This window comes from Metopolophium dirhodum, chromosome 1 (assembly GCF_019925205.1).
Source record: "Metopolophium dirhodum isolate CAU chromosome 1, ASM1992520v1, whole genome shotgun sequence".
In the NCBI taxonomy this organism is placed as follows: Eukaryota; Metazoa; Arthropoda; class Insecta; order Hemiptera; family Aphididae; genus Metopolophium; species Metopolophium dirhodum.
Window position 1 is genome coordinate 88,583,053 of NC_083560.1, and position 144,179 is coordinate 88,727,231.

Genomic DNA, 144,179 nt, shown 5'->3' on the forward strand with positions numbered 1-144,179 from the left:
TTAATTTAGATGTTTTGTGTGATGTAAAAAATATATATATTGACGGGACGTTTAAGAGCTGTCCTAAATACTTTACCCAAATTTTTACGATTCATGGTTACTATAAAGATTCATATGTTCCTTTTGTGTTTTTGTTGTTGCCCACGAAAGAGTCGAATATTTATGTAAAAGCATTTCAACATATTATTAACTATTGTACATCGCTAAGTTTAACATTTAGCCCTTCAGAAATTTATGTAGATTTCGTAATTGGAATCCATAATGCAATTAAAGAAGTCTGGACCGATGTTAGAATTAAAGGATGTCGATTCCATTTGGGTCAAAGTTGGTGGCGTACAATTCAGAAGTTAGGTCTGTCTAAAGAATACAAGTCTGATTCTGAGAAAAGTAGATATCTCAAGTATTTTTTTGGATTGCCATTTTTAAATGAAAATGACGTAGTCCAATGTTTCACGGGAGATTTGATGGCAATAAAACCATGTGATGACGAAAAAATTGATAGTTTTACAGATTACATTTTAAATAACTACGTTGACAATGATGTTGCACAGTTTCCCCCCAAAGTTTGGAGTGATTTTTCAGCAACCACTAATCGGACCACTAACAGTTGTGAAAGTTTTCATGCAAAATTAAATGCCTTTTTTCATTCGGGACATCCAAATATTTTTATTCTTGTGGACACTCTTCTGGGAATACATTCCGATACATATATAAAACTAAGAAGCAAAGCAAAAAGACCATGTAAAAAAACATTAGAAAAAGAAAATTTTTTACGAGAGCAGACAAACAAATACATAAATATGCAAATTGGCAAATTTGACTTTTTAAAATCTGTATCATTTAAATTTTTACCAGCAACTATTTAATTATAAACATTATTACATTACACATTACACATTTTTTGGAAGACTACTCAGCAAACCTCCACGTGGTGTCTCCTGGGTAACGCTAATAGGCTGAAGGGACTCAACTCGAACAACCTAAAAATATTGGTCGGACTCAACTCCGATAACCCAAAAGTATTTGCGGGACTCAATTCAATATTTGGGACTCAATTCAATGTTATCCGTTGCCCTGTGTGGACAAGAATGCAAATCTAAAAAAGGTATATCACCAGTGTTGGATTGGATACGACATCCTCAAAGACTCATAGCTGTAAGTTCATAATTTTTAAATAATTAATGGCCTCATAGTGGTTACTATTGTATTAAATAATAATGTTTTTATTTTTTTATTTGATGATGGTTCAAAGCACAATAAAAACCTGGGTGGTGACCTATCAATTTATCCTATGTACAACCTACAATCAACGTGGTTTGTACATAGGACGCACGAGACGGTCCACCAAAGTAGTGCTACTTTGAACGCTATTCGTGGTACCTTGGATGCTTATTGCAATCCAAAGTACCCGAATTTCAATTTTCCAAAACCGGAAAAAGTAGGTTTTTTAGTTTGCCTTGTATATAACATAGAATCTACCTACATAATCTAATTAAATGTTTTTTAAATTATGTTTTATAGCCAAAACGAAAACCCATCAATTTGGAAGTAAGAATTTTATAATTTTAGTTCAATATTGTATCGAAAATTTCAAATTAAGCTATAATTTAATATTTTTTTTTTCTAGCTCGTCCTTGAACAGATGCCGAAACACCAACTAGCGATTTCTCCCCCCCTCCCCATCCCACTCATCACCACTCCCCGGCCCATCACACTCATCACCTCTCCCCAGCATATCTCCCCCTTTAAATTGGTCACTTTCGTCAACCCCCGATTCCCCGCTTGATTATCCCATTTTTCAATTTAATGACCTCCCAACCATCCCCCCTCCGTTCCCCTCCTTCTTCCCACTTCGCCCCTGTCCCTGGTCCATCCACCGAGGGGACGCCTTTAGTACAAACAGGCACAGCATCTCTTGGCTTTAATCCAGGGGATGCTGTGAATGTTTTGACTTCTGGTCGTCCCTAATTGGCTGCCATTGTTGAATAAAACGATGGGGAAAGTATTACCTATTTTCACCCTTATTTAAAGGTGAAAAAAAGTTTTACTATTCCCCATCGTTTTGTTCAACCATTCCAGCCACAATGTGTGGATGGACAAGTAAAATTCTTGAAGGAGTTAAAAAAGGAAAAGGTGAAGGCTACTTCGTAGCTCTTTACAAATGTCTTGGCCGTCCACTGTAATCTTAGTTTAACTCCTTCAAGAATCCCCCCCCCCCCCTGTTAGGTTAGGTTAATTAATATATAATGTAAATATTGTAAATAATGTATATATATATAATGTAAATACTGCAAATAATGATATATATATATAATGTAAATAATGATGTATATATATTATGTAAATATTGTAAATAATGTTTATATATAATGTAAATATTGCAAATAATGATGTATATATATAATGTAAATATTGTAAATAATGTAAATAATGTAACCGATATAACTGACTTTTGGAATAACTTTTGTTTTAATCGAAAATAATAATTAATATGTATAATAAATTAAAAATTACTTTAAAACTGTGTTTCATAGCATTTAGTGAATCTACTACCCTCTTAACTGTGGTCGTTTTTCCAGTCCCAGGATAACTGATAACTCATCATTCATTTTTCTAATTAAAAAACAATGCAAACTCTTATATTCAGCTTGACGGCATGGCAAATGTTTAGGAGCAACTTGTGAATCCAAATTTGCTTTTAATCTTTCTAAAGGACTAGATGAAATCATTGTACCGCTATCCATTTAGTATTTATACTTTTACTCATCCACTAATTTTGTCGGAAACTTACGTATACAGTCAGTTAAGAACGATAACCCAATCAATTTTAATATTTAGTAATAAGCATTGATATTAAACTAATGGATGCGGCATAACACTAAAATCTGTAAGCTAACATAATTCATACTATTATTAACCGCTAGATGTCATAATTGATAAAATTGTAGTATATGTAATAATGTAGGTATTATACAGTGCCACAATAACACACAGACACTTTTTTTTGTAAAAATAGTATAAATCATTAATAATTCAACTTACCACAGTAAACATAACCAAAACCTCCTCTACCAATTATATTTTGAATTTCCCATCCGGTAAAATTAATATCTTTAAGTATAGTTCCTGATGGTAATTCCTCTTTTGGTGTTTGACGTTTTCGATAGGTTTTAACACATAAAATTTGGTCCGCAGAGTTAAGAAATATCATATTCGCAGCTATACATAAGCAGCCTGGACTTTTTATTAAAATCTATGAAAACCTATTTTCTTTAATATTGCACTTATCGACCTGATTTTTTTTTTTAATTGTTCAAGATGATATTATTAGTCATATTTTACCCGTTGAAAAATTTTTATCAACCCTAAGATCAAAATAATGGGGTGAAAATGACGATATAAAATAACCATAGTACTGTGACAAAAGTTACATATAACTAGGGCTCGGATTTATATGTATTAAAAAAACCAAAATATGTAAATATATATGTAATAATAAATCACTTTATATGTGATTAAAAAATGAAAATATGGAATACAAAAAAATTACAAAAAAATATAAAAAATTGCTTTATAAATGACATTATTAACTTATTTACTTATTTTAATACTATTATTCATTATTCATTTTGATTATCTTGGTCTTGAAAGCAATGAGATACCATATACATGCTCAAATTTTCAAAGTTAAATGATCTACGATTTGGTCGTAACACAGATTGGTACCGACTGAAGGAGCGCTCGACTTCCACCGAGGTAATGGGTGCAAATTTCATATTTGCAATGTCCAAAGCAGTGAGTTCAGCCGGAAATATTACCCCATTCATTTCGCAATGTGTATCTCTAATTAATTTTAGGCAGTCTAAACCAGGATTTTTATGTAATACGCTGTGCATTTTTTCTTTTACTGCAACTCCCAAGGGTACTACTATTGTTCTATGCAATAAAACTATTAATAAATCGTAAATTGTCGAAATATGTAGGGAAAAATGGAATTATTGAGAAATATGTAAAAATATGTACTTATGACAAAATATGTAAAAATATGTAAAATAAAATATAGTTCATTACAATGGAAATCCCTTGAAACGAATTTATCACTTACCTAAATTAATTTATCAAGTCACAGTAAAAATATGTATTTACATATAAATCCGAGCCCTACATATAACCATTCGACACATTCTGATTTATCAGAAAAATACAACTTTATAAGGTTTAGGTAAGAAATAAAAGTTTTAAATACGCTTGTGTTCAAAAGCAAAATTACCAGCTAAAATGATGAAAATATGCCATATATTTAGGTTCAACATGTGATTTCTGGAAAAATATTTGAAGTTAAGGTAATTTTTGTATACATAAAGATTCTGTGTGTTATGGAAACTTAAGTCCAAAAAAACTTTTTTTTTTAGTCATTATAATATTCAATGAAAAAAAATAATAAAATATAAAAAAATAAAAATAAAAATTCAAAAATAACTTGGTCAGGCAGGTGCCACTGGTCAAAATTAATTTGGCACAAAGGGTTAAACTGTCACAAAATACTGCTAAATCTTAAACAAAATAGTCTAGTCAAAACAATGTGTTTAATTTCTGTGAAACCCACATATTTACTAATAAACTACTAGGAATTTAAATTTAAATTTAATAGTTTATATTCTAGGTATGTAACTATTTACTATTACAGATACAGGTATACACATATTAAATAATATTTCAAAACATTTTCATTTTTATTTATTGATTTATTATAATAATTAGGCTCGTTAATACAATCTCTGTGTGGGTTTGGAGGTGATCTGGATAATATTATGTTCATTCATAGTTCAACCGTGAACACGAACATAAAAATGAACGATTCTAATATAGACGTTTTAAAAGTGCTATCTAATATGCGCCGCATAGATGAAGGAGTAAAAGCGGAATATAGTATAGACTATAGAGATGCCCGGAGAACTATTGGGCATTACCATTGGATTGAGCACGAACACCATGTAATGGTCAATGTTGTAGGTATGTAACCATCTTAATGTTAGACATATAGGTAGACAACATTTTGGGGATTCTTCAATCTTGTATTTAATTTTGAAAACTTAGATTTAAAAAGAAAAAAAATTATGAATTTTTAACTTAAAATAATTTGCAAAGTTTTGTCATTTTTAAGTACTTTGTCGATATTTTAACTTGAAATGCTTATAAAAAAAAATTGTGACTATACATTTTTAATATATTTCATCTACCTTTGAAACAATATATGAAGGGCGACATTCCAAAACGCACTAACACTTCAAAGCTTTTTCTTTTTTTATAAAATATTAATAAAAACCATCAATGTAATACATAAAATTTATACCAAAAACATTTTTTCTTCTTTCCTGAAAAGTTTGAATTTTGGCAATAGTGCGTTTTGGAATGTTGCCCTTCAATTATAAGGAGCCTTCTATTAAATTTTCAAGAATATACCCAGCTGATATTGAAAAACAATTTTGATATAGAATGTTCGATATTTGAAAATTTTGATGAAATTTATAAACATTTTATAATAGAATAAATACTGACCAAAAATGTATTCTAATGAAAAGTATCCATTATAAGGATGCAATAATTTCAAAAAAAAAAGATCTTAAAACCTATTTATCAACATCATCATTTTGTAATAAGTATATTAGGTATATATTGTAATTAATTTATTTTAATAATCATAATCATAAATTATTACATGTGTTTTATTTTTAGGACAACAAGTGATGAACAATTTAAAGAACTACATTTATGATTAATTTTTATGTACTATTTTATATTTTATACTTTTTTATTTATTCATTTATATGATATTTTATATTTTTTAAACGTTTAACATGTGCTAAAAAAATTGATGAAGATGATATATAATTCAATGACATGACATTTTTTATTATTATACTTACATCTATTACTCAATTTATATTTTCAATTTTTTTTATATATTTTTATTATGACATTTCAATTATTAGTATGGGAATTTTATTATATATACTTATTTATATTATTTATTTTATCAATATTTTGTATACCTACACTTATAGATACATGTGTTTTATGTTTAGGACAAAATTTGATGAAGATTATATATAGAGCTCGGATGTTTATGACTTGGCATATTTTTTTCACGCAGCCAGAATTACACCGGAGTGGGATACAAATTTGATTCATGAAGTCTATATTACAAATACGCAACTTTTTTTTGCATATTTTTGCATATTTGACATTTTTGAGCATATAAATGCATAAATTGATCATTTATAGAATTAATGGCATATTTATCTCATACTCACATATTAATTATTTTATATCACTATGTATACACGAATCTCGTAATCGCCTGTCGACGACCATTATCTTATCGCATATCGTTAATAGATTAATAGATTAATATTATAGCCTATAGGTATAGGTAAGTATATTGTATAACAGTATAGATTGACTGCTTGGGTGGGTTTTATCTACATTTTCGACGAATTTATATTTTGTTGACATTAAATATTTTCAGTTTGCTGCAGTCCTCATATGTTGTGTTGTTGTGTGTTTATTAAACTATACGATTTTTCTGATACACGTTTTTTTTTTAAAATTTATTATTCACAAAATGCCGAAATGTTCGTCAAGTTTAAGTAGTTTTGTGAAAGAATTTGGGGAACATGTATTTAGTTCCGATGGTAAAATATTATTTTGCAAATTGTGTGAAGTTAAAGTATCTGCAAGTAAACGATTTTTAGTAACACAACACTTGAAAACTGCAAAGCATGAGCATGCAGTAAATCTCCGAAAAAGACGCGAACAAAGTACAGTTCAACCGTTATTTACACAAAATACAAACAAGAAAAGTGATTTTAATTCCGATCTTGCTGAAGCATTACTATCAGCTAATATTCCACTGTACAAGGTAAATAATTTTAAATTCAAAGAGTTTTTAGAGAATTATACCTCTAAAAATATCACCGACGAATCGACCTTAAGGAAAAATTATGTAGATGATATTTATAAAAAAACTTTAACTAAAATACAGGCCAAGGTCTTAAATCGTAAAATTTGGGTATCAATCGATGAGACCACGGATGTAGATGGCCGCTATGTAGCCAATGTTATTGTGGGCGTACTTGATTCTGAAATGCCTGGTGAAGTCATGCTTGTTAATTGTGAACATTTAGAAAAAACAAATAGTACAACAATAGCTCAACTCTTTGATAGATCTATGAATTTAATTTGGCCTCAAGGAGTAGAACACAATAATGTTTTATTGTTAGTTAGTGACGCCGCACCATACATGGTAAAGGCCGGATCAGCGATTCAAACATTTTTCCCAAAAATGCTTCATGTAACTTGTCTCGCTCACGCTTTACATCGTGTAGCTGAGCAAATCCACAGTGATTTTCCGTTGGTTGACAAACTTATTTCTTCTGTCAAAAAAGTCTTTCTTAAATGTCCAGCAAGAATAAACATATTTAAAGACGAAGCGCCAGAACTAAGTTTTCCCCCAGAACCAGTGGTTACACGTTGGGGGACGTGGTTGAATGCGGCTATTTATTACTGCGACTCATATAAAACAATTAAACAAATTATAGAAAAATTTGATCCCGATGATGCTTTGTCTATAAAAACAGCTCAAGAAGTTATGGGTGAACGTAGAGTTGAAGCCAATTTAGCTTTTATTAAATCAAATTTTTCATTCTTATCTTCGGCTCTAATATCTCTCGAAGAAAAGGGGAAATCTCTATCAAGTTCAGTTGCCATTATAAACGTCGTTTCAGAAAAATTATCAATTGCAGCTTCATCTCCTCAAGGTAAATCAATATACACAAAATTTCAAAAAGTTTTGGACAAAAATTCTGGGTATAAAGTATTATCCAAAATTTCTAAAATAATAGATGGCAAAACAGATTCGTTTGATGGACTTCCTAAAGCTATAGAAACTATCGACATTGTTAACTTTAAGTATGCACCAGTCAACTCTGTAGACGTGGAGAGGTCATTTTCAGCTTACAAAAACATACTGTCAGATCGTCGAAGATCATTCAAATTTGAAAATATATCCAAAATCATTGTTATACAGTGTAATCTTAATATTTAAATTATTTAACCTACGTAACATGTATTTTAGTTTATATATTTATATTTATAGTAATTCATTTCTACCATGCATTTTTTTTATAATTTATTTTGAATTAATAATAACCTCTTTTTTACGTATATTTTTTTGCATATTTTTGTTGAAAAATAGGTATATTTGATATATTTTAAGGCATATATTTGCATATTTTTAAATTTTTAAATGCATATTTGAATGAAATTTTGGTCATTAACATCCGAGCTCTAATTATATATAATATAATAGCATGAGGTGTTTCATTTGGTTTTTTACATTTATATAAATATATAGTTACTTATTTATGAATGCATGCTATCCCGCACTATTGACATAAATCTCATTATAAGTATGTGGCAAATTCGAAGTTGGTAACTCGAAGAAATCGTCAATAACGCACACAAATGTATACCAATATACAACCTAAATTTAAATTTATAATAATAAATGATACAATTTCCCGCCAAATTATAAATGATACGGGCGTACCGGCGCACAGTACACAATTTTTACCTGTAAACTGACAACTCGTTTGCGTTCATCGAAAAACGTGAAATCCCGGTTAATACTAATTTTGACCTGAAAAATTACGACTCGTTTGCTATTAAATTAGACTTAGATAAGGTACACGTAATTGATTAACAGTCTTGTAAAGTATTCGAAAACAAGTATTTTAATACTATAAACTTAGTATAAATAATTATTTTTGAATTTTTTACAAATATTAAAATTGATTACAATATGTATAATTTTGTTTTCGTTGAAACTATATTGCCAAATGCCAATATAATTATCTATTAGTAGGTAACTAATAAGATATTGCAGTTATGTAAACTCAATGTATAACTGTGTATCAAATTATCATCGGTTATACCCATTTGATTATTGTTTATTATTGAATACAGAATAGAATAAATTTATTAATATACTTGTTATGACATATCAGATTTATAACCTAATGGCTAATGTTGCTTATCAGTAGTATATAATAGAGAGTTCAGAAGGCTCGCCCCCTGGCCCTGCTGGCCCTCCTCGCCCTCGCCCTTGCTGATCCACTCGCCCCCTGATCCGCTGATCCTTGCTGATCCACTCGCCCAGTAGCCAGTAAATAAGTACAACTGTATATTATTTTTTATAATTATGTTTTAATTTTTAGCAATAAAAAGTAAGTACCTAACTGTTATGATTATCATAAAAATAACAGTACATATTAATATATTATAAGCCCAAATAGCGAGAAAAATACGAGAAGTTATGTTAAATTTATGTAGGTACTAGGTAGGTACCTATATAATAAAATGTATGTTAAGTATTGGAAGATAGTACTTACTGTCAAATGTTTTTTTTCAAATTTGAAGGTCATCTGGTATCTTTAGTTAGAGATTTTGATCGAATGCAATGTAAACATTTTACTTCATACTTTAAATGATTTAAATAGTCATCGATAATTTTAATTATTTTAAAATGCTCGTTGTAGACATTCCACGGCAATCTGCCTTTGTTCATCTCCATGTAAAAAAAAAAAAAAACCACTACGGCCGTGATGCACAACACTTACAGATAATAACTATAAAATAATACATAATATAATAAAGTGCGTCGTGTGTGGCGAGTGAACACAAAATGAGGTCCTAGAAATTAAATTGTAACAGTAACTATAAGCCTGTTAGACAGTTTATGATAAACAAATAATATTTTAGCCTTCACTATTGATATGGCCATACAAAATTGTACCTAGTTCCTACCTATATTCCATTGGATTTCAGAAAAACTGTAGATAGTATAATACTAAAATATTATAATAGTCGTACATTTTTAATAAATATTAATATGGGAAACCCATCACATATGATATTAGCACAGATAATATAAATTATTAAATTATATTAGTGCCAGCGTGGATAAGAGTAGTATATAATAGAGAGTTCAGAAGGCTCGCCCCCTGGCCCTGCTGGCCCTCCTCGCCCTCGCCCTTGCTGATCCACTCGCCCCCTGATCCGCTGATCCTTGCTGATCCACTCGCCCTCGCCCTCGCCCTCGCCATTCACCATCGTCATCACCGCCGCCCGATCGCGCACGTACGTGACGTATATTTTACCCCACCCCGTCCTTGCTCATCTTTGTTCGTCCCCTGATCCTTGCTGGCCCTCCCCACCCCACCTGCTGGCCAACCCCGCCTCATCACGTGGCCGAAATACCATATTATTGTACACACCATATTATTGTGTATATTATTGTACATATTATTGTAAACTTTTTTTCATTAAATAAATATTGAAAAAAAGATTGGTGGGATTCGAATCCACGACCCCCGAGTTATAGCGCTGACGCCTTAACCCACTAGACCTCAGACCTGATATACTTTTAATCGGATTCTTAACGTATATAGATGAATGAAATACACAATGACCGCCTACATGACCAAGACATGTTATCATATATCTGTTATCAAGTTATCACTACCAACATATATATTTTTTTTCTATCATTAAATATTGAAAAAAGGCTTTGGAGAGATTCGAACTCTCGATCACCGAAGTGACGCCTTAACCCACTAAGCCACAAAGCCGTAATACCAATAGAATGATTCTTAATGTATATAGCTCTATGAATATTATTCTATACTTCTCTTGCGCACGAGGAAGGTACTCGCACGCACGCACATGTCGCAACAATGTTATCATATATCTGTTATCACTAACGTATCATAATATACCATATTATTGTGTACACCATATTATTGTACTCGTCTCAGGTCAAATCATATGTATTATAATTATGAATATTTTACATGATGTGGGATGAAATTAACGGAATTACGGTATATCCTCCAAACTGAATTATACCTTCAACACCCCACCTGATAAATTGGATCATTCTCACTTATATGAGATCATTATACCACCCCAAAATAATTTATTCATACCACTAAAATCATTATTAATTTAAATCACATCGTATTCATCTGGCACGACATCAGCATCTATATTTTAATTAATCTTATCTCTGTTTTAATACTTCGCAAATAAACATAAACAGTTCTATTCTTTGTTTTAATTAATTCAAAGAGTCTTTAACTACATAATGGATCCCCAATCATGTAAGAATATTTTATATTATATTATATTATATTATGATACATTTTTTTATTCAGTCAATGAAATATTACATATCGTTTTAAAAAAATCGTTGGGAGAGAAATTAGAAGCAATATGTGGTGTAAATTGCGCTATATCGGACATGTGCAAGCAATGTAGGATAAAAAGGGGTAACTTCTGTAAAAATTATCATTTAGTTAATAGTTCAAAGTGGTTTGAAATTATAAGTCGTAAATTTGGTAAATGTGAAATAGTATGGTTAGTAGATGATATTGCAACATATTCAGCGTTTGATTTTGAAGTGTTATTACGCGAGTTGTATTAGAAAGTGTACAGGATTATTTGCGATAGTGGACATGATTTCTGGAAGAGGAAAATTACTAGAAAAAGCATAACACACAACAAGCCGACTGTCAGCAACAATTATTGGAATAATTTAATTTATAAGATATTAGAATTAAAATGTGAAGAAAATAATATTAATATTACAATAAATAAGTATGATTTACCTATAGAAACAAATAAAATTGTCTACAAAAATGTATTTTTAGATTCCTTAGATATACATTACGATTGTAACAAATTAGCTATTCAGGAAAATCATCGCAATATCAAATTCGGGTCAAGTAAAGATGAAATTTGGGAGTGGTAGAATCTACTTTTTGGAGAGCAGCCGTTGGAAATGGTGAAGAGTTGAACCGTCACGGCTGGATACATATGAAGAGCTTAACCGTTATATGGATACGTATGAATGTTGTACCCATGTTAAAAAATTGTTTGTAATATTATTTAAAATATAATCTTTTAACATTTTTACACGTACACTCTTATTATTATAAATCCCTATTAATATTTATATAATATATCGTTAGATGGTAAAAACGCTATATAGTAATTTCTTAGTGCCATATGTTCACATTTCTTGGTATGTTAGTAACTATTTTTGTACGGCTTCATCGAGTGAAGTGTATTTCGGTTAATCGTCCTTTGTTTCCATCACGTACTCTAGACGCCGCTAGATGGTATACATCACCTATTGTTAACCCAGCGACCTATTCCGACCCGTCTTTCGATGGGTTGTTGTTGACAATGCACAGGACAATTCCTAGAAATTGTACTGATAAACGATGGTTCCTAAAATAATTGGTAATAACTAGTGATGTACACATTTATCATAGTAAATACCCGATTAATATTTTGGTAACCCACGGCTTGAAATGCTACTCCTACCACAAATGCTCAGATTTCCGGACACTCGCTCCGTTGTCCGCCAAGACATAATCAGTCTGTTCCAGACACCCATACCTGTTGTACGTTTACTCTGCCTTTGCTCTATCCGTGTTTTCACAGTCCTAACGATTCGCTTTACGCACTCTGTTTAATTTTTCTAAGTGTTTAATTTTTACAAGTGTTTTAAATACGTTTTCATTTTAAAACATTTTCATTTTAAAACATTTTAATCATGTTTAAATGCGATCAGTGTCCGTCGGTTTTCTCCGCTAAACGTAATTTAGTCGCCCACCAAAAGAAGCATACAGGTGTATCTTTTCCATGTACTACATGTGTTAAATCATTTAATGACAAGTCGCATCTTAACAGACATATGAAAAACATTCATGGTATGTACTAAAAATATAAAGTTTTTTTTATACAATATTAATTTATTATATTTCCTAAGGTATCATAATTGTTCCAGCCCACTTAAGACCATTGCCAGCTGCGCCGATCATCGATCAACCAACACGCTCGAGCGTGAATCAATTTGCTCCAGCTCAAGTCCAGATTGCACCGCAAATATTTGTTCCTGATGTCCCGGCCGGTGGATCCAACATGTTAACCGAAGACGAAATGTGTATGGAAGCCATGGACGAATTTGAGGATACAGGTTAGTTTTATTAGAATTAATTAAATTTTTAAAAGACTGAATGATTTTAAACATCTTAAATTATTTAAACGAATACGTTACATTATTTTAAAAGACGCTTCTATATCAATAGATTTATCACAAGTTACCGTACAACACTCAATGTTTATCAAATACTTAGATTTATTTTATTATTCGACCATTAGATTTTTTAAATTACCTATCGCGAATTATTTGCACGATGACGATAAATATAGTAATATGAATTATTTACGATGACGATAAATATAGTAATATTTTTTTTTTTTTTTTTAAGATGTATCTATATCTTCAGATTTTTAAAAAGACAGATATTATTTTATAAGCTGCAAAGATTTTATTTCTCAGTCGCAGGTTGATTAGATTTTTATTAGATTTATTTATTAGATATTGATATTAGGTATTTTTTATTTTTAAAGATTCTTACACCGTTGCCGTTAACGGGAAACGTGTTTCGACTGCTAACACCACCTCAGCTGTTAGGGCAAAAAAGACGCGTATGGATATGGTAAAGGCCCCCGGATTCGTAGAAATTTTGTCGTCTGCGAGCCGTAAAATCGTGTGGTACTATACCAAAAATATCGGCAATACAATGATTTATTCAGACTTTCTTCGACCCCTCATACCTGAACTAATAAATTTGTTGAAAACTCACGTACAAAAACACGCAATAAAATTTAATTTGAAACTCGAGGCGACTTACAACCGTCCCAACGTCCCCAATTCGTCGGAGAACAGGGCGTTCAAGACCTCGGCAGTTGAAATTTACCCGGACAGCGATTTTAGAACGATTATAGAGAGGGCGTATATCAAGTTAATGAAGGAGAAGGACGAATATATGGGAAGAGGAAGTGGATTTACATTAGAGTCGATCGATGGGCTGTTGCTGGCAGTGTATAAATATACGCCGATGGGCGGATCATCGTACATACCATTACCTGAATATATTGATAGGAAGCGGGGTACCATCAACCCAAAGAATACGGACCAGCATTGTTTAAAGTGGGCAATCCTATCAAGGCATGTGACCGGACCAACGGTATGTCGTGTAGAGGGAAATAGATATAGTCAGCATGAGGGGAAATATAATTTTGACGGTATTTCGTTCCCTACACCTCTGTCGGATATATCAAATTTTGAAAAAAATAATATCAATGTAAGTGTTAACGTCTATGGGCTCGATAAGAAATTCCAACCACCTAGAAAATACCCGACATACGAGGTGTACCCGCTGCGAGTAATCAGCGAAGAAAAACCGGACCATTTCGACCTGTTGATGGTGACAGATGGCGACAACTCACACTATGTTTACATTTCAAATTTTTCCCGGCTCATACGTAAGCAGAAAACGAGACACAATGGGAGTGTCATTTTTTGTAAAAGGTGCTTCACCAGCTTTGACAACCAAAATTTAAAATTCAAGTTGAGCGGACAGGAGGCCCTGGACCAACACAAATTGATTTGCGGCGCGCACAAGCCGATACTACCCGAGATGCCGAAGGAGGGGGAGTGTGTAGAGTTCAGGGCGTGGAAAAAAACGGTTAGGCACCCGTTTGTAATTTACGCGGATTTCGAGGCGATCTTGGTGAAGACGGAGGAGAAAAAAGGAGGTAGCACGACAGTTATACAGAGGCATGAGGCGATGAGTTATGGGTTTTTAGTGAAGGCGAGCGAGGACGTGCCGGCGGATTTATTGGAACAACACGATATACCGGCGGGGCCGGTAATCTATAGAGGAAGTGAAGACAGGACGGACGTGGCGAGGCATTTTGTAGAGTCAATAGTTGAGGTGGCCCATAAAATTGAAAATCTGATGAAGACGAATATAGCGATTATTATGACTGAGGGCGAAGAAAAAACATATCAAGAGTGTAGTACGTGTAATTTATGCAAATGTGTATTAGTCAGGGGCGATAAGGTTAGGGATCATGATCATCTGACGGGCAAATTTAGGCAGACCTTGTGCTCTAGGTGTAACTTAGAGTTGCAACAGCCTAAATTTGTCCCCGTATTTTTTCATAATCTCTCAAACTACGACTCGCACTTCATAATATCTGAACTTGGTTATGATACTCAGACTATCAACGTTATACCGAACAGTGAGGAGAAATATATATCTTTTTCGAAATATATAAATAGTACCTTCACTGTTCGGTTTATCGACACGTTCAGGTTTATGGCGTCGAGTTTGTCGTCCCTGGCCGAAAATTTAGTTACACCCGAACATGAGAACTTCCGTGAGACAGCTAAACATTTTGTCACCGGAGATATGTCACTCGTGACTCGGAAGGGTGTGTACCCTTACGAGTACACGGATAGTTGGGAGCGGCTGGAAGACAGGAGATTACCGAGGAAGAGGGATTTTTTTAGTACGTTGACGGAAACCAGTATAAAGGAGAGTGACTTTGAGCATGCGAAGGAGGTCTGGGACCACTTTGATTGTGAGACGCTCGGGGATTATAGTGACCTCTACCTAAAAATTGACGTTTTACTACTGGCACACGTTTTCGAAAACTTTCGTGACGTATGCATGAGGACGTACAACCTGGACCCTGCTCACTATTATACAGCACCAGGCTTAAGTTTTGACGCCATGCTAAAGTTCACAGGCCAAAAGTTGCAATTGCTACACGATTATGACATGTTGTTGATGTTCGAAAATGGTTAGTATATATATATTATTTTTAAAAATGTACATATAATAATCTTATTTATTTTTTATAGGTATACGCGGTGGATTGGTGCAGGCGAGTAAGAGGTATGGAAAGGCGAACAACGAGAAGACTCCGGATTACGACGAGACAAAAGATAAATCGTGGATTATTTATCAGGACTGTAAGTATATTTTTATATCCGTATTATTATTTTCATACTTATTTTTTATTTTTATAGGTAATAACTTGTATGGATGGGCCATGTCGCAGTACATGCCGTACGGTGGGTTCAACTGGGTTGAACCCACATTGAACGGATTGAATGATTTGGATGCTACCTCCCCCATAGGGCGAGTGTATGAGGTGGATGTGTCGTACCCACGACATTTGCATGATAACCACAATGACTTACCCTTCCTACCGCAAAATAGTGTGGCTCGAAGGTGAGGAAGTTGATGGCGACGTTCGAGGAGAAAAAAAATTACATAATTCACTATAGGAGCCTGCAGCAGGCCATTAAGAATGGACTAATAGTAGAAAAAGTAAATATTTATATTTTATAAGATTTTAAAACAGATTTTTAACATTTTTCTTATTTTTATAGGTACATAGAGTGATACAATTTAACCAGTCTAACTGGCTGGCTAAATATATTGAGTTGAACACCGAGATGAGGAAGAAGGCGAGGAATGATTTTGAAAAGGACTTTTTTAAATTAATGAACAACGCTGTATTTGGTAAGTCACTAATACTATGTATTAAACATTTTTACTGATATTTTTTTAATTTTCTAGGGAAGACTATGCAGTCTAAAAGAAAGGAGATGAAGATGGAGCTAGTGTCGTGTGAGAGAAGGTTACAAAAATTAATCAACAAGAGTACATTTAAACACTGTACCAATTATAACGAAAACCTAAACGCTGTCGCACTGGAGAATAAAATTATTAAATTTGATAAACCTATATATATTGGTAAATATACTTTTTTACCACTTTTATCATTTATTAACACATTTTATTATTTACAGGATTCGCTGTACTGGATGTATCAAAAACGCTAATGTATGAGTACCATTATGATGTCATGCAGAGGCACTATGGAGACAAAATTAAATTAATGTACACTGATACAGGTAAATATATTAAAAACTACTCTCTTGTATATCATTATTTTAATATCATTATTATTCTAGATTCTCTGATATATCACATAAAAACGGATGATTTTTATGCAGACTTGGCGGCCAACCATAGCTTGTTGGATAGGATGGACACCGCCAACCTGCCTCATGATCATCCATGCTACATAGCAGATAGAAAGAAAGAACCGGGTGTCTTTTCCGATGAAGTGGACGGCAACATTATAACAGAATTTTGTGCGCTGAGGGCAAAATCATATGCCTTCAATATATATGCTGGACCGGAAGATGAGGAAAAAGATGAAGAAGACCGAGTAGGAGGAGAAAAGATTAAGGCGAAGGGGGTAAAACGACATGTGGTTAAAAACCACATGACTCTTGAGGACCATAAGAAGTGTTTGTTTGGGGAAGAAGGATTAGAGTTGTATAAGGAGAATATTTCAATACGGTCATTTAACCATCAACTCATGACCATAAAGACAAAAAAATTAACTTACAATAGCTATGACGATAAGAGGGTGGTGTTAGAAGATAAAGTCAACACACTAGCCCATGGACACTATAGTATAGAGTAAGTTATTACAAAATATATATTTAAATTATTTTACTAAAATTGTCTCTTAATTTTATAGAGAAGATGACATATGGCCAGAACTTGAGGAAGATGGAGGGAAATGGGGCGCTGAGGAAAAAGAATTGATGAGAGAGCTACTACAATGTATAACTTAATTTATATATTTTCTGTTAATTAGTTTTATTGTAAATGTTAAATAGTTTTATTGTAAATGTTATATAGTTTTATTGTAAATGTTATATAGTTTTTTTATATTGTAAATATTATCATGTTACTTGAGATAGATTAATATATATATATTTCTACCTTTTTAATATTTAGTTTGTTTCACATAAACTTGAAATTATTGTAAATACTATGTACGTATAACCATGATATAAGTTGGATTATTATGTTTCATTGCAATATTAGACCTTTATATTTTAAATGTAAGTGTAGTTTGTAAAATAGTAGTGTATAAACTTGTAATATTTTTTTTTTTATTTTATATTTTAAATATCCGTGTATAATTTTATAGTGTCAAATTGCTAGATATTTAAGTTAGTTTAATATATTTCATGTATTATTTTATAAATATCCTTGTATAATTTTATAATGTATAATTGCTAGATATTTAAGTTAGTTTAATATATTTCATGTATTATTTTATATTGTATACTTTATAAATATCCAGGTATAATTTTATAATGTATAATTGTTAGATATTTAAGTTTTTTTCCTGTATAAATGTTTATAATCATTTTTTTCTGTTTCAGGTAGATGGAAGCCAATATATTTAAAAAAAACCTTGTAAATGTTAACATATATATATAAATGTATGTAAATGTTAACATATATATAAATGTATGTATGTTAGTATATAAATTAAAAAAAACAATGTTAAAATATAATTATGTTTATTAAATAAAATGTATACATTCACAATTTTTTAAGAATTATTTATAAACCATTTCCTTATAGCAAATACTTTATAGAATGTACATTGTTTTGGATTAAATTCCATATGAAAAATACAACAAGGTAGAGTTTCATCGTCACATAATTGATCCAAACGTGGGCATCCAAGGTCTTCGATGTTGATTAGTGCGACTTGAGGTATAAATTCTGTAAGCAGCTGTTTTTTCTGCTCACCTTTGACGTAAATGCATGAGAACTTTAAAGAGTTTAATATTCTACTTAGTTCTTCATACTCAACATCACCATATTCTATAGTAAGTTTATGATAGTTATGTTCCAACCACTTATTAGTTTTTCGACTCTTGTTGTCCTGCTTAGCGGGGTTGGAATCTGCTTGTATTGGAGTCATTCCTATAGTTCTATGGTATGAATTATTGTATTCGTCAAGTAACTTTGGTAAAATAGAAACCCATTCATGAGAGCCACGGGCAGTGAACTCCTTATACATTTTTCCCTTCAAAGTACGATTGAACCTCTCTGCTATGCTGGCCTTTAGAATACTGAAAGTTGAATATTTGTGTATGCCATACTTGGTCATCAAAGCGTCGAAAGTGGTGTTGTAAAATTCTTTTCCGTTATCGAGTTGTAAAAGTTTCGGCGAACGATCAAGTAATATTGTAGACATTGCACTAGTAACTTCTTTACCTGTCTTAGACTTTAACGGTTTCGCCCAAGAAAATTTTGTAAAACAATCAATCACAACCAGGAAGTATTTGTAACCACCATTTACTTTTGAATATGGTATCATTTCAACCAAGTCAGCTTGCCATAAATCATTTTTTCCATAGACGTTAACTCGACGCCTAGTGAAATTTTTCCTTGCTGGTTTGTGAAGTTCGTTAGCGATTTCCCGTTTAGACATCGGGAATTCGCTTTATTAGTCCAGCCTCGTGTAATTCGTTGAAAATCGATATTATTTCGTTTGAAAAGCTTGTATTGCCAGCTGCTTTTGACGCGAGAAGCAGACGTAATCGATCAACCAACTCGTTTGGATTATCCCAATACACTAAGTTATTTTTCTGTAATTTTATAGACAGCTCGCCACCCGAGGGGAATAATTTACTAAAAATTGTTGAATATTTAGTACCACCCTTTTTTATTTTATTTCCATCTGCGGATAAATGTACCGATGTTTGAGTTAATATAGATTTATACTCATCTAAATCGTTGTCGGTAAAAATAAGTGGATTTTTTAAAAATAATAACTGATTAAGACCCGACGTAGATGGGTAAACAGTACCGTCAATAAGTATAGTGTTTTCTATAAATTTTACTTCTTTTTTACCCAAGATAATATGTCCGTTTGGAAGTTTTTTCGGACCATAGATCTTATCCAAGTCGGTAGACTGAAACCAATTTTCAATTTCTTGTTGATTGTAGTCCAAAATCGAGGATTTATTGGCAATATTTTCTTTGTTCAATCGAGGTTTATTCGATATTTTAGTTAAAGGATCGATTATTGGTTTTAATGTCTGTGTCATTAATTGTTGAACATTATCTGATCCGGTTTTTAATGCGATATATTTACGTTTAATACTTTCCTTAGCTTTAACTAGCTCATCTAACACAGTAGTTGCTTCCGTCATGACTACGTTTTAAATGATAATATTTATTAGTTGCTTCATCTTATATAACTACAAAAGTATCAAACCCAAAACGATAACGTCCGTTATCACGCTCACTATCTTTACAAATAACAACAAATGTAAACCTCTCACGGTTCCAACATGTTACACAGAAATGTTTAAATTGTGTATATGACATATCGCCCGAACAGTGCTCGTTGTATACATGTTTTAAATTTGTTTCGTCCTGTTTAAATAATACTATTAAATTCGCGTTGTCACGTATCAGCTGTTTTGGTACTTTTGAATAACTCTGGGCCAGATAGAATATATCTATTTTATTGTGGCGACCTCGAGAAAAATAATCTCTTATAACGTTTTGGTGTTCACCAATAACATCGTCCAAGATAAAAATTGAATTTGGTAAAACTTTCTCGGGTGGAATTACTTTATCATTCTCGAAAAAGGTAAAAATGTTCATACCGTCTATTCCATCAATAATACGTTTTAATAATTTATATTTAGGTTGTTCCAGCGTCTTGGAGTATATGTAAACGTTTTCAAATCGTAACCCGTTTTCATCGACTAGTAGAAAATACATCAGATTGGTCTTACCACACCCCGAGCTGCCAAGTACCAACGACCTTATCGTATTTGGGAAAAGCTCTCCATGTCTCTGTTGAATTGTCTCGGGAGAATCAATATTATAAATTCGAAGTTTTTTCTCTTGTTCGATAAAGCGCATTTTTTTTTTAAATTTTTCACTATAAATATAGGTGCTATGTTAGCGATAGCGTCACACGATGTCTCCTGTTCGTAAGCGAAACAACAATAAAGGCTCCGGTCTTATTAACTCTGTTATAAATCATTTACCCGTGGAATTACATTTACCTGGTTATAGGTAAGTCGCTACAATATATTTTGACTAATAAATCCGTTTTAAATTTTGTGATTAATTGTTTTTAGATTTGCCGGTCCCGGAACCAAATTGAAACAAAGATTAGCACGAGGAGAACGTGGTATAAACAGACTTGACGAGTTGGCCAGAGCACACGATATCGCATACGAGGAAAGTAATTTGCTAACTGATCGACATAGAGCAGACGAAGTATTAGAAAATCAGGCTTGGGAAGTGTTTAAATCTAAAAACACAGGTATCAAAGAAAAAGCGGCGTCTTGGCTAGTCACTACAGCCATGAAAGTCAAACGTAAGCTTGGAGCTGGTTGCGGATTTAAACAAATGGTTTTGGCTGCTGAAAATTCCATCAAAAATAAAATGAACGAAAATAATATAACACAATTAGTAAGAACATGTCTGTCAGCTGCGAAAAAAATTAAAAAGAATAAAAATAAGAAAACTAAAACACCAAGAATTATACCAATACCGAAAAAAGGCGGTGTTCTACCTTTAATTCCTATTTTTGCTGGTTTATCAGCATTAGGCGCGCTTACCGGTGGAGTAGGTAATATAGTAAAAGTCGTGAAAGAATTAAATTCTGGAAAAAGCACACCTATTCATTTAGGCAAAGGATTATATCTTACTCCTCACAAGGGTAGTTCTTATAAAATCGTAAAAGGTAAAGGTTTATACCTAGCACCACACAAGGGCGGCTCGGTTAAAAAATCAAGGTCAAAAAACTAATTTCTACGTTACCCGATAGAGCGTTGTACGATTATGAGATTATAAAATACGCTGACATGTCGAAAATTCCTCATTTCATCGGTGTATTTGCTAGAGACAAGTTACCTCGACGAGCAAAACATCAAGAGTCAGCTGTAGTTAATTTAGACATCGAAAACGGTACAGGTACTCATTGGGTAGCGTATAAGAAAATCGGAAAAAAAGTTAAATATTATGATAGTTATGGAAATTTAACGCCACCGCTAGAATTACAGAAATATTTCAACGGTTGCAATATCGAATATAACTACGAGAGACATCAGAAATATAACACAACAAACTGTGGTCATCTGTGCTTAAAATTTTTATCATGTACACTATAACGTTAACCGGCAACTCTAGCGAATTGTCATGTGACTTTTTTCCACCGATAGAAGTCAGTAAAAATGCAAAAATCTGTCTGTTAGGTTTTCAAACGAATAATTCTATTCCTAACGTAAACGAAAAGTGTAATAAAATATGCTTCACATACAGTAATGACAATAATACGAATAGCGACAGCTATGTAATACCTACCGGCTCTTATGAGTTGAATGAAATTGAAGCAGCTATAAAACGTGTATTGCATAATACAGATACTTTATTCGAGTTGAGAGCAGATAATAATACACTAAAATGTACAATGTTTTGTAGTGAAACTGTAGATTTTCGTATGACTGATAGTATAGGACAGTTGTTGGGGTTCAAAAATCGTAAATATGCTGCTAATGTCAAACACGAATCAGATACGTTGGTTAATATTACCAAAACAAACTGTATATATATCGATTCAAATCTAGTTATGGGTTCATTCGTCAACGGTAAGCAGTGCCATACAATCCACGAGTTCTATCCGAATGTTCCTCCAGGCTATAAAATAATAGAGGTACCAACACATTTGGTTTTTTACTCCATTAATTCTACATCTATAACACACGCAAGTATAATTTTAAAAAATCAGGACGACGAGTTGATCGATCTACGGGGCGAACCGCTATCAATACGATTATTAATTCAAGACTCGTGATGGGGCTTCAATTTTACAATATAAATAGACCTGTATATGAAAACCCCGTTAGTCGTGTTAAAAACACTAACAAGGTAACAACTCCGAAGAAGAAAAAATATTCGAGACGAAAACAGACTAGACATAGTCTAACACCCGACAATTTGGTTTTTCTACGCTCGATTAACGTCATTTAATATGGACGACACATATTTAGACGTGACGGCTGGATACATCGATGATTGTAAAATAACTCAAATCGACTATCATTCTTTTTTACCGTATTCAACATCGGCTCTTTCTAATAATGATGAGGTGCGTATTGCTTTACATAACACAGATTCTTATACACTACCGTGCGAGAGTTATATTTACATCGAGGGAACAATAACCAAACCTGCAGAAATAACTGACGAGATTAGATTTATAAACAACGGACTGGCATTTCTTTTCTCCGAAATGAAATATGAAATAAACGGAAATCAAATTCAGAAACTCGTCAATCCGGGTATATCGACCACATTAAAAGGATATTGTTCGTACAATAAAACAAATATTTCCTCACACCAAAACGCTGCCTGGGATAGTGATTTTAAAAATGTTAATAAAGATTTTATTGATAGTGGTAATTTTAACGGATGTATTAATCTTAAACATTTGTTTGGTTTTTGTGAAGATTATAAACGCATTTTAATAAACTGTAGCCAGCAACTCATATTAAATAGAGCTTCGATTGATATGAATGCCATCAAACAGTATAAAAATAATGAAGCTGTCGTAGACGCTCCTAAACTAAAAGACGCTAAAATAAACATAACAAAAATATTGTGGCGGATGCCTATAGTGAGAGTTAGCGATAGAGAAAAAATTCGACTGTTGAAAGTAGTCAACAGTCAAAAACCCCTGACATGTACGTTCAGGTCGTGGGAACTGTGTGAATACCCATTTTTACCTCAAAACACTTCACATTCGTGGAAAGTAAAGACATCCAACAAGTTGGAAAAACCTCGATATGTTATAATCGGATTTCAAACTGATAGGAAAAATAGCACAAGTAAAGCAATGTCATACTTCGATCATTGTAAAATTAAAAACTTGAAAGTCTATTTAAACTCCGAAGTATTCCCCTATGAAGATTTTCAAAGTGACTTTAACAAGAATAAGATGGCGACATTATACCCCGCGTATGCAGAGTTCCAAAAATCTTACTACGGTCACGACGATGTAACACCTCTAATGAACCGATCAGAATTCAAAAATCACTCTCCAATCATAGTTGTTGACATGAGCCGACAGAACGACAACGTGAAAATGTCAACTGTTGACCTCAGAATTGAACTAGAAGCTGATGAGGCGTTTCCAGCTTCCACTTCCGCATATTGTTTAATATTACATGACCAAATTATTACTTATAATCCATTTAATGGCGAAGTAAGAACCTTGTAAATATTTATTGTAAATACTTTTTGTAAACCTTAATATTTTATTGTAAATCTTAATATTTATTGTAAACCTTAATATTAATAAATGAAAATACTTTTTTTTATATATCACGCTTGTTTTTATTTCACATAAATTATTTTACACATATTAAAATAGACGCGGTTTAACATTGCGTACTGGTTTTGGGTGTTCAGCGAATGTTGAAGGAGATCGTTTTTGTGTTGGCACTGCATGTTCGATGTAAGCCGGCGGTGAATAAAATAGATTGTAGAAATCTGGTCCATCGTTTACGTCGACCGATTGTTGATTAGAAATCTCGGTTGGGCCGTCAATATAATCTAGTGGCTGGGAAAAAAATATAAAATTAATATTGTTTTTATTTTTAAAAATATGATTATATAAATTACCTTTAACTGTATAAGTGATTCGTCTTGCTCGTTGAATATATCGCCGACCGGTGAATAGCTTGGCGACGTTGGTGAATCCATCTCAACATTCTGTAACTAAAATAGAATTGTATTAAATATTTTTTCTACATGTAATATTATTATATTTATGAATTACCTTATTTAACACAGATTCTGCTAGTGGTTTAGCTGCACATATTTGTATTTGGTGTGCCAGGTTTGGAAAAGATTTGATGACTCTATCGTCTTCCACGTTTTTAATGAATGTTGTCATCTCATTCAAATTTATCGGTGGTGACTCCATCTGTAAACATTTCTTGTGTAGGTATATTACGAACTCCTCGCTCTGGCTTTGAATTAATGGCGTGCTGTAAACTTCTTTTCGTATAATACTTTCTGTAATGCTCCGCTCCAGATATTGTAGTTGAATAAGATCTGCTCGGTTCAGTAGAACTCTACAACCGTCTCGGGTTTTAGACTTAATCACAAGCACATTTTCCCCGGTATAGACCATACTTGATAGTTTCACTATCTCGTCTTCGAAAAATATAACGCGTTTATATTTCTGCGGCGTATCCAGTATAAAAGACAGGATATGCCCCATATAATAAAATATTTTTTTTAAAAAGACTGGAGTAATATGAACGTATCTCGGTGAAGTTAATATATTTACAACGACCTGGTATTTTGCATCTGGTAGAATACCGACTTGTATAAATTTGCGACTCGCAAAGTCAAGTGTGAAGCTTGTGGCTTCAATGAGTTCAGCCGGTGACGATGGTGGCACATAAGTGTAGGTCTTCTTCTTATATAATGCTGCGTTGTCTTCAATTGAACCAGCCATGTTTTTAAAAATCGTTTTAAAATAATAACCACTTGAAAATTTAAAAGACTTGAATAAACTAAGTATCGCGGAGTAGAATCGTAAGTGTGAAAGACTGAAGACAGACTGATTGAATATCGACTCTTGGAGAGTCAAATGTCTATCGAATTGAGACAATATTCATTTGTTTTATAATGTGATATTATATATTGATTATTATAAGTTATTGATTTATTAATTATAACTATATTATATATTTTGTTTTAAGATTATTAACTTTATTTACTAGTGACTAAAAATAAAAAGTCAATTTCATTAAAATAACCTAGTAATATTCTCATTTTTTTTTTTATTTACAATAAATCCTCACTATTATAAAGAAAAATGTCTTCTTTATCTTCATTGTCAAATGATATTCCATATCGCATCATAAGGATTGAATTGCACTGCTGTTCTACAATATTTCTAGCAATTCTTTCTAGCTGTCTTCCTTGGAACAAAGTAGCATCAGCTAATGACTTGATATTTCAAAACGTCATCAGCTTCATCAAATTTTCTTTTCTTTTTTATTTTCTAGCTGTATTTGTAAGCGTTGGCTTACATTTTCACTGGTTGACTGTATTGTTTTAAATAGTCAACTTCGTGTAAATCAACTTCACGTCTACTTGTTTTTACAATGGGACTTATACTATGGACCGAATTACCAAATCCATGTTACGGAATAAACAAAATAAAAGGGTTTTTATCAAAACCAACAAATACAACGAAATGACAGGTTAAAACTGAACAAGTGACAGACGAAAACCGCACCAAGTAAATGCAAACGGCAATACAATGGTGTGGTGTTCATCTGTCATAACCAAACGCGCGGGCCAATCAGCGACTGACTAAGTTATCAGAAAGGGTATATATACCGGACGATCTCGATAACTTAGTCAGTATCATCATTATTATCATCATCATCATCATCACCAGAATCCAGTCAACAGCCAGCCGGTTCACACCTACTCTGCCGACCAACACTGCATCCAGCTTCTGAAGCAGTACCTTCAACAGGGCAACAGCGCCCACGGGTCAAAACCGACCGTCAACCGTCAACTGCCGGTTCACTCCAACAGGACATCAGCGTCTACAATAAGCCGCCGCGGAAGCGACAGCGAAACCAACAAGCCGTTCTCACCGCTCTCAACAGGGCACCAGCGCCCACCAAAGCCGCCGCGGAAGCGACGTCAAAGTCAATAGCAACAGCCGTTTTCACCGCTCTCCAACAGGGCACCAGCGCCCACAAGTAAGCCGCCGCGAAAACGACGTGTCCCTCCGCAACCAGCTGTCGTGGGGCCGCGCCCTCACATAGCCACAGCATCCCCGTCCCCTCCCCAGAAAAAGGTTGACCACAACCTTGACTATGGGCAAACAAAAACGCAAAACGGGAAACTCCACTTACAACCCACCTCCGAAAGTTGCACGGCAACGCACATTTTCTCCCCCTCAAATAAAACCAAATACTTCCGACTCTGAAACCTTAGACTCTCTCTCTGACTGTAGCCTTTCTACAAACCACTCACTGTCCTCTGCGTCCTCTGCGACATCTACTAAATCAACTTCCGTACCTAAACCAAACCAAACAAATAGCTCCGCACAAAATCAGACCACCTCCGTACAAAACCAAACCTCCTCCACACTAAACCAAATAACCTCCACACTAAATCAAACCACCTCCGCATCTAAACAATCTACTTCCGCACCAAACACACCAAAAACTCCGACTAAACCTACATCCGCCAGACCACCACCAATCATGCTAAGCTCCGGCTCCTGGCGGAAGATCGCTCCCGTGATCTACGCCCTCCCAAACCTTGCCCCTACCTTACTAACCGCCAAATCGTCCTCCAACAACCAAGTCACCATCCAAACTTCTGATTCGTCCCAATTCCGTCTGATCCAAAACACGCTAATGTCCAAAGGAACGGAATTCCACACATTTTCGCTCCCCGAACAACGTTCCCTCAAAGTCGTGCTGAAGGGCATCCCAAATGATATCCCGGTCGACGAAATCCAAGGGGAGCTGGAAACCCTTGGATTCTCCGTTAAATTCATCCGCCGTTTCGGCACCCCGGAAAAACCGATGCCAATTTGTGTGGTACACATCACATCAAATCCAAATTCCAAAGACATTTTCCTGTTAAACAATCTTTTCTATATACAAATTTCCGTCGAACCCCTTAAATCCACCGGCCCTGCCCAATGCTTTTCGTGCCAACGCTTCGGCCACGGTTCACGCAACTGCGGTCACCCACCTAGATGTGTGAAATGTGCAGGTAACCACTTGGCTAGCGACTGCCAAAAAACCCGCGAACAAGCCCCAACATGCTGCAACTGCGGCGGATCACATACCACAAATTTCCGAGGATGCCCCCACTTACTGGCTCAAAACCAACCAAAACCACAAACTCAGGCCCAAACCATCCCAAAACCAAACAAAACCCTTCCTATTCAAAAAACACCACCTCCCCCACCTGCACCTAGGCCCACCCTGTCCTACGCTACTGCAACTGCCGGAGCAGCTCCCCCCTCCCCCACTTACCAAGCACAACAAATCAACCTGTCCCTGATTCTAAACCTCCTTACCAACCTACTGACTGCCCTGGCAACCAACCAGGACCCCAAAACACTGATGGAAACGACCATAAAAGCATTCCTGACAATTCTCACGCCTCCCAATGAATAACTTGAAAATCCTGTCTTGGAACTCCAACGGTATTACACACAAACTTAATGAACTAACAGCTCTCGCGCTCCAACTAAAAACCGACATAATCTTACTTAACGAAACTCGTCTATCTCCCTCCACCAACCTTCACATTCCAAATTACTTCACGTACAGGAACGACCTACCGACACGAGAGGATCGAGAGCAAAATTCAGCGACCAATCAGAAAGTAAGGATTATTATCATATTATCATATAATTATTAAGAAACATTATATTACCCGCGCATGTTTAAATATAAATATAAATATCATATAATTATTAAGAAACATACATTATCCGCGCATTATCATAATACAACGACGCGTATACCTAATTGTGTTTATTCGTTACCTTTTATTTTATAAATGTTGTAAGTATAATGTCGTCTTCATCTTCACTTATGTGCAATATATGTAAAAAAGTTTTTGGGTACCAACGGAATTTAGTAGCACATAGAAAGAAGTGTGGCAGTGGAATCGTTGAAGAAAATATCATTAAAAAATCAATAAAATGTCCAGACAATAAATGTGGACAATTATTCAGCGGATATGCATTGCTACGAAAACATGTTGAAGAGTACCACAAAATCGTTCTAACAAAAGAACATATTTATTTTAAAACTCTAAATGGTATGTAAAATAGGTATTAATAATATCTTATCTATCAAATAGATCTTTTAGAGTCATGATTATATCACCTTTTATTTTATTATTCATTAATGATATACTTAAATATTGCAAGTATTTATTAATTGCCAAAATTTAAAAATGTATATACCACTAAACTATAAACACAATATAAATCTGTTAAATAAAAGTTCCCCCTTTTATTATAATATTGATAATGGTTAATGGAGATTTTATATTATACCTACTAATAATGTGTACTGTATAGTGTGAAAACCATTCTTTAATTAAGCTGCTGTTTAATTGTCTAGATAGGTAGTGTAAATACATTGACAGGTAATCATAATTCATAGGATTCTGTGGAGTCTAATGAATATGCTAAGTAGGTATAATGTAAATATGCGCTTTCTTATATTATTTAATGTTATTATTGGTATATTACATGGAAATATATTAATTTTTTATCATAAAGCTGTAGGTATGTTATATAATTATTAACAACTACATATTTGAATATATGGTTATAAGGTTTACAGAGAAAATATTTATGTAGAAAATGGATGATAATTGATAATTTATTAATAATAAGCATTAAGAATTTCTTATTTCCAAATTGCTTAGTTGCTTATGAATAACTATATTAAATTTCTTTTGGAAAATAAACTAATAATTAAATTGAAATGAACACTTGCTTCGATTATCTAAATCCTAATATTGGAATTCAAAAAATGAAATATTGTTAACTAAAAACAATTAGAAATGAAAATTTTTAATAGGAAATACAATAGTGACTTTACTATTATTGTTAAATAATTATTAGATTAATCAATATTTTTGGTCATTATTCATTACTAATTAGTATTATGGACGTGTAAATATGTAGTATATTTGTTTCAATTTCTGCTGCTGGAGTAATGTTAAAATTGTGTACAGTACAGTATTATAAAAGATACTTTTAAAATTGCATCTAAATATAGATACCAATACATTCATTCAGAAAGTATTATGAATACTTAATTAAACAAGTATTTACTTAAATACTTTACCATACTGGACTACAGTGTAATTTAATCTAAGAATTAAATAAAATGAATACCTGAATACTCACTATGTAGGTATATAATTTTTTGCAGATTTTAAGGAATGGAAACAGAAGGTTGAAAAAGAAAATGTTTGTTCATATATTACAAAATCAACAGCTAGTATTAAAAATGGAAAACGAACTTATTACAATTGTCATCGTAGTGGATACTTTAGTAGTAAATCACGTGGGATTAAGCGTATTAAAAGCCAAGGAAGTAATAAGATAGGATCAACATGTACGTCTTCAATGGTAAATACTAATTGTGATTCTACCTAAAATGGACATCTAGATTCTAGATGTCTATAAACTAATTAAGTATTGTATTACTATTTAGGTGGTGACGGAAGATGCTAATGGAATAAATGTTGATTATAGCAGCACCCATTTTGGGCATGGGTCTAATTTAGGTAGATGTAGGTTAACTGCCAATGAACGTTCAATGATAGCAGGTAATAGAATTTATTAGACAAGTTTTAAATATTTCCTTACAGCTATTGTAAAATATACCTAATAAATTATAACTCAGTAGCACCATTTCAATTTGAAATAGGGCCTCCAAATATTGGGCAGGCCGATTTTGGTCTAACAAGCCACATGGAAAATTTTAAATATTTAGAAATTGTAAAATTGACAGATTTAGACGATGCTTTCTAAAACTTCTCCAGTTTTTCAATTTTTACCTCCCAAAATACCAACAAGATTCACTTTTCTATCAGAAAAGATGCTGATCTCGAATATCAGAGCATTTTTACTATCCAAAATGTTACTGAAACATAGAAAAAAAATACTAAATCACTGTAAAATCAATAAATTCTTTCACTCCGCTCAGTATCTAAAATTTAAAACATTTAATGAAAAAACCCTTGTATAAGAAACAAATTTATTTAAAAAAAATACTTATTCAAAAAAGTACTCAATTCTTTTATTTTTGTTGTAGAATAAATCTCAGAAGGAGTTAGCTTTTCAAAAATTTTGGACGATATTAGAAATAATGTCCAAAGTATTTATGATGTCACCACTGTTATTTCAAAGAGAGATTTACGAAATGTTGAAAGGGATTTCAATTTAGTTGAGGGCAAAGCTCAGGGCACAGGGCAATTCTTCAGACTATGTTAGTGTACGTATATGGATGGAAAATATGAGCAGTTTGTCTGAAGAAGAAAATCCAATCATTTATTCCTATTGGGAAAATGATGATGTATTTTTGATTATTGCAACAAAGTTTCAATTAGAAATGATTCAAAGATTTGGTTATGAAAAAATCTGTGTAGACTCTACCCACGGTACCACAGAATATGACCTTCTTACTACACTAGTTGTAGTGGATGAGTATGGTAATGGATTTCCTTGTTGTTTTTGTTTTACCAAGAAAAAAGACACCAAAACATGGATCACTTTTTTTACAAAAGTTAAAGAAAGAACTGGCAATATAAACACAAAGGTTTTTATGAGCGATGATGATCCAGCATTTTATAATGCTTGGTGCAATGTCATGGGTAATGCTGAACATAAACTTCTCTGTAGTTGGCATGTTGATCATTCATGGCGTAAACAAATACAGACAAAAATTAAGGGTTCATTCGAAAAGAAAACCTACGTTTATAAGACACTCAAAATACTACAACATGAAACAAATGTGGAAGATTTTGAAAATATGTTGGCTGGAATATCTGATGAATTGAGAGATGACAACGATACAAAAGAATTTTATCATTACTTTCAATGTAATTATCTTAATAGAGTAGAGCAATGGGCATATTGTCATCCAGTGCCGCAACTAGGCTTTGTGGGGCCCTAGTGCAAATTTTATTGTGGGGCCCTTTTAATGGGATTTTGTCATAACTTAATTTTATTACTGTAATAAATTATATTTATAATTTTTCTAAAAAATATTTTTACTTTGATTAGAGAAAATTCTTTATAGAGTACCTAGTCAATTTTTTTTGTTTTCTAAATATTCTTGTTCTTATTGTTTTTTAAACATTAAACCTTCATTATAAAAGAGTATGCAATAAATTACTTACTTTTGTAATTTCAACTTAATTTTTAAGCATTTACACTGTAATGACTAATGAATGTCATAAATTGTTATCATAAAAATATTAAGTATGTACCTAAATAAAATATTATAAAACGTCTTAGAAGATGTGTCTAAATACACACAATCACAATATAAGTTAAATATTAAATACTAAATATGAACAACCTTGCTTACAGAAAAAACATATTTATAGATTGGTAAAATGACTACATAAATTATGTAAAAATGCTTAGTTTTATATATTTTTATGTCACTCAATGACAAATCAGGAATACTATTATATCATTCACAATCACTTAATCAGAACTATATAAAAAATGCACCTTTAAATAGATCCACTAAATTAGCTAATGATATCCAGATTAATTTTTTTAAACTTTCACACTATTGAGTATTTCTGTAATTATATTACTAGATATTATCAGTATTCACATTTTTGTTTCTATTTCTCAAATTATTGTAATATAATTATTTCTTAATTGTTTCTCCTTTTGATTTATACATGTACTCATTATAATTATTTTTAATCTCAATGATTATTACACATATTATACAATATTGAGCTCTAGCCCGTTTAATTAACAATAAATAAATAAATAAGTAGAGAGTTATAAGTACAACTTACTTAAAAGTTCGTAATATATTATACTTATCGGATAAAATGTACAATGTAAATGATATAATATCAGTAGAAAAGGAAGGTACACATATTAGTTAACATAAAAGTATAAAACAATATAATACACAAAAAACCAAAATTTACTTGAAAATATTATTCATTTTAAATTACAAATAAATAAATTATTATTATTTTAAAAAGTTCTTTTTTCGAGCTTTTTTGTTGGCAAAATTGTCAATTACTTGATTTATATTCAAATCTTTAGTTCTGTTATGTTCAATATTTAGTATACTGATATTTGTAAGTCTTTCTTGTGCCATAGAGTTCCTCAAATAATTTTTTATAATTTTGAGCTTGGAAAAAAAACGCTCTGCTGATGCTACTGTGACGGGTAATGATGTAAAAATTACACAAGCAGTTAAAACATCTTTGTACAGAGATCCTAAATCATTTTCTAAAATGCATTTTGCTAGTTCTTTAATAGTTTTGATTTTTGAGAGTGAATCAGTTAATATTTCTTTTATTGATAATACTTGTCTTGTGAAATCTGAACTTATATCTTTTTCATAAAATATAATAAAGTCATATGTTGCCTTAACAAGTTTTTCTTCATTGAATTGTAACATATTTTGTGGTTGTAAAAAATTAAACTTATTAACAACCTCTTGTAAACCTATAAAACGATATTTAAGTTGTACTAAAGCTGTATTAATTACAGGCAAAAATACTTTAACTTTAAGATTTTCTTGTGCTATATCGTGTCGTTTATCTCCATCTAAATCACCGAAAAACGTTTTAGAAAATATTTTTCGTTTTGTAATGTTATTGACTGGTATGCCCCAACTATTACACAAGTCTGTGGCTGAATTAACAAGACACTCGTAATTATCTCTTAGATTTTCAATGGATGTAACAGCCGATTGTAAATATTCACATGCAACATGAAGATTTGTTTCAATTGATTGCATTTTCTTGGAAACTAAATAAAACGGTCTTAAAATTTGTTCCCATATAAAAAGAATTAATACAAATTCAAAAGATTCAAGCTTTCTTTTCAAACCTGTAGCTCTATTATTTTCTTCTTTTTTATCACTAGTTAAAATTATACTTGTTAATGATTTTAATACATCTTTATATCGAAACTTCAGGGCAAAAACCGCATTATGTCTCGACTCCCATCGGGTGGTACACACTTTTTTTAATACTATTTTAGCAACATCATCGCCTAAGGCCAAAGTTGCCCATCTAGGAGCACTACTGCTAAAAAATAAAAACAAATCTTGAACAATGTTAAAAAAATTTAACATTTTTGGTGTACTTTTTGCCATATCTGATAACACAAGATTCAAATTGTGAGCAGCACAATGTACAAATGATGCATTAGGAATTATATCTGTAATTCTTTTTTGAACACCTGAGAAACAACCGCTCATTACAGAGGCACCATCATAACCTTGGCCCCTGCATTTACTAATATCCAAGTTGTGAGTATTTAAAACTGCTTTAATTAAATTAACATGTCCTTCAGCATCATGTTTATCTAAGGGATAAAATCCTAAAAATGATTCTTTGATTTCTAACTTAGATTCTTTATAATCAACAATTGTGTACCGAAAAATAAAACTAACTTGGTCAATCTTGGTTATATCTTGCGTAGAATCAATTATGATAGAGAAACATTGAGCTGATCTGATTTCTTCACATATCAACTGTTGCAAGTTAGTAGCTAATATTTCAATTAATTCGTTTTGAATTTTCCAACTCAAATATTTAACTCGTGATTGTTCAGTGAGTAGTAAGCTATTTAACACAGGATCAAACTCAGCAAGAAGTCTAACAGCCCGAATAAAATTTCCTTCAGATGGATTAGTTTCAGACAATTTTCTTTCATTGCCTCGAAGGGCAGTGTTTCCAGCTGTTAAAAATAAAATTATTTTTATTAAACGAGTTAAAATGTCCCTCCATTTCTGAGCTTCTTTAGATATTAATATTTCTATTGATTGATCAATTGTTAAATTTTTTGTCCAAATTGTACGTAATTTAACAGCTTCAATATGCTGCACAGATGATTCGTGTTTATTAATTTTCAGTGTTAAATGTTGCCAGTCGTCTATTCCGTTTATCCAATTTGATTTGAAATAAGAATGTTTTCTATCTGCAAACAACCAACATGATTCACAATATACTTTGTCAAGTATAATAGAATAACAGAGCCAGCCTCGGGGTATTTTTTGGCCAGACAAATTTGTAGTAAAATAATATTCAACGGAAAATTTTCTGCTTTTGCTGTCTTTACTGTCTTCAAAATACGTGGTACTAAGCGGAAATTTGATATTTGGTTTGCAAGGACCGAACGAAATTATTTGTCTTTTTAAATTGGAATTTTTAATAATATCAGGAAACTTTCCACGATCAGTCGGAAATTCACAATTCAAATCCAAAGAAAAATCATCAGAAATACCTATAATGGTAAATTAAATTTAAAGACAAATATTATTGTTGCCTAATCACAAATTTTAAATTAATTGAGAAAAATCTATTTGACATCGTAATTTTCAACATTTAAAAAATAATATAAAATTAATTCTTGATATAAATCAGTAGATACTGAAATTGATCAGACTAAGGAGTACGATTAAATGTTCTTAGTATTAGCATTTGATCAACTTAAAATTTAATAAAAATAGTTCTTAATTTATAAATATAAATAGTGGTGGGCAAAATAGGTAGTACCTTTAGGCATTAAAAATATAAAACAGATTACAGTTAGTTTAATTAACAATTAGCAAGATACGAAATCAAATATTATGTTATAAATAAAACTAAAAACATACCTAAGTTATTAAAGTCCTCATTACTTTCAATAGAACTGTGTGATTGGATTTTGCTGTTTTCTAAAAGAATGAATAGAAATAGTTATATCAAATAACTTTAAAATTCTTAGTTACAAACAATTTTTTAATACATATTTTTGTGATAAATGAAATATTATACAAACAATTAAGTTAGGTAGGTATCTATACATAATAACTTAATTTTTTTTTTATATTTGAGAACCTACCTAAATTACAAGTTTTGTAAGAGTAACACTTCAATTTTCAATAAATAAATAAATAAAAACTTTGAAAATAAATTCTAAACTTACCAAAATTTGATTCCATATTAGATGCCTCAACAGTATTTTCTTTCAATGAGTTTATAATTTTAAAAGTTGAAGATAATTCACTACCTAAAAATGATCAACAATTAAATAAGCTATTGATAAAAATTTAATTTAATTTTCAAACCCACAAAATTAAGTAAATTTTAAGTTGGTAAGTTAAGTAGGTGTAAATCTACATGTGTAACTTATTATGTTAAAGGTATATTAAAAAATAAATTATTTTAATTTAAATTTTTTAATATACTCATTAAAACAGCTTTATTATTATTATTAAAACACAGCTTTTAAAAGTTAAATATTGAGTAAAATTGCACTATAGATACTACAATAATTAATTTATAATTGGTATATTATGATAAAATTTACTCAATTTGGAATTTTCTACATTAATTAAATCACATTTCCTTTTTTAATAATTTCAGAAAAAAAAACTTACCACTATTCATTTCAATGTTATTTTCATTAACATTATCTTTTTGCATATGTAAATTATTTTCCAAAACATTTTCACTCAACAAATCTAAAATCGCTGTTTCTGAACTCTGGTCTGTCAATGCTTCATTTTCTAAAATAATAAATCATTACGGTAATTCGTAACAAGAAAAAATGGCCAAGGGCACATGGCAAGTAATAATTACCAGAAATATTTGTTTTTCGTAGAAATTTTTTCATAGAACCTCTAATGAGATTCAGATTTTCAATCTTTAGTTCTTTTGCTTTACGTTTTTTACAGCCACTATCGTAAGTTCTTTTTGAAGACATAACAAAATATACAAATAATAAGCTTTACGGAAAAAGAAATAAAAACTTCAAATAAAATAAAACAAAAATCTTCAAGACTGAAGACAGCAAACTGCAAGAGTGCAATATATAAAGGAGAGATCAGTTTGTCACGATTTTGATACGAACAATTTCTCATGAGTCATGTGATAACTGATATTAATCAAAAATATTAGTCAATAGTCATAACTCATAAGCTATAATAATATGTGCATCGTGCATGTATCAATTTTGCAGTCGAACCAGGCGGCAGGCGCATCTATAAATAAAACAACGTACGGGAAAATTCCACTAATGATAAGGCACAACCAACTGAGCAATTATATATATATAGTGTCAGTGTGCATAGTAATCTATTAATTTTATTAAATTATTATAACGTACAAATATACAATATCCAGTGACCCCCAGTATACTCGGTTATCGGTATTCCCAATGATAATTGATACACTAATATTATTATTACATAATATTATAATATTTTATTCTTGTAGTTTTATTACCTACTCTATGGATTGATTGTTGATTTAATTTCCACACATAAATATAATTATCAAACAAACATTTTGTGTTTTTGCCGTTTTTGGGGGCCCCACTTAAGTGGAAAGGAGACCTATTTGGGGGTGCTACGCACCCCCAGTCACCCGCTAGTTGCGGCACTGTTGTCATCGTAATTTATGTGGCATCAATACCAATATGTATTTGGAATCTATACATAAGACCATCAAATATTTTTATTTAAACGGACGAAAAAATAAACGTATGGATATGTATAAACGCATTACTGAAGTTTATACGTGACAAGATCTTTGAAAGGTTTATTAAATTAGCCAAAAATAAATACTGCAGTAAAGAAGATAAAATTATGATGAGCCACAATGCTGCTGTCAAAATATGCAATGCCAAAATTGAACGTATGTCTCCTACAACTTGGAAAATTAATTCTACTACGGGAAAAGAATCATCCTATGATGTCAGTAAAGTACAAGAAATCTGTGTTTTAAGCAATTGTAAATTGAAATGTCGCTTATGTAATATATGTAATCATATATATACATGTGGCTGTCCAGATTTTATGATTAGATCAAATATTTGTAAACATATTCACTTAATTTTACTGTCAGAAGAGCATTTAGTTCAGACTTTTTTCACACAGCCCGATGAATCAACTGAACAGTTTGATAATTTTGAAAAACTTCTGGTGAACCAAGATATTAAAGAACCTGTTGAAAAAGAAAAAAAATTAATTATTAACAAATTAATGATGGGTGTCGGTTTAATGAAATCTAATGATTATTCAATGGACGATTGTACTGATATACAGAAGAAAGTTGATTCACTTCTGAATACCATTCAAAGAAAAAAAAGGAAACTAATAGATACTAACGACATAGAGCCTTCCAATAAAAAAATTGATAAACAGCTTCGACTTGTAACAAAAAAAACTAATTGTAAATCTCAACTTCAAAATATTACTACTGAACGTGAAAAAATTGAAATAAAACAAAGTTTTAAAAATACTCCAGCAGTAGGAGCTGAACGAAAAATATTAGATATCCATAATACAAATAACCATACATATTAATTATTATATTATTAGGTAATTATTATTATAATATTTTATTCTCAGATTAAATTACACTGTAATAGGTATTAAAGTAAATACTTGTTTAATCAAGTATTCATAAAACTTTCTATCTGTATTTATATGCAATTATAAATTGAAAAAAATATAAATATAACACATCCATTATAATGATATGCTCATCAACTCCTATACAGCAGAGTGTACCAACAAGTCCACCTTTTTAGTTTTTATCACGTGTAATGTACAAAAAAAAATGTTGTTTAATCTTTTATGATATTTAACTATTAAACCAAACATTATATTATACTTTATTATTACTGTTACTTTTTTCTTTGAGTAGAACAATTGAGTTAATTTTTATTTATAGTAAAGTATATAATGATGCTACCACAAATAATAATCCTAGCCATACATATATGCAGATACAGATCCAGGAGAACTTCTCCTGTTAACTTTTGGGATGGAGGGGACGATTTGGGGGCATCGTCTAAATCTGTCATAATAATTATTAATCATATTTTTTTACCGCAACTAGGATTTTTACCTATTTTGATATTTAACCTGTTTTGATCCCGACCGCAACTCGGATTTTTTTTTTACCTGTTATAATCTCGACCGCAACTCGGTATCAACCCCTAAATTAGACCCATGCCCAAAATGGGTGCTGCTATAATCAACATTTATTCCATTAGCATCTTCCGTCACCACCTAAATAGTAATACAATACTTAATTAGTTTATAGACATCTAGAATCTAGATGTCCATTTTAGGTAGAATCACAATTAGTATTTACCATTGAAGACGTACATGTTGATCCTATCTTATTACTTCCTTGGCTTTTAATACGCTTAATCCCACGTGATTTACTACTAAAGTATCCACTACGATGACAATTGTAATAAGTTCGTTTTCCATTTTTAATACTAGCTGTTGATTTTGTAATATATGAACAAACATTTTCTTTTTCAACCTTCTGTTTCCATTCCTTAAAATCTGCAAAAAATTATATACCTACATAGTGAGTATTCAGGTATTCATTTTATTTAATTCTTAGATTAAATTACACTGTAGTCCAGTATGGTAAAGTATTTAAGTAAATACTTGTTTAATTAAGTATTCATAATACTTTCTGAATGAATGTATTGGTATCTATATTTAGATGCAATTTTAAAAGTATCTTTTATAATACTGTACTGTACACAATTTTAACATTACTCCAGCAGCAGAAATTGAAACAAATATACTACATATTTACACGTCCATAATACTAATTAGTAATGAATAATGACCAAAAATATTGATTAATCTAATAATTATTTAACAATAATAGTAAAGTCACTATTGTATTTCCTATTAAAAATTTTCATTTCTAATTGTTTTTAGTTAACAATATTTCATTTTTTGAATTCCAATATTAGGATTTAGATAATCGAAGCAAGTGTTCATTTCAATTTAATTATTAGTTTATTTTCCAAAAGAAATTTAATATAGTTATTCATAAGCAACTAAGCAATTTGGAAATAAGAAATTCTTAATGCTTATTATTAATAAATTATCAATTATCATCCATTTTCTACATAAATATTTTCTCTGTAAACCTTATAACCATATATTCAAATATGTAGTTGTTAATAATTATATAACATACCTACAGCTTTATGATAAAAAATTAATATATTTCCATGTAATATACCAATAATAACATTAAATAATATAAGAAAGCGCATATTTACATTATACCTACTTAGCATATTCATTAGACTCCACAGAATCCTATGAATTATGATTACCTGTCAATGTATTTACACTACCTATCTAGACAATTAAACAGCAGCTTAATTAAAGAATGGTTTTCACACTATACAGTACACATTATTAGTAGGTATAATATAAAATCTCCATTAACCATTATCAATATTATAATAAAAGGGGGAACTTTTATTTAACAGATTTATATTGTGTTTATAGTTTAGTGGTATATACATTTTTAAATTTTGGCAATTAATAAATACTTGCAATATTTAAGTATATCATTAATGAATAATAAAATAAAAGGTGATATAATCATGACTCTAAAAGATCTATTTGATAGATAAGATATTATTAATACCTATTTTACATACCATTTAGAGTTTTAAAATAAATATGTTCTTTTGTTAGAACGATTTTGTGGTACTCTTCAACATGTTTTCGTAGCAATGCATATCCGCTGAATAATTGTCCACATTTATTGTCTGGACATTTTATTGATTTTTTAATGATATTTTCTTCAACGATTCCACTGCCACACTTCTTTCTATGTGCTACTAAATTCCGTTGGTACCCAAAAACTTTTTTACATATATTGCACATAAGTGAAGATGAAGACGACATTATACTTACAACATTTATAAAATAAAAGGTAACGAATAAACACAATTAGGTATACGCGTCGTTGTATTATGATAATGCGCGGATAATGTATGTTTCTTAATAATTGTATGATATTTATATTTATATTTAAACATGCGCGGGTAATATAATGTTTCTTAATAATTATATGATAATATGATAATAATCCTTACTTTCTGATTGGTCGCTGAATTTTGCTCTCGATCCTCTCGTCTACCGACTACCCGGGGCTCGCCCCCTCACGGCGGCACGGCCGTCCTTTCACCGTCGCATCGTCCACCAACCTATGACTCTTAACACAACCATTTAAACCTCTTCAGTCCTTATCAAACTTAACAACCATGAGATACTTGTATCAGCGGTATACTAACCACCTGGCGCCACTCTCTCGACACTTGACTTAGACCTACTTACTCAAAGCGCGGAATGGCAAATATCGGCAGGCGATTTCAACGCCAAACACCCACTGTGGTACAGCCACTCAACAAACGCAGCCGGCCGTGTTCTCTTTGATCACGTTCAACATTCGTACTATGCCATTACTGCCCCCTCTTACCCCACACATTTTCCCACTTACGCCCGTCACAGACCCGACGTACTCGACATCGCCCTCGCACGTCTACCATACCCGACCCAAATCGAAAACCTCAACGAACTATCTTCCGACCATAACCCTATACTTCTTGAGACTCTATGTACTCCGATCTCATCGTCTCCTCCTGCTACTAACCGCTTCATTAACTGGACAAAATACAAAACGATCCTTACCAACTTACCTAACTCTCCCGTACCACCGACAAATGACAAACATTCAATTGACCTAGCAGTCGATTGTCTGACCAAAAACCTGCAACACGCTATCGAAGCTAGCGTATTTACTCCTAAACTCAAAAACTCGTCCTTCTTACTTCCCGACTACATAAAATAAGAAATAACTGAAAAAACCAACTACCAACCGTTAAACGCCAACTAAACGCCAAAATCGCACTAATTCGTACCTTACTTCTAACTCACAAAACTGACCAATGGGACACCTTCCTAAACTCTCTTGACCAACAAGACAACTCCATTTACAAACTCAACAAATGCCTCCTTCATAAACGTCCAGCTTCTCACCCTCTGACCGGGCCAAACAGTCTTGTCTTTCCGGCCAAAGACCGAGCCGAGCTGATAGCGGACTCTCTCGAACAACAATTCCAAACAAACCCCGGTCCCGACATACCAGAAGTGACCGCGTACTACCATTCACTACAAAACCTCAATACTATAAAATCTAACCTTTTCACCACCCCCGGCACCGTTCAAAAAATCATAAGCGACCTTCGCAAGAAGAAAGCCCCAGGCGATGATCTCATCACCAACACGGCTCTTAAATTTCTTCCCAACAATATCTTACTATCCCTAACGCAAATTATAAACAGCTCCTTCAGAATCTGCTACTTTCACTTGCCTGGGATCGTTTTGGGACTCTATGGATGATATGAAAAATGAAGCTGTCTGTAATGCAATGCGCCGTGATAGATTTTTGCAAATATGTCGCTGATAATACACAAATTGATGCTAAAGATAAGGCTTGGAAAATTAGACCTCTTATGAATATGATAAAAAATAAATGCTTAGAAAATTTTGTACCTCAAAAACAACTTGCTTATGACGAATCAACGGTGAAGTACTTTGGTAAGCATGGATGTAAGCAATTTATTAGAGGCAAACCAATACGGTTTGGTTACAAAATGTGGTGTGTAAATACGAATGATGGTTATCTTGTAAATTTTGAATTGTATCAAGGCAAAGATCCTCGTGAAAATGAAAAATATAATTCAGTATTTGGAAAGGCAGTATCACCCCTTATTTTAATGCTTGAAGATTTACCCGAGTCTAAAAAAAATTTACCATACTCATTGTACATGGATAACTTATTTACTGGGTTAAATGTTTTTAATTATGTCAAATATTTGGGTTACTCAGCGATTGGTACTATACGGCAGAATAGAATACCAAAAAATTGTCCTTTGACCGAAAAAAAAAAATTTTCAAAAAAAGAACGTGGAAGTTTTGAAACTGCAATAGAAAAAAATAAGGGTATTTTGTTGGTTAGATGGATGGATAATGCAGTTGTTACAATGGCTTCCACTGATGTCGGCACTGAAAATGTATCAAGTGTAAGAAGATATTCACAAAAACATAAAAAACATATAAATGTAAGTCGCCCTAAACTTATTGCTCAATATAACCAGTATATGGGTGGAACTGATCAGATGGATCAAAACATAGCCACTTATAGAATTGGGGTGAGAGGTAAAAAATGGTGGTGGCCAATTTTTACTTGGCTATTGGAAATTCCAATGAACAACAGTTGGTCTTTGTACAAAAAAGTTAACTCTAAACAAATTACCCAGTTGGATTTCCGCCGCGAACTAGTGCTTACATATTTACAAAGATATGGGGTAGCTCGAATAGGTGCAGGAAGACCATCAAAATCTCTATCATCATCCGACAGTCGTGTTTCCGATGATATTAGATATGATCGTATGGACCACTTAGTTTCATATACTCAAGAGAAGAAAAGAAGGAGGTGTGCAAGAGATGGCTGTAAATCGGTAGGACGGACAATGTGTGTGAAATGTGACGTTGGATTATATATCGATTGTTTTGCTAATTTCCATAAAAAATAAATTAGTTTATAACTATTTAGTTTTATTGTAATATTTAGAATAAGTCAATTGTATGTAATAATTAAAAATACAGTTGATTTCATAATTACTAATTGTATTTTTGAATTTGTATACCTACTATAACGATATTTATTTGATAAAAATTTGATTATTATTTATTATAAACTAAGTAGTATATGCTCCTAGCGTTACCATATGGTTACGGAACTTATCTTAAAAACAGACTAAAAAAAAAAAAAAAAAATTATAGACAATCATTCTTTAAGTACGTCAGGTAAGTTTTTAATTAAAATCAACTTCAAATTTGAAAGAAAAAAAAATTTCAGACTTAATGGGTTAATTACCTCTTTTAACATAGTACTCAAAACTACGTGTGAACTCAGCTCTGTTTCTTTTGCTATTATTTTCATATTTTCAATAGCCTGTTTTGCTTAAATTTTTGAACGATCCGGCCGATGGTTATGTTCACGCTTACTTTCTTTTGTTACTTCTCCCTTTTCTACATGTACTCGACCCGGATATTTTTTACTATTATTTTCAATACAGCGCCAAATTGTTTTTTCATTAGTTGTTCGTTCTAATTTGTATAAATAACTTTTAAAAATTAGCAGGTCTCGATTCTTTTCACTTTTAACGAATTCACACATTGTAAAAAGAAATATTTCATATAACACAAATTATTTTTAATATTTAATATTTTTAATTGCATTGAACAACTGTGGATATTTAACCAGACTAAAATATCACCATTTTTCAAACCTTAGTCCGTCTATTTATATTCGCTCCTAATTGTCTTGCACCCAATTGTCATTTCGCCTAAAAGTCCCGCACCCAATGTTCCGCGCCCTATTGTCCCGCGCCCAATTTTCTGCACCCAAGTGTCGGCATACCAAATATTTAACCCTATAATTTCGATACCTTTATTGGATTTAATTTATTAGAAAGTACTACATAGGGATTTTCCAGTACATAATAAAATGGGTATTCTTTTCTCCTTATAAAGATAATGCTGTATTATACACAATATAGTCCATAGTAAGGGACAATGTATATAAGTACCTATATTATGTGAGCAAACATAAATTTACTGCCACTTTTTCAGTAATATTTATGTATGTAAGAAATATGGACAATGGCTGTCCCCTGTTAATTAATTTTTTGCTGTTAACTTCATTCCAACACCATGATGAGTAAATATATATTTATATAATTATGATATTTTGACAAGTTACAATTATATACTAAGACATATTTATTATTTATTGAAGTTAATATATTTTTATTTATATTAAAAAATATTGACTTTTTGCTACCCTTCAATGTTATTCCTGTAGCCAAATACATGTCTACATGCTCCTTTTGCATCATCCTTGATGTAGATACCTGTTCTAAGCATAGACCTATAAACTGACTTAGTGTATAGGCCTATAGTTTTAAGTATAGATGAATTTAAATTGCAAAGCAATAATGAATTAATATTTGATAAAAATGTTAAGTAAGTCTCTAGGTAGCACAATTATTTTTGTAGTTGCAACTAAATAGTAAATAATTAAAATCAATTTCAAACAAGTTAAACATATTATTTACTATTTTTTGGCTGTTTATCCCAAATTTTGGAAAATTACCTCTAGAGGACCTAGTTAACCTCAAGTTCAAATTATTCAATCGAAGATTCAGTATTTATAAATTCACTGCTTTAGTAGCCGTAGGTACTTTGAAAGTTGAAATAGTCAATAGATTATGTATTTACTATTTAATAATTCCCGCCTTTTTTGAAGTCTATTGCTGTGTTTTGTAACGGTTTTGTCGAGCGTTATTTCCAGTTTCCCACCCCACCGCACGATTCACGAAGTACAAGCAAGTACCAACAAGTGACCAACAAGTGACGACTCGCTTAACCGCTCTTGAACACGACGGTACTCTGGCACTCTACACATCTTTTTCGAATAATTCGATCTTGTATCTTTAATATTGTTTGCTCGTCTTAACCGTACGCCGTTTACTGATCGTGCAGTCGCACGTCGTTCTTTAAAACTTTGGCCGCAGGTCATACTGCCGATTTTATTCGTGCTGTCGCTCGTTTTTGTTATAGTGTATTGTGTATTACTGTATTAGTGTATTACTATATCCGCTCGACCTTAAACTTGTTATTTTTTGTTACTTTGATAATCGACTCCAAGACACAACCTGTATTGTTAGTCATAGTGCACAATCATGATGAACATCGAGGAAGAAATCGGTCTCCCCGCTCATTTGTTAGACCATGATTATTTCCATCTAGTTGTTTACGAGAATAACCCGATTGAAGAACTCACGGATGAAGATGAAGAAGACCGAGTACTCGAGGATGAAAAAGATCCTGTAGAAAAGGTTGTACCAGTAATCTACAGACTAATTCCAGGGATTCATCATGGTTCAAGAGTTTATGTGGATAATTTAGGTTTTAAGTACTACAAACGCGAAGCCACTGCCAACCGACTCACTATGTGAGCGGCAAAACAGTAGGCTTTATGAGTATTGTCCTTGTACAGCATCAGTGAGTACAGAAGTTATTGACAATAGAATAAGAGTTCGGAATCGACACAACCATAGATATAAATGTACATGTACCTTTCTTAAGAGAAGCAATTGGTGCAAGGAGCATTGATCCTGAAAACATGTCTGTTTCAGTTAGGACTGTTTACAACAATGCAATCGTTCAGTAAGTTCTTCGATTAATATTTTATTTTACTAACTTATTTTTAAACATTATTTGCTTACCTGTATGTTTGTACTCACAGTTAGATAGGTAACTAATAAATTTGCAAGGACCTTTAATACAACTAGGTAGTTTTCTAATTTTATATGAAATAATGATTATTAGGTATATTTTTAATAATTTAATGGATGAGTGAATATTATAATATTTTATAGGCTTTACATAAAAATAAATCAAGTAGGTAGGTATAAGTTCTGTATATGTATGTACCTACTTACCTATCATTGTTATAGGTAGGTAGGTACCTAAAATAATTTTACAATATACACATCAATGATAAAATGTATGCTTTCTGTCATGAATCTAAGAAGTTAATTCATTATGTTCTTATAGCAAGTGCATATAACTACGTATTACAAAAATAGTGAAAGTAGATTTATTTTACTATGGTGAGTAGACGGGTGGATACTGATTATTGTCATACCTGGCTGTATATTTTATAACTAGACACTAGGTACTATGAAAATAAAAAAAATAATAATTAGGTATATGTCTACTAAAAGAATTAATGATATAAAAAATGATATACCTTTACTAACCTTACTTTTATAATGGTATTTTATTATTATAAATAATTTGTATCATTAAAAATAAGGTTGAACTGTTAAGTAAAATAAATAATTTGTAAGAACAAATTTAAAAAAAAAACATTATCTAGGTAAAGTAACCTTATACTAGAACTTAATAACCTATACCTATACCAATATGAAAGTTTTAAGTTTTGTAGTAATAAACTTTTAACTGTGATGGATATTCAATATGTTTATCTAGTTATTAGTTGTTTATATTTATAATACTTAATTATAATTTTTTTGGCTTAGACAATTTCGACATGTAAACCTAAGCATGTCCACTCACCCATCAAATTTTTATTTTGTTAAGTATCCAGAAGCTGCTAACAATTACACATTTATGCAAGGACAGAGAAGATGGAAGAGGATGCGTAGGTCTCGTCAACCAAATTGCGGACGCATACCCGAGAACATCCATAACCTCACTGAAGCATTGACCCGACCAGAGAATGCTGCGTACAGTCACACGCTTCAAACACCACCGTTAACATTCTTCCAATAAGAAATAGTGATCAACGGAACAAGCGAAGGAGTTATTTTTGCAAACTTGGATGCAATAAGAAGATTTAGAGAAGAGTTGGCCACAATAACAACTGTTGGCATTGATGGAACATTCAAGACTGTTCCGGCTGCTCCAGCAGACTTGAAAAGTTTCCCGACTTTTAAAGTGGTATTTAAGAGTGTGTCGTTCCCAATGGTGTATGTCTTTCTAAGAAGTCGGACAGAAGAAACATACGTCACATTATTTAACATTGTACGGCAAATTTTACCTCATAACTATAATTTAATTCGGTTTGTTACAGATTTTGAAAGAGGACTCATGAATGCAGTTCAACAAGCATTTCCAGAAAGCAGATTGGGATGTTGCTGGTTTCATTACACCCAAACGATTGTACGATATTGTCATCGTAAATCGGATGATGTTTTGGATCTAGTCAAGAGAAGTCCTGAAGCAGCTCGTGTTTTCAGAATGGTTCTTGCACTGCCTCATCTGCCTCATCTGCCATAATATATTATATTGAACATTATTGGTTTTTTAAGGTTGGTCCAGAGTTTTTCAGTGTTTTTGGAGAAGACTATCGTACGAACAATTACTTGGAATCATTTGATTCGACATTATTGGTGCAAATGGAACGTCATCCTCATGTTTGGGATTTTCTCCGTGAGTCAGACAAATTCTGATGTGTTCTATGTGTTGCATCTTTGTCCTAAATGTTTGTAATTATGTGTTTTATGATTTATATGTTCAACAGTGTGTAAGATATGAGTAAGTCAATTTATGTGTATTTAAATTTTAGTTAATTTTTATAACCAATACAATTTGTTGCTTTTCTTATAGCCTAGGTTAGGTTTATTATATTCTTGGTAACATTGTTTAAAGCATGCTTCTTTATACTATTGTAGTTGCTTGGTTTTATTTGTAATGCCTATACTAAGATCACCTGTTTTTATAGGTGATCAATAGTTTCTGTTTTTTTTGCTTGTGTCCAGCTTATTTAACTAAGTAGATATAGTTATTTTATAATTGGTTTTTTGTTATAAATCAATAATCATGTGAGCATGCAATTATGAATTAACAGTTTCATATAATAGAGAATAATTTTTCACCGTATTCCAACAAACCGGGTTGTAGCAACCATTATTCCCAATTCTTTTGAATGTTCTTACTTTTTTAAAGCTCTTTAAATGTAAATATGTGTTGAAAATAAATATTCAAATTTTTAACAATTAATTAAGTTTTGGGACTTAGATATTTTTTAGAAAAAACCTTTCCATGTAATATAATAAATTATTAGTATCATGATGAATTCTCATGACTATATAGGGTGATTTTTTAACGTTTTAGTGCAAATTATTTAGCTGGTAATTTTCTTAAAATTTTTAACTATCTAAATCAAAATTTTAATACATAGTTTCTGGGTTGTTAAAATGTTTATTTTATGCTATAAGGATAATATTTCTTAAATATACTTTTATAAAAATATAAATTATATGTAATATTGGTATAATTTTTATAATTCATCCATAATAATTTTCTATAATTTATCCATTAGTAATCATGTCAAACTTTATTTCAGGGAAATTAACTTACATTGAAAATCAGTTTTCAGTTGAGTTTAATCAAGTACGGAATAATCTCAGGGTAAATGGTTATTAAACTTATTATAATATTGATTTAAAAAAATGTAAATAATTTATTTTATTAGGTTAGAGATGGCATATCAAGATCACAACGAGTTTTAGCAACTCATCTAATTGCACAAAATGTCCAGCTCCTTAATGAAGAAGTCACCAAAATGATGGATATGTCCAAAGGGAAATTGGACCATATGCGCAGCCATGAAGAACGGCTTCTACTTTAATTTTATCAATCTTAATGTAATATATAATATATAGGTTATAATTATTAATTTTTTATTTAAATTGTTTATAGGATATAATAAGTAAAATTAATGAAATGGGTAGTTGGCGATGTATCTTATAGGATACATATTCTTTGAACACTCATTTAATACATAAACATTATTCAATTATATAATATTATGTCATTATGTTGCAATATTACTTACCAATTCGTTATTTTTAAAATAATATAACCAAAAACGTACTAATATCGTCTAAATACATAAATTGAAAAACACAGACACACGCTATCTGATAACATAAAAAAACGGATGACTGAAACCACGCTTAAAGCTATACAGTTGCCCATCGGCATCTGTTAATGCGTGAATGAAATGACTACCAATAATTAACTAGTGGCGCTCCAAGCGGTAGTATTACCCTATTAAAGATGAGTGTTGACATCAATCGGTACAGTACGCATCACGAAAACATGCGGATGACCGCCGCGCGCCCAGTGGCAATTTCTCGTTGGTGGTGGCCAAATTGTTTCGCGCCAAATATAAAATTTAAAACTCGTATTTTTATATTAATAAATTATGTGTATGTATTTAATGATATTAAAAAAAAACACAATTTACAGTACACAATAAAAACGTGAATTAAAAAGAATAAAAATAGTTATAACAATAATAATAATTATAATAATAATACTATTAATGTATAAAAAATGTACAATATATTTTATAATAAAAAAAAATATATCGTCAAAGGTGGTCTTCGTCTTCACTGCTGCTACAATCGCTGTCATTGGGGTCGATTGTTAAAATGATGGGTTCCAATATGCAATCTCTGAATCCTTCTTATTCAAAATCTTTATTTTGTAGTTGTTCTGCGTGTCTTACACATTTTTCCGAATTTTCTGTGGTAACTGCATCTATGGCTTCGTGCATAAGTTTTTCGACGTCGGCTATTTTAAATGTCGTATTTTTGGTTGCAAATTCACTTTTTACCTGCGCCCAAATTAGTTCAATCGGGTTGTATTGGCAGTGATAAGGCGGAAGTCTGATCACTTCATGCCCCATTTGTTATGCCAACTCGTCCAATTGGTATCGTTTTTCACGCGGTTTTGCCATTTTTACTTTTTCTCTTAGTTCCGCCAAGGTTTCTGTAGAAGAAAAATCGATGCCTTTTTCGGATAGCCACTTTTGAACATCGGATTTTTTTGTATTTGATTTCGGCACATTCTCCACTAGTACGCTGTGATATGGTGCATTGTCAATATAACAATGACACATGGCTCGTCCAATAGTTGCAGCATATTTTGAAACCAGTCATGAAATATTTGACTATTCATCTGTGAGTGGTAGTCACCGTCATTTTTACTCCGGAAAATTAATTTTGAGCCACATATAAATCCAAATTTAGGAGCTCCAGCATGGCGTACAATCAGACGACCGCCTTTACTGGTTGGCACTTTAAATCCTTCGCTATAGCTATAGGTATTTTAAATAGTTAAATATAAAATAAGATGCATTGTAAATAATTTTGAAATTTGAAAATTTGAAACACCCAGTTATTATTTGTACTTTAATATAACAACTTACTTGAAATAGTTGATGGCTTGAATATACCATCTAATTGTCTACAAGTCTTAATTAATGCAACATGTTTTAATTGTTTTAATTTTGCTTGCTTTCGATATCCTGAACCACTAAGCTTTTTACTAGATTCCATATTGAAAATCCACGTATAATCTATTGCAGAATATAGTAATATAAAATATATAATTTATAATACTTAATCACGTACAATGCATAGATAAACGTATAATATTGTACTTACTAAATACCAGTTAGGTATGTCTAAAGCCGTAGTTTATAGAAGGAATACTGGACAACTGACTACAATTTTGAAAGTAGAACGAATTATAAACAATAAAAACTAAAGAGTAAATTAAATATTAACACCAAGCGTTAAATGCCGTATGCGTAGTCAATTTATTACACAAGAGAGTCAAAGATTGACAAAAATAAAATAAAAGTGGTCGGCGACGATCGGGAAAATATTTATGGATAAAAATAATATTATGTTATTTTTAACCTGTATTGACTGATAAAACGTAATGCCGCCACAGGTCATAAATATAAATTATATATATATAAATCATAGATATTTATATCTGTGATAGTCGCAATCCCGTGCCGCTCATAGACCCGTATGAAAACCGTTTATAATCATATTAGACAATAGACCTTATGAGTTATGAGTATTAAGGTCTATGTTTAATTTATAATCTTTATTATACTTTGTATTTTGAATAATAATTATATCAGACAGAATAGAAAGATTTCAATCTTATCTAGTGGTAAACTATAAAAATTTTTGCACCCCCTAAAATTTGGCGCCCCGGGCCATAATTAAGGGGTGGTTTGGGAGGGCAATAGCCAGGGTGGGCTACCCTAGCTGGCTTATTTTAGGAGGCAACAGTATTTTTACAGCGATTATAAGAAAATAAAATTATGTTTTCAAACACGCAATGGAAAATTATTAATTATTAATAAATATATAAATAAATTGTGTAATATTGGTTCCCAATTAACAACTGTGAAATATTTTTAAGGTGAAGCAAAAAATTGTTTTTTTTTTTTTAAAAAAAAAATGCCATTGGTTACATAATATATTACTATTATAATAAAATTAGTAGAAATATGGTATATACATTTTTTACAAATATAATTTATGGGCGAAATAGCTAGAAAAATAAAATAATAATACAATTTAGTCTTCTATAAAAGTTTGTTATATTATATTATAATTTATAACTATATTTAGTTAATTATAAGACACTTATTTTTGAATAATAAATATTGTGTAAAAATACTGAAATAAGAAAAATTAATTATATCCAAAGCCAGTGGCCCCAAAATTATGTTGCCCACGAGTGACAAAAGCTTAAATACGGCCTTGATTGTGAGTGTTTTTCTTTACTAATTTAAATCACAGATACAGATGTTTTATAATCTATTGACGATCTGGATTCCGGATTGCCATTTAATATGCTTCTAAGGTAACACTTTATTTTTAATTGATAGAACCTCTGCTTTCAGTTGCTGTAGAAAGACCACACTCCTACACCGTAGTTTTAGGAGTTCAAAGGGGCACAGCAATTATAAGAGACAATCTTGGGTTCATGTACTATAAAAACAAAGTAACAGAGAATAAAATGTGAGTATTAACTGTACAATTTCTTATTAAACAACAGTATTTTAAATTATGAACATACTTTTTAGTTACTTGGCATGTTACGAAAATAAATTGGAAGGACAGTGCCGGGCAACTGCTCACATATCTCCGGACCGCAATGATGTTAGGTTGACACTGTCGAAGCAACATTTTCATCATGTCAGGGAACTCAATCTCAATGTTCCACTGCTTCGACAGGAGATAACTGAAAGGGCTTTAGAGAGAACCATAAACTCGTATACTCCACGTGGAATTTATATGCAAGCAATTGCTAGGTTAGTACCTACCTATAAACTTGATTTTTTGCTTATTTTGTAAATAACAATACATATTGTACATAAGGTATGTAACTATGCATAGGCGATGGTTAGTTTTGATATCCTTGATTACTTGAGTTTGATATGATGTATGAATTAGTTTTCCAGAAGCTACAGAAAATTATACCTTTCTACAGAGTGTAGAGAGGATGCGGCGTATAAGACGTAAGTTTTTCCCTCAGACTCCACGAAACATGGCACATTTGCACGATTTGTTGACAGCTGCTGATAATGAACATTTTGCAATGACACTGCAAAACCCTCCTAACAGGTTAAAATATATTGATTTTTCTCATTCATTAAACACAAAACATACAAAAAGTATTTAAATACATAATTTCAATAGGTTTTATCAAGGTCCATTGATGGTAGAGGGAATCGTCAGTGAAGTCATTTTTTGTAACATCGCCAATATAAATATAATTGCACCAGATTTGAGAAGTGTAGGTCTATTTTACAATAAATAAATAATTCTAAAAAGGTCATTTAATGAATTATTTTTATGGATTTTTAGGTCCGTATAACAGGGTGTGATGGCACGTTTAAAACTGTACCAAAGTTTTTAGAAAATGACGCCTATCAGTTGTTTTCTTTCCAAGTGGCATTTAAGGATGTAGTAAGTTTCAATATATCTGTGTAGTAAAGTAGGTTGTATATTAATTTATTATGACTAGCGTACCTCAAAATTTCAGTATAACACACATTAAGTAATACTAATATCTATATTATTTAAATTAATATTTTATTCCACTACCCATTGTTAAAACCTTATAGTATACCCTGTTAGTTCAACAAATACTAATATATTCAATGAAAATTATTATATGGAAATCGAATATGGTAAGTACTTACAAGGACATAATAAATTCTATAGAATAATGTAATACAATATGTTGTTCCAGAGCTTCCCTTTAGTTCATGCCATTTTGATTGGAAAAGCTCAACAAATTTATGTTGAATTACTACAATACATAAGAAATGTGCTTCCATTATGTTATGATCAGCATCATCATTAGGCAGTAATAAGATATGCCAGAAATAAGAGGAGCAACATATTTCACTTATTCAAAGCTGACAATAATGCTGCTCGTGTGCTTTGAATGGTAATTTGTAAAATTTAATAAATATTATTATAATTTATAATAACTAAAATTTGACTATAGCATGAACATAGTTAAATATAGTTTTAAACATCATTCATTATTTTTAATTCAATCTTTAAGCCTTACCCTAATCACATTAACAATACACAAGTTAAAGAAATTAATTAATCCATTTTTATTTTGCTTTTACATTCAGATTTTAGCATCACCATACTTACCAGCTACACAAATTGGTGATGTTTTGCCTTCAATGGAGGATGGGTTTCATAGCTTTGTTGAGTATGTAAACCAATTCCCATATTTGGCATTGCAATTAAACACATTTATATTCAATTACATTTGGGGATATTAGTTCATAACAATGGGACCAGCAGCTGTAACAGTATTCAACGATGATATTAGGACAAACAACTTTGTAGAAAGCTACCATGCGTCACTGCTTAGACTGAAAGAGCCTCATCCCAAAGTTTGGGAGTTTCTAAGTATAATTTAATATTTTTAAGTTAATTTGTTTGGTGCAGTGAATTGTTTTATAATAGTATTATATTAGTATTATTTATTTGAGTGACTAACAAAACCTAAGTAATTTTTTATTTTTTATTTTATAGAAAAGGAGAGAAAAGTTATACATTGAAGCTTGTATATTATGTTGTTATTTCTTAATGTTGCATGATTCAATTCATGTTTAACTCTAACCAAATCTATATGTTTGTGTCTCAGGTAAGTATATATACATTATAGAATACAGATACAGGTAAGCACTATATATGTGTATGCTGTTTGTGTTAACCACCAACACTTAAGTATCAGTATTGAGAACATTTTAGAAATAATCAATAAAGAATAAAAATATTTGGCTTAGTAAGTAGTAACGGTTTTAAAATATATAGGAGTAATTCCTAATTTAAACATTTTTTTATTTTATAGAAAATAAAAAAAAGGATAAATTGTGCATTGTTACTTGTATGAGTTGTTATATCTAAAATATATTGCACGATAAAATCTAAGTTTAACTTCAAACAAAACTTTATGTTAGTGTCTCAGGTAAGTATATTATATACACAGAATACAGATACAGGTAAGCGCTATATATGAGTATTAAGTTTATGTTAACCACCAACACTAAAGTGTTATTAATCATAATTGAGAACATTTTAGACCTCAAGAAAAATTTTAATTTTAATCTTAATAATTATTGTTATTTTATGTTTTAGTAAGATTTAATTTGGTAAGTTTTATAATAAAATAACTAGATTTTATGTTTAGAGTACATGTATATGGATCCTAGATACTAATATACTATAGTCCGGCCGCCGGTAGAACGCTACTGGGCGGCGACCAAAATTCCTCCGTTCTCGCGCATTCCCCCCACTGAACCATCCAAAACGCTGGCCGCCGTCAACTCTGGCCGCCGACGCTGTCACCACAGAATGTATGAAATCAGAATGGACACTTCTGCCGCCTGAAAAACAGTCCGCCATATTGAATGCAAGCACCAGATTGACCACAAACTGAATATTAATGTTTTTTCAATTTTATGTTGCTTACGGTGACACTGTTGTAACGATGTTTACAATTTACTTTCCAATCTCCTAACCAAACATTTTACATTTTACCGCCGTTGTTGTTGTTTGGATGTCGCGGCTTTTTGTACCTTATTATATGGTTTTGAAAATTTTTGACTGTAATTTTCAAGTTTACTGAATTGTTCTCTTGCATTACTGTGTAACTTTGTTAATTTATTCACAATGGAGTTTATTGTTAATAAACGGGCCAAACAGTATTCAAAATGTTGTTTGATCAATTGTAAAAGCCATATTTTGAATAAGGAAACCATAAGTTTTTTTACTTTCCCAAAAGAACCTGCCAGGTAAGAAAAATTTTTGTTATCTTTGTTTATTTGTTCCCGTTTTGAATAGCCTAATAGTTCATTAATACTTACTTTTCTTTCATAACCTAACCTAAACTACCATAAATTTTATTTTAAGCTGGTTGTTAAAATAATAAATTACACATACCTGCAGGTACCTACTTAATACTTCCAAACAATGCATATTACACATATTTTTTTTTGGTATTATTGCAACTGACTAAACTGTTATTCTTTTTTAAAATGTCTTATTATTTTTTTATTATTAATTATATTTACAATAATATTTTAGATGTGCTGTTTGGATTGAAAATTGCAAATGTGATCACCTGAAATCAATCAACAATTTGGCTGCTAACACTAAGTATCGTGTTTGTTCTTTACATTTTGAAACTAACATGATTTCCAATTTTCAGAAAAATAGACTAAAGCCAGAAGCTATACCTACTTTGTTTGATGCTATGGGAGTTGATCGTGTGGATGAACCAAAGAATAATGATGACCCTGAATGTAGCACTTCAGATTTTGTGCCATTATCATGTTCAACATCTGGTATGAACATAACATATATTATTGTAAACACAATAGAATTCTCACTTATTGTTGGTAGCCGCAATAACCTATTCCGCGGATAACAATATTGTATTCTAGTTTTTCTTAAAATCTTTATTATTTAAATTAATTTCTATTTGTTAAAATTTAGTTATATTTTGCATAAATGTTAGAGATGATTGACTTGTATAGAATTTTATATTTTAATTTTTACAGGTTCTTCTGCTCGTTTATCGATAAACTCACAAAGTTTATCTGATGCATCAACATCAATGGATATTGAAACAAGTGTTATTGGTATACAAACACCGAGTTATTTATCATCCAAAACTCCCCGAAAAGTTGCTCTTCAGGAAAAACTAAAAGAAAGTGAACGGGTTCAGGCCGAGTTGAAACAAATTATTATAAATTTGAATCGGCAAATAGCAAATGAACCTAACAATAAATTGGAGAATTGCTTGGAAACGTGTAAAGAATACTTGTCACCTACCCTCTTTATGATTATCAAATCGCAAATCAAGAATAAGGAAAGAAATTATCGAGGATTCAGGTATTCTAATGAAATTAAGCAACTTGCCTTAAGTATTTATTTTATAGGTCCAAGAGTTTACAATTTATTGCAAAATCCTCTATCCCTTCCTGTTAGTCGAACACTCAGAAGAGTAACTTCAAAATACGAAATAAATCCTGGTCTAAATGATTTTCTTTTTAATTTTCTATCATTTAAAATCAGTAGTTTTAAACCTGAGGCGCTAGATTGCGTACTTTGTGCCGATGAAATGGCTTTAAAAACAAATTTATTTTATAATGTCTCTAAAGACAAAATTATAGGTTTTCATGAATCAAATTATCGTAAAAAGTAAGAACCTGCCAAATATGCTTTAGTCCTTATGCTTGGAGGAATAAACGAAAATTGGAAACAACCAATTGCTTATTTTCTTGTGTCAAGTAGCTGTACCGGTACTGATCTGAAAGATATAATTATGTCAACAATTTGTCGCCTACAAAATATTAAACTTAATATCAAAGCTTTTATTACAGATCAAGGCACAAATTTTGTAAGTTTTCCTAAAAGCTTTTATGTTTCTCCTAACAAGCCATATTTTGAAGTAGATGGAAAACAAATTTTTTACATTTTTGACCCACCTCATCTTTTGAAATCTACTCAGAACATGTTGTTTAAACACAACTTTATAATTAATGATTCAATAGTAACTAAATCACATATTGATTCTCTTTACAATTATGATTCTGAAAATAATCTTCGCTTGGCTCCAAAATTAAAACATGCACATATTCATCCAGGACCATTTGAAAAAGTGAGAGTTTATTTAGCTGCCCAAATTTTCAGTAATAGTGTTGCTTCTGGTATGTCTACAACTTTAAAGTCTGGTATTTTGCCGCCTAGCGCTCAATACACTATTGATTTCATCAGTGATATGGACAAATTATTTGAAATATTCAATTCTTATAAAGCGCGCAATCTTAAAGAATTCAATAGACCATTTAAAAATAATGAATCACAAATTAATTTTTTAAACAAAATGGCTGAAGTTTTTAGGAACATGAAAGTTGTTAATAAATTTAATGGATCAAATATTACTAATAGGATAAATTTTATAAATGGTTGGTTAATTTCAATATCTGCATTAAAAATGCTGTGGCATTCATTAAATCCAAATAAGAATCCAAATTATGTTCTATATACTAGATGCCTAAACCAAGATCGTGTAGAAAATGTATTTTGTTATTTCCGCCAACAGCATGGAAAGAATTTAAATCCTACACCAATTGATTTTTGTAGGTCATTTAAAAAAATTTTTTGTGCTAATTATTTTAAACATTCTCCAGGTGCAAATTGCATTGAAGATTTAGATGAAATTTTAGGTGCAGAACTACCACAACCTGAAAAAATACTTCAATTTGAAGGATCAGATAAAAATCTTTTTAAATTTAAATGTATTAGCATTGGTACAGTTGTTGTACCCTGTATATACTAGACACCCTGTATGCGATATGTGCGTTCGCTGGATAACGCAATGGCCTACGTGACTGTGGGAAGTGCGTTGGTCAGCGAATTCGCCGTGCAAGGACCCATACGGTTCCCACGGACGGGGCCGTGTCGGCAGTCGGAGTACGGACTCGAGTTAGACAGAAAATCTTAGTTATAAGTTAAATCGTGTTTGAGTAGAAATAATAAAATTAGTGTACGTGAAGTAATTTAACTAGTGTTTTTATTTATAAATCATTAATTCCCAGGGCTTGCAAACGTTATAATAACGTTATGATTATAACGTTATGTTTGATAAAAAACGATTGAAATTTGTAAACGTAATTATAACGAAAAACGATAAACATAAATAAATAAATAACACAAAACAAAACGTAACGTTTAACAAAATATATGTTATATCATTAAACAAAACATAACGCAAAACGGTATATATTGTATTCCATTAAACAAAATAATTAATTTCCAATTATTTAATAATACTTAGTATTATTCAATTATTTATTCGATCCAAGAATTAATTTTATCCCGTATCCGGCCTATCCGGGAGATCCCGTATTAGATTTATTTTAAAATTTAATAAGAAGGTATTAATAGAATAATTTAATTACCAATAGCTAATAATAGTGATACTCTGATAATATTGTACTGTACTATCTGTACTACGGTCGTAATTTATACCATTCAAGTTATTCAACTATTGTGTTCGGTGATCATTGGTATTTATTTTGTTATTTTTGAATGTTCTATTTAATAATGGTAATATGGTAATAAGTATAATTTAGATAGTATAAATTATACTATGTTGTCTACACTCTATAGTATATTAGCTATGTACACACTTTTATATTGCCAATACATATTATTTAACTTTTAACAACATAAATTATAGATTCTGATTATTTTGTCAATTGTAGGAAGGTATAAAATAAATGTTGACAAAGTATGTCAAAACAATCAGAGTAAAATATGTTTGAAACATAGATTCCTGATTAAATGATATTCTCAAGCACAATATTGTAAAACTTACTAAATAATTTTAACATTTAAAAACCTAATAATACGTTCAAAATTTCAAAATAATGATCATGATTTTTTTTTTTATATTTATTATTTTATAATAAAGTCCTTAGAGCCTAGGCAATTTATTAAATTCAATAATACATTATCACTTATAACTTAAGATTAATTATCATCATACTGTTTTATCATTTATTTTGTTTTCATTTCTTTACGAACTATGTATATTGTAATTTAATCTGTATCACTGTACTCTATATTTTGTAAATAATATGTAATTGGGTTATCTAACCCATTTAATTAAATAAATAAAATTACACAATACCTACTTAAAACTCAGAATAGGGAAATTATGTCCCCAAAAAAGGTCATAGTCATATACTTTTAAATTGCGGCCTGTGTACTTTTAAAACAGGTATCTAAATACTTTTAAATATTAAATAACGATAAACGCAAAAATTGTATAACGTTTTAATTATGAATAACGTTAAACGCAAAAATTGTATAACGTTTTAATTCTGAATAACGATAAACACAAAAGTTGAATAACGTTTAAATTTTGAATAACGATAAACTCAAAATTTGTATAACGTTTTGATTGTAAATAACGTAAAACAATATTTTTTTTTCAAATGCAAGCCCTGTTAATTCCTGATTTCAACGATAATACGGCGTTAGCACACATCATTTGGTGGCAGCGGTGGGATCTCCAAAAGAGAAAAACTGTTGTACCTTATTCTACGGCAGTGCAATTTTGGAGATCACTAACGAATCTACGTAAGCTATCGTCGTCGAAATTTAATTTCAATATCAAGGAATCGGAATAAACACTCGTAAGTGTTGTCATAATTGTCACGTAATATAATATTCGTATTATACGCGTCGTCGCCGCCGCCGATACGTAGTAGCACAGACGAGGAGAGTTCGGTCGTCTTCGTCGTTGACGTCGTCACCGCCGCCGGGACAACACGTTGCCACATTATTATACGCGTTGTCGCCGCCGCCGATACGTAGTAGCACAGACAAGGAGAGTTCGGTCGTCTTCGTCGTCGACGTCATCACCGCCGCCGGGACAACACGTTACCACATCATTATACGAGACAGCGCTGCGTGCACATTTACAAGGGGAGTTCGGTCGCCGCCGTGTGGACAGTGCCACCGCCCAGTTCCTGTACGCGTTGCCGCAAGGGAGTAGGGCAAGGTCAACGCCGCCGCGTCAGTGGGTCAGTATATCAACACCGTGCCATTATCAGCAGCAGCGTTATCAAGTTAAACAACAACAGTCGACATCAATCATAATGCAACAATATTTTTATGTCATCGTTTTGTAAGTTTTAATAAATATTATTATAATAATATTAGTAATATAATATATAGTATAATATTTAGTAATATAGTTTATAGTAATACTATTATTGTTGTACTCTTGTCTCTCATTAATGCATGTCGAATCCGGGGGCAAGCGATAGTGATAATTCAGATTTAATAGATTTATCTAGTCCGGCTAGTGATACCTCTAGTGGGGAATTATACATACCACACAAAGTTTTAAATAGGGAAAGGGACTGTTTAGATCCAACAGGGGAGATTGTAGGTACATCTAGGTATCCATTACGAAGTCAAATTAGTTCAGAACATCTAGCAGGTACAGAGCATCTTTGCAAATCAGAGCATCCAACTAAACCAGAGCATCCAAATAATTCTGAGCATCCATCAACCCATTCACAGAATCCGAATCAACGACAGACTAAAAAAAACATACAACAATCGAACACTATTTTACACGAAGTTCAAGCGACACTAGGTAACGTAGATATTGCAATCGAGCAGTCAACACAAGTACTCCAATCAAATAGAAAACCGACGTCAAATCAAGTAGTAAAAATGTCTAAACACATGTCTATAGAACAAGCACTAAAATTAATCCCAATGTTCGACGGGGAAAGTTCAGATTCTAATCATGCGTTCCAAAATTCCTGCGATTTTGCACTGCAAAATATTGACCCGAGTGAAAAAGAGAATTTTGTTAAAGGAATTACAACAAGACTTACTGGTAAGGCATATCGTGCAATACGATATAAAGACATTAAGAAATATGAAGACTTGAAAACAATATTAAACTCAATGATTGAAAAAAAATTCACTTTATCACACTTACACACGAAATTATCGATGTTCAGATTAGCATACGGAGAAACGATACAACAATATGCAGATAGAGCAGAACAATTATTTTACGAAATTCTCGAAACATCAATATCTACGGGTAGACTAGATAACCCAGATGATATATCAAAAATAACAGCGATGCAGATCCTGACTGCATTCACAGAGGGCCTGCCTCACGACACTAGGATAATAGTCAAGGCTAGAAAGCCGAACGATTTAAACGAAGCTGTTCAGATCGCAATCGAGGAGGAAACGTCACGCTTATCACAAAAGGAAATGCGTAAAAATAACATTCACCAGAAAGTGGATAATAAATACAAATCGAATCAAAATCCGACGGCATCTCACAGCAAGTCAAGTGGCGTGTGTTTCCTATGCGGACGAACAAACCACCAAGCTCGACAATGTCGTGCGTCAGAAGCAGAGAAAATTCGGTATAAAGAGTCACATCAGAAAGGAAAAACTGAACTACGCGATGTGAAAACAATTACATGTCGGTACTGTAAAAAACCAAATCATACATTGGAAGAATGTCGAAAACGCAAATATGTTAATGCGAAGAAAGAGCAGGAAAAGCAAGCATCGGCATCGGGAAACGAATCAACACCGGGCCCCAGTGGCGGACGCCCGGTGGGACAAATCAAGACAGCCACTCTCAACCTGCAGGGGTTCTCCTTTTCGAAGCAAAATTAGTGGAGAATCATGTCTCTTTACAAATACCACAATGCGTTCAGGGTAGTGCACACTTTCTACTGGACACCGGAAGTGATCTAAACATGATAAAATTGTCTAGCCTACTTGACGAGGTATTTGTCGACGAAACCCAGATTTACCAACTGAAGGGAATAAATGAGTATCTAGTCCACACTCTTGGGTCCGTAACTTTGGACGTGCAATTTGGAACAAAGGTGCAGCCAACGAGCTTCCAAGTCATTCGGGACGATTTTCCAGTGCCTCATGAGGGTATTTTGGGCAAACCTTTTCTGGTTGACAACGGACTTATTATTGACTATCAAGCTTCGAGAGTCACGCAAACCAATGAAGAGCCAATCCAGGTGGCACCACGTACGGAAACCATAATAGCAATTAGCACAACAGCAGCGGAAGGCAGCACTTTTGTCATTCATTCCCAACCTATCGGAGGAGAGAACATACGCTTGGGGAATGTCCTATCTACAGTCAGACAAAAACAACTGTTGGCAGTCGTAGTGAATGGCACAGAGAATCCAGTAACACTACAACCGCTTCAGCTAAAGGATGTATCTTGTAGCGAGTACCAAGAATCCACGACGCTAGTGGCTACACATTCACAAAAGGAAACGGGGGACACAAATCGTTTAAAACGCATTAAAGAGACATTACAGACAGAGCACTTGAATCCCGAAGAATGCAACAGCTTGTGGAAGGTATGCCGTGAGTTTAAGAATATATTTCATTTAAGTGGAGACACTCTTACGTCCACAACCACCATACATCATGAAATTCGTACCCCGGAGAATGCTACACCTATTAATGTACGTCCCTATAGGCTTCCGTATGCCCATAGACAAGAAATTATTAAACAAACGAAAGAGTTAGAAGAAAACAAAATAATACAACCTTCTGATTCTCCATGGAATGCACCACTAATCGTCGTACCAAAAAAACCTGATGCGCAAGGGAAACCTCAGTATCGTGTATGCGTCGATTTCCGTCGCCTGAATCAGATTACAGTGGGAGATGCATTCCCAATACCGCGAATAGACAAAATTTTAGATCAGCTAGGTCGTTCTCGGTACTATTCCACACTTGATCTGGCCAGTGGATATCATCAGGTGCCGATACGGGAAGAAGACCGTCAGAAAACTGCATTTTCGACGGACAAAGGACACTATGAGTTTATACAGATGCCATTCGGGCTGAGTGGAGCGCCCAGTACTTTTCAGCGTCTGATGAATTCAGTTTTAATCGGAATCAATGGTGTCAAAGCTTTTGTTTATCTTGATGACATTATTATTTATGCAACAGATTAAACGGATCATGAATCAAAGTTAAGGGAGGTATTTTCTAGACTTGATAAACATAATCTTCGCCTTCAAACATCGAAATGTCAGTTTCTCAGAAGAGAAGTAATATATTTAGGACATCTTATAACCGACAAGGGTGTCGAACCAGATCCAGAAAAAATACGATGTGTCAAGGAACATCCAACACCTAGAAATGTGGTGGAATTAAAGCAATTCTTGGGTCTGTCAGGGAATTATCGTCGATTTATCAAAGACTATAGCCGAATTTCAAAACCTCTTACTTCACTCTTAAAGAAAAACGTACCATTCGAATGGACGATTGAAGCTCAAACCGCGTTTGATATGTTAAAAGAAAAATTAATTAATGCTCCAATTCTACAGTACCCTAACTTTGAAAAAGAGTTCATTCTGACCACAGATGCAAGCCAATTCGCGATCGGTAGCATATTATCCCAAGGTATTCCAGGACAAGATCTCCCAGTCGCCTATGCTTCTAGAACACTCAACAAAGCAGAACAAGCCTACAGTACTACTGAGAAAGAGCTATTGAGTATAGTCTGGGCAGTCAAGCATTTCCGTCCATATTTGTTGGGACGAGAGTTTAAGATTTTCACTGATCACCAGCCACTAACGTGGTTATTCAACGTCAAAGATCCGGGATCTCGGCTGATGAGATGGAGATTGAAATTAGCTGAATACAATTATGAAGTAGTATATAAACCCGGAGTAACCAATACTAACGCGGACGCCCTAAACCGCATTGCTGGAGTGAATGTAATAAGGACCAGATCTCAGACTTCACAGGAGGATAAAAGAATAACCCTAAAATCGTTTGAAGAATACATGGAAGACCCAGCTAGTCAAAATGTGAAGAACTCAAATGTAAATGAAGTTTCGGGAGATATCTTTGAAACCCCCGAAGAATTTCATTTAGTTCATTGTGTATCAGGAGACCTTAAATTAAGCCGAGGGATAGCCCTAGAATTCCGAAGGAGATATGGTCATGTAGAGAAACTAAAGCAACAGCACCCGAAGAAAACAGAGATAGCTTATTTCAAGTTGGGATCACGATACATTTTGAATTTGGTGACAAAGGAAAAATGTTGGCAGAAACCAACTCTTCAAGATATCTATGAATCTTTACTAAATCTGAGAAGATTCTGTCAAGAGGTCGAAATCAAAAAGCTTGCCATGCCGCGTATTGGTAGTGGCTTAGATCAGCTGGATGAATCTACCGTACTACAGATGATAAAATACATCTTTCAAAATTCCGGCATTTCGATTCAAGTAATCTCCCAGCAAAACGCTTCCGAGCTGGACAAACATGCAATAATCCATGAACATCATGCCACGGTCTTAGGTGGTCATCGCGGTATACAACAGACAATAAAAAGAATTCAGTGCCAGTATGATTGGGAAGGGTTGAAACAGGATGTTACCGAATTCATTAACAAATGTACTTCATGTCAAGTAAATAAAATTTCTAACCGTAACACTAAGCAACCCATGATAATCAGCACCACAGCGTCTGAACCATTCGAGAAAGTATTTATAGACGTTGTGGGTCCATTAACACGAACTTTTGATGGTAACGCATATATACTGACCATGCAATATGACCTGACGAAATTCTCAATCGCAACACCCATGGCCAATAAGGAGTCAAACACGGTAGCATACCATTTTGTGACTTCTTGCATATGTATTCATGGGATGCCTCAGAGACTTGTAAGTGATCAAGGTACCGAATTCCTCAGTCGAGTTTTCACTGAAACATGCAAGCTTATCGGCATAAAGCATTCCACGACGTCACCTTACCATCCTCAGGCGAACGGGGCACTTGAACAGAGCCACAGAACCCTAGGGGAATACCTTCGACATTATGTAGATGTCAACCAACAAAACTGGGATTCGTACGTCCCGTATGCAATGTTCGTGTATAACTCATCGGTGCATAGCTCTACGGGTAAACAACCTTATGAGTTACTATATGGCAAGACCTTGCTGGTGCCCAATTCACTGACAAAGGCCCCAGAAGCCCGCTATAATTATGATGACTACCAAACAGAGTTAAAACAGAAGTTAAGGGAATCCCACCAGATCGCCCGAGAACGTCTAATTCAAAAGAAACAGAAAACCAAGCTCGACTACGACCAAACCGCACAATCCGTTTGACATTCATGTAGGAGATAGGGTTCTGCTACAAGACAAAGCGAGAAAAGGCAAACTGAGTGCCAAATGGCTTGGACCTTACCAAGTCCTAGAACTAAATTGTAACGACAATGTGACCATCCTCAGGGGTAAAAAGAAAACAAAAGTACATAAAAACCTTGTTAAACCTTTCATAGAGTAATGTGAGTTACTCATGGTTGTAAATATTAGTATAGTAAATAAATAAAAAAAAAAAAAAAAAAAAATAATGTTACAGATCAACATTTTTCATTCAGACCAATATAGTATTTGGGAGGACAGGATACACAATACATTCAGTACCCGAGTCAGGCATCCTGTATCAACCCATGGGCACAGTACATCCAGTGGTCAACGAATTCAAACTCGTAACCTTCCTGAATATCTCTGCTTTGGACACTAATCACAACGATATCGTCGCTTTCCATAAACAACTCGAATTATTTTGCAAACGGTATAGTTGGGTACACCAATCGACAGCTGTCCTTTCCAGTTGCGAATGGTTGAAATCCAGCACAACATCGATTTTTCACCAAATCGAACAGGTTAAAGGAGAAATTCTAGGATCTTTAGACTCAAATTACCAATCAACAAGAGTAAGAAGAGGTCTTTTCAATGCAGTTGGCAGAGTTTCCAAAGTTTTATTCGGCGTGTGTTCAGATGAGGATGCAGAGTTCTTAAACTCCAAAATCTCGGAATTGAGTAATGCTAGAACTGATACCCTGAACATTCTAGAAGCACAGACCAGAATTGTACGAGCCACGGTTAACGATATAAACTCAACTTTGACAACAATTTCTAAAGAACGAAAGAATATGGGGGATTTGATCACCCATCTAAGTGAAAAACTGGGGAAGTCGCTTTCAACTCTATCAGAACTAGACGCTCGAGAAATGCTCAGTGAGCAAGTGAACGGTATAAGCTTACTGCTTACCCAACAGGCATTTGGTGTACAGAAACTCCTACAAATTGTGAACTCTGCAATCCACGGACAAGCTCATCCGAGCCTCATGACTCATCAACAATATGTGGAACACTTACGAGAAATTCAATTAACTCTACCCATAGGCTCGAATTTACCTTTCCCATTAGAAAAGTTTAGTATCACAAAATTCATTCAGGTTACCCAAGTTTCAGTTTTACTCGCAAGCAACGCCCTGATATTTATACAAAAGATCCCTTTAATCAGTTCTAATCTCTACAAGGGTTATAGGCTTATACCATTTCCTGTTCGACAACAGGGCCAGACATATTCTATTCTTACATCCGTACCTTCTGTATTAGCACTTAGCTCAAATCGAGAATATTTTATCCCTCTAACCGAATCACAGTTGGGGAATTGTAAACGCATCGACACTTCTTTCTATTGCTCGCAGATACAAATACAATTTGTGGTGTTAACTCTCTCTTAGGTCTAAAGGAAAATTCTTCTGTATGTAAAGTTCAATATGTAAAAATTAATAATTCTATTTTTAGTCGCTTAGAATCTACAAATACATGGTTGTACGTATCAGTAAGTGAAAATGTAGCTATTAAGCTATTAATTTTTCGGAGAGTCATAACAGCATTGGTCTGGAAGACTTATCACGGCATTCTAAATCTTTAAAAGAAATCGAGGAAATGATAAAAGTTGAGAAAAATAAAAATTATACTCCAAAAGAAAGTAACCTATATGTTATCATATCTCTGATTATTATCGCGACCATTCTTATAACTCTCTTGAGTTCTTTATTCTGTTTTGTTAAATATACTGCTAGGAGGCCCATCATGTACCAACCACGAGATGTTGTAGCGGAAACTCAAATTTAAATATATGATTATAACTTTTATTTATAATGTACTTGTAACCGATAGAATATTTAGCTTAAAATAGATTTAAATAAGCAAGGCGCATGTGGCGATATTGTATACTAGCGCACCTAAAATATTAAGCAAACATGTTATTAGTTTAAGATTTTATTTTAGATTTGGGAAAGTAATTTGTATTTACGAGGTCGCAGGGACTGCTTCCGTTTAACTCGGGGGGTATGTTGTACCCTGTATATACTAGACACCCTGTATGCGATATGTGCGTTCGCTGGATAACGCAATGGCCTACGTGACTGTGGGAAGTGCGTTGGTCAGCGAATTCGCCGTGCAAGGACCCATACGGTTCCCACGGACGGGGCCGTGTCGGCAGTCGGAGTACGGACTCGAGTTAGACAGAACCTCTATAGTGTAGACAGAAAATCTTAGTTATAAGTTAAATCGTGTTTGAGTAGAAATAATAAAATTAGTGTACGTGAAGTAATTTAACTAGTGTTTTTATTTATAAATCATTAATTCCTGATTTCAACGATAATACGGCGTTAGCACACATCACAGTTGACTATAGACAACTTGACATTCCAGAACAGAATGCATTAACTTACATTAGTGGTTATTTAATGAGAAAATGCTTAGAAAATCATATTTGTCAGGTTTGTACAGACTATGCGTACTATCAAAAAGAGTTGAACCAGTCATTTCTCTTGAGTTTCTATAAAGCATACCCTACTGGAGACAACTCAACATTTGGAAATCTGATGATGCCTCATGATGACTTTTATAATTATGTATCCGAATTAGAAAATATTTTTATTGATAACTTCCCTTCCATTTCCTATGAAGACGGCGTGGGTTCAAAACTAAAGCAACAAATGAGTAATGTACCTTTTAATCATCCTTGTGAATCTTTTAATAAAATGTTTTTGATTAATTTATTTACACGCTTTAGAATTTTTTCAGCAATCAAATTTTTAAATAGAGCTTTAGTTTCTGAAAAAAAATTAAAAGATAGAAAATTGACCATTTTGAAACATTTGTAATCACACACACATTATTTTAGGTGATTTTTGTTTTATTCCAATAATACCGAGTGATCCATAAATTGTGTTAACACTCATTATTTGAAAAAGTTTATACTTACCTTAAATTAACCTTATATAATTTGATGTAATTTTATAACATTTCTGAACAAAATATTATTTTTATGTACCTGCTATTAACGTTATAATTTGTAAACTTTTTACATTTTTGATTGAGACCATATATTTTTATAATCATATTATCTGAGTATTTCATTTTTTTTTTAATCAAATTTCTATCAAGTAGTTATTGGCGATCATAAACTTATCAAATTGATCTATATTCTCATCATTATCTCATCTGAAAATACTTATAACTTCTTAACAGAAACTTGATTTTAAAAAAAATGAAATAATCAGAGAATATGATTATAAAAATGTATGGTCTAAATTAAAAATGTAAATAGTTTACAAATTATAACATTAATAGCAGGTACATAAAAATAATATTTTGTTCAGAAATGTTATAAAATTACATCAAATTATATAAGGTTAATTTAAGGTAAGTTTAAACTTTTTCAAATAATCAGTGTTAACACAATTTATGGATCACTCGGTATTATTGGAATATAAAAAGTCATGTAAAATATTATTTTTCACAATATGATATTAAAAATGTACGTTGACTTGTAAAATAGAAAAATACTTAGAATGATAAAAAATTGTAAAAAGTATTTTTATAGATTTTAAAGAAGATATTCAGAAGAAACAATTGCATTTTTTAAATATCTGATTTTTTTAATTGTATTCAATTTTGAAATAAAAATAATCAATTATTATTATTATTATTACTACTAAGTAACTCTTTTTATTACTTTTTTATAAAATAAATTATTACTCAATGATGAATTATGTTTTATTTGTATCCTAGTAGTGTGTCACCTATATTCTTTAATTATATCAAATTAGTGTATATTTTTTTAATTCATTAAAATCTATTATTGATTTATAGTTGTGTTACATTTGGTTTATACCAATATTATAATTATATAAAATATAGTACAGAAAAAACCAGTATTTTACCACATAAACTATTGAATTTATTTTGAATATTATATATTTATGTGTAATACATTTTAACATCTTGTTGGATATTTATGAGTTAATCCAAATCTCAATAACGTTACCAAATTACCAAATATGGTGTTTAAACAGAAAAGAAGAATATTAAATAATCTGTTAAATATAAATACAAATATCTTGAAATTTGAATCATACATTCTAAAACAGATCAGTATTTTGATGCATTAATCAGCTTTTTAGAACAAAACCCATAATGGAACCGTTCAATTTATGATATTGCTGAGTTAAAAGTGTTTCTATTCAGCCCGTCTTACAACATAATAATTAGAGACCGGATTCTCGTGCAATTGCAACTTTTTTTCCTTTGCTTTAAAACATATAAAAACAAATTATAAATCCGAATCATGAGAAGTAGATTAATTTAAACGTAGTTTTATTTTGCATGAAATTGCACGTTTTGCACTTTTTATTCTAAATTGCACGATTTTAATAACAGTATTCATAATTACAAATATGAATAAATAAAAATAAAACTTATAGCTGAACTATTGTATAGTAAGAGGTAAATTTAAGATTTTTTTTTTGGGCAACACTGACGTATGCATTCAATATGGCGGACCTTCTTATCAGCTTCCCATAAGAATAATGTAATTTTTTGAGATGTGACCATTCTGATTTCATATATTCTGTGCTGTCACCGCCACTGTCGCGCAGCATTGCTGCTGCCGCCCACCGACGCGTACTGAGTGGGGGAATTTACGGCGGCGACTAGGTGGTAGAGTAGGAGAAATTTGGGTATGAAACCGCGGAGCTCGATCATTTGGATGCGCAAGCGCCAAGCGAGTAGCGTTCTACCGGCGGCCGGACTATAATACTCAATACCATAAACTAATAACTTTAAATCACAATGTAGATACTATAACATTATAATATTATTAGTAAGTACTTCTAATAAACAACTTACTTAAATTTATTACAGTTCAGTTACAATTTCTGGAAAACCAGCAGTATATTGAATTTTGTCAGGCTAAGAACAATTTAAATGTAGGTGTATCTATAATAGCATAATTTACCATATTCCATTATACAACTACTTCTCATGGATTTATTTACCTAAAATAAAAATATAGGTTATTTTTTTTCAATAATTAATATTTGTTTTATACAGATTCGAAATGGAGTACCAACTAGATCAAGAATTCACAACTCTGATGCAATTAGGAACTTCCTTCAGGAACTTGCTACAGATATGAGGCCTACTCGAATATTTACATTTTTAAGGCGTGCTGGTCATAGGGTAGATGGGTATAAAGCCCAAGAAATTGGACCACATCCTGGTACGTTTTTCAGTTTTTGAATTACCATTTTATCTCTAAAAAAACATCAAAATAAATATTATAATAAACATGTTTACTTACAGGCGAAGAAGAGCTTCTTTTATTTGAGGCTGTGCAATAAATGTATAAATATTATGTTTGTAAATACTGTTAATTTGTAATATTTCGTATAGTTTGTAAATACTGTAAATTTGTAATATTATGTATAGTTTGTAAATACTGTAAATTTGTAATATTTTGTATAGTTTGTAATTTGTATATATGTTATGTATGTACAGTTTTGTAAAGTATTTGAGTAAAAATATTCAATAAGTTAGTAAAAATGCGTCAAACTTCATGAAATTTATAATTGGATAATCAAAGTTTACATAATACCTATTGGTTATTTATTAGTGTACAGTTGGTAATTTACATAAAATAGATGTTACACCTTACGCTGATTTATTAAAACTTGACTACCAGTTATTGTCATAGTGCATTATATTTTTCAGTACATTTTTTTGTTCAAATATTGTCAATATTGTGTCTACAAATAATAATTGCACAATCACAAGATACAATAAAAACATCATAACAATATAAGGTTACCCACCACAACCTTTTTTTCCCCATTTTTGAACCGACGACGCCGTGGGAACTGCTTTCGCAATACTTCCGCGGCGCCGCCATCGTTTATTTGACAAGACAAATATTTATACATACGTGTGAGGGTAGACGGGACGATGCCCCGACTTACCCACCCGTTATACATTACATATTATACATTTATATTTTAAAATTCTGGAACCCTTCCTGACGCCTTCTGGGGCCAACCGGAGTCCGTCACCCTGGTGGTCTCGTGCCTGTCCGTGTTCCTGAGCCGACCGGAGTCCGTCGCCCTGGTATTCTCGTTCGTGAGCCACTGCAAAGATTGTCTTGCCCTCCCATGGTGTCACAGGTGGGGGTGAACAACGTGGTCGGTGACACCTCCGACGACTCGCGAGGGAGTACCTACACTCGTGCGTCGAGACTTGTTGTTCACCGTCTTCCCGTTGCCGAATCAGGCTGCACCTTGGCGGGCTCTTCGCCTGTTGAGTGCGGCTCTGTCGTCCGCTTGGTCATCACGTTCGTCTTCTTCTTTGGTGTTCATTATTGATTCCACCATGATCATGAACTCCCGTCTATTAATGTCGGCTTGTTCTGCGATCCTACGCCGGGCTGTCGGGTCGTCCGGTAGGTCGTCGGACCGAGGGCCACACAGGATTTCCTGCACGTCCCCGGCCTCAGGTGGGCGTCGGAGGATCCTAGTCAGGACGGCGCGTTCGTCCTCCCACCTGGGGCACGCGAAGAGCGTGTGCTCAGCCGTGTCATCGGGGTTCATGCAGTACGTGCAGTAGCTGTCCTCGGCCCGGTGGAACCTCGTCAGGTAGCTCCGGAAGCAGCCGTGCGCCGACAGAGCCTGGGTCAGCCGTTAGGTGACGTTCATCGTGGGCTTCGCCAGCCACCGTGCGACGTCGGGCAGCAGCCAGTGGGTCCATCTGCGTCCGATGGCGTCCGGACGGGCTGCTGACCGGTCTCATCTGGATTGCCACGACGATGTAGAGATCTCCCTTTCCTGCTTCTTAATTGCGGAGGTAGTAAGTGCTTCTCCGACGTCCTCAAGCCGGGTCTTGATTCTAGCCCGTTCGTGGGCGAGGAGGTCGGCCGGCAGCATGCACGACAGTAGGGAGGACGCGTCGGCGGAGACCGTTCGGTAGGCCCTGATTGTGCGGGGTGCCGTGGTCCTCTGCGCCCTGGCCATTTCATTCCGATTCTTGGCAGTCTTAATACCGACGGTCGCCCAGACCGGTGAGGCGTATAGCAGCTTGCTGTTGGTGACCGACCCAAGGAGTGCCCGTTTCGCTTGGGCCGGGCCACCTACGTTCGGCATCAGCCGTCCGATGGCTTTGGCGGATGCGGTAGCCTTCCTGGACGCGGCCGCGATTTGCGCGGTGAAGGACAGCCGGGTGTCGAGCTCCACGCCGAGATATCTAATCGACGGCTTGACAGGGATGACGTGTCCCTCGATGAGCAGCACCGGATCGGTGTACAGGTATTTCCCGTCAAGACGACAGCCTCTGATTTCTGGGGCGCCACGGTAAGGCCGTTGTCGCGCATCCAGCGATTTACAGTTTCCAGGACTGGATTGATCAGTGCCGCTGCCGACGGTCCGGTCCGGGAAGTGCCGATGACAGCGACATCGTCAGCGAATGCGACCAGCTGTACTTTCAGTGGTATGTCAGTGTCGAGCAGGTCGTCGTAGAACACGTTCCACAGCGACGGTCCCAGAACGAAGTCCTGAGGAACTCCACAGGTGGTGCTCCGAGCTGTCCGCGCCTCGCCGACGAGGAGGGTCCTATCCTCCAGGTAGGATCGGATGGTCCTGTTTATGTACTGAGGGACCTTTTTCCGTCTAAGGGCGGCGTCGATGCGCGGCCAGGGGACAGTATTGAATGCATTACGGACATCTAGGGAACGGATTTTATTGTAATAAAAAAATCAAAATATGTACATAAATATGTACTTATTTTTAATGAAATATGTAAAAAAAAAATTAAAATATGTAATAACTGCTTAACAAAAAAAATAATATAAAAAACAATATATATATATAAAAAATTATCTCTTATCAAATTCTTAAAACAATGTGAAACTACATATTCTCTAAGATTTAAAAATGTAAAATGGCGGCGATTTGGACGTAAAATGTTTTTGTACCGACTAAATGAACGTTCCACATCGACTGACGTAATGCTAGCATACTTCATATTAACTATATCAAGTGGTGTGATTTCGACATCTAATAATTCTGTTGGATTTAGTCCTTGGAGTATATCTCTAATTATTTTTAAAATTTTTCAGTCCTTGATTTTTTTCTATCACATTTTTACATTTTTCTCTAACTACATTTCCTATGTGACCTTGACATTTGTCTAATTTCTTTTGCGATTCTTCAACAATGCATAAACTTTCTGATAAGGGCATATTTCGAGTTTCCAGTTGTTTTATAGTATGAATCAAAAAACCCAAAATTAGCAGAAATGTATATTAAATTATTATTTTCCATCATATTATTTGCTTTACCGATAGCGGTGGCAGTTTCAGTATTTAGACTTGAAATTATATTTTAAATTTTTTCAAAATGTTCACAATAATACAGAGCTGCTTCTAACCACGTACCCCATCTCGTTAAAATAGGCTCTGGAGGTAAATTGAGATCGGGGTACAATTCTTTAAATCTTAAAACTCGACTTGATGCTTTAAGAAATATTTTCTTAACTGTTGCTATTAATTGGTCTACGTCAGGGTAACTTGATCTTATTGTTTCTGCCACCCGATGAAAACCATGTGCTAAACAAGTGACATGTATTAGTTTAGGGAAAAATGCATTCAGAACATTACCTGCTTTACACATATACGGAGCGGCATCGGACAAAAATAAAAATACATTTTCATATTTTACTCCTTCGGGCCATAATAAATTCATTGAATCGTTAAACAACTTAGCAATGGTTTTATGATTGTATTTATCTAACTGCTCACAATTTAAAAGAAACGAATTACAAGGCTCAGAACTAAGTTTACCAACAATAACATTACCCACATATCTACCATCCGCATCAGTCGACTCATCAATAGAAACCCAAATGGGTCCATCCTATATATTTTGTCTAATTGATGTTAAAGTCTCCTCATAAATTACATTCACATATTTTTTCCTTATTGTACTTTCTTCTGGAATTGTTTTGCCAGTATATTGTTCTAAAAAATCCTTCAATGCTGGATTTTTTAGTTTAAAAATTGGAATGTCAGCACGAATAAATGCTCGGCATAAATCAGTATAAAATGTTGACGAATTATCATCAGAAGATGTAGAAGGCGAAGATGTTAAAAATTGTTGCTTAAATTTATTTTGACGCTCTTTATTTTGTTTGTGTTTAGTGGTAGAAATATGTTGACTTACTTGAATGCGCTGGACTATTGATACCGATTTTTCACAACATTTACAGTATCAAACTTTACCATCGCTTTGAAATGTTTCATTCGGAAATTCTTTTAAATATGCGGCTACTTTATTATTGATTGAACTTGCAGCTTTAGGCATTCTAAACAATTTTGCAAAAAAAAAACAACAAAATTTCGATGTAGGTACAAAGAAAAAAACAGCTACGATACAAATAATTACATTAGATCAGTAACTAAACATACACCGAAGACTGAAGAGTGAAACCGTAACATTGAATAAACACGTTATCTACTCACTTGTCCACGGTGTATAAAGTACGTAAGTCCTTTATATAATGTAGATAATGTTTATCGTATTATACCACTTCCTTATTTTATACCTACATCGTCCGGTATTTCTAAGATCAACAAAAAATGAATTAGTTCTAATGTATATAGTGGCATGCGGCGTACCGAAAATAGGTACGTAAATGTCATTTAGATAACGTATAATATTTGGTCGTCGGAAGGAAAAGATCAAAAATTACTAAAATATGTACAAAATATGTATTTATACCAAAATATGTAAAAATATGTAAAATAAATTTGGGTTTATTTTAATTAGAATGATTTAAATCGTACACATTTTTTATCAGATTAAAAATATCTCATTTCAATAAAAATATGTATTTACAATAAAATCTGTTCCCTACGGACATCCAATGACACCACCACGCAGAGGTCGCGGTGTTGGGTCGCGCCGGCGGCGGAACCTCGGGTCGCTTCGATCACCCGTTCGATGGCGTCTTCTGTCGATCGCCCGTGGCGGAAGCCGAATTGGTTATCGGACCGCTGGCCGGTCGAGTTCAGGTACTCGTTGAGTTTGGTGAGGAGTAGTCGCTCGAGGAGCTTGGCCGTGGAGTTGAGCATACACAACGGCCTGAAGCTCGACGGGGAGAGGACGGGTTTGTCCGGTCCCTTCCGGAGGAGGACGAGCCTAGAGATCTTCCAGCGTTCGGGGAACCTGCTCTCTGAGAGGCACCGGTTGAACGCATCGAGGAAGACTTTAGGCGCGATTTTTGAGACCAGGAGTAGAACCTCGTTCGGGATGCCGTCGGGTCCCGTGGCTTTGCCAGCCGGGAGCCGAAGGCACGCCTCGCGCAGCTCTGGTATCGTGAACTGGGATGTCACGGGATCGGTGGCGTCGTAGGTTAGGCGAGGCTCGGACGCCCAATCAGTGGCCGGCGGTTCCGGGAACAGGTGATCAGCGATGGAGTCTTCTCTGCCGAGTGCTTCGACGACCGGCCGCTTCCGGGAGATCTCTTTCGTGACGACCCTGTACGGCAGGCCCCAGGGGTCTTGGTCTACGGATCGGCAGAGATCGGCCCAGCTTTTGGCCTGAGCCGCGCGGATGGCGTCGCGTAGAGCTTTCCGCACTTCGGTGTATGCCGCGCGATGAACATCCGTCTGTTCTCGCGGGTCGCGCCTCCGGGCGGAACGTTGGGCCGCTCTTCGCGCCTTGACGATGGATCGTCGGAGCGTGGCCAGGTCGTTGGACCACCAGTGGGCGGATCTTCTGCCCGCTATCGGGGTGGCCCTCAGAGGCTTGTACGAGTCACAAGCCGCCACCAGGTAGTTGATCAGCTGATCGGCTGCTCCGGTAGCGGTGGTGGAGTCATCGACAACGGGTTGGGCCGTATTGGCCAGGTGCGCTGCGAGGGCGACGGGATCCAGCTGCCGGTACGACCAGCCCGCAGGGCGGTTGCGGTCGATTTCGTCGTTGTCGACCGGCGTCGGGAGAATCGAGAACTCTGTGATCGCTGGCGGACTCGACGTCTTCCAGGACGCTCCAGTCTCGTATGACTGCTGGCGCCGCGAGTCGGGAGAACGTGATATCGATGATCGACTCTGCGTTGATCCGCCGGTAGGTGGCCGTGTCGCCGGTGTTCTCGACGCTCATCCCCAGGCTGCGTAATTTTAAATCGTGCCACGGTGGCTCCTCGATATGCCGTTATCATTATTTAAGCAAAATCACATTTGCGTGGCTACAGATACATTGATAAGACTATACCTTAGCGAGATATATTTCTGTGACTAGACTAGTAGACTGTCAATAATATTGCACTCAATTGCACTAGGGTCCACTTAAGAATAAACAACTATTTTCCTATATGCTAAAATACTGTACATTATATGTCTATATATATGTAAATAACAAATGTTTCCTTTATTCCTCAAGTATCATTAATAAGCTGGAAAAGGAGATGAAATACTCTGTGGACTACTATCTTCTGGTGTCCACTGTCTAATTGTATACTTTTTTTAGAGAATGTATTTGTAATTAAAAAAAAAAAGAACTTTCACTAAACACATCTATATATTATTTCTAAACGACAATTTTATCAACATATTCTTTTAACTTATAATTTTCAACTAAAACCATTTCATTATTTTCTATAGACGATAAAATTTTCAAAATATTCTGATTTATTTTTAACTGTTTACGAAAACATTTTCAGTTTCCATTTTTTTTAGTTTTTTTTTCTATGAATGTCAAAATTTTATTTGTTGGGTAAAAAACCGTGAAATAACACAAGGCACCTGGTATATTGATTATTGTTACTATAGCAGTTGAAAAATATTAAAAATACATAGGCACAATTTTTTTTTATAAGCATGTTCAAATTTAAAATTATTTTGTAGTTAAAAATGTATAAGAGGATTGAAAATTTAAAACAAGGTTACACATAAAAAGGTTATACTATATAAATTACTTTATTCACAATCCTCAGATACAATCATCACCAAATATACTTAGTAATATCATAGATAGGCTAACTGACCGTCTTCGCTCAGAATCGTCTTTCTTATTCAATGATATTATATCATTGAATTCAAATTTAACACAATCCATTACAGTGACTTACTTGTAACCTACTGTACAGCAGAGCGACACCCACTTAACCATCTATTGTTAAATAATAATATAAATTATAATATTGGGTGAGGGGCCCAATCATGAGGCAGACTGACATTGCATGGAATCATAATTTTACTAAAGTAAGTTAAGCTATTGTTATGGTCTAGGAGTTGAGTTAACTGCCTAGCTCATAAAGTTGCAGGTAGCAAGACTGATGGATGAGGAGTTCTTCAGGTAGAGTTGAATAATAAGACTGATGTAAGTTATTTAGGTTTTTTATTGAAAATTGTTCTAAGTACAATTTGAGAATTTATTATGTTGCCGTGCGTGAAGGTGCTCGCCTGTACTATGGTGCTACACGTCTAATCTACAGGCCGTTTCGGGTCTGGTTTTATAGGGCCTCCTGCTCTTCTACTTCCCCCCTAGTCTATCGATAACTCCGTGGATTTCACAGGATGCTGTTTACATTCCCACGCCTGGTTAATCGGAGAGTCGTGTCCGTTTTATTTCGTTATCATGTTTTGCCGTATATGGTATACGCTATCCGACAATATTTAGATACTGTGCATTATATATATATATATATATATGTATAGTTCGTAAGCAAATTCTAAATATTATATTCATACATTTATGATTAAAGCGAGGTTGTAAGACTTATTAAAATGCAAAAGACCGTATTGCCCTCTTGTTATATTTCCATAGGCTTTCTAATTGGATATATGACTTTGATTTATTTTAGCCGAATTTCTACGTGCTGATATTTATCTAATCTTTATGTTGCCAAATGTGGCCGAAGGCGAAACGAGCACAATAATACATTATGCGTATTAGGGGGTTCGTTACACCTCCCCTCTTAAAGTCATATTTTACTGTTCTAACATTAAAATGTGGCTTATTTCTAAATTTCAGTACAAGCACCTTCCCTAATTTACAATTTTACATTCATAAGTTATTTGTTACAATTACAATCATGTTTACAATAATTATCATTTTACAATTACATATTTTGGTTACATTATTTCGAAATATTCTCTTATTGTTTTCAAAAATATACGTACAATCCACAATATATTTTTGTTACATTGATTTTCAACATTAAGTACAATTAAACAATTCATTTATCATTTGTTAATTCTTGTTAGATTACAATTAGTATTACAATATATCATTAATTATTATCTATGTTAGTTTATAATAATAACATATAGTTTTTTTTTTTTTTTTTTTTTTTTCTTTTTTCCACAATTTCACTTATTTTAGTGTTAGTTTTTATGATATCAATGCTTAAAGTTATTACAATATTTTCTTTTTGTTTATATAATATATATATACTTTCTTATGTATTTCATTTCCAACACCGTGTTAACAATATTAGTTAATAAATTTAATATCATATATATATCCTTTTTCTTTTTACCTTAGTTCTATATTTTACCTTTATTTCCCCCATATTTTCTATTTCTTATGCGTATATATCTAATTTTTTTTTTCCATTGTATATATATACCTTCCATTTAAATATTTCAAAATTCTTTATATCTAATATTAGATTGTTAATTTAATTAATTTTTTTTTTTTTTTTTCACTTTCTACAATATCGTTTGTATTTATCTTATTTACTGCGGATCTATCACTCAAACATACTATTTAATCAAAGTTGTGTTTGTGGTGTAGACCAGCATTAAAATGATTTTATCTTTATTTATTCTTTCCTTATCTTATTGAGATTTGTTAAATCCATTTGATCGATTGTATGATCCATTCAAAGTTCCATTATATTCACAACTATTAAATGTATCACCAATTGATCAAATGCCTATATTTTTTCTGAAGATTTTATCTCGCACGGAATATAATATTGTACCACTAATCAAATCTTATTTTTTCTATTAAATTACTTGGCACAGTATTACATTCCAATCCGAATTTTATCCGAATCGATTTCTATTTTCTATTTTGTAGATTTTTTTTTTTACATGGGACATGACATTATTCCACCGATCATAATTTAAATTCTATTGATCCACCGTCATAATGTCATTCCCCCACCTAATTTCAATTCCTATTTCTTCCTCTGTAATTAAAATAATTTAAATTACTATAACATACTTATTACAAAATTACCCTCATATTGTTATATATAATATTTTTTTTTTTTTTTTTCATTAATCTAATTCTACTATTTTGTGAGATTGACCATTTTACAAAAAAAAAATATTTAAAACTTTTAATTTCCAATTATTTCATTAATTAAAATATTTTATCAAATTTGTGTATCCTTGTTTCCTCAAAACCATATTGAATATACATTTTGTGAACCTCACGTCCATTTTCGGGTCGTGAGCGTAAGTCATTCTATGTTTTTTCGAACACATTATACTGTGAGTTTCCTCCAAATTTAACATTCTACCATTTTTTTCAAATGAACCTATTTCATATCTAAATATAATTTCTTTTGTTCTTAGCTTCTCTAATTTAACTGTAAATTCTTTTGTAAGGTGTTCATCATAACAGGTTATATTCAAAATTTCATATTTATCTATACCCATCCTTTGTAAAATGTTTCTATCAGAATGCCCATTCCACACTACTATTACGTTTAACTTATCTCCATTCGAAATATACCTTTCAATGTAATCTGGTTTTAAATTATTCAGACTAGAATTCACACTTTTCTCAAGTTGCGTTAAACATGCCTCCTGTAGTACCTGTTTACATTTTAGAATCCGCTTGATCTCCTTTTTGGCCAACAGTAATTCATGAACTTTCATTTCTCTTACTCGTTCATGAAGTGGCAAAAGTAGCGGTCTCCCTTCTAGCTTTCGAACTTTGCACTTGTTCAGGCTGTTCGAAATGGCTCCGGATATTACCACTATACTCGTTCTATTCATCATGGTGAACTCAAAATCCATGATGACGAATTTGACTTCCCTTCTATTTCAAAATTTATTATTAAATTTCAATATCTATATTATATTTTAACATTTATTTATTTATATATTTTTTTTTTTTTATATATATACTTATCCTTATAATGATTCTAGTATTATCGATTATTAATTAATTTATATTATATTAATATTTAAACTTACATATTATAATATTTTATTATGTATTAATTATATTTTTATTTTATTTGCGGTAATACGCTTTTTCCTTTGCTTTGTTCTTGTTCTACTTGAATAACACCTTTAGCTGTATTACTTGCGGTTTCCGCATAGGACTTACTTTTTCCCATTCGTACCATTTCATACCGTGGTTGTCTTAACGACGTTAGTTTACATTTATATGTTATATATATTACAAATATTAACATTAATGAAAATACTAATAATCCTATGGTTACATACAACAAATAGTCGCGTCTATCGTTTATTACGTCCTGTCCCGATTGTTTTTCTATTTCACTATCTATCATGTTTTGTACCTCGTCAAGCGAATGTGCCATTTCGTGAATCTGTTCTAATTTGTGATTATCTTCCCTAATTACTAATCTAGGTAGGTTTATATTTTTTATTTTATTAGGAATCGTGAATACTAAATTTCCTGATCCTATTTGTGGAATAAAATTTACATAATATTTAGATTTTATATACTGCGTTGGATTCAAAATTATATTGTTTCCGTATGCCCTACAATCTGTCGTTAGGGTAATCAACCCTTGATTTTTTATCTTTTGTATATACGGTTCCGTATTCCCTTGACATGCAATAGTCAATGTTTCGCCTCTACTCGTGTATATCCACGTATTTGCGTACCTCAACTTATAAAAAATATCTTTCGTCAAAATTAATACTCCTGTTTCACATGTTTCTGGTAATATATCTGGGTTTTTAAATAATGATATTTCGCATGGGTTTCTAATATTTGAATGAACAACAGGTGAAAACTCCGGACATATCGTAAAAATTTCTGTCTCAGTGCAATGCAATAGTTGTGTTTCAGTGAAAGTTGTATATTGTTCACGATTTTTCGTAATTCCTACATATTGGAATTCTGGTACAACTATCCTATCATTTTGGTGATTTGATACTTCCACCATTCCTTTCTTAACTCCGATTCTGTTATTAAAATCAATTTTTATTTCTGATATTCCTTCGTACTCTGGTATATTGTCATTGAAACTATTTGATACTCCTTGAATTGTGGTACATAACCAACACAACCTATAATATATATATATTTATACTATTTATCATTTTACTACGCTACGACGTTCACATCCCACGTCGACTTTTATTATCCGTATTTTGCTATATTACTCGATTATTTAATTATTTATACATTATATCTATATACTTTTTAATCCTTTTATTTTCTATCATTTTATTATTTATTTATTTATTATATTATATAATTAATTATTCGTAGTATATTCAATCATTTTGTTCGTTATTTTTATCATCGCTCTCGTAATACTTTTTTACGTCATTTTTATGTATTGTTACTTTTTTTCGATTTCGCGATATAACTACGTTCTCTGAATCTAATACTTCCAAGATTTCGTATGGTCCCTTCCAATATGGACTTAACTTATTCCTTTGAGTATGATCTTTGAGTAGTACTAAATTTCCTATCTCTAACGTTTCCGTTTTTACTTTTTTATCGTAATATTTTTTACTTTTTTCTTTATTTTTAACTAATCTCTCCCTGGCTATGTGATGTGCTTCTTGTAATTTTTGCTTTAAATCATATACGTAATCGTCATAATTATACCTAGGTTCTGGATTTGATTTCAACCTAACTGGAATATTAATTTCCCTACCATACAACAACGCATACGGTTGGTATTTCGTGGATGTATGCTCCGTTGAATTATATACGAACATTGCGTACGGTAGCAACTCATCCCAATTGTTTAAACTTTTGCTCACATAGTGTCTTAAATACTCTGCTAGTGATCTGTGACTACGTTCAAGTGCACCGTTAGAAAGTGGGTGGTAACTTGAAGTCTTAATCTTATTAATTTTTAACAACCTACATACCTCCGTAAAAGTTTTACTAAGAAATTCGGTACCTTGGTCCGTTAAAACTGTTTCTGGAATACCATGTATACAAACAAAATTTGTCACAAATGCTTTAGCTACTACGTTCGCTGTATGACACTGTAAAGGTGTACCTAAACTAAACTTTGTCAAATCACATTGCATTGTCAATATATAATTATTGCCTAACCCTGTTGTAATTAACGGTCCTACAATGTCCAAAAATATTTTTTCAAATGGTTATGTACTCGTTGTGGTAATAACCATTGGATATTGAATATGCTTGTTAGTGTTTTTATTTGTTTGACAAGCTGTACAGTTTTTTATATACCCCTTCACCTCGTTTTTCAAATTTGGCCAGTTAAATTGTTTTTTTATCTTCTTTACTGTTCTATTAACGCCACCATGCCCCCCTAGTTTCGAATCGTGGAATTGTTTAAAAATAATTAATTTTTCTTCCTCACTGAATTCGAACTTGGTGCAAATTATTATTTCTATATTTGTATTACGAAAAATGTATCTTATCATTGACCTAATTTTAGCCCAATCTAGTCCGTCTTGTCGTCCTAATTGATTCATTGCTAATTTATTTAACGAATGTTTTTCACAAAAATGTTTAAGATTCAATAATGCTATGTGTATGTTTTCATACGTCGTTAATTGTTTCTGTTTTGTCTTTGTTATTAAAAATATTATATATCTATCCCCATTTTTAAATTTTACTACGTCACCCAAATCTTTATTAGATTTCAACTTTTTGTCACGCCCGAATCGTGTTTTTAATTCATAATTAATACCTGATCTGAAATTATAATATTTTTCTATTTCCGATACTATATTATATTCTGACGGAGAGTCTATTAACTCGCCGTGTACTTCCTTAACATTCTTATTACTAATTATTGTCGTTTCTAATTTTTCTAGAAAATTCGTATAACTTTCGTCTTTGATTTCGCTAATATTATACATTCGCGATAATGCATCAACATTAGTGTTTAATTTTCCCATTTTATAAATTATTTCATAATTATATTGTTCAAGCTCGATACGCCATCTTGCCAATCTAGATAACGGATCTTTCAAATTAAATAACCAAGATAACGGTCTATGGTCTGTTAGTATTGTAAATTTTCTACCATACAAGTACGGTCGGAATGTTTTTACGCCGAATATAATCGCTAAACATTCCAATTCTGTCGCTGAATAATTACATTCTGCTTTATTTAATGTTCTCGAACTATAAGCTATTGGTAAGTCTGATCCTACTGTACCTTGAGATAAAATTGCTCCTAATGCTTTACCACTAGCATCTGTCGTAAGTATAAATTGTTTTGTAAAATCAGGATATTGCAAAATTGGTTCCGAACATAGTATTTCTTTTAATTTGTCAAAAGCTTTCTGACAACCTTCATCCCAATTAAATTTTACGTCTTTCCTCAATAGTTTTACCATCGGATTAGCTATAGCACTATAATTTTCTATGAATTTACGATAATATCCACTAAGACCTAAAAAACTTTTTATTTGCTTAACATTCTTAGGCACTGGAAAATGCATAACAGCTTCAACTTTCTTTTTATCTGGTTTTATACCCTCATCTGTAATTACATGACCTAGAAATAAACATTCCCGCTGTAAAAAACTACATTTATCTGGTTCTATTTTTAGATTATGAATACGTAATCGTTCAAATACGTTAATTAATTTATCATTATGATCTTGCAAGTTTTTCGCATATACTATTATGTCATCCAAATAAACTAGACATTTAATTCCTATTAACCCTGACAACACATTCGTCATCATTTTTTGAAATGTTGCCGGAGCTGAGCTTAAACCCATAACTAACCGTTTAAATTGATAATGACCTTGTCCCGTGGAAAAAGCTGTAAGCTCCTTCGAATCTTTTGATAATGGGACTTGAAAATAACCTGACTTTAAATCTAATAGACTAAACAGTTGGCATTGCCCCAACTGGTCTAATATTTCCGTAATATTTGGTAATGGGTGAAATTCATTTAAAGTTACGTCATTAAGTGCTCTAAAATCTATAACTATTCTGAACTTTTGTTTTCCCGAGGCATCCTCCTTCTTCTTAACTAATATTAAAGGTGCATTAAAAGGACTCATTGATCTCTCTATAATTTCGTCTTTCATCATTTGACCTATTTGTCGTTCTATTTCGTCATGTTGTGAAAACGGTAAACGGTACGGTTTTTTATAAATTGGTTTTAAATCCTTAGGTACCTTTATGACGTGCTCTGCCGCCGTTGTACACGTAAGATTATCCCCTTCTATATGAAAAATATCTGCGTAATTTTCACAAATTCTTATTATCGACTTTCGTTCGTCAATATTCAAATGTTCCGTCCTAATCAACGTTTTTATTTTGCTCGCGCGGTCAATGTCAATTTTGTTGTCATATACCGCGTTATCGATGTGTGCTACTATGTCATCCTCGTATGATATTTTACGAACTTGACCTACACTGATACTTTGTGTTACTTCTGATATATTTAACACACTTATCGTTATTTTTCCGTTTCTAACCGTATTATAAATATTCGCGCAATATACATCTGGTGACAATTCTTGTTTATTAATCAATATATTTTTACTATTCATTGCCTTATTTGTGATATCTATCTCAACTACTGTTTCCGAACGCGGTTCTAAAATAAAACATACATTATTTTCGTTTTCTACTTTATTTTCATTAATTGTTATCGTATTGTTAGCAATATCTATAACCGCATGATTATCCATTAAAAACTTGTGTCCTAATATTCCTTCACCTTCTATTGGAAATGTTTTGTTAACTACATAAAATTCTGTTTCGAATGCTTTTTTATTTATAATTAAATATATTTTCGCTTTACCTATTGTTGAGACTATTTTTTCATTAATACCCTTTAAATAAATCTTGTCTTTTTCGTTAATTTCTGTATCCCCTTTTAGTGCATTAATTTTAATGATATTTAATTCAGCCCCCGTGTCTACTAATAATTTAATTTGTTCTTTATTAAAACTAGGTGATTTTAAAGTGATATGATTTTCTATTAATTTAGTTGTGATGTGAAAACATCGTTTTGTGGCGATTCCATTATCTCTTGGACAAGCCTGACGCCCACTGGAACTTGCCCTTTGGAATTTTTTGAATTATTTTTCTCGTTTTTCTGTTTTGTAAAACAATTCGAAATTTCATGTCCTATTTTATTACAATAACTACAATGCAAATTCTGAACACCCGTATTGTTTCTACTACTATTACCACCTCCAGAATTACGCGCACCATTATCACGACTGGTGTTATGTGTATTTGCTCGGTCGTTTCCGCCTGGTCGACCGTTCGTTTGCCAGCACTCTCTTGCGATATGGTTTGTTTTCCCACACGTGTAACATCCAGTGTTACTTCTATTCTGATTACCAAAATTATTTCGCTGATTATTATTTTCGTTATAATTTTGTCTATAATTGTTACTATATCCGCCGCGATTATTGGAATTACTGTATCCTGTACGATTACTGTATCCGTTACGATTATTACTATCAAAATTACTGTATCCGTTACGATTATTATTATTAAAATTACTGTATCCTCCGCGATTAACATTTTTATTGAATTTATTATATCCGTCATTATAACCATTTCGATTATTAAAATTATTATTTCTACCGTTTTGATTCATATGACCATTATTACCGCGGTAAAATGTATTAATTTTACCATTATTATTCTGTTGTTTTGTATTCCCATTTACACCCTGATTTTCGTTTTTACTAAAACTTTGACTTTCCGCATTATTCTGTAAATTTTCTATACTCATCCTAGAATTATATTCGATTTCTTCGTCAAGAGCCATTTGTATACACTCCTCTAAAGACTTAGGACTTCTTGCTTTCAGTACTATATATAAGTGATTTGGTAAACCCGTCATAAATATAATCATAGCCTGTTTTTTCGTTTGGCTTTTCACTACAGTTTCCTCAGCTTTGTTCAACCCTACGGTACTAGCTGCACATAATTTGTAATATAATTCTTCGATTCTATTCGCGAATTTCGCTACACTTTCACCTTCTGCCATACGTGCCGTATTTAAACCTATTGATAAAGCCCTTTCCGAAATTTTATGCTCAAATGCCCCTTGTAAAATTGATTTTATTGCTTCCCAAGAATCTAACGTACGATACTTGGTTACCTCTAAAGCATTTCCCGCTAACTTAGAAGTTATAATTTTTAACAATAGTTGTTTATCTATCTCTGCAATATCGTTGAGTGCTATCTCACATGTATTTATAAATTCTGCTACGTCCTTTTTACCCGTGCAAATCGGAATCATAGAAACTGCTTTATCTAAATCCATCTTATGTTTTACGTTCGCTACTTTTTTCCTAGTTATTTGCTGTAATTGAACGTGTTTTACACCGGGATCAGATCTAGAACCTGATCTACCCGACAATTTTTGTTTTACACTTTTCTGAGGGGTAAGTACTTTACCTAACTCTTCTGTTTGACTTAAAGTCCTAAAATAATTTTTTCTAGTAACGTTGTCTATTCCTTCTATTATTTCTGTAGTGTCTATTAAAAATTCCTCTTTTATTATCCTATTTTTCCTTACTACTTCTTTTCCTAATTTTTTATTTTTAACTTGTTCTATCGATTCATCCGAAGAACTACTCTCAATATCTGAATTTCCTGATTCTTTATTCATATATATTCAATATTCACTAATATCATTTAAGAATATTTAATTTATTTAACTCGACATTTATTCTCATTATTTATTCTATATTTCATACCCGTACGCTTGTATTTACGTACACCGCGTCGTATTGTGTAGTGTATACACACACTCACACACACAAAACACTCGTATTTTTACGTAACTCTGTCGTTGCGTAATTTCTATCGCTCTCCCTACGATATATAACAAGCTTTGGATATTAAAATACCATTAACATTGGTTAGCTACTCCAATTTAATAAATATTTTATATCCACTACCTAATTTCTTATTAATTCTTACAATTAAAATTTAATTACTCTATTATTTTTTTACCAATTTAACTATCGAATATTACTATTATATTCTATTACTACACTTATTCTATGCTAGCCTTCCTATTACTTCCACTTGTAATATTTTTCCCAATTGATTTCTTTCAATCTAATTCTCTTTGTCTATAATTTTTCAACATTAATACTTCAATTCAATACACTTGTCTTTTAGACACAAAATTAACTTTATTTCAGTTATTCAAAAAAAATTTCTTTATACTTCAAAAACAAAAACTCTTTATATACTCTTTATATTTCAATATTTCAACTTCAGTATTCTTCTATATTATTCACAAAACATCATTTAATTATTCCATAGGTACCTATATTTCTCAAAAATCTTCATTTATTCAACAATTGACTATCAATTAATTCACTTCAAAATTTTATTTCAATAATCCCTTTTTTTTTTTCCTCTAATTATTCATCAACTTTTATCATTTATTCAATTGCTACGCGTGCATTCATATATATATTTTTCCCAATATTTTTTTCTATCAAATTCTATATTTCCTCTATTACTTTTTCAATTAACTATAGTATTCCCTTACTATTTCATTTGTTGATTCCTATTTAATTCAACCATTTATTTCAACACAGATCAGTCTACCGCTGTCTATTTTACCACAATTATATATATTTCTTTTTCAACAGCTTATATTTTTTTTTTTTTTTTCCTTTAATATATAATAAGATTTCTTATTATACGCACCTTCACCAATATCTAAACTAAAAAATTTTTACCGCTGGCTTCTTAAAAAAAACCAACGTGAGACGTGTACCCAAGCTACAATTCTAATTATTTTTATAATTATTATTAACTCACATTACTCCTGCACCTACTGCTCTGTTCATATTTTTTCCTTATTTTGTCTGCTTGCCTGTCTTGAATTGTTCGTCGCTTCCCGGAGTCGTCAAGGGTGATCGGTCCTCGACTGTGACTTGAAAAGTTGCCTCCGTGTCGTTGATTTGAATCGAGCTCTGCGTCGCTGCTGCACTTCCTCCGCTGATTTCTGCTGCTTTGACTGCTCGACTCGCCTCAATTCCTTGGAAGTTCCGTACTCGACTGCGCCAGTGTTATGGTCTAGGAGTTGAGTTAACTGCCTAGCTCATAAAGTTGCAGGTAGCAAGACTGATGGATGAGGAGTTCTTCAGGTAGAGTTGAATAATAAGACTGATGTAAGTTATTTAGGTTTTTTATTGAAAATTGTTCTAAGTACAATTTGAGAATTTATTATGTTGCCGTGCGTGAAGGTGCTCGCCTGTACTATGGTGCTACACGTCTAATCTACAGGCCGTTTCGGGTCTGGTTTTATAGGGCCTCCTGCTCTTCTACTTCCCCCCTAGTCTATCGATAACTCCGTGGATTTCACAGGATGCTGTTTACATTCCCACGCCTGGTTAATCGGAGAGTCGTGTCCGTTTTATTTCGTTATCATGTTTTGCCGTATATGGTATACGCTATCCGACAATATTTAGATACTGTGCATTATATATATATATATATATATGTATAGTTCGTAAGCAAATTCTAAATATTATATTCATACATTTATGATTAAAGCGAGGTTGTAAGACTTATTAAAATGCAAAAGACCGTATTGCCCTCTTGTTATATTTCCATAGGCTTTCTAATTGGATATATGACTTTGATTTATTTTAGCCGAATTTCTACGTGCTGATATTTATCTAATCTTTATGTTGCCAAATGTGGCCGAAGGCGAAACGAGCACAATAATACATTATGCGTATTAGGGGGTTCGTTACACTATCGTACAATACAATAGTGTTACATTAAACATATTATGTTAAAATACTACAGGGTTACATTAAACAATAAACATATTTTAAAAATGTCAGTTATTTAGTAAATTATTACATCATAAATATTACTTTAACAAAAACAATACTATATACATTAGTTAAATTGTTCATATAAAATATAAATATCACAATAGCAAAATCATGATTGAAATCATAGAATCTCGCATTTCTAAATGAAAAAAAATAAAAATAAAAATTATAAAATAAAATACAAAATATTATATAAAAATAATTTTATTCGATTCTTATTATTTTCTATGTTATTAATTTCTCAATATAAAAACAAATATATGTTTTTAAAGGTATCTATTTGATTATTATAACCCTTGTAAAAACACATATTTGTATTTTTAATTGAGGTTTTCTTTAGTGAGATGAAATATGAACTCAAATGCAAATCTAAAAAAGCAAAACACAAAAAATATTAAACACAATTATTGATAAAGGACTATATTTTTTTTTTTTGTAAAAAGCTAAGGAAGAAAATTTTAAAATAAATTGTTACTTTTGAAGAAACTTATTAGTTAAAATATCAGAAGAAATGATCTTTATATGTAGCTCTTCATCAATTGTGCTATAGGAAACATCATGACGTGTTTTATATAAAATATTTACATAATATTTATTTTATCATATAGATTGATATAACTACATACTTACTACTAGCTACATGCTACAAATTACAATACAATAATTATCTAATTGTGCTTAGGTTCTGTAGTTTGGTATTGGACGTGTATGTGGATGCAACCCATCATTAGGTTAATGTTTTTTTTACATTAAAATTTAAAATAAATGTTACAAAAACACTGTTAAAAGATTGCAAACCAAGTATGTATTGTAAAATATGTATATTGAAAATAATTTTGATAATATTATACTTTTATTTACTTTGCATTATGAGTTGATCCTAATGGCTTATTTTTATCCACACAATAAGATAACTGATGAGGCATTTTTGAAACTTTTTTGGGAACAACTGAAGGATCAAAAGATTTTATATTACCTCTTGGTAACTGGCTTGAAGTCAATTTTTGGTGATATCCATGTTCAACGACTCTTTTCCATTTAGGAACTCGGCCAGAAGTTAAATTATGTCTACCTCCAATTTGTGTAACACGTCTTCCTCGAGCTGTTGGTTGGGTTCCAATATGTTTATTCCCAATAAGTTTAGGCTTTATACTCTTAGGATTTATGCCAGAGTATTTTCCAAATGTCATCATCGCAGATAACAAAGCTGCATGAGTATTTACATTTTTATCAAATGAATTCACAAAAGCGTTAATACCTGGTAAAAAATATTCTTTATCCGAATCAAAAGCTCTTTTAATTTTATCTACTGTGGAATCAAACTTTTCCAATACTTCATTGTAAGTAGGCGAAATTTGGATAGGTGAACTTTGATTTTCACTTATATTTAAAGAATGACTGGGTATTACTATTATATTATTTTTGATTTTTGGTACAGCACATAGTTCAGTATTTTCATTATTTCCGGTGTTAAGAAATGGAGTATACCAATCTTTTTTAATATCACTGCATCCTGTAGCAATAGTATGTAGTTTTATTCTAGTATGTTCATTAGATGGTAAACATAGAGGTATATCAATATTGAGATCTTTGGCAACATAAATTTGATGCTTGCAAGGTTTTCCTGTATCACCTTGTGGACATGAACACAAACCAGTATCAGTATCAACATTGTACGTTGTATTTTTTATCTTATTTTTTACAACATAAAGTGATTTTCCCAAATCTAATGCTTTATACTCTAAGGATTTTTTTTGTTTAGCTGATATAAAATATTTTTTTTTTAGATACTGAGGTGGTCGATTAGCAGCAACGTCCAAAAGTTTCATCTCATAAAATTTATCTAAATCATTGATAATAAAAAAAAAAATAATTGCACCGGAGAATATGCTTTTGTTCTTTCAAGCACAACATCTTTCATTATCTTAACTCCAGCTTCACTTATATTATTTGTATTCTGACCTCTTGTAACCAAGTTGTTTCTTAAACAAATAGCCCATTCATGTCTTCTTTGGAATAATCCTTTAACATATACTTTAAACCTAGGATAATCATTTGTTATTGGGTTTTGATTTATCAAGTTAAAATAATTATTTAGTTCATCAGTATCCTTTGAGTATATCATATTTTTTATCCCACTAAATAGGGCAGGTCTGTGTTTTAAAGAAATTCCATGGTTAGAATCCCAAAGATATCTCCAAGCGGCTTGTAATACGTGGAAAATACAAAGTAAAAGTGTTGTCTGAGGAAATACTTCACGTAATGCGTTTCTTTCAGCTTGTGAGTCATCTGTCATAAATATTCTAGGACCTATTTGACCTCTTTTACCTAAAGACTCCGAAGATAACATTTTTTTCCACAGTTCCAATCCTTTTACAATGATTGATGTAGCTTCACTAGTAACAATCAAACTACCAACAAGCATACCACCTGCACAACTGTTAGTATAAATGAAAAATACTTTACATCCATAACGATCCACATTGCCTGATGAATCAATAAATAATACTTCTCCACTCTCATCAAAACCTTCACTTATCCTTTTCATTAATGGGCTAAGTATTGCTATTATAAAATTTCCATCATCAAGTATTTCCATTGATGAACATTCATAATTACAGTCTCTGTTGTACTCATCTACAGCATCTTTTAAAGATATCATCATAGAATCTCCATGAGAGGATCCAAAGTGTTTTTTGAATGTTTTATAATATTGGTAATAAACCCACTCAGGATCTGGGAGTTCTCCTCGATCTCCTGCACAAACATAATAATTGCTACCTTTGTCAACATATAGCTGTTTTTTTAATGCGAGAAGAGCTTTTGATGGTGATTTCCCTTCTTCAAATAACTTCAATATTTGCTCTTTAACTTCATCAGATGGAATTCTGTACTTTAAAACATCTGCACACATCAGCTTATGGTTATGAATATGTCTCATTACAATAACAGCCTTTGATGTGGGTTTATCATAAGGAGCACTAATACAAAAACAAATAAAGTGGGACAATATGTAATGGGCACTAGGAGTTAATATTTTTAAATGTTATTGTAAATAATTTTTGAAAATCATTAATACCTAATTTGTTATACATATTATATTTGTATCTATAAAACAACTCTACAGTGTTTTAGTTATCAGGTTTGTTGCATTAATTTTTAGGATTTAAGAAATATATACATTAGGTATGGTCGTATGGGTAATATTTTGTCACAAAGCTGGACAAGTTAACCAATTTTTTTAACTAGTTAAAGTTAAGTTATCCTAAAATAAAAATGACTAAGCTAAGTTAAAGTTAGTTTTAAAAAGTTACTGAATTTGAGTAATTAAGCTAAGTTACAAATTTTCATGAAAATAATAACTAAGTTAAGTTACTTTTTTTTTTTAAATACCTTTAACTTACTAATAAATGTTATTTTATCTCATCGTAGGAGAATAACTAGTTTTGGTATAAAGTAAATCAATTTAATAACAAATGCACTGCAGACTATATTATTTTATAAATTATACAACTGTTTTAGATTATTGTTATAGCTGTACATACAGATCAAAATTATATATTTGCAGTATAATTTAAATATTAGTATTTATTTATTAAAAACAATTAAATAGTAGTTGAATCTTGAAATATGATTTTTTTCCATATGTTTCCATTAAAATACAAAAGAAATATTATAGAATAGAATATAGTATAATATAGTACCTATTTAATTATAAATATTCTACTCAAAAAATATAAATTAATCTACTGCTGCTAGTTCTGCTATAAAGCAAACTTGTGAAGTTAATAATTATTTTCAGTTTTAAATGTTGTATAATCTAAATGTTTCTTTTTTGAATTTGAAGGAAAATGTTTAAAATATTGATATAAAAAAGAAAATATTTACAGTTCACATAAAAATATAAAATATTAAAATGTTACTTCAAAAATATTTTTACAGTCCTAATCTCATAAGTTTATTAAAAGTAGCAATCAAACTATTAGAACTAATAGAAGTGTTCAAAATGACAAAATTACTTAATTAATTCTGGCGGTTCTCAGAAATATCAGAAATAACAATGAAAATAATATACAGTTCATAAATCATAAAAGGAAAATTTTTGTAAATAACTTTTTACAAATACCTTAGTTACTAATTAAGTTATTTTCTACATTCTATTTTTTTTTAACTAGTTAAGTTAAAAGTTATCAAAAAAGTAACTTTTAACTTTTTAACTAGTTACTGCCCAGCTTTGTATTTTGAGTGAAGTTAATTTTATGTTTAAACGCCTAGGCTATAACATATAATAATACATTTACTTACATTTCATCAAAAGTGTGTTCTATTTGAATTATAAGTGTTGCTACACAAGACAAATGTTTTGCTCTAGGAACTGAATTTTTTTTAGGCCTGGTATTATGATGACATCGGTACCTTTTCTGTAAAAACATTTTAATTAAATAAAAATATTCAAGTAATACTAATGTAATAATGTTAATGGAAACTTGCCTTAAAAACAACTGAATCTGGCTTTTTACAATTTGTGCTAAGGTATGTTGTTCTACATTTTCGTCTCATTTCCAACATCCAAGTGGTAACATCACAGACATCAAAATTCAAAATTTCAAACTTAGCAACAAATTTCCCATCACTTAAATTTTTCTTGGTTTATATATTATAATTATAACCATCAGGTATTTGTTCCTATTGTAAAAATATAGCTATTTTATAGATATTTAGTGAAGCTACAGAAAATGTTTTGTAATAATATAATTGATATTATATAATACCATTAATGCAATATCACTGCTTGTATATACCATTGCTTTTTTAGGTTCAGAAGGTTTTAAGTTTGCTGAAGGCTAAAATTTAAATTATTTTTAATTTTACTATTTTTCTTATTAAAATTAATACCACCACATTTACCTTGGGGCGTAATAAAATATTTGATTTAAGATTAAGACTCATATTAGAAGTCGGAGTTTCTGTAAATCCATGAACTGCTCTTAAATGTCGATTCAAGTTCTTTTTTTTGACATTCAAACAACAGTCTTGTTTTTCAAAAGATTCAATACATTCGGGTGCAGAAATAGGTGGCATAACTGCAATTTGATGCTTATTTTTTCTATGCCTTGACAGAGTATAACTATACTTAAAACTGACATCACACTCCTTACAAACAAACAACTAAACAATGGAAGTAAAAAATAAGATTTACCTTTTACCAATATTTCAATAATTATAATAATGTCATTAATCATTATTCAGAACAAGAATAAAAATATTCATTATCTTTTCTACAATATCCAAATCTTAACAAAGACATTTGACCCTTTTCACAAATTATAACATACTAATAAAATTTATAAAATAATATCATAGCAACTTGTAAAATTAATATATTTTTGCAAGATATTAATTAATAGTTTATATTTTGTTTTCTTGATTAAAAAAACATCGTTGAAGCATAAACAACTTAGATATTTTAACTATAGGTGTAGAAAAGTTAATTGAAAGACATTAAAAAAAAAAAACAAATCTATTGCACATTAAGTTTGTTTATTAGACATATATTTGTTAGTGACATAGGTATATTTATATCCTAAATGGTCAGTACCAAATCTAAGCATTACATTACATTACCGGTATTTTACTACATTTATATCATAGTCATAAGTATTTTTAAATCTTTAAATGTATTGACAGTAAATATTAATACTTGAAAATAATTATAAATATTAAATAAAAATTAAATTACAGTCATATGTTAATATTTCAAGATAAATAATCTAACATAAAACTAGAAAACATAAATAATACATAAGACTAGTATATACTGTTCAACTATAATCTTATCTGGTTTTGTTTTAAGTGATTTGCTGACTTAGAATCTTTTGAGAATATAATCTAGATAAAAACCATAAAATCAAAATTGTACATTAGTTATTTACACGTTATTTAGTAACATAAATTGTATATTTTAAATGGTTAATGAATAATGACACAGACAGTTTTAGCATGCAATCTTTATTAATAAGTAATAAGTTAAATAATAATACCTGTGATTTGTTGGCTAAGTCCATAATTAAATAAGTACTTAGTATGAATTAATTAAATTTCTGTTGTCATAGAACTTTCCGTGTAGGGTCCGCACTCCGCCTTATAAGTCATATCAATGTATCAGTAGCCACGCAAATGTGATTTGGCTTAAATAATGATAACGGCATATCGAGGAGCCACCGTGACACGATTTAAAATTACGCCCCCAGGCTGGCGGCGAGGTCGGCCAGCTGATCGCCCCTCCGGTCGTTGCGCGCCGAGCCCCACTCTTGCGACCAGGCGTTGAAGTCGCCGCAGATGACTAGGTGGGTCCGGCGGTCGCACTCGTTGGCGGACCGGTGGACGTCGTCTAGAAAGGCGGCAAAGTTTTCGGCGGTGTCGTTGCGAGAGTTGTAACAGCTGTACACTCTCAGGCCCCGTCCCTGTATCCAGGCGTAACCGCGACCGGTGCCGTAGGTTTCCGCGACGAAGTCGGCAGCCGCAGATAGGGCGACTGCGCAGGTGCCGTCGTCGCTGCGGACCCACCTGTCGTCGTTGGCGGGATGCCAGTTGGGTTCCGAAACGGCGAGGACGTGGGCTCCCCTCTCGGCCGACGTCTGCTGAAGGAGAACTTGGGCCGTGGAGCTCCGTTGGAGATTAATCTGGATTATGCGGATCATTTACGGCTCGCGGAGTTGATGGCTGCTAGAGCTGCCCGCCGGGCGGCGCAAGCACCGGAGCCGGGCTTGTGTGGTACGCGTGAGGCCTTCATGCGGTCGCAAGCGACGCACAGGTCCGCGCTTTCAGTGCATGTGGACTCGGTGTGTCCGGTCAGTCCGCATCTCCGGCAGGCGTGCGAGAGGTCGGGTCCGGTGCACTGCCGCGAGCTATGGCCGTAGCCATGGCAGCGGTAGCACTTTGCCGGCTCCGGTCTGCGCGGGCGAACGCGGCAATGCGTCCAGCCGACGCGGATAGACGTCAGGCTCCGGCTGATGCCGATGGGAACGGTGGCGGCTGTCCCGCGTGGCCCACAAGCCGGTTATCTTGACCTCGTCGGCCGCGAGGGATTGGCCGTCCGGCGTGCTTTTGAGAATCGCGGCGAGGACCTCTTCCATGGTGGTGACCTCATCGAGGTCGGTAATTTCTATTTCGGCGGTGTGCCGGAGCCTGGTGACCGTGGATCCTTTGATGCTTTCGGCCAGTTTGTACCGGATAGCTGCGGTGGCTGCCGTGGCCTTGGCGCCCTTCGTCAGCTCGACGAGCAGGTCACCATTGATCGTCTTCCTCATGGAAGTCACGTGAGTTCCGAGGCCTTCGAAATCTATTTCAGTGCCCCTGACTTGACGCAGGGTGTCTGCGTAGGTCCGGCCTTCGAGGACTTTGACGAGAACGGCCGCTGGTCGAGGGCGGGCCGATCTGGCAGGTCGCGTTGTGAGGGCGTTTGATTTCCTGGCGGGTCTCGCTACGAGTGTGAAGGGCTCGTCTTTGTCTTCTTCGCTTTCGGCTGCGGTCGGCGACGTCTGGTCTTCGCTGGGTGGTGTTGTAACGTGTCCGCTTCAGCACTCGAATTTGAATTAGAGGTATAATAATAAAGACACAAAAATTTACGTATACTCAAAGTGTTTTTATTAAAAGTAACAAACCTCTTGAATAGATGTATTCAAGAACGTACTCACGTCGTCTCCAGTAATCAACTCCCCTACTATCCCTATCGCTTTCCTATTTAAGCTAAACAGTATCATCTTGTAAATGTGATGACCGACAATTTCTAATGAGGTTCTAATCTTAGACATCACCTCTGAACTAAATACACGCTTTCCGTATATCTGGTATTCTTACAAAGTCAATGCATGTTAGATAATAGTACTTATACACAATAATATATACATATATATATATATAACAGTATTAATTTATATACTAATAATAATAATGATGATGAGGATTATTACATTCCTCCATCCCTAGAATGAAATTATATGTAAACAAAATAAAATTAAATATTACATTTTTTCTCTACTAAACTATTACAATATATAATTTCATACAATGGTTAATATAATAATTCTACCTTATTTCATACCTCAGTTACTTTGATGGTATCAAAATGTACGGGATCGTAATCACGTAACGGTGTCGGAGGTGGTGTTGTGTTAACACAATATTTTTTAAACAAAGCACAAATTATCATGAATATAAACAAAATTATAATGCTATAAAAACTATAAAATTTATAGTTATGATTTATATGTACTTCTCGTACTGATTGTTTCGTTAGTTGATAATCAATATCTCTATTTATGTCATCTAACGAACTAGATATAGAATTTAAATCATGTAGTTTTTCAATTTTCCCCATATTCCTAGACGTTAGTATTTTAAATGTAATATTCTGCTCTAAATTTTGCCCCCCTGTAATTATCTTAGTTTCTGGTATTATGTCCACTAATTTTGAGTTTTGAACCGTTGTAACTGGGTGTAATATATTTTGACTGGCATAACCTTTAGGCCCTCCGCACACGGTAAAACTGTTTTGCAACGAGAATCTCAAATCAGTTGCGCGAGCAACCGTTTGGCGATTTTGCTTGTCTAGCGTAATAGGAAACTGCACACTTGTCGACCAAAACCAAATCGGTTTGTAATCAGTTTCCAACTGGTCGCGTGCAACTGTGCTTGCAGGTCGAATTTCGGTTTCAGTTGCGTGATTGCATTGTAATAAATGATTATATTATAATTTATTACTTAAAATGTATTAAAATTATTATTTTATTATTATAATTATTATATAATACCTGAATATTATATTTTGATAAATTGATAATTCATTCACAATGAATGAGCAGTTGGCAAACATTAAATTTGTCGAGGAGGTAGAAAAACACGAACTTTTATATAATTATAATCTTTCTGGATACTCAAGAAAAGACCTGACAGAAAAAGCATGGCACGAGATAGCAGCCAAAGTAAACATGACAGGTATGTAAAAAGTGTAATTAATATATTATGTACCTATATACATTTAATATACACGGATTATATTAAAAACAAGTCTTTTAAAGAAGGGCCAAATAAACGAATGCAGTATTTAGAATAATATTTCAATATGAATTATTACGTTTCAGCTGTTCTAAAAATAATATTTCCCTATACGAATTGTATTTATCTTTATCCAAGCTATATTAATAATAAAGTGTCTAAAAATACCATAAAAAAAATAACATGATATACTAGCTGTTTATGTACTATTGTACTACATTGTACTTTGATTTTATTTATAAATTATAATTATAAGTATAATTACATAATAATAATATAATAATAATCATGTTGTCGTATCATATCGTATCGTATTTCTTATTTCTGGTACAGTGTATTTCCATTGCCATGGTAGAGATGCACGAGGAGAAAGAAAATAATTAGATATATAATTTCTATTAGTATTCGCTGAAGATCTTTCATTTATTGTTACCTGTCTTGGTAATATTGTGTCTATACCTACTGCGGCTATTTCATGATCTTCTTGCGTGTCTGTGGGCCTATAGACGATACCCTCTCGTTTACGTACATAATTGTGTAGAATGCAAACCGCTTTAATAATGTCATTCACTGATTCTACTTTTCGACATCGTATGGGACCATTTAGTACTTGAAACTTTTCTGCCGCCATGCCAAAGGCGCATTCAATAGTTTTCCGTCCACGGCTTAACCTATAGTTGAATATTCTTTTAACATTGTCTAATGTCCTTTTGGAATAAGGTCTCAATAAATACTGCGATAACGGGAATGCTTCATCAGCTGCAAAGTAGTATGGAAATGGACTATTTGTCTCATCATATGTTAACGGAGAAGGTGAAGGGATGTCGAAACCTCCGTGGGTAATCCAATACTTCATTGCACTAGCTTTAAAAATGCCTCCATCACTGTTTCTTCCCGCGTATCCCGATTCTATCATCGTGAATAATCCATCTGCATCGCAGCATGCCATTAAAACGACAGAATGGTATGATTTATAGTTATAATTTTGTGAACCTGTGTTGGGAAATTTCTCTATTCGTACATGCTTCCCGTCCAGAGCTCCAATGCAGTTTGGGAGATTCCAAATTGACTCAAAACGATCGGCTATCAATTTCCAATGCTCTCTAGTTGGTACCGGCATATATATTTCATATAACGTGTCCCAGATTATTTTAGTTGTTTCGTGCACAATAGTTCCAACTGAAGTTTCCCCTCTTGCAAAGTATAATGAAAGAGACACAAATGTACATCCTGTAGCCAAGTATCTGTTAAAATATAAGTAAATATTATTACATCATTTATTACCTATATGAAACTGTGCAAACTGTGTAGTCACTGTGAATACTCGTAATTTAGTTAGGCGACCGGAGCGACTACCTAACCAGTAACCACGGCCTACCACACCAAATCCTAAGGGACAGTGAGTCCCAGTGGTCGACAGTGGTCAAAAATCCTACTTACACTACTCATTTACGAGATTCACTCGATAGCTACTAAACAGCACAACGAGTTCCTGGTTTTTTAGATTCTGAGTGAAACAATGAATGTATTGATTTTACAATGTGTGTTTTTTTTTTAATTTTTTAATTTTTTTTTATTTTTTTTTGTGTCTGTCATCACCTTTTAGGACAGTAAAAATGCTTCGATTTTCTTTAATAGTAACTTTTCTGATAGGAAAGTGAATCTAGTTGGTACTTTGGGGGGTCAAAAGTTAAAATTTCTCAATAGTTTTCACAAGCGCCCGGAAAAAACAAAGTAAAAATTAAGGAAAAACGGGAATTTTTACACAAAATTGATTTTTCACAAAATTGAATTTGGTTTTTGGTGTAACTTTAAAACAAATGACCGTAGATACTTGAAATTTTCACTGGTTGTTTATATTTGCATTTTCTATACACTATAACATTTTCAAAATATTTTGATTTATTTTGAACTGTTTAGGGACATTATCAGTTTTCAATTTTTTTAGTTTTTTTTTCAATAAATATCAATAAAGTTTTATCTGTTGGGCCAAAAAGTGTAAAAATTTAATACAAGGCTCCTGATATATTAATACAATATCAGTTGAAAAAAATTAAAAATACATAGGCACAATTTTTTTTTATTATCATTTAAAGATTGAATTTTGACAAATTTTATCAAATTTAAAATTGAATAATTATTTTGTAGTTAAAAATGTATAAACTGTTCAACTTTTATATCTAAGGACTGAAAATTTAAAACAAGATTTCACGTAAGTAGTTGATTCTGTTACCAAAAAATCTAAAAAATACAGAAGCACAGTTTATTTTTATAGTATTTTTAAGTTCAAATTTGGACGAAATTACATAATAAAAAACCTAGAATAATTAGGTATTTTAGTTATTTTGTCGTGAGTGTATAATATTATTCGTGGGTACTTGAAACTTCTAAAGTACACTATTATAATATATCTATGATAGTATCAGGGTTTGTAGTTGATCTATAACGCGTTATAAGTACCTAAAATGGATATTTTGATATGATTAATTTGGAATTTATTATAGGTCAATTTTTTTTTTAATACTATAGATAAGTATATATTATGTCTTATAACTAGACTGACATACCGTCTCCACTCAGAATCGTTTTTCTTATACAATGATATTATATCATTGAATTCAAATTTAATACCATCCATTATACAGTGACCCACTTGTAACCTACAGTACAGCAGAGCGACATCCACTTGCCCACCTTTTATTATATTTATTATTTATTATTTTTATTACTATGATTTTAGCTTCCGAGTGTAAAGAAAAATGGCGTAATCTTCGTACTGTTTTTACACGGAAAATGAAAACTCCGGCAAGTGGGTCTGGTAGAAATAAAAAAGCATACTATTTAGCAGATGCCATGCAGTTTTCTATCCCATTTATAAAAACGTTGGTTCCGCCGTCCACTGGTAATCTTCCGGAGAAACCCCAAGACGAAACGACTGATGAAACGATAGAAAATACAGAAATATGTGATGGTCTGACAAACTCATCGTACTCAGATCAGTCTTCAGAACTACAACCGCCACCACTTCCAACATCACCAACGTTAGAAGCACCATTCCTATCACCTTCCGCATCACCAGCATCACCAGTATTATCGCAACAAATTAACCATCCTGAAGAACAGTTCTCGTCTAGAAATAAGAAAAACCTGAAGTTCAAAAATAAATCGGCAGTGGAAGCAGATAATTGTGTGGCTGAATACTTTAAAGCTAAAAAGGCGAGATTGGAAGCAAATTTAGTTGCTAATTCTTACAACAGTGAAAACAAAGAAGCTCTCAAGATGTTTTTATTAAGTTTGATGCCTGAAGTTGAACATTTTAGTAAGGATCAGATTAAATTATTTAAACGAAAAATTTTCAGCGTTATAGATGAAATATCATCCCAATCATCGTCAACATACTCGTCGCCATCTACTACTTCATTTCCGTCAACATACACTTCGCAATCTACCACGTCGTATACATCTGGGAGTACACCATCAAATGCACTTGAGTATTACAGCAACTTTTCTGGGACAGTCGAAAACTACGATAAGGAGTGCGAGTCCAGTTTCACACCATTATAGTTATTTTAATAATCATTATTAATTTCTTAATTTAGTTATTTGTTGATATTATATTATTATTACGATTAAAATATAAAAAATTCAGAACCTTATAATTCAATAAAGACTAATAACACTTACCTCAGAGTTATCAATATTCTTTCTTCGGCAGACACACATTCTCTCATATTTGTGTTCATTTTATGTATATTAGGAGTAACCAACTTTAACAATTCCCGGTATGAATCTTTTGACATTCTGTAGAACGCTATAAACTTGGTATCAGTTTGATTAAGTTGTTCTGATGCTATAAACAGCCTGCATTTCATATTTTTCTCTATATATGGATGGGTCCAATATTTCCTTCGTACTAATTTTCGTTGTCTACGGTACTGATAGTAGTCAATTATATCATCTTCATCAGAACTACTCGACATATTGCAAAAGTTTAATGTTTAACTATAAAAAAACTTTGAAAAACTTTAAAAAAACGCACGTTCTTTCCCAACATCAATTTGCATACAACTGCATACACTGGTCGAAATTCGATCGAACTCGTGTGCGGAGTAATACATAAATTGATTGCAAACCAATTGCACAACAATCGCTCACGCAACTGATTTGAGATTCTCGTTGCAAAACAGTTTTACCGTGTGCGGAGGGCCTTACATTGTTCGTCAATACTTAACAAACCTGTTCCTACTAACTCTATAGTTTCAGATAACTCATCTACTCCACACGTTAATACTAAATTCTCTTTTCCTACTGTATAGAGCCACGTGTTCTTAAACTCTAATTTATGGAATATACTTCCATGTAATTCAAAATATAAATATTTACACATTTGTGTTTTCTCCTTTTGTTTCGTAAATAACGCCATTTCACAGTTAGTATTAGAATTCTTAGAATGTACGGGTTGTATGGCATAACAAATAAAGTAATTAAGTATTCGTTTACAAGTGTTTAATTGTTGTGGTGTAAAGGTCGTAAAATATTCATTCGAAGGACTTATCGCGATATAATCATAAGTGTTTTGTACGTACGCGAACTGTTTGTTTTTAATTTTAATCGGCATCGGAATTATATTATACAAATTGAAATTTTGTTGATCTATTAACGGTATCTTTATATTAAACATCAATAATTGATTTTTATATACTACACTGACTTCCGATAATTGATATAAATTATAAGGTTCAATATTGTCTAAATCAATCGGTAATGATCTACCTTTGGGTAATGATAATTTAATCTCCTTCATACTTTCCCGTAATGCCTCAATTGATAACACTCCCGAGTGTATTTGACCTGCCCGTGCCAAATTTATCATTTCTGAAATATAAATGGTCTCGAATGCATACTGACTTAGTAGTAAATTTAACAACAAATACGAATCATGTATTCGGGTTTTGTGATCTAACTCACTTGTTTTATTAATTACTTGATCTGATAAATTTCTTATATCTGCCATAAACTCGTTGATTTTATCTCGTAAGAACGTAGTATCCCTATAACTCTGTACAGATTGTTTAACTACTGCTTTAATGACTCTCGTCTGAGATTTTATAATATTTAACTCATTTTTTTCAGATTGTTGTAACTGTAATACATTATTCGTGTTTGTTTCTATGCAATTATCATCACGAATTCCGAACAAAATATTTGCTAAATTACCTACTCCATTAATTAATCCTCTCCTCCCCCTTTTAGAAGGATGTCCCAATGTTTCTAAAATGTTAGCCCTTTTTTTCAAAATTTCGTTGGTAAAATCGGTAAATACGGTTCTAAAATTTTGACAAATAATATTAGATTTTGATGGAATTAATTCGTTTTCAATGCAATATTGTTTCGTAGTGTCTAAATATGTGTCCAAAAATTTTCTCTCGTTCATTATAAATTGTTAAATTAACATAAGTCAAAAGTGTCCATTGTGTGTTTATGATCCTGACGGATCCTTTATTTTCAAAATAAAGTCCCGAGTGATTGCTCACGTGTGTAATATTGTATAATGCGTGTTGTGTTCCGTGTGTTGGTGTGTGTAAAACAGACAGACCTATGATAACCCTAAAACAATTTATAACTAGATTAGTACTTTGATTTCGATGTCAATTATTAAATTACACTTATTCTAATTTCTAAATTATTTATATATTTATTTACCTACTTAATAGCTCGTTATTTAATATTAGTTTTTTTTTCTAAGCACTTAATCAATTATTTCTTTAAATAACTGTAAATGATTCATATGAACGCGTATTACTTTATTATTTTTCATAATAGACACATTTACGGGTTCATGTACTTCTACTACTTCATACGGACCTATCCAATTTGGTTCTAACTTATTTTTCTTTTTCATATTTTTCATAAGTACCTTATCGCCTATCTCTAATTCAATTGGATTAATATGTTTGTCATAAATAGATTTCGATTTTATTTTTGCTTCAATTAAATGTTTTTTCGCCATCTGTCTCGCTTCCTGCATCCGTGTCCTCAAATCATTTACGTAATCACAATAACTGTACCCTGTCGAAGGTGGTTTCAAAAAACTAGAAGGAACAACTGGCTGAACACCAAACACTAACTCATATGGTGTAAACTTATGCGCTGTGTGAGGTGTCGTGTTATACATGTACATAGCATAACTCAACATTTTGCACCAATTTTCCGTTTTTTCATCACTTAAGTTCCTTAAGTACTCTTTTAAAGTCTTATGACTACGCTCTAAAGAACCGTTTGTCATCGGCAAATAAGCTGTTGTTTGCATTTTATTAATTTTTAATAATTTGCACATTTGTTTAAATAAGGACGATAAAAAATTTGAACCTTGGTCACTTAAAATATTTGTAGGAATTCCAAAATAACATACGAATTTTTCTACGAACGTTGTAGCGATTGTCGCCACGTCCGTATTTTTTAATGGATATGCCGCCGAAAATGTCGTTAAATCGTCCTGGAGCGTTAATATAATATATGTGTAACCCTGTATAGATTTAGGTAACGGTCCTACTATATATAAAGCTATTCTTTAAAAAGCTTTTGATGAAGTGGTTGTTATCAAGGGTTGTTTGCTCCTACGTTTTTCCTTATTTATCTGACATAATTTACAATTGCTAATAAATTTTTTAACCTCCTTTTTCATACCTTTCCATTGTACCCACTGTCGTAAACGTTTTACTGTTCTTGACACCCCCTGATGTCCCCCTATACATGTCATATGTTGTTCTGTAATTAGCGCTGTCTTTACTTCGTCCGATATCCTATAATCTCTATATATTTTAATTTTTATATTACTACCTTTAAAAATATACTGTAACATACTGTAACAACTATATCAAAATTTAAAGTACTCGTCATTTTCGGAATTGCTAGATTAATAATATTTTCTTTAACGCACACATTTTTTACGTTGATTAAGGTTTCATACATCGTTTTGTACGTTGGACTCTGATTACATGAATATTCGGTAAACGCGTATAAATATTTTCTATTATTATCGTTTATTACCGCAACCTCTTTAACCCCTGTATCCCCTGTACTTATTAATGCATTTTTCATATGTCCTAATTGAATTATATATTCTCGTAGTACATTAAATGATAAATTTAAATCCGCTGTTAATGTTAGTAGTATATCGTAATTGTTCGGTATGTCATTAATAGTCTCATTAGTTTCTTGTATATTGTTGTTAATATGTATATTATTGTCATTCATAAATTCTTCAAATGATATTATAGATTCACTTTTAATTACGCAGATCCGTGATAAGGCATCAGCGTTATTATGCTCTGAACCTGGTTTATAAATTATTTCATAGTCAAATTCCTGTAATAACATTCTCCACCGTGTTAATCTAGAATTCATATCCGAAACGTTGAATAACCATACTAATGGTCTATGATCCGTAATTATTTTAAATTTTTTTCCCCATAAATAAGGTCGAAAATGTTTTATCCCAAATACTATGCCTAAACATTCTTTTTCAATCGTAGAATAATTAATCTCACTTGAATTTAAAACCCTAGACGCGTATGCGATCGGTTTGTCATTACCTTTTTCTCCCTGTGAAAGTACACACCCTAACGCGTAATTTGAAGCATCAGTTGCTAATAAAAATTCTTTTTCGAAATCAGGGTACTGTAAAATTGGTACCTCTGTTAAAATCTTTTTAAGTTTTTCAAATGCATATTGATGTGCGTCCCCCCAAGCATATTTTGCGTCTTTTTTTAATAAACAAGTTAACGGTTTCGCGATTTTGGCGTATTCCGCAATAAAGCGCCTATAGTAACCTGTCAGACCTAAAAATGCTTTTACATCTGTAGTATTCTTGGGTATAGGTACATTCTTTACACATTCAATTTTGCCTTCATCAGGTTTTACCCCTTCTGCGGACAATCTGTGACCTAGATATACTTCTTTTCTTAAAAAGTGACATATTTGAGGTTGTAAACGTAAATTGTTTTCTCTTAGTTTTTCGAAAATTATTTGTAATTTTTTTATCATAGAATTTAATAAATTTGCACTAACAACTATGTCGTCCAAATATGCATACATATTAAGATCCTCACAACCTGACAATAATGCATACATCATTTCCGAAAAAACTGCTGGTGCCGTTTTTAAACCGAAAGGCATTTTCAGCCATTCCCAATGACCTGTAGAGGTCGAGAATGCTGTCTTATGAGTGTCCCCTGGATGTATAGAAATTTGATGATAGCCATTTGCAAAATCTTAGGTTGAAAAATACTTCGAATGTCCTAGTTTGTCTAAAATATCTGTTATTAACGGAAGTGGCCAAGAATTCCCTTCCGTAATCGCATTCAATTTCCTAAAATCTACACATAAACGAAACTTTTTTTCACCGTCGTCGCCCATTTTTTTTGGTACCAAAATCAACGGATGATTCCACGGTGAGTTACTTTTTTTAATTACTTCCTGTCTAACTAATTCTGCGACCTGTCTATTTATCTCTGTTTTTTGTTGTTCCGGTAATCTGTACTGACGAGTATTAATAGGCGGATGATTAGCAGGCGTTATAATTTTATGTGTTACTAAATCAGTTGCTATGACCTTATCGCCCTCTACGAAAAATATATCCGAATACTCGTAACATAAATCTGATAATGCTTTTAATTCTTCATTATTAAGATGATCAGTTTTTAATTTGTCGGTTATTAATTTAATTCTATCACTAAATTTCATCGGTTCCGATTTAATCCTGTTATTCGATTCAAAGTACAATATAGAGCTATTTTTTTCTTCGCTATCTAACCCCGATTCTGCCTCGATATTTTCTATATACAACTCCCAATCTATATCGTTTGCTTTTAACTGTGTTAATGATACGTAATTTTCTGAAATATTCATTATGTTTGCTTTAATTGTATTATTTTCACATAAAGACACCGAGTTTCCTAACCATACAGTACTATTTAGATTTTTTTTGTTTATTACTACCGAATCTCCGTTATTTATTTCTTCGTTTGTGACCGTTATTGTTAGTATATTGTTTGACCTAGGTGGTATGCTTATTACATTTTCTTTATTTTGAGTTTTATCGATTATTATTTCACCTTTTTTAAGATTAAGAGTTACGTCGTTTTTACTAAAAAATGGTATACCAAGAATTCCTGACATTGAACCTGGAAACTTATCTTGTACTACATGAAAGACTGTATCATAATAATTATAACTATTAATCGTTAAATTAATCTTACTAATGCCCAAGGTTTCAATAGAATTCTCGTTAATACCTATTAACGTGTTGTTTTTGTTTCTAACGGTACGCTATTTTTTACTGCTGATAACTTAATTATATTTAAATCCGCGCCTGTGTCAATTAAAAACATATTTTCTTTTTCTGTTAACGCTTCCGATTCAATTTTAATTTGATTATTTTTTAACGCAATTATTTCTTTATTTATTTCGTTTTTAACCATCATAATGGTATTATTTTTTATATCGCCTATCGTTTTTATTACTGCTGTTGTCGATGAGCCTACTCCATTTTTAACTTTTTGTTCGTTATTATATTTTAATTTACGGCAATCTTTAACTATGTGACCTGTCTTTTTACAATAATTACATGATAAAGAAGTATACGAACTACTACTACCACTATATTCTTTTTTTACTATTGACTCGTTTTTCGCGCTGTAGTTAGTATTACTCCTAGGTTTTTTACATTCTCTACTTAAATGACCGTAGCCTTCGCAATTAAAACACTTAGGTTTTGAAAAAGTAGAAGTATTAGATTTGTCAAATTTTGGCTTTAAATTTTCTAACGCCTGTTCCTCTTCTAACGCTGCCTTAATCATCTCTTCAAGACCACCTAATTTCATTGCCCTCAATACTGTTCTAATCTGAAAATATAGCCCGTCTACAAAAATGTTTTGTGCTTGCGTTGTCAATACCTTAGATATAGTTTTACTTTCCGTACTAGATTTATCCTTCGTCATTTCGTTAATTAATCTATAAAGAGCTAATTCTACTCTACCTGCATAGTCTTGGACTTTTTCGAATTTAGCCTGTGTAATCGAATTAAGTTGTTTTGATAAGTACGTCTCCGAAAAGTTGTTCCCAAAATTCGCTCTAAGGATTGTTATCAAATCTTTATAATTTGAAATTGTTTTATGCTGAGTGATACATAACGCTTTGCCGGATAAATTGCATAGTAACGCTTCTAACACGTCACCAACAATTGCCTCCTCAATATGTTTAAAAACGAACTCGTATTTTTTTTCGAACAGATTTAAATCCTGGGATGGTAATCCCGCAAATTCTGGCAACATCCTAATCGCGCTATCAAAACTTAATTTGCTCATTTTAATAAGTTCTATTTGTCCCGTTAAAATTGATAAATGTGACAAGTAATTTTCTCTTTGTTCCCCCTCTGCTACTCTACGAGATAAATTGAAAAACCACTCTAATTCTGTATCTAATATTGACATAAATAAAGTATTATATTACCATAAAAATTGCATGCTCTTTTTTTTTGAATTGATGTTGATTGTATTAGAATTTCTTTGTTGATTGTCATTGAATTTCTGTTGATTGAATTCGAATGTTCTGTTGATCGTAGTTGGATGTTCTGTTGATTGAAGTTGATTTATGTTGATTGTAGTTGAAGTTCTGTTAATTGAATTCGAATGTTCTGTTGATTGTAGTTGATTTTTGATAATTGTATTTGAAGTTCTGTTGATTGAATTCGAATGTTCTGTTGATTGTAGTTGATTTATGTTTATTGTAGTTGACCAAATAATTGTTGCTTGATTTCGTTTATTTCGGATTTAGATTGACGTTGTATTGTTCCAATTCAAATTGTAGCTTAAAACATTCGACACACCGCTGCCACCAAAATGTTGTAACGTGTCCGCTTCAGCACTCGAATTTGAATTAGAGGTATAATAATAAAGACACACAAATTTACGTATACTCAAAGTGTTTTTATTAAAAGTAACAAACGTCTTGAATAGATGTATTCAAGAACGTACTCAAGTCGTCTCCAGTAATCAACTCCCCTACTATCCCTATCGCTTTCCTATTTAAGCTAAACGGTATCACCTTGTAAATGTGATGACCGACAATTTCTAATGAGGTTCTAATCTTAGACATCACCTCTGAACTAAATACACGCTTTCCGTATATCTGGTATTCTTACAAAGTCAATGCATGTTAGATAATAGTACTTATACACAATAATATATACATATATATATATAACAGTATTAATTTATATACTAATAATAATAATGATGAGGATTATTACAGTGGTCGCTTTTGTCGGCCGATTTTATGCTTGACGGTAGTTGGCCTGGTGGGCTGGTTTTTGCAGCAAACTGGAAAAACGAACTCGCGTTGTGACCGGACTGTCACCGTGCACTTAACGCGCGATCCGGTTTTTGCGTTTTCGGTCGATAAGCCCGATTTGGCGAACTTTTTTGGAGCTGCGTAATTCGGTAGCGCTTTTTCCGGATCCCTTACAAAGCGCTGTCGGCTTTGCTCGGGCGACCGACTGCGGACCCGCTGAGTACACCAAAAGATGCGCACGGGCGGTGCGGATTTTTTGGTGTATCGAACGGGTGTGTGCGGTATTTGGTTTGGCGGTAGTGGCGAGAATAGAGTGGCCGTGCGGTCGGGCGGCCGGCCGCGGAGGACTTAGGTCGCCGTTAATCGCTCGGGTTTGATCCTACCTTTGCGCGCGATAGCTTTTTCGCTTAGTTGGGTGCGGCCGAAGCGATCAAGACATCAACCGCGAAGATCGGGCGAACTTTCAGTCGAACTTTTCGGCGGCGGATTTCGTTGAACTGATTTCACGATATCTCGGGCGCGGCTTGTCGGATTTTGACGCGCGATATATTGACGTGACGGCGGTGTCGAGACGAATCGATAGGTACCTGAATCGAGCGGATCGGTTAGATGTTTCCGGTGAAAACAAAAAACGCGAAGATGCGGAGGTGCGTATTGTCGGTTTCGTGGTCGGAGCAACCTATATGCAGTGGATATAACTTATAATTTAAATCCGTTATAATGTACAAATTAAACTTTGAAACTTGAAAGTTTGAAAATATAAAATTTTAAATATTTACTTTATGCATTATATGGCTTTTAAAGTTCTAAACTTCTAACTTCAAATTAAAAACATAACCTCAAATATATAACAGAAATTCAAATGGTAACTTCTGAAACCTAAATCTTTGTTAAAATTAATAATTTGTTATCAAATTTAACAAATCATGATTTATTCATAATTGATGATGTTATAAATTAGCAATTAGAATAACTGCTTAGTTTATAATTTACAGGTAGCAAGACTGTTGGTAGAGGATTTCTTAGGTAGAGTTGACGAAATAATTAGACTGGTTGAAAGTTTAAGTTGTTTATTGAATTCTTCTGCATAAAATATGTATAAGTCTAATTCAACTAAGTTGATATGTTGTCTTTCGCGAAGGTGCTCGTCTGTACTGTGGTGTCACACGTCTAGTCTACAGGCTGTTTCGGGTCTGGTTTTATAGGGCCTCCTGCTCTCCCACTTCCCCCTAGTCAATCGACTTATCTGTGGACTTCACAGGACGTTGTTTAATTAATCATTGATACATTCCCACGCCTGGTTATTCCAAGAATCGTGTCCTGTTATCGTATAAGCCGGGTTTACATTGGTAGAGTATTCGGTATAGTACGACGGTAGAGTGAGTACGACAGTAGAGTGAGTACTCTACCGTTTCTAGCATAATGTAAACACTCAGGAATAGTATAGGTAGAGTACTAAAGATAGTAATCGGTATAGTAGAGTAGTTAACCACTGTGGTAAAGTACACTCTACTTGCTTTTACCCCCACCATCGTTTTTACTGTACTCTACCACCACTCTACTGGTGTAAACAGTCTATTTTTGGTATAGTAAAGTAAAATATTGTTGATATCGCCTGAACCGGCACATGGATTATATTTATTTTTAAACTTTGTAAACATTTTTAATTTTGTTTAATGTTTTTAAACCTTATAATATAATACTATTCTACATTTCTGATCGTATTGTATTACATCATTTTACTTCATTATAAAAAAGGTTTTAATAATTTTTAAAAATGAAGTGGTCTGAAAGTGACACGATAGCGCTGGTGGAATTGTATGAAAAGCATGAGTGTATATGGAATATTGGTTCTAAAGATTATAGAAATAAATTAATGAGAGACGCTGCCTACGAAGATATCGTCAAGACACTTAAAAAAGATAATTTTGGCGTGACTGAATTGAAACAAAAAATAAAAAACTTAAGGTGTACTTACAACCAAGAACTATTAAAAATAAAAAAATCACAGAAGTCTGGTAGTGGTGTTGATGATCTATATGTTCCAAATATAAAATGGTTCAAATTGATGGATTCATTCATGAAAAATGTCAAGTCTGTGAAAATTGGTTGTACACAGGACAATGCAGAAAGTGGAGGTAAGTAATATTTATTTTATTGATATTACTTAACTGATTTTCCTCTTTAATTTGAGTTTAATTGTTAATGTAACTTGAAGTACAGTCAATTTTACAAATTATGACTATTTTACCAAAATATGCTGTTAAAACAACTAGTTTTAAAGTTTTCATTGAATTAAATAAGTATAAATATTTAGACATATTATAAATGTATAATATAACTAACAGTATTTAGTTATAGTTTTAAGAAGATGAATGTTAAAATATTGGAAATACTAAAATTTTTAGAAATGGTACCGTTAACCAGGCCAACATGGGGCAGTTTTGAAATTCTATTATAAATAACTTTAAGTTTAATTATTCTAGAGGTATTTTCAATATAACATTTTTTTTAGGTAAGGTTTGATTTATTAATTTCTGTTGCATTTAAACCATACAAATTATTCCTTCTATGTGTTTTTTTTATTTTTCTGCTTGCCCCATGTTGTACCGAATATTTTTTCAGATGGTATAATACATAATATAATTGAAAATTAAATTAATTAAACAGATACTATTAGTAAAAACAGTTAGTTATTTATTAATTAATTAGTTTAATTACTTACAATAAACCAATGCATTTTGGTACAATTTTTTCAAAATATTATAACATATTATAATATAATTAAACTAATTAAATTAACTAAACAGATACTATTAGTCTAGACTCTATACATATTTATTAGTATATATGCCTATATTGCCAAGGTACAGCTCCTTCATTTACAAAATAATTTTTCAAATTATCGCGTATTTTGTTGGCCAAGTCTGATGCTCTTCTTTCCCTATGACTTTCCAAATTTCGAAGCTCAATTATTTCCGTTCTCCAGCGACCTTCTCTCATTAAACCACTCGATATATCTTCTTCATCAATAGAGCCAGGTGGTAGGTATGTAGAGGAAGATTTTCGTAGAAAGTTATGAAGAGCGCACGCAGCTAGTACAAGTTTGTTCACTGTTTTTAAATTGCAATATATTTTTTTATCAAATACTCGAAATCTGCTAACCAAAATGCCAAAAGCATTTTCTACAATACGTCTTGCTCTGCTTAAGCGATAATTAAAAATTTTTTGAGGTACAGTTAGAGCTGTTCTGTAACATTTATATGGTTTCATCATATAATGTCGCAACGGAAATGCATCATCGGCTACAACGCAATATCCTAATGGAAGCAGATCTTTTTGCAAAAGTTGTCCAAGTTCACAATTTTGGAGAATACCACCGTCCGATGCTGACCCCTTGCTGCCGATTGATACATAAGTAAAACAATAGTTATGGTCAACCAGTGCCATCAACACTACACTGTTAGTCCCCTTATAGTTGTAATATTCACTTCCACAGTTAGGAGGTGCCATTATCAACACATGTTTGCCGTCAATTGCTCCGCAGCATTTAGGAAAATTCCATGTATCTTCAAAGCCTTTCGCAATGCTTTTCCATTCTTCATAAGTTTTTGGCATCTAAATATTTAATTATTATATTATTATTTGAATAATTACCATACAATGTAATACAACTGTGTACATTTATTTATTTTTGTTTTTTTAATTAACCAAGGTAACGAAGGAGGGCTGTTGGAAAATGTAACAGGTGAATACACAGAAATGTCTACAACGCCGGTGACAACAACTGTAGTTGCTGGAAACCCACAAGTGCCTACAACACCAACTGCAAAAACTCCAATAGTTACAAAAACATCAGCTAAAAAAAGGAAGCTACATCATTTTACAACAGCAATTACAGAATTGCGTAATATTCAAAATGATTTAAATAAAATGGATTCCACTGAAATAAGTGATAATGATGCTTTTGGCCAGTACGTTATTGCAGCACTTAATAAGTTGTCACCAAGGCAAGCTATTTTGGCTCAAAGTGATATACAGTCTCTTTTGACCAAGTATCGATTAGCAGAACAGTCTGGGTCAAACAGTTTTCATTCTACGTCACCACAATCTTTTTATGCAACTGATGAAGATACATCTACACAATACAATATAGCAACTGATCAAGATACATCTACACAATACAATATAGCAACTGATCAAGATACATCTACACAATACAATATAGCAACTGATCAAGATACATCTACCCAATACACTCTACTATCAGCCAACACAGGCAACAAACATGATGAAGATAACAGGGACAATATCATCGCAAAAGCCTGGTCATTGATTTAAATTTAATTTTCCCCAAATGGGATTTTTTTTTGTTTATCTAATTTTTCACTCCATAATGTTAAAATGTTTTGAACTTAAAAAGAATAAAAATCATTTTTATTGTAGTTGGTATTAGTTATAGTCTTAACATTGTCTCATTTTCAACTAATATAATATTGTAAATGTTCTATATTTTGTTAATATATAATAAAATATATTGTACCTATGTACGAAATAATTTTAAAGAAAAATACCTTAATATATTGTTCCAGGGCTTGATAAATGGCGTCACAAACTTCTGGTAAAAATTTAGATATTGCGGGAATTGACACTCTAAAGAAATGTTGTAGGGTTCGGTAACTATTACCAGTCGCTAAATAATTCAATGTTATTTGTAGCTTAATGGGCGCTGGTAGTGCATCTCGAAGAATAGTGTCCTGTTTTTGAATAGTTGGTGATACCAAATTCAATAATTGTTCAAAATTTTCATTTGTCATTCTTAAACACAGCCTGTACTCTTCTGGATCCTCTAAAGCTAGTTCAGTAAGAAGATTTTCTGATGCACCAAGTACTGTTCTTCTTTTTATCCACTCTCGAACCCAAATTCGTTTTTCTTCATTACTCTCATCAATGAATTCTAAAATATCGTTTACTAACGCAGTTGTAACCACTCGAAGGCATTTCTTTAATAATTTTCGACAATGACGACGACGTACGATATCCATATTTGTTTATTTGATGTTTTGAAGTTGATCAAACCTAACCGTGACGGCGTGAGTTTACACATCAACTGCACTCTCTTCTAGTACTAAATACTAGCTTCGTGTAAACAGTTACTCTACTAAAACTAGTAGAGTAGAGTGAGTAGACAAAATAGTAGGCTAGTGTACTCTACCAAATACTCTACCAATGTAAACCCGGCTATATTCGTATTCGCATTGCCCTCTCGTTATCTTCCCATAGGTTTTCTAATCAGATATACTTTGATTTATCTAAGTCGAATTTCTATGTGCTATTGTTTATCTAGTTTTTATGTTGCCAAATGTAGCCGAAGGCGAAACGATCACAATAATATATTATGTGTATTATTGGGTTCGTTACACCTCCCATTTTAAAGTCTTATTTTATTGTCTAAACATTAAAATTTGGCTCATTTCTAAATTTCAGTACAAGCACCTTCCCTAAATTACAATTTTACATTCATAAGTTATTCGTTACAATTACAGTCATGTTTACAATATATATCATTTTATAATTACATATTTTGGTTACATTATTTTGAAATATTTTTGTTGTGTCCAAAAATATACGTACAATCTACAATATATTTTTGTTACATTGGTTTTCAACATTAAGTATAATTTAATAATTAAACAATTCATTTATCATTTGTTAATTTTTTGTTAGATTACAATAAGTATTACAATATATCATAATTAATTATTATCTATGTTAGCTTATACTAATGACATATATTTTTTTATATAGAAAAAAAAAACTTTTTTCTTTCACAATATCACTTATTTTAGTGTTAATATCTATAATATTAATGTTTAAGGTTATTACAATACTTTCTTTTTCTTTACGTAATATATAATATATACTTTCCTTATGTATTTCATCTCCAACACCATGTTAACAATATTAATTAATTAATTTAATATCTTATATATTTTTCTTTTTTTCTTTACCCTAGTTCTATATTTTACCCTTATTTCCTACATGTTTTCCTATTTTCTATGCATATATATTTTTTTTCTTTTTAACTTTCCCTTTACCCAGTGTATATATATACCTTCCATTTTAATATTTTATTTGTTTATATCTAATTTTAGTTTGTTAATTTATTCATTTTTTTTCCTACAATTTCGTTTGAATTTATCTTATTTACTGCGGACCTATCACACAAACATACTATTTAATCAAAGTTGTGTTTGTGGTGTAGACCAGCATTAAAATGATTTTATCTTTATCCTTTCTTTAACTTTATCCTGTTAATTCAAGTCCCTGATGCTTGCCTTACTATTTAATGAAAGTATTAGTTGACGTCAAATCTAAATTATCAAGATATTAAAATGTATACTTTTCTTATTGAGATTTGTTAGAAATCCATTTGAACGACTGTATGATCCATTCAAAGTTTTTTATATTCACAACTATTGAATTTATCAACAATTGATCAAATGTCTACATAGATTTTATCTCGCACGGAATATAATATTGGACCACTAATTAAAATCTTACTTTTATTAGATTACTTGGCACAGTATTACATTCTGAATCGATTTCTAATTTCCAATTCGCAGATTTTTATTTTGTATGAGATATAACATTATTCCACCGATCATAATTCAAAAGTATCGATCAACTGACATAATACTATTTCCCCCACCTAATTCCAATTTTTTTCTCTGTATATAAAATATTCTAAGTTACTATAACATACTTATAACAAAATTACCCTCATTTAATGTTTCATTGTATATATCTTTTATATTTCCTATTAACTAATTTATTATTTTGTTAGGTCGACCGTCTTACAAAAAAAAATTTTTTAAATGTATAATATATTTTTTTTTCCAATTAGTTCATTAATTAAAATATTTTATTAAATTTGTGTATCCTTGTTTCCTCAAAACCATATTGAATATACACTTCGTGAACCTCACGTCCATTTTCGGGTCGTGAGCGTAAGTCATTGTATGTTTTTTTCGGACACATTATACTGTGAGTTTCCTCCAAATTTAACATTCTATCATTTTTGTCAAATGAACCTATTACATATTTAAATATAATTTCTTTTGTTTTTAGTTTTTCTAATTTAATTGTAAATTCTTTTGTAAGATGTTCCTATCAGAATGCCCATTCCACACTACTATTACGTTTAATTTATCTCCCTTTGAAATATACCTTTCAATATAGTCTGGTTTTAAATTATTTAGATTAGAATTCATACTTTTCTCGAGTTGTGTTAAACAAGCCTCCTGAAGTACCTGTTTACAGCTTAGTATCCGCTTGATTTCCTTTTTGGCCAACAGTTATTCATGAACTTTCATTTCTCTTACTTGTTCATGAAGTGGCAAAAGTAGCGGTCTCCCGTCTAGCTTTCGAATTTTGCACTTGTTCAGGCTGTTCGAAATTGCTCCGGATATTACCACTATACTCGTTCTATTCAGAACTGGTGAACTCAAAATCCATGATTACGAATTTGACTTCCTTTCTATTGCAACATTTATTATTATATTTCAACATCTATATTACATTTTAACATTTATATATATATATTTTTTTTTTCATATACTTATCTTTATAACGATTTTTGATCATTGTTCTAGTATTATCGTTTATTAATTTATATTATATTATATTAATATTTAACTTACATAGTATATTAATTTATTATGTATTAATTATATTTTATTTTATTTGTGGCAATACGCTTTACTACTATCCTTTACTTTGTTCTTGTTCCACTTGAATAACACTTTTAGGTGTATTACTTGCGGTTTCCGCATAAAACTTACTTTTTCCCATTCGTACCATTTCATAACGAGGTTGTCTTAACGAAGTTAGTTTACATTTATATGTTATATATATTACAAATAGTAACATTAATGAGAATACTAATAATCCTATCGTTAAATACAACAAATAGTTGCGTTTATCGTTTATTATGTCCTGTCCCGACTGTTTTTCTACTTCACTATCTATCATGTTTTGTACCTCGTCTAGCGAATGTGCTATTTCGTGAATTCGTTCTAATTTGTGATTGTCTTCCTTAATTACTAACCTAGGTAGGTTTATATCTTTTATTTTATTAGGAATCGTGAATACTAAATTCCCTGTTCCTATTTGTGGAATAAAATTTACGTAGTATTTAGATTTTATATACTGCGTCGGATTCAAAATTATATTTTTTCCGTATGCCCTACAATCTGGAGTTAGGGTAATCAACCCTTGATGTTTTATCTTTTGTATATACGGTTCCGTATTTCCTCGACATGCAATAGTTAATGTTTCGCCTCTAGTCGTATATATCCACGTATTTGCGTACCTTAATTTATAAAAAATATCTTTTGATAAAATTAATACTCCTGCTTCACATGTTTCTGGTAATATATCTGGGTTTTTAAATAATGAAATTTCGCATGGGTTTTTAGTATTTGAATGAACAACAGGTGAAAATTCTGGACATATCGTGAAAATGTCTGTTTCTGTGCAATGCAATAGTTGCGTTTCAGTAAAAGTTGTATATTGTTTACGATTTTTCGTAATCCCTACATATTGGAATTCTGGTTTAAGAATAATACTGTGATTTTTATCCAATACTCCGTTTATAATTGTTTTTACAGGTTGCGGTATTGGTAATATTCTATATAACGTTAGTTCTAACTCTGTTAACAGTGGTATTTTAATTACAAAAACTATCTGATTTTCACTATAGAATACTGCCATTTTAGTGATTTTACTTAACTCATATATTTCGTTTGGGTTAGTGCCCATAGGTAAATTCAAATTAATTGGCAATTTTAATTTAATTTGCGTTAAATGATTTGCTAACTCGCGTGGTGTCATTAAGCTAGGATGCAATACTCCCGTCCTTGCTGCCGAAATTACCGAATTTATCATTGTTGTTCCATACGAATATTGTGCAATTAATTCTGTGAATATACCATGTATTCTATTAGACAAAATTAACGTTTCAAGTGTATTCGTTTATTCACTAGTTCTCCGATTTTTGCTCAAATAGTTTCTTGTTTATCTACCAAGTTCTCATATAATTTATTCATTTCCCCTGATGTCGAACTTATACCTTTCACTGCAGATTTCATTACCGTGGTTTGATCCTTAAGTACATGTAACATGCGTTCGTTAGTTTTTTCTATTTTATTTATTTCTTCTATTAATTCCCTTGCACAATCATCATCGAATACTCCGAACAATGTTTTCATTGCTGACCCTACAAAATTAATTAATCCCCGTTTTTTCCTATTTATATCTGTGGTTGTTTCCCCTACATGTTCTGTATATCTGCCTATCGATTCGTACATTTTCTCCCGTTGGACCGAAATTTCTTGGAACATAATCTTAAAAATATTATCAAGCCTTGAGCATATTCCGTATGCCGACATATTAGCTTTACAAATGTTAGACATTATATTTATTTCTGCGTACAGTTTATCGTGCCTACTATCGTAATTTTGTAATGGCAAATAAGTGATTAATTGCCATGTAGCACCTGTTAAACGCACCATCCCATAGTTCTCGTAATACATCATTGTTTGATTTCTAAATTCGTCCACTGTATACGGAAGCTGTCCTTGACGCATTGTTATTAAAATAAACCTAAAATTACATAATACATATTAGTTTCTAACTTATGTAAATTGGCCCTTTAACAAATATATCTGTTGAAAGTGGAGCTTGACGGACTAATGATGTTAGCATTAATATAATAAGTAATAACACGACAATATGATTATGTATAAGTATAATATATAATAACGTACAACTGGACAATTAAACTGTGACTATACACACACACCGCGTACACTCGGTATGACAGCGTCTGTTGTATATGCATGCACGTGTATGTATGTATGCATGTATGTATGTATGTATGTATGTACTATGTATATATATGTATGTATGTAATACATATATAGGGATAAATGTGTTGACTCGGGGTAAGACGATTGTGTGACCGATTCGGTTCTCACGATGGTCTACGTGACCGAAAGGGCTGGGTCAGCACATTCTTAGAGGCCTGGACGGACCGTTGCGGCGGGCCTCGCCCGGCGGACGGCAGTCGTGTAAGGTCGAAAGAGTGAGTAACACCCGTGTTACTGGTCAGAGCATCTTTTATAGTTTATTACAGAGCCTCATATAGTTTTAATCAGAACCTCTCTCAGTGTCAGTATTTATATAGATTCATTACATAAATTATATATACATTAATTATTTTGTGTTCAATTGAAATATTTAGTATTAATATCAACTTATAAAAGCATTATATACATTATTACAACAAGTGTCTAATTTAATAAATTGGTAATCTTAGTATACGTAATCTACGTGTTACTTATTTAACACCAATACCTACGGTTTAACGTCATTCGACGGTGGATCACACTTCACGTCTGTGCAAGTGATTATTACATACATCAAAGGCCCTATTTATAAGAACAATCGAGGCCATCCCGTATCCGTATATAATATAGAAAGCGATAGCAAAGGTCTTACAAAGCTATATCGTAACTGCATAAGTATCTATTAGAAAACGAAATTGTACACGCACGTGTGTTTACATGGTTTGAATACTAATATTAATTGTATATTTCAACACCCTCCCTCAATTAATAATTTCTTTAATTGTAGTCACTCCTACAGCTGACCGCAACTTCTCGAATCGTTCCTTAACCAAAGGCTTGGTTAGAATGTCCGCAATCTGGTCCTCTGTTCCAATGCACTGTAGTTGAAATTGTCCTTCTTCGTATTTCTCCCGTATGAAATGATATCGTACGTCTATGTGTTTTGTCCTCTTATGAAACTCCGAATTTTTAACTAAACGAATAGCACTCTGATTATCAATGAATAATGCCGGTTGTTTATCACCTGTTTTTGATAAGCTTATTATCAACCGCGTAATCCACATGATCCCTTTTACAGCTTCACTGGCCGAAATATATTCAGCCTCTGTCGATGACAATGACACACAATGTTGTCTCTGCGATGTCCATGAAATTATGCTTGACCCGTATCTGAATAGAAATCCTGATGTTGAACGTCGTGTCTGAACGTCACCTGCGTAATCTGCATCGCTAAATATTTCTAATGACAGTTGTGTATTGTGATTAAAATACAAGCCATAATTAAATGTTCGTTTGACATATCGTATAATCCGTTTTACCAAGTTCCAATGAGTTTTAGTTGGTTTTGCTAAGTAACGACTAGCAAAGTTTACTGCATATGCTATATCTGGTCTCGTTACCTGTGATAAAAACAGTAAGCTACCTACTGCCTGCCTATAAGGTATTTCTTCACTTAATATCTCCGATTCTTCCTTTTGTTCAATAGTATGTGATTTGTCTATCAGAATTGTAAGTTCCTTGGCGTCCAGTATATTAAATTTATTAATTATGCTACATGCATAATTTGTCTGATGCACAAATAATGAACCATTTTTCATTAAGTTTACCTGCATACCTAGAAAATATTCTAAGTTTCCCTTTTTAACCTCAAACTCTTTCTCCAAGTTTGTTAAAAGTTTCTCTATTATATCTTCATTATCTGCCGCGATTAAACCATCGTCAACAAATATTGCAAGAATAATTTGGCTGTTATCAGCTTTGAATACACATGCATCCGCTTCGGTACATTGTAAACCAAATGCATTCAAAAAATTCTTAAAGCGTATATTCCAACATCTTGGACTTTGTTTTAAGCCATATAAACTACGCTGAAGCTTACATACTTTATTCGATCCATCTTCGTATCCTGGTGGTTGTACCATGTATATTTCTTCCTGTAGTTCTCCGTACAGAAATGCTGTCTTGATGTCGAATTGTCGTAGTATTAATTTTTCCACAGCTGCTACTGCGAATATCGCCCTAATTGATTCGTATCTGACCACTGGCGAAAATGTTTCATGGTAATCTATGGAAAATGCACTCGATTTCTCTTGTTCACCAACTTCACCTTTGATCTGGATAACCCGTGATTCTTCAATCAACAACCGACTAGTTAAATTATTTATATTTTTACTTCCCGTTGGGACTGAATCCCAAGCACTGTAAAAATGATTATATTCTTTTGGTAATGTCATTAGTATTTTTGTCATAACCATGATATCCGTAACTGGTTCACCCGCTACTCTCAGTTTCCTTCCTACCAATTTGGAAATATGCGTCGACATGTCATCTGTCGACTCCTTTGAATAACTAAAAAATTGTTGTTGAAGCAAATGTATACTTGCCTCAGACTTCTGCTCGTAAATACTCAGCAGTTTCTCCCACATTTCCAATGCCGTCTCACAGTTAATCAAATATTGTAATGGACCATCGTCCACTGAGGTAACTATTATTTTCTGACATTTACCGTCCGATTTTTGCCAAGCGTTTGTCTGCCTTTGCCAACGTGCTTTGGCATCCTCGTCGGTTTCTCCTGCCGACTTCTTTATAGGTAGACTTGGTTTCGTCCATTCACCTGAAACTATCTCACCTACTTCCAAGGCATTTAAAATGACTTTCATCTGGAACTTCCATAACGACCAGTTTTCCGCACATAATTTTGTTATCTTCACCGTGTCTTCCATGACCGATGGTTTCCCGTATACTTTCCTGTATAACAATTTATAACAAAACTTTACCTATGTACACTGTTCCGCCGTTTTCCGAAATCCAGGATATCTCCGACTGGTTGTAGTTTTCTGCGTTAATACAAATATAAAAATACTTCGATCACGAATCCACTAGACTGTATGTCTTGGTTATTGACTGGGCTAATGTCCTGGGCTATTGTTCTGGGCCCATAACCTGTTGAAAGTGGAGCTTGACGGACTAATGATGTTAGCATTAATATAATAAGTAATAACACGACAATATGATTATGTATGAGTATAATATATAATAACGTACAACTGGACAATTAAACTGTGACTATACACACACACCGCGTACACTCGGTATGACAGCGTCTGTGCAAGTGATTATTTCATACATCAAAGGCCCTATTTATATGAACAATCGAGGCCATCCCGTATCCGTATATAATATAGAAAGCGATAGCAAAGGTGTTACACAGCTATATCGTAACTGCATAAGTATCTATTAGAAAACGACATTGTACACGCACGTGTGTTTACATGGTTTGAATACTAATATTAATTGTATATTTCAACAATATCCCATGTCTTCCCCTCTTGGTTCTGGTTTCTCCAAATATGATATTCTGCTGTCACAATGCATAAAGAATTTCATCCATTTATCTCCATTTGGCCATGTGTACGACCTTTCTTTTTTTTCTTTGAAGCAATTAAGTGCCACACTTGCCATACGTTTGAAAATTAATAATTGTTGTATCGACTCGCTCCCTGTCAGATCAGGAGGTTGCTCGTTCTCGTAGAATATAGTTGCAACACCCACTGGTCTCTCGCTGTCAATTTACAACAATTAATATTCCTACATATAATTACAACACACACTTTTTCCTTTTTTTTTTTATATAATATTATTCTTTTATTGTTATTTATAACATACATTTCTTTTCCTTAATTCCTATTAACACCTTAATTAATATTTTAATTCTAAATGTCTTAATCTCTTCATCACTATCCGATAAACTATCTACTTCTTCATTTACCTAAACATTTATTCTACTATCTAATTCCATTTCTGCACGTGTCCTACACATTTCCCATAATTCTATATCTATGTTTTAATTATTTACGTAAAATTCTTCTTGAACCCGCTGCGCTAGGTTTATTAACGTTCTTAATTGATCGTCTGTCTCTTCCCTTATTATGATTGGTGGTACTAGTTGTTGGTATATTATAGTGGCCACGCCCACCGGCTTACCGCTATTTTGAACCCACAGCGGTCGATCTATCGCCCGGTGGTATTGAAAAGGCAAATCCGAGACAAACTGGTTGTTTGGTAGCAGAACTGTCCTATCAACCATCTACAAAGATTCGCCATTTTCGACTGCCTTTGGTTTGTAGTATCGAGACCATCCAGTCCATCATACTGTCCATTTATTAATGCATCGAATGAATGTCGTTCTCTGTAGATGAACGGTTCTAACCCCATGTTAAACAACTCTCTCTCTTTTATATATTGCCCTTCTCTTTTCAACCCCACCATCAACAATCGACCCCCGCTCGTTCAACTAAAGCTAGCTCGTACACCGGTTCTGACCATTCCCTACCATTTAGTACTATGTATTTTAGTACTACCTTGTATTTTTCCGTCCGTGTCATTTGTTAGTATTGCTCGTATTTGTTCATTCCTAAAATTGTATTAACTTTATTAATTTCATATTCCTTTATTATACTTCTAACTGCTGATATTCTAACTATTTTTGCCTATTTTAACTTATGCCCCCTATCGTTAACCATTTGTTTTAAAATTTTACAAACATCGATTTTCGGTGTCGTTGTTTTTTGTAACGTTTCGTTTGTAGATACTATTAATTTTTTATTCGCTCCTTCATTTGATTTGTTAACTTCGTGTATATATGTTGTTTCGCATTTCTTATCTTTCCCGCTTATTCAATTAATCGTACAAACTTTTTGTAAATAATATGTTCTAGGTGCATTCAACACTTTATCCAATCTAATATAATTTTCAGATAATTCACATTTTATTTGAATAGTTTCGATATAATTGTTTTCGTAGTCCAAATTTGGAATATAAAACTCATCATCTACTTCTTCCGTGATATTAATTAAATCCAATTGTCATCTGAATTTTAATACTATTACCTTTCCTATTAGATTTTCACTATCTGCCTCTCGTCCATTGAACGTTATTGCGATCAAAAACCTATAATAGTATTTTCATTTATTTATCAATTTATAGTAATTCTGATGTTAGCTGCGCCATGCTTTATTAGTATATTATCAATCTACTAGGAACTTTATCACCCTGTATACTCTATTCTACAGTTATTTATAATTATCTTATCTTTACTAGAATTAACTCATTATTGCTATAGCTATATATATTATTACGTATTTTTATTTATTTATTATATATTTCTTATTATTATTATTTTTTTTTTTTTTAAAGACTCGTGAGAACTATTTCCTCATTATTCTGAACGTCGCGTCGTGCTGTAGTAGTCAATGTTTGTACTAAATACCTGTACCTTTCTTTCCTAACTAATTTATAATATTTTAATATGTTCATTATTATTAATATCTTTATTATTACCACCATTCCTAATACCACACATACTATATATAAATAATCTGTTTAATTTTTCCTTTGATCACATGCAATTGTTTCATTCTTTTTATTTGTGTTTTTGATTTCGTTATTAAAATGTTGTGCTCCTTGTTGATATCCGATTCCTGTTCACTTTCTGTCGTGTAAAAATCAAAACTCGAATGTTTGTTTGTTTGTACTGCGTGCGTAGTACTATTTACTACGTTACCTGAATATGTATTTTCAACTCCTTCTAATCTCGTAGTGTTTTGTTCTATTGATGTGCTCATTGTTATTTTATCGTGATTTTTGCTCATTTCTGTAGTACTAACGTGACTGTCTTCATTTATAGTCGTAATTTCTGTAATTATTTCTCTTAACTTTTGGTCAGTCCTTTTCGTTGTTATCATGTTACTATTATTTGATATTGATTTATTATTGTTTTCATTCTCCATTTCCATTGTTTGGTTTATTATTACATAGTAATCCATTTTTTCTACTTTAATTCGTTCGTCTGTGCCATTCCTAGTTTTCACATGTATGGTACATGATTTCTCCAAAAGATACGAATATTCTCCCAAATAACCAACATTATCAGTTTTTTGATATGGTGTATTACATTTATACTGTAATGATTCTATATTACGACCTCCATTCTGAAATTGTGGTAAAACTATTCTATCATTTTGGTGATTTGATACTCCCACCATTCCTGTTTTAACTCTGATTTTGTCATTAAAATAGATTTTTATATCTGATATCCCTTCCTACTCTGGTACATTGTCATTGACACTATCTGATACTCCTTGAACTGTGGTCCATAACCAACACAACCTATAGTCTGTCTCAAAGTAGAAGACACCGGGCGGCCGACCGGTTTTCGTTCGGTATGCGCATCTGCTCCCCTCCAGTTTGCGCGCCAGGTGATCTACGCGGTCGTCCACATACCAATTAAACAACCGTTATACAGTATACACCGTACACAAAATATTTTATTGCTGTCTGCGATTGACTACGTCTCGCTCTGCACGTCGTTTGCACTATCACTATAACCTAATCGTATTTTGATTTGTATTTTTTGTATTTTTGCCGTGTATAGTTTTTTTAAGTATATTTACGCCATGGACAACGAAGTTTCAGATTTTACATCACCAGCGAAGAAAAATAAGAGAGGAAAGGTAAGAAAATTGTTATGAAATATTATAATATAAAAAAAGTCTTTATATATATATTAATAATTCGATACTAAAAAAATATCCTGTACAATTTTGCAAGTAAAATAATATTTCGTTACACTCGTAATATTATTTACAAAAACAAAATATTTTTTCTGATTTTCATTTTTTTTTAATTTTTTTTTTATCTTTTAATGGTAATTTATATAATTTAATGTTAAAAGTTGATTGCTTAACATCATTTATACGTTATATTAATACAAGCATTAATTTCTTACGAGGATTTTACTCATTTTTATTTTTCAACTAATAGTATTCTATGCTTAAACACATTTTTTTTCTTTTTTCTTTTTAGTGGGTTTCTTCACAGCAGAAGGAAATGATTGTCAACCATTACAAAAGCAAAGTCCAAGCGAACCCAAAAATCACAATACGTGAAGCCCGGACAATCATTTCAAAAGAATTGGGGATTGGAGAAAAAACCATATCCAATACATTAAAAGAATACCGTGAAACTAAAACCGTCAGTTCACCAAATAAAGAACGGATCCATAAAAATGTGATTTCGAAGACGGATGATTTTGATAAATATGCCATAAGAAGAAAAATTCACAATTTATGGATAAATCGTGAGTTACCCACGCTTGACAAAATACTTTCGGTCGTCAACGAAGATGAAAGTCTACCATCTTTTTCCCGAGCGACATTACATCGACTTTTAAAATCGATGGATTTCGTTTACACCAAAAGAGGACGAAACAGTGCGCTTTTAGACTCCAATGAACTTATTCTTTGGCGGAGGAGATATTTGCGAAATATCAAAAAATATCGTGAGGAAGGTCGTCCAATTTACTATCTGGACGAAACGTGGGTTAATGCTGGAGACGTCAATACCAAAGTGTGGGTCGACAAAACTGTCCAATCTAGTCAACATGCGTTTTCCCAGGGCCTTTCAACTGGTCCCGTAAATCCGAGTGGTAAGGGGAAACGATTAATAGTCGTTCATATTGGCTCTGAAGATGGATTCGTTCCTGGAGGATTATTGTCGTTCGAGTCGAAAAAGAACACTAGTGACTATCATGACGAAATGAATGGGCAAAGTTTCCGTGATTGGTTACTATGTGTTTTGCCGAAATTAAAAGATAACGCGGTAATCGTTATGGATAACGCTCCTTACCATTCGGTAAAATTAGAGAAATGTCCAACAACAAATTGGAAGAAAGCGAACATTATTGAATGGCTTCAAAGCAAAGGGGAGGTAATTGATAGCACTATGATTATACCAGAATTATTGGATATTGTGAAACAACTAAAACCATTGTACGACAAATACGAAATCGATGAACTAGTTTCACAACACAATAAAACAGTGCTACGATTACCTCCATACCACTGCGAACTCAATCCGATTGAAATGGCTTGGTCGGTAATCAAAAACCACGTAAAATCGAATAACAAGACTTTCAAGCTTAAAGATGTCCAAAAGCTCTTGATTGAAGGCGTAAATAAAGTCACTGAAGAAATGTGGAGAAATTTTATAAGCCACACTGAAAATGAAGAGGACAAATTTTGGAACATCGATATGATTGTGGACGAGTTAATGGCTGAACGACAAGATTTAGTTATGACGATCGGCCAGAGCGATGACGACGACGATGATTCATTTTCTGATTTGGATTAATTGTGTATATAGTAACTGTAAATTTTTTTTTATTTATATTTGACGAAGATGTTATTCAGATTTATTTTTTTGCATAACGTATAATTTTTAAAGACTGTTTTCTGATTAATCATGTGAATATAAATGTAAATAAAATACCAATTTTTTGTTGCATAATTTTATATAGACGTATATTTAAAATGAATTGCACTAAAAATGTTTTTTTTATACCTGGTGTTTAAATATAAAAATTATGGTAAAAAACTATAATAAAGTTTCTTATTCATTTTTAAACCACAAATTTTTTGTTTTTTTTTATTTATTGATACTTGTAGTGTTATTTTTTGACGACAAAATGTATTTCAACATGGTTCAGAACATGGTAGAATTTGAAGAAAAAATATTTTCTCGAAATAATTCAAATATTATAGGTTACTTTACAGAAAAAATATAAAAATTACACAGTTATGCATTTTTAAACATTATACAACAATTTTTATAAATACCTTTTAATGAAAAAATAAATTATGAAACTTCATATTTGTACTTCTATGTACACACATTGTCAACGTATGGCGTATGCAGGCCGACGTCGATAGTTTTATTATTTTTCTATTTATTATTTGTACTCGGTGTATGCTACCGCTTTCGTATTGCCGTCGGAAGTTGTCGACTATTCGGTTTACGTCGGCTGTCGATTTCGTCTCATAGTGGGGGAAAATCGGGCAACGAGCTTCCGCGGCCGTCAGTCGCGATGCGCGAAACCGGTGTATTCTACTTTGAGACAGAGTATATAATATATATATATATACTATTTATCATTTAAATATGCTACGACGTTCACATCCCACGTCGACTTTTATTATCCGTATTTTGCTATATAATTCGATTATCACTATATTTAATTATTTATACATTATATCTATATGCTGTTTCCTATTATTATTCTATCGTTTTATTATTTATTTATTATTATACTATATAATTTATTATTCGTGGTATATTTAATCATTTTGTTCGTTCTTTTTATTATCGTTTCCGTAATATTTTTTCACGTCATTTTTATGTACTGTTACGTTTTTTTCGATTTCGCGATATAACTACGTTCTCTGAATCTAATACCTCCAAAATTTCGTATGGTCCCCTCCAAAATGGACTTAACTTATTCCTTTAATTATGATCTTTGAGTAGTATTAAATTTCCTATCTCTAACATTTCCGTTTTTACTTTTTTATCGTAATATTTTTTACTTTTTTCTTTACTTTTAATTAATCTCTCCCTGGCTATATGATGTGCTTCCTGCAATTTTGGCTTTAAATCATAAACGTAATCGTCATAATTATACCTAGGTTCTGGATTTGATTTCAACCTAACCGGAATATTAATCTCCCTACCATACAACAACGCGTACGGTTGGTATTTCGTGGATGTATGCTCCGTTGAATTGTATACGAACATTGCGTAAGGTAACAGCTCATTCCAATCGTCTAAACTTTTGCTCACATAGTGTCTTCAGTATTCTGCTAGCGATTTATGACTACATTCGAGTGCGCCGTTAGACAATTGGTGATACCCGGAAGTCTTAATCTTATTAAACGTTAACAACTTGCATTCCTCCGTAAAAGTTTTACTAAGAAATTCGGTACCTTGGTCCGTTAAAACTGTTTCTGGAATACCATGTATACAAACAAAATTTGTCACAAATGCTTTAGCAACGACGTTCACTGTATGACACTGTATAAGGTGTACCTAAACTGAACTTTGTCAAATCACATTACATTGTAAGTATTTAGTTGTTGCCTAACCCCGTTGTAATTAATGGTCCTACAATGTCTAAAAATATTTTTTCAAATGGTTTTGTACTCGTTGTGGTGATAACATATTAGTATTTTTATTTGTTTGACCTAGCTGTACAGTTTTTTATATACTCCTTCACTTCGTATTTCAAATTTGGCAAGTTAAATTGTTTTTTTTATCTTTTTCATTGTTCTATTAACGCCACCATGACCCCCTAGTTTCGAATCGTGGAATTGTTTAAAAATAATTAATTTTTCTTCCTCACTGAATTCGAACTTGGTGCAAATTATTATTTCTATATTTGTATTACGAAAAATGTATTTGATCTAATTTTAGCCCAATCTAGTCCGTCTTGTCGACCTAATTGATTCATTGCTAATTTAGTTAACGAATGTTTTTCACAAAAATGTTTCAGATTCAATAATGCTATGTGCCCGTTTTCATACGTAGTTAATTGTTTCTGTTTTGTTTTCGTTATTAAAAATATTATATATCTATCCCCATTTTTAAATTTTACTACGTCACCCAAATCTTTATTAGATTTCAACTTTTTGTCACGCCCGAATCGTGTTTTTAATTCATAATTAATACCTGATCTGAAATTATAATATTTTTCTATTTCCGATACTATACTATATTCTGACGGAGAGTCTATTAACTCGCCGTGCACTTCCTTAACATTTTTATTAGGTACTAATTATTGTCGTTTCTAATTTTTCCAGAAAGTTCGTATAACTTTCCTCTTTAATTTCGCTAATATTATACATTTGCGATAATGCATCAACATTAATGTTTAGCTTTCCCATTTTATAAATAATTTCATAATTATATTGTTCAAGTTCGATACGCCATCTTGCTAATCTAGATAACGGATCTTTAAAATTTAATAACCAAGATAATGGCCTATGGTCTGTTAGTATTGTAAACGTTCTACCATACAAGTACGGTCGTAATGTTTTTACGCCGAATATAATCGCTGAACATTCTAATTCTGTTGCTGAATAATTACATTCTGCTTTATTTAAGGTTCTCAAACTATAAGCTATTGGCAAATCCGATCCTACTATACCTTGAGATAAAATTGCTCCTAATGCTTTACCACTAGCATCTGTCGTAAGTATAAATTGTTTTGTAAAATCAGGATATTGCAAAATTAGTTCTGAACAAAGGATTTCTTTTAATTTATCAAAAGCTTTCTGACAATTTTCATCCCAATTAAACTTTATGTCTTTCCTCAATAGTTTTACCATTGGATTAGCTATAGCACTATAATTTTCTATGAATTTACGATAGTATCCACTAAGACCTAAAAAACTTTTTATTTGCTTAACGTTCTTAAGTACTGGAAAATTCAGAACAGCTTCGATTTTCTTTTTATCTGGCTTTATACCCTTATCTGTAATTACATGACCTAGAAATAAACATTTCCGCTGTAAAAATCTACATTTATCTGTTTCTATTTTTAGATTATCAATACGTAATCGTTCAAATACGTTAATTAATTTATCATTATGATCTTGTAAGTTTTTCGCATATACTATTATGTCATCCAAATAAACTAGACATTTAATTCCTATTAACCCTGACAACACATTCGTCATCATTTTTTGAAATGTTACCGGAGCTGAGCTTAAGCCCATAACTAAACGTTTAAATTGATAATGACCTTGTCCCGTGGAGAAAGCTGTAAGCTCTCTCGAATCTTTTGATAACGGAACTTGAAAATAACCCGCCTTTAAATCTAATAGACTAAACAGTTGGCATTGCCCCAACTGGTCTAAGATTTCCGTAATATTCGGTAATGGGTGAAATTCATTTAAAGTCACGTCATTAAGTGCTCTAAAATCTATAACTATTCTGAACTTTTGTTTTCCCGAGGCATCCTCCTTCTTTTTAACTAATATTAGGGGTGCATTAAAAGGACTCATTGATCTCTCTATAATTTCGTCTTTCATCATTTGACCTATTTGTCGTTCTATTTCGTCATTTTGTGAAAACGGTAAACGGTACGGTTTTTTATAAATTGGTTTTAAATCCTTAGGTACTTTTATTACGTGTTCCGCTGCCGTTGTACACGTAAGATAATCCCCTCTATATGAAAAATATCTGCGTAATTTTCACAAATTCTTATTATTGATTTTCGTTCATCAATATTCAAATGCTCTGTCCTAATCAATGTTTTTATTTTGCGCGCGCGGTCAATGTCAATTTTGTTGTCATATGCCGCGTTATCGATGTGTGCTACTATGTCATCCTCGTATGATATTTTACGAACTTGACCTACACTTATACTTTGTATTACTTCCGATATATTCAACACACTTATCGTTATTTTTCCGTTTCTAACCGTATTATAAATATTCGCGCAATATACATCTGGTGATAACTCTTGTTTATTAATTAATATATTATTATTATTCATTGCTTTATTTGCAATATCTATTTCCACTTTATTTTCATTTATTGTTATCGTATTGTTAGCAATATCTATAACTGCATGATTATCCATTAAAAACGTATGTCCTAATATGCCTTCTATTGGAAATGTTTTGTTTACTACATAAAATTCTGTTTCGAATGCTTTTTTATCTATTATTAAATCTATTTTTGCTTTTCCTATTGTTGAGACTATTTTTTCATTAATACCTTTTAAATAAATCTTGTCTTTTTCATTAATTTCTGTATCCCCCTTTAGTGCATTAATTTTAATGATATTTAATTCAGCCCCCGTGTCTACTAATAATTTAATTTGTTCTTTATTGAAACTAGGGGATTTTAAAGTTATATGATTTTCTATTAATTTAGTTGTGATGTGAAAACATCGTTTTGTGGCGATTACATTATCTCTTGGACAAGCCTGACGCCCACTGGAACTTGCCTTTTGGAATTTTTTGAACTACTTTTCTCGTTTTTCTGTTTTGTAAAACAGTTCGAAATTTCATGCCCTATTTTGTTACAATAACTACAATGCAAATTCTGAACACCCGTATTGTTCCTACTATTATTACCGCTTCCAGAATTACGCGCACCATTATCACGATTATTATGTGTATTTACTCGGTGGTTTCCGCCTGACCGACCGTTCGTTTTCCAGCACTCTCTTGCGAAATGATTTGATTTCCCACACGTGTAACAACCAGTGTTACTTCTATTTTGATTATTACCATAATTATTTCGCTGATTATTATTATCGTTATAATTTTGTCTATAATTGTTACTATATCCGCCGCGATTATTAGAATTACTGTATCCGGTACGATTACTGTATCCGTTACGATATATGTGAGCACTACAATATTATACTTTTGATATAACAATGTTTTTTTTGTAAATATAATCGTAAAATTCTATAGCAATTACTGATCACTTAGTAGCAACTAATATCATTGTATACGTTTACAACAATTAATTAATTAGTTGTATCTACAATATAACAATTAAACATTTAGGTACCTAACAATAAATAAAAAAACAGTTTCTTCAAAAAATAATTTATTTTTAATAAATAAACAGCAACATACATTATACAAGATGCATGATCATTAAATTTATTCATAACTTCATATTTATATATATTCATATAATCGTATTCCTTAAAAATGTCAAATATTATAAAAAATATTATGATACCTTAGTAAAATGGTAGTTTTTAAAAAAATAAAAACTATCATTATTATTATTATTATTATTTTATAATATCTACAATATACAAAAATACAAAAATATAATAACTTTGTTATATGTAGGTGGTAACAGACAACATAATAATAGTGGTGATACAATATAATATATATCCTTGTTTTACAGAGTTTAATTAACTGACATTCAAATTATTTTATCAATATATGTATAATTATTTGCAAAATAATAATTACTTCATTTTTTTATAAATAAAACTTACTGTATTTTGGGAATTAATTATTAATTAACTGTATTAACTGTATATACCGTAGTATATAGGTATATAAAAAAAATATAAATATATTAGAATATATTATATTTAGTTACCAATAATTGTCATCAAATGTATTTTAAAGGCCACTTCGAACAGTTACATATCTTTTACCATTTGATATGACATTTATATTGTTAGGTATAAATGATGGTAATGAATCATATGAAACAAAAATTGTAGGACCATTTTCTTGACTAACTTCAAATGAAAATAAATGTTCATTAAATACCGTGGTGTTAAGTTTTGTACATTGAAATATGATTAGCTTATCATTAGAAATAAATATAGAATTTATTAAACCAAACTTGGGGTAATGATTTTCATGAATATCTAATGTTAATACCATTTTAGGTTGATATTTAGAACCTTTTATAGTAATCCATGGATATTTAATTAATGAACTAGTTGAATTGATTTTAATAAACTGATTGATTTCATTAATAATACTATCAATATTATTAATTTCGATAAAAGGGCCAAATTCAATTTCATCACCTAGTGATCCTTTAATAAATATGCCATTGAGCTGTAATTGATGTCGAATAGCGAGAGTTTTGCAAATATTCCGACGATTACTTGAAGTGTTAGCAGCTATTTTAGACATGCGGTGCTTTGCTTCAAACCTCATTGACCATAATAAAATTAAAGGACCAAATTTGTCCATCATAGAATGATAATGTAATAAATAATGAAATTTTGGTTTTAAATGAGATTTACTATACTAATACCGGGTTGCATGAAACCGTTCCTTAAATTTATTTAATGAATAGTTTTATTGAATCATTAAATAATTTTATTAAGCGATTTGGCTTGCACAAACAGTTGAATAAAAATCAATTGGTTTCAAACATGATACCAAGGTTTATGTTGAAGTCTGAAGCTTATCACTGAAAATTGATAACAACTAATCAGCTGTTGTTTTAGTTTGAAAATTTAATCGGTAGTTCGGTACAAAATAATTGCATTTATATTGTATAATATTATACTACCTATTATTTTTGTGTACGTATATATCGATATGTATTTTTAAGTCAAACTATACATACATCAATTCGATAAAATTGAAAAATATTGGTACCAATATATTATACCATGTTTATGAGTATAGTTGATGACGGTTTAAAAATGTAATTTGTCAATTTGTTGATTTGTATACATTATTCAGACAACTGAAATCGATTTTAAGAATATTTTTATTGTATGTACCTATAATTCATATACAATATACATTATAATACATAATAATTGTTGGGACTGAGGACTTTTTACTTTCAAAATATGCATGATATTATATATTTAGCCCAGTCCGCCCCTGATTATTATCATGTTATAGTTCTGCTACCTTACTAAAATGTTATGAAAAAGACTAAAGGTCTGTGGTAGTAATAAGAGTATAGTAGTCCTCAGTCTTAATAATAAAATATATAAAACTAATTGAGGCATCTAAATAATAATTATTAAATATCTTTTTATTTTTAAGTTTAATTGTTTTTAAAATATTTTATTCAGATTGATGCGGTTTGGAACCAAAAGAAAACTGAGGCCTGGTCTGAGATTACTTGTTTGTACAATATGCAACAAAAATCAGGCATCAGAATTGATGTAAAATTAAAACATTTGTACGATGGACTGAAAAGAGATGCTAGGAAAGAAAAAAGTCATGATAAGGTAAATTTATTATTTTGATGTATTATAATTTAATATTGCTAAAATAACATGTAACTTTTACTTTATTGGTTATTTTGTATTGAAATTAAATGTTGTATAATATTCAAATTTCAAATTTTGTTTTATATAATAATTATAAACTGTATTTACTGTTTATGATTATAATTCAACTTATCTCTTTATTGAGAACTGATTGAAAAAAATATTAATTTTATTTATATTCTATATATGTACAAAGGTATATAACAGGCGGAGGTACACACATTCCAAGTATTTCAAAATCTACGGAAAAAATTTTTGGTTTACTGTGTTACGAACACGGAATACTTACATAAAAGACTAACGACGCGCTACCTAACCATTGACCGCAGTACAGATATATAGCTAGCCGCTCACCGTTGCCCGTAGAGCGCGCCCTTTTCAACGAAACAATTGCGTACCGATAACGAACGCATTGGCGAGCATAAGAAATCTCGTTAATTAAACACGCACGGTCGGCTGTCTAAATACATATAAGAGAGCCCGGCCAACACCGAAACTGACTATCGTTAGCTCCAGTAGCCACTGGTTAGTGCTAAAGCGGTTCTCGGCCACCTTTGGGAAGGCTAGACCATCGATGCGCTCGGCCTAGACTACTCGGAGATAACCCGCACACAGTGACACCGCCGCGTAATACGGGTCAGAGCGAGCAGAGCACCTGCCGCCGCCGTCGATACTCGCTTTTCCTCTCACCACCGCGTACCACGTTCTCGGCTACCCTCCGGGGGCAAGCTAGAGCGTGCTGACCCATCGCCGCCGCGTAATACGGGTCAGAGCGAGCAGAGCACCTGCTGCCGCCGTCGATACTCGCTTTTCCTCTCACCACCGCGTACCACGTTCTCGGCTACCCTCCGTGGGCAAGCTAGAACGGGCCGACCCATCGCTGCTACGTACATTGAAATAATATCGGTCGAGCACGTATGTTATTGACGGCCGCCGTATTTCCCTGCGATCGTTCCGAACAGTATCCAAAGTTATCGCGTGTTCCGCCGCCGCGATTGTAGATTATCAATCTTATCGGTTTTAATCGTTTCCATTACCACCGCCGTAGAACGAATTGGTATCATTATCGAGTGCGACGCCGGACAATCATATTGCCGCCGTCGTCATCATCACACGCAAATACCTACTTACGGAACATTAAACGTGATTTCATTCTTGGGTACGTGATTATAGAAATCTCATTCAGCGAAACCGTGAGTAATTAGTTGATTATAATTGTGAATGGGAATATGTTATTGTAAAATCTGTGAGTCATATTATGGTCTAAAAGACGTATCCCAACAGTAGAAGTACGCGATACCGGAACTCTGTTTATATTCTTATTTATTGCCAATACGCCGGAACTTTGTTTATATTCTTATTCATTACCACTACGCTGGAAGTCTGTTTATATTCTTATTTATTACCAATACGCTGGAAATTTGTTTATATTCTTATTTATTATATGTTTATATTATATCCAAAAGTTTATAACTAATGTTGTAATAAAAATTAACATGATTACCTAAAAATCCGTGTATTATAATTTATTTCTATATGTAATCGTATTAGGTACAATTCCTAACCGTTACATTTGGCGCCCAACAAGTAGGACTCGATCTCCAAGACTCTGAAAATAAGAAGTCGTACTCTTTACTGACTAAGAAAGTCTACATCAAAAAGAATCTACATATATCTGGTAAATTCTACAAAATTAAACATTATTGTTAAGATGCCGCGAAAAAAGAAGAATGAAGATATGAGTGAAGAATGGAAAAGAAGATTTATGGAAATTGAAGTACAAATAAAAGAACAAACAAAGAAGATTGAAAAACAGAATAAAGAAATACAAAATATCAAAGACGAACACAAAGAAGAAATACAAAAAATCACAGATGAACACAAAGAAGAAATGCAAAATTTAAAAATACAACGGGAAGAAATACATGATAAAAAAGTACTAGAAACGGAAGAAAAATATAAATCAGTAATCGAAGAAATGGAGAAACGATATATAGATACATTTAGAAATTTTGGAGACAGCTACCAACAAAACCCTCGGAATCAAAAAGAGGAGGTTTATAGGGGGAACATAGCTGATATAACTAAACCATTATTTTTCGGAAATCATAGGGATTTGCACCCAATTGATTTTTTGAACAGACTCAATGAATATTTTTCAGTAAAACAAATTACATACGTGGACGAAAAACTAATAATTACGGGGGACTGTTTGAAAGCGGCTGCGAATAATTGGTTTGCAACTATAGGGTTCCAAATAAATAACTTCCAAGAATTCCAAGACACATTCAGAGACGAATACTGGTCAAGAGATATATAAATGCAAACTTGGAGCAAATGTTTAAATACCAAGCAAATATCCGAATTTCAATAAACCATTTTATATGACAACCGATGCCTCTAATACACATATTGGAGCAGAGATATATCAGATTGATGAAGGGCAACATAGAACTATTGGATTCACGAGCAGGACACTTCAAGGAGCAGAACGGAAATACTACACAACCGAGCGAGAACTATTGGCAATAGTTTTTGGATGTAAGAAATATCGGAACTACATCCTGGGCCATACCATTTACCTACTAACCGATCATCAGGCACTGACTTTCTTGAATTCATGCAGATTATTGAATGCCAGGTTAATGAGATGGGCAATCCAAATCCAAGAGTTCAATTTAAATATACAACACATAGCCGGTAAAGACAATATTGGGGCCGATATGTTGACAAGATACAATCAATCAGTTGAAAGCCCAGTGACAACTCACCAACAAATATTCATTAACCAGTTAATAATTGATCAGTATAGTAAAGAATTCATCAAGAACTTACAACAAATACCCAGGTTGCAACAAACCGACCCGAAAATACAAAAGATAATAGCTCGCCTACCAAAAGAACCACATTTACCGTATAAATTACATCGGCAGTTGCTGTTCTACGTCGACAAGAAAGGAAAAAACCGACTCATGATTCCCGATCAACTAGCCGTAGCTCTGATCAAAGAAGCACATGAAAGGTACGGACATAGTGGAACAACCAAAATATATCAACTACTCAAATTAGACTATCAACTTAGCCACATGTACAAAACTATCAAAAAGGTAACACAGTCATGCGATATCTGCCAAAAAAGCAAGATATTCAATCAAGTGACTAGGGGACCAATGAAGAACAATATCCCCACAACACCACGGGAAATGGTGTCATTAGATTTAATTGGACCACTGCCAACGGGACAACTCAGGGCAAAACATATACTAGTCATCATGGACGTTTTCTCAAAACATATACAGGTGTATCCACTCAAAAAAGCCAGATCGGATAGCATATTAAACCGAATTGAGAAACAATATATACCCCAATACGGGATATTCAAGAAAATACTCACGGATAATGGAACCCAGTTTCATAGTCGCAACTGGATAAAGGGTATGACTCAACTGGGAATCAAATTTATAAGAACAACCACGTATAATCCTGAGGGGAACCCCGTTGAAAGGGCCAACAGAGAAATCGGCAGAATTTTGAGAACATACTGCTACAACAAACATACTAATTGGGTTCAGTATTTGAAAAAGGTCGAGTTTTGGATCAACAATACGACACACACTATTACCGGATACACACCAAGAGAATTTATGGGCTTGCCCAAACAGATAATGACACTAGAAACGATGATCAATTTCCCAACAAACGATCCAGAGGTCGAGACAAAGATCATGGTCAAAACAGCGAGGGAACGGATGAAGAGGTTGGCAATCCAACGAAATGAAAATATGGATCACGAAAAGAAATTCATAAAATACCAGGTCAATCAACAGGTACTTTTACGGGAGCACAGATTGTCCTCGGCAGAAGATAAGGAGATCAGAAAGCTATTCCTTTTATATCGGGGACCATACCTCATTAAAGAAGTAAGGGCCAACAATACAGTCACAGTTCAGGAAGGACCGGATGTGGTAACACACAATGTCAAAAACGTCAAGCCGTACATCAATATTCACTGATTGGTCAATGACTAATAATAATCATAATATATAAAAAAAAAAAGTCTCTAAATGTTATATGTCGAATAAAAGTAATTGGTGATGGATATCATGTTTAAAAAATAAATAAATATATATATGTATATATAGATATTGGATATTTTTAGTTAAAAGTAAATATGGCAAGGTATCGGCAGAGGATAGAGCAGTTATTTGGGAATGATGGGTTCACCGAGGACGAGGAGACCATCAGGGAACAGCAGTCCCTGAAACAAAAATTGAGGGATGCATTCGGAAGCGATAGCGAGCCGGAAGAAAAGACCGAGCAATGGACCGACACCAGCATGACCGAAGGTGAAGAGGACGTGGTCGAACTAACTTGCAACGATATCGACGAAGACTTAAGAACATTACAAGTGGGCAAGATCCATATCGAACAGGTCACCTATGACAAAAGGAGTCACGCCAATGAATTGGCACAATGCCAAAGGCAAGTGGCAGCCCGCATCAATAAGCGAAGGTACAACGAAGAAATTGGGCAATATGGAATTGAAGTTTTCCAGCAAGCCGAGGAAATACTCCAGACAAAAAACCTGATAGAAGCCACGATCGCCTCTGTACCCGCTGAGTCAACTCCACCCGAGGATAATACCGAAACCGTAGCAATATTGACCAGAGCAGAACGTCGAGCAGCCGCTTAACGTGCCTGGTACAAACGCAAAAAATAGATGACATCGTAAAGCAAACCATCCACTCAGTATATACAACATAAATAGTTTTTTTTCTCTCCATTCTTTTCAAAAGAAGAATTTATCAAAAAAAAAAGGGGACTATGTTACGAACACGGAATACCTACATAAAAGACTAACGACGCGCTACCTAACCATTGACCGCAGTACAGATATATAGCTAGCCGCTCACCGTTGCCCGTAGAGCGCGCCCTTTTCAACGAAACAATTGCGTACCGATAACGAACGCATTGGCGAGCATAAGAAATCTCGTTAATTCAACACGCACGGTCGGCTGTCTAAATACATATAAGAGAGCCCGGCCAACACCGAAACTGACTATCGTTAGCTCCAGTAGCCACTGGTTAGTGCTAAAGCGGTTCTCGGCCACCTTTGGGAAGGCTAGAACCATCGATGCGCTCGGCCTAGACTACTCGGAGATAACCCGCACACAGTGACACCGCCGCGTAATACGGGTCAGAGCGAGCAGAGCACCTGCCGCCGCCGTCGATACTCGCTTTTCCTCTCACTACCGCGTACCACGTTCTCGGCTACCCTCCGTGGGCAAGCTAGAACGGGCCGACCCATCGCTGCTACGTACATTGAAATAATAACGGTCGAGCACGTCTGTTATTGACGGCCGCCGTATTTCCCTGCGATCGTTCCGAACAGTATCCAAAGTTATCGCGTGTTCCGCCGCCGCGATTGTAGATTATCAATCTTATCGGTTTTAATCGTTTCCATTACCACCGCCGTAGAACGAATTGGTATCATTATCGAGTGCGACGCCGCCGTCGTCATCATCACCCGCAAATACCTACTTACGGAACATTAAACGTGATTTCATTCTTGGGTACGTGATTATAGAAATCTCATTTAGCGAAACCGTGAGTAATTAGTTGATTATAATTGTGAATGGGAATATGTTATTGTAAAATCTGTGAGTCATATTATGGTCTAAAAGACGTATCCCAACAGTAGAAGTACGCGATACCGGAACTCTGTTTATATTCTTATTTATTGCCAATACGCCGGAACTTTGTTTATATTCTTATTCATTACCACTACGCTGGAAGTCTGTTTATATTCTTATTTATTACCAATACGCTGGAAATTTGTTTATATTCTTATTTATTATATGTTTATATTATATCCAAAAGTTTATAACTAATGTTGTAATAAAAATTAACATGATTACCTAAAAATCCATGTATTATAATTTATTTCTATATGTAATCGTATTAGGTACAATTCCTAACCGTTACAACTGGGAGAACAATTGGATCCACTGATTAATGTAATAGATTGTGATGGTGACTACAATACAGGTAGGTAAATATTTTTATTATATTGGTATATCATGGTCCATAATGTCAATTGGTATTTTATACAAATATGTTATTAATGTCAATTTATAATACATAAATTAATTATATTAGCATTTTATTAGGGTATCAAAGTATAGATGTGGAAGATACTGTAGATGATGGAACATCAAACAATTTGTATAATCGTGAATCAGGTAAGAATAAATAATCAAATGTAATCAAATTGCATAAAAAGTAATTGTGCTACAGCTACTTATAACTTAAGTTACTTCCCAACACTGATGGTTTGTATATAATTTTTTTATTAATTACTGATGATTATTTAACAATATGATTGACTTGTTGCTTGCTTTTAAGTTTTTGATTTTTTTGCTTTAGCATATGTTTTACAAAATTATGAAGTGACATGTAATAACCTTGAATCACAATCCAGATCATTAAATGAATCCGTTCCTTCATCATCCTGTACTCCTAAATCCAATTTGTCTGAAAATTTAATCTCCGCTAAATCAAAAAATATTATTAATGTTAATGAATCTAAACAGATAAGTTCCAAGAAAGTGTACGAAGGTTTATCTATTTTGAATAACAAGCGATCAGCAAAAACAGAAAATACCACAAAATTTGAAGATGAACTACACAGTATTAGGTTAAAAAAAAGCAAAAGTTGACCTTGAAGTAAGTGAACTAGAAAAAACACTTATGACACAAAAAGTAAAATTTGAAGTTGAAAGATTGGAAAGTGAATCTCGTCAAAACAAATTTAAAGAAGAGATATTATTATTAGAACTCAAGCACAAAAAAAAAATGTTTGGACTTGAGTAAATATATATTTGCAAGTATAATCGTATAAATAATTAAACTATAGCAATTTTTAAAACTTACTGTTCATAATTTAAGTATTTCTTATAATATTAAAATTATATAATAAAATTAGTTGATTTTTTTTACATAAGTAATATTTATTTTCATTTTTATAAGTTTATAACTGTATAACAATATTTATTTTCATTTTCAAAACTGTATAATAATAATTTATTTATTATACTTGAAAAATAAATATATAATTTTAAATTTAGTATACATAAACAAATCCAATGAATAATACAAAAAATTTACAAATAATATATATACTACAACTAACTGATACCGCTATAAAATGGTTTTTATGTAAATACCAGGTCAATTAACTGTCCTCTGACTAAATTGCCTGTTTGCCGTACAGGGTTCATATCAATTTTCAGAAGTAAGTCATTATCTACGGCATTTTCGTCAGCTGGCATTTCATCACATTGTTCTTTTAAAATGTTGTATAAAACAGCTGTGGCAACAATGGTCGTCATAGTTGTGTTAAGCTGTGTGCGTATTCCTACAGCTATCACCGGAAATCTCCTTTTCCACACACCAAATAGTCTTTCTACAACGTTTCTTGTACCAATATGAGCTTTTTATGATAAAAAATGATATTTTTAAATGCATAATTTTTAAACTAAATTTAATTTATCTGGAAGTTATTTTAATGAAGGTGGTCGGAGATATTTTAATGAAGCACAAATCATAAAAAAAATATGTATTAGATTAATTTAATTTTAATTCCTTATAATTTAAAATTATATTTGAACCAGATTGTGGAAAATTAAGAGTGAAAAGAGAGAAATTTAATTTCTATTAATGGTAGTATTAAATGTTTCCTAACAATAAATAATATACTAATACCTGATATCTTTTCTCAGCTTCAGAAACGGGACGAAGAAGAGGAGTCATCATGTAATCACGACATGGATAGCCTCCGTCTCCGAGTAAAAAACTATTTCCATATTCTCCATTTTCAAACTGAGCCCTACACATACTATTGTCAAAAATTGTACTGTCATGAACAGAACCTGGCCACCTACAACAACATTTTAGATGAACAATACTTTTGTGTATTAGTTTGTTCTATTATACTATCATAGTATCATAATACAAGAATTTACATACATACAGTAAAAATTATACTAATTAATTTTACTATAAATACTACTATTTATAATTAATGGTAATAAGGTTGTTTTTAAGGTAACATTTTAAATTTATGAAGTAGGTAGGCACAAAAAGTTTCAGGGGATGTTTTTAAAAATCACTTTTATGCTCCACCAATAGGTTCATTTAAGTACGTATGTAAATTGTAATTATTAAAATGTATTTTTTAAATAGTTATGTTTACCGTGCAACAATATTCATGATTTTTAAGTTACTATCACATATAGCCTGTACGTTGAAGGAGAAATACCCTTTCCGATTTCGAAATCTTTCTCCAATATTGCTGTTTGGTGACTGTATACGTATGTGGGTACAGTCTATTGCCCCAACCACTCTTTGAAATCCTTTCAATCTGAAAAAACCTGTTTGAACTTTCTGAATTTCTTCAGCATCCCTAGGCATGTTGATAAAATGCGGACGAAGACGACCAATCGCGAGTGACACACGTTTTATGGTTCGGCATATTGTTGACTTATGGACGTGTACGTGATCTCCAATAACGGCCTTTATTAAGGAATATGGGGAAAGAAAGGAGTAGTAGACAGTTACCTAGGTATGTGACTATGTACAATAGAAAAGTACTTGTTCAATTTTTAACAGTTAAAGAGGAACGGTTATAACGATCAAATCCTTCAAAGGATATTATTTTAGAAGTTTATTTTAAAAATAATAATTTTACACTCAGCAGATCACGTTCGTTAGTTAAAAAATAAGAGTGAATTGACTTCTTATAAAATTAAAATGTAAGATTATTATCTAGGAAATCTCATAGGCTATTTATTATATTTTAATTTTAAAGCGAGTTATAAGTATTTTTAATTTTAAGATGTACCTACAAACAATTTACAATTTTAAAATACTTATAACTCGATTTAAAATTAAAATATAATAAAAAAGCCTACGTG

General features: G+C 32.6%; 17 protein-coding genes and 3 pseudogenes across 17 annotated transcripts; 10 read left to right on the plus strand and 10 right to left on the minus strand.

Moving 5' to 3' along the window:
• Positions 1 to 12,682: 12,682 nt before the first annotated feature.
• On the plus strand, positions 12,683 to 16,019 carry LOC132944084 (uncharacterized). The gene is made up of 5 exons (XM_061013253.1): positions 12,683 to 12,839; positions 12,899 to 13,105; positions 13,543 to 15,786; positions 15,848 to 15,962; positions 16,016 to 16,019. Exons 1-5 carry the CDS (start codon positions 12,683 to 12,685, stop codon positions 16,017 to 16,019), a joined length of 2,727 nt encoding a protein of 908 aa, XP_060869236.1.
• Positions 16,020 to 16,038: 19 nt separating this feature from the next.
• On the plus strand, positions 16,039 to 17,644 carry LOC132937213 (uncharacterized). The gene is given in 7 exon segments (XM_061004034.1): positions 16,039 to 16,207; positions 16,210 to 16,319; positions 16,382 to 16,514; positions 16,572 to 16,748; positions 16,805 to 16,909; positions 16,970 to 17,486; positions 17,548 to 17,644. Coding segments are annotated over 7 exon segments (1,308 nt in total).
• A 5,231-nt stretch (positions 17,645 to 22,875) lies between these two features.
• On the plus strand, positions 22,876 to 24,064 carry LOC132944098 (uncharacterized). Its single transcript, XM_061013274.1, has 2 exons — positions 22,876 to 23,982; positions 24,041 to 24,064. The coding sequence occupies exons 1-2, from the start codon at positions 22,876 to 22,878 to the stop codon at positions 24,062 to 24,064; spliced, it is 1,131 nt and encodes a 376-aa protein (XP_060869257.1).
• Positions 24,065 to 24,639: 575 nt separating this feature from the next.
• Positions 24,640 to 25,371, minus strand: LOC132946499 (uncharacterized). The gene has a single exon (XM_061016533.1). It carries the CDS (start codon positions 25,369 to 25,371, stop codon positions 24,640 to 24,642), a length of 732 nt encoding a protein of 243 aa, XP_060872516.1.
• A 3,109-nt stretch (positions 25,372 to 28,480) lies between these two features.
• Positions 28,481 to 30,465, plus strand: LOC132944115 (uncharacterized). The gene is made up of 4 exons (XM_061013297.1): positions 28,481 to 28,730; positions 29,861 to 30,060; positions 30,146 to 30,260; positions 30,362 to 30,465. The coding sequence occupies exons 1-4, from the start codon at positions 28,481 to 28,483 to the stop codon at positions 30,463 to 30,465; spliced, it is 669 nt and encodes a 222-aa protein (XP_060869280.1).
• A 2,194-nt stretch (positions 30,466 to 32,659) lies between these two features.
• LOC132944125 (zinc finger MYM-type protein 1-like) lies at positions 32,660 to 36,396 on the minus strand. The gene is made up of 7 exons (XM_061013308.1): positions 36,273 to 36,396; positions 36,071 to 36,199; positions 35,617 to 35,700; positions 35,306 to 35,365; positions 33,777 to 34,932; positions 33,580 to 33,731; positions 32,660 to 33,450 (listed from the first exon to the last, which is right to left on the minus strand). The coding sequence occupies exons 1-7, from the start codon at positions 36,394 to 36,396 to the stop codon at positions 32,660 to 32,662; spliced, it is 2,496 nt and encodes an 831-aa protein (XP_060869291.1).
• A 2,209-nt stretch (positions 36,397 to 38,605) lies between these two features.
• LOC132944133 (uncharacterized) lies at positions 38,606 to 40,375 on the minus strand. The gene is made up of 3 exons (XM_061013321.1): positions 40,126 to 40,375; positions 38,796 to 38,995; positions 38,606 to 38,710 (listed from the first exon to the last, which is right to left on the minus strand). Exons 1-3 carry the CDS (start codon positions 40,373 to 40,375, stop codon positions 38,606 to 38,608), a joined length of 555 nt encoding a protein of 184 aa, XP_060869304.1.
• Positions 40,376 to 41,880: 1,505 nt separating this feature from the next.
• LOC132944141 (piggyBac transposable element-derived protein 3-like) lies at positions 41,881 to 43,068 on the plus strand. The gene has a single exon (XM_061013332.1). The coding sequence runs from the start codon at positions 41,881 to 41,883 to the stop codon at positions 43,066 to 43,068; it is 1,188 nt and encodes a 395-aa protein (XP_060869315.1).
• A 2,217-nt stretch (positions 43,069 to 45,285) lies between these two features.
• LOC132944147 (uncharacterized) lies at positions 45,286 to 48,742 on the plus strand (annotated as a pseudogene).
• Positions 48,743 to 51,934: 3,192 nt separating this feature from the next.
• On the plus strand, positions 51,935 to 53,900 carry LOC132934668 (uncharacterized; annotated as a pseudogene).
• A 1,219-nt stretch (positions 53,901 to 55,119) lies between these two features.
• LOC132944155 (uncharacterized) lies at positions 55,120 to 56,692 on the plus strand. The gene is made up of 3 exons (XM_061013357.1): positions 55,120 to 55,277; positions 55,570 to 55,829; positions 56,046 to 56,692. Exons 1-3 carry the CDS (start codon positions 55,156 to 55,158, stop codon positions 56,690 to 56,692), a joined length of 1,029 nt encoding a protein of 342 aa, XP_060869340.1. The 5' UTR covers positions 55,120 to 55,155.
• Positions 56,693 to 72,025: 15,333 nt separating this feature from the next.
• Positions 72,026 to 72,379, minus strand: LOC132944171 (uncharacterized). Its single transcript, XM_061013392.1, has one exon. It carries the CDS (start codon positions 72,377 to 72,379, stop codon positions 72,026 to 72,028), a length of 354 nt encoding a protein of 117 aa, XP_060869375.1.
• A 5,186-nt stretch (positions 72,380 to 77,565) lies between these two features.
• LOC132935592 (uncharacterized) lies at positions 77,566 to 80,318 on the minus strand. The gene has a single exon (XM_061002187.1). The coding sequence runs from the start codon at positions 80,266 to 80,268 to the stop codon at positions 79,603 to 79,605; it is 666 nt and encodes a 221-aa protein (XP_060858170.1). The 5' UTR covers positions 80,269 to 80,318; the 3' UTR covers positions 77,566 to 79,602.
• A 5,082-nt stretch (positions 80,319 to 85,400) lies between these two features.
• On the minus strand, positions 85,401 to 87,355 carry LOC132944180 (MATH and LRR domain-containing protein PFE0570w-like). Its single transcript, XM_061013402.1, has one exon. It carries the CDS (start codon positions 87,051 to 87,053, stop codon positions 85,401 to 85,403), a length of 1,653 nt encoding a protein of 550 aa, XP_060869385.1. The 5' UTR covers positions 87,054 to 87,355.
• An 11,241-nt stretch (positions 87,356 to 98,596) lies between these two features.
• On the minus strand, positions 98,597 to 99,430 carry LOC132944186 (uncharacterized). Its single transcript, XM_061013415.1, has one exon. The coding sequence runs from the start codon at positions 99,428 to 99,430 to the stop codon at positions 98,597 to 98,599; it is 834 nt and encodes a 277-aa protein (XP_060869398.1).
• Positions 99,431 to 111,109: 11,679 nt separating this feature from the next.
• On the plus strand, positions 111,110 to 111,945 carry LOC132946948 (uncharacterized). The gene has a single exon (XM_061017073.1). It carries the CDS (start codon positions 111,440 to 111,442, stop codon positions 111,806 to 111,808), a length of 369 nt encoding a protein of 122 aa, XP_060873056.1. The 5' UTR covers positions 111,110 to 111,439; the 3' UTR covers positions 111,809 to 111,945.
• Positions 111,946 to 112,503: 558 nt separating this feature from the next.
• Positions 112,504 to 114,707, minus strand: LOC132944207 (uncharacterized). The gene is made up of 2 exons (XM_061013438.1): positions 114,237 to 114,707; positions 112,504 to 113,280 (listed from the first exon to the last, which is right to left on the minus strand). The coding sequence occupies exons 1-2, from the start codon at positions 114,705 to 114,707 to the stop codon at positions 112,504 to 112,506; spliced, it is 1,248 nt and encodes a 415-aa protein (XP_060869421.1).
• A 1,866-nt stretch (positions 114,708 to 116,573) lies between these two features.
• LOC132934543 (uncharacterized) lies at positions 116,574 to 117,180 on the minus strand (annotated as a pseudogene).
• An 8,628-nt stretch (positions 117,181 to 125,808) lies between these two features.
• LOC132935348 (uncharacterized) lies at positions 125,809 to 128,034 on the plus strand. Its single transcript, XM_061001873.1, has 2 exons — positions 125,809 to 126,085; positions 126,438 to 128,034. The coding sequence occupies exons 1-2, from the start codon at positions 126,029 to 126,031 to the stop codon at positions 127,761 to 127,763; spliced, it is 1,383 nt and encodes a 460-aa protein (XP_060857856.1). The 5' UTR covers positions 125,809 to 126,028; the 3' UTR covers positions 127,764 to 128,034.
• A 14,384-nt stretch (positions 128,035 to 142,418) lies between these two features.
• On the minus strand, positions 142,419 to 143,100 carry LOC132937567 (putative nuclease HARBI1). The gene is made up of 2 exons (XM_061004389.1): positions 142,971 to 143,100; positions 142,419 to 142,702 (listed from the first exon to the last, which is right to left on the minus strand). Exons 1-2 carry the CDS (start codon positions 143,098 to 143,100, stop codon positions 142,419 to 142,421), a joined length of 414 nt encoding a protein of 137 aa, XP_060860372.1.
• Positions 143,101 to 144,179: the final 1,079 nt, after the last annotated feature.

Coding starts and splice junctions, on each gene's coding strand:
- LOC132944084 (XM_061013253.1), top strand. CDS start 12,683: ATGTTTAAATGCGATCAGTGTCCGTCGGTTTTCTCCGCTAAACGTAAT. Junction 13,106..13,542: donor GGACGAATTTGAGGATACAG/GTTAGTTTTATT, acceptor TTATTTTTAAAG/ATTCTTACACCGTTGCCGTT. Junction 15,787..15,847: donor GTTGTTGATGTTCGAAAATG/GTTAGTATATAT, acceptor TATTTTTTATAG/GTATACGCGGTGGATTGGTG.
- LOC132944098 (XM_061013274.1), top strand. CDS start 22,876: ATGGACGACACATATTTAGACGTGACGGCTGGATACATCGATGATTGT. Junction 23,983..24,040: donor TGAGCCGACAGAACGACAAC/GTGAAAATGTCA, acceptor AGGCGTTTCCAG/CTTCCACTTCCGCATATTGT.
- LOC132946499 (XM_061016533.1), bottom strand. CDS start 25,371: ATGGCTGGTTCAATTGAAGACAACGCAGCATTATATAAGAAGAAGACC.
- LOC132944115 (XM_061013297.1), top strand. CDS start 28,481: ATGTCGTCTTCATCTTCACTTATGTGCAATATATGTAAAAAAGTTTTT. Junction 28,731..29,860: donor TTATTTTAAAACTCTAAATG/GTATGTAAAATA, acceptor AATTTTTTGCAG/ATTTTAAGGAATGGAAACAG. Junction 30,061..30,145: donor CAACATGTACGTCTTCAATG/GTAAATACTAAT, acceptor ATTACTATTTAG/GTGGTGACGGAAGATGCTAA.
- LOC132944125 (XM_061013308.1), bottom strand. CDS start 36,396: ATGTCTTCAAAAAGAACTTACGATAGTGGCTGTAAAAAACGTAAAGCA. Junction 35,701..36,070: donor TAACATTGAAATGAATAGTG/GTAAGTTTTTTT, acceptor GATCATTTTTAG/GTAGTGAATTATCTTCAACT. Junction 33,732..33,776: donor GCAAAAAGTACACCAAAAAT/GTTAAATTTTTT, acceptor TTTATTTTTTAG/CAGTAGTGCTCCTAGATGGG.
- LOC132944133 (XM_061013321.1), bottom strand. CDS start 40,375: ATGTCGTCTTCATCTTCACTTATGTGCAATATATGTAAAAAAGTTTTT. Junction 38,996..40,125: donor TTATTTTAAAACTCTAAATG/GTATGTAAAATA, acceptor AATTTTTTGCAG/ATTTTAAGGAATGGAAACAG. Junction 38,711..38,795: donor CAACATGTACGTCTTCAATG/GTAAATACTAAT, acceptor ATTACTATTTAG/GTGGTGACGGAAGATGCTAA.
- LOC132944141 (XM_061013332.1), top strand. CDS start 41,881: ATGAAGCTGTCTGTAATGCAATGCGCCGTGATAGATTTTTGCAAATAT.
- LOC132944155 (XM_061013357.1), top strand. CDS start 55,156: ATGGAGTTTATTGTTAATAAACGGGCCAAACAGTATTCAAAATGTTGT. Junction 55,278..55,569: donor TTCCCAAAAGAACCTGCCAG/GTAAGAAAAATT, acceptor ATAATATTTTAG/ATGTGCTGTTTGGATTGAAA. Junction 55,830..56,045: donor ATTATCATGTTCAACATCTG/GTATGAACATAA, acceptor TAATTTTTACAG/GTTCTTCTGCTCGTTTATCG.
- LOC132944171 (XM_061013392.1), bottom strand. CDS start 72,379: ATGCCGAACGTAGGTGGCCCGGCCCAAGCGAAACGGGCACTCCTTGGG.
- LOC132935592 (XM_061002187.1), bottom strand. CDS start 80,268: ATGGATTTTGAGTTCACCATGATGAATAGAACGAGTATAGTGGTAATA.
- LOC132944180 (XM_061013402.1), bottom strand. CDS start 87,053: ATGAATAAAGAATCAGGAAATTCAGATATTGAGAGTAGTTCTTCGGAT.
- LOC132944186 (XM_061013415.1), bottom strand. CDS start 99,430: ATGCCGGTACCAACTAGAGAGCATTGGAAATTGATAGCCGATCGTTTT.
- LOC132946948 (XM_061017073.1), top strand. CDS start 111,440: ATGAAGTGGTCTGAAAGTGACACGATAGCGCTGGTGGAATTGTATGAA.
- LOC132944207 (XM_061013438.1), bottom strand. CDS start 114,707: ATGGATATCGTACGTCGTCGTCATTGTCGAAAATTATTAAAGAAATGC. Junction 113,281..114,236: donor CCCTGGAACAATATATTAAG/GTATTTTTCTTT, acceptor TTAAATATTTAG/ATGCCAAAAACTTATGAAGA.
- LOC132935348 (XM_061001873.1), top strand. CDS start 126,029: ATGGACAACGAAGTTTCAGATTTTACATCACCAGCGAAGAAAAATAAG. Junction 126,086..126,437: donor AGAAAAATAAGAGAGGAAAG/GTAAGAAAATTG, acceptor TTTTCTTTTTAG/TGGGTTTCTTCACAGCAGAA.
- LOC132937567 (XM_061004389.1), bottom strand. CDS start 143,100: ATGTGTAGGGCTCAGTTTGAAAATGGAGAATATGGAAATAGTTTTTTA. Junction 142,703..142,970: donor TGAAGCTGAGAAAAGATATC/AGGTATTAGTAT, acceptor ATTTTTTATCAT/AAAAAGCTCATATTGGTACA.